This window comes from Ambystoma mexicanum, chromosome 8 (assembly GCF_040938575.1).
Source record: "Ambystoma mexicanum isolate Mex_15411 chromosome 8, UKY_AmexF1_1, whole genome shotgun sequence".
NCBI classification, from domain to species: domain Eukaryota; kingdom Metazoa; phylum Chordata; class Amphibia; order Caudata; family Ambystomatidae; genus Ambystoma; species Ambystoma mexicanum.
The window spans coordinates 567040544-567184722 of NC_090929.1; positions in this window are offsets into that span (position 1 = coordinate 567040544).

The window sequence follows — 144179 nt, forward strand, 5'->3', positions numbered from 1 at the left end:
AGAACGACGAGGACGGGACGATCGAGCCGGGATCAAGAGGTGTTCGGGGCGCCCTGTAGAAGTGATGAGAGATTCCTTTGCAGATCTGCACACACCTGATCCCTGATAGACGTATATGGCTAGAAAACACGGAGGCGAGGGTCCCGAAACGAGGCAGAAGCCAAGAAACGCAGACACGACGTCATTGGTTGCGTCAGTATACAGACGAATTGTGTCCTGGAGGACAAATTGATTTATCAGGTGAGTCATACCCCGATTCAAAGTAAACCTGATATTGGTTGAGAGTTGACTTTGCAAAATCAAACGCCCTAGGTAAGGTTGATTAACCAGGGGGAAGGTTGAAACATGCCTCGGGTATTGTCCACCCTAGCAGGGTTTTTCCGCTGTGGTAGACAATCTTTGGAAGATGGCCAAATTGCACCACCTGGGGGAACGCCGGCCTATGAGATGTATGTGAAGTATGGTGTGGGAGCGATAATATTTTGTGAGACTTGGCATAGGCAAACCAGAAAGCAACAAGACCATCAGTGGCTGATAAATGGTAGTTTTGAGATAGCGAGAATAGATAATTTGAAAAGAGTGTTGATAAGAAAGAAAGCGCATCCCCCAGCATTTGATATTGTTAAAGACTGGAGAAGGGAAGCAATGCTCCGATTTAGAAGTAGAGCGAAGCATGCGCGCAGGCATAAATCAAAAGGTGAAGTAGCGGAAGAAAAGGAGGAGGAGGAGTGGACTGAGAGTCTAAGAAGGTCAGGTAGACGTGACCAGTTAAATATAGAAAAAATATACCCACAACGAGAATTGAACATAGCAGATGAAGTGATGGAAAACATATTGATCCATACAAAACAAGGCCCAAGATCAGAAGCGAGGCCAAACATGTCAGTAACTATTGCTCAAACCCCTCCCGTAGCTTAAGCCCCTCCCGCAGCTCAAGCCCTCGCGCAGCCACAGGCCGCGCACAAAGCACTTCCTATTAGTCAACCAGGCCCACAGCAGACACTCCGCAGTCCCATTGTCCCATCCGCACCTCCCGCCTTGGATACAGACTCGGTACTGTCCGTCCCTCCAGGGGTTGAAGTTGAAACCACGGGGACGAGAGGCGGGACTGAACAAAGTGGATGTATGAGGGTAACTCGCAGTGCGATCAGCAAAGAAAGGAAGGTGGAATTGCAGCAACAGGCAGAAATGTTTATAGACGGGAATGATTGGACGGCAGCATTGGCTTCGAAGTATGACTTCCGAAGAAGCAACGAAAGACAGGTAGTGTTGGAATGCATGGGTGAATATTTGGTGGAGAGATGGAAACAGTTAATTGGGAAATTACCACCGCAGCGATTGTTAGACTTAAATGCATTAGCACGCTGTAGACAAAGAGATGAAGAAGTGAGGGAACATGTGTATGGACTTTTTGAGCTTAAAAATGAATTGGATAATGAATATGCTGAAATGTTTACTGCACCTGGGTACAGGGATAAGGATATCGGGAGAAATAGAAAGAAGGCGGTAGAGCCATATATACTGCAATGACATTCAATGTCGTCAGTACAGAGGGGCGACAAATTGAAAGTATTTATACGAGAAGCGTTGAGATGGATGTCGGATCCCAGTATCCCCACAATGGAGATACATGAGATATTTGATGACTATTCCATGCCCATGAAAAGAAAAGCACTGCAGTTGATGGCTGAACATTTACTAGGCAAAGATATAAAAAACGACAAGGCCAGCCCACCCGAAATAATGGCAGTATATAAGAGAGCACTAGAGTGAGGGACAGGAGAGACAGCCCTATCGCTTGATCTGGGAATATTATTGCACATGAGAGAAGGGAGAGGGACAGTAAGTGGGGCATTTCCTATGAGGGAGGTCCCACCTACCTTTGTGCCAAAGACAGAGGTTCCCGCAGCGGGCAACGTAGCGGCGCAGGTAACGCCAGCCCATTATACCGCCCAGTACGTGCATGTCCCCTTTTCCAGACAGGAGGTGAACAACATAAAGCAGACGATTCCCGATATAAGAAAGAATCCTGCAGGATTTTACAAGGAAGTAGAGTCCTGCCTGCAATAATCTGTGCTTACCATGGGTGACATAGACCTAATATTCCCAGTGATCCTGCCAACAGACATATGGAAGCAAATAAGAAAGGTGGATGACGCAACGGCCTATGGCGCCATGTGGGCGGACTTGGTAATAGAGGACAGGAATATAGCGGTTGGAGGGACACCAGGAGCGAACATGGTAGCATTACCAGCACGGATAAAACAGAAATTAAAAGAAATTGTCCCAGCAAAAAGAATTCAAGGGACAAGTTGACTGCATGTGTGCAAGGCAAGGATGAGTTAGCAACAGATTATTTCAATAAATTCGAAGAAGTATTCACAGACTTTAGTGGGCAGGATGTGCGCTCGGAAGCGGGGAAGAGGCTATTTCTTGATAAATATGTGAGGGGGTTGAGACTTCCAATTCAGAACCTAATAATGACATCAGAAAGTGCATGGCAAGCAAAAACGCTGAGTGAAGTATTGCACATGGCCCAATATTATGAGACGAGAGTGAATGCGGGAAAAGACCAGGAGGAGACAGATAGAGTAAATCTGAAAACAAGGGTCTTACTGCAGCAAGTAGCAGGACATAATAGAGGAAGAGGGAACGCACAAGGGAGGAGTAATTTGAATATGCATGGAGGGGCCATTGGGACCAAATCAGTGTGCATACTGTAAGGAGGAAGGACACTGGCGAGCGCAATGTCCACATTTACAGAATAGAAATGGATCCGGGGTCAGAGAAGACAGCACAGAGGGCACCAAGAAACGATGTGACCAAATCGGAATTGTATACAGCAGCACCACAATAATGAAGGTAATCAAAACCAAGGCCAAAACCAAAGTGCTCCTAACCAGAGTCAGGGTCAGCAAAACCAACAGTATGGGAATCAGAGTGGGGGAAATAGAGGAAAGAGTTGGAACATTTTCAATACGCAGCCAAATATGTATTACAGTAATAGTAGTGACTACACATCAGACAATGTGTTATTTCCCCAATAGGACAGCCCAGGGCAGGGGTCTGAACCAGTGTCTATTCCCGTGAATCAGAGGGGACCCTACGTAGAAATGGGAGTCGGGAATAAGGAGCACCGCTTCCTTATAGATACAGGAGCGCAAAAGTGTTCAATAGACCATCACTTGGTTCCAGATATCCCACTGTAAGGGCAAAAGAATGTTTGCGTAGGGTTCACAGGTAAACCAGTCATAAACACAGTGTCCCAACCAGTCCCAGTTAGTATAGGACCATTCACTGAACATTGTCCTTTCCTTTTAACAGACAATTGTGGGGAGAACTTGTTGGGATTGAACTTATTGAAAAAGCTAGGTGCGATTATACATTGTACGTCAGACGGGGTGTTTCTAACGATTTGGCCACAAGATGCCCCTGTGTCAGGATTCATGTCAGAAACCTTGCCAGGAGAGTTAAGAGAAGTGCCAACCAGTATATGGGCGACGCATGGCAACGATGTAGGATGCTTGAAGATTGAGCCAGTGAGGATCATTTTGAAAGAAGGAGTTACACTGCCAAGAATTCCCGAGTATAAAATTTCAGCTAATGGAGAGAAAGGATTGAAAAGTATTGTTTCAGATTTGGTGAAATTAGGGGTAATTGAAGAAATTACAGGCAGTACATGTAACAGCCCGATTCTTCCAGTGTTTAAGAAAGGAGGCAATGAAGTACCATATCGTTTCATAATTGATTTGCGCGCGCTAAACAAAGTAGTAGATCCACAATTTCCTTTGGTCCCAGACGTCACTACAATATTGACAATGATACCTGCCTCAGCAGAATACTTTAGCGTAATTGATCTAAAAAATGCTTTCTTTAGCATTCCGGTGGACAAGGACAGTAGATATTTGTTCGCGTTCACATTAGGGGGACGATCATTTACATTCACGCGCATTCCACAAGGATATAAGGAAAGTCCGAGTATTTACAGTAGAGTGTTAAAAGAGCAGCTAGACATGCTAGAATTACCAGTGGGGTGTGTACTATTGCAATACATAGATGATCTGTGGATCGCTGCTGATACAGAAGAGATTTGTAAAAAGAGCACCGTATTACTACTGTCACACCTAGCGGCAGATGGGCATAAAGCTAGTTTGAAGAAGTTTCAATGTAATCGAAAGGAGTTAGTTTATTTGGGCTACCTACTTTCGAAAGAGGGGAGAAGGCTAACGCCAGAACGCATAGAAAGTATTTCTTGTATGCCTATTCAAAAGACACAGAAAGGAGTCAGAGCCATAATAGGCATGGCTTCTTATTGCCGGCAGTGGATCAGTCATTTTGCATTAATTGTGAAGCCAATGGTGTTATTAACTAAGAAGGATGCGGTGATGCCTTTGCAATGGAATAAAGAATGTCAGAGAGCGTTTGATCAATTCAAAACTGCATTATGTTCTGCTCCAGTTTTGGGCACGCTAAATTATGAAAACGTTTTTAGATTATTTGTATTAGAGAATGAAGGATGTGCTTTAGCTGTTTTGACACAGGAACAAGGTGGAAGAAATAGGCCGTGCGGCTATTTTTCTTCTGCGCTGGACCCAGTAGCGCACGCACTACCACGATGTTTGCGATCTGTCGCGGTGGCTGCTGCATCGGTGAAACAAACGGAAGGGATGGTATTGGGGCATACTTTAATTCTGATGGTGCCACATGCCATAGATGTCCTATTAAATAGGACACAGACGCAACACCTCACCTCTGCTAGACTGACAAGATACGAAATTGTCTTATTTGCGCCCCATATCCAAATTATGAGGTGTAGCACTTTGAATCCTGCAGAATTAATGCCACTGCCCATGAAAGAAATTGGTGACAACGAATCACCGCCCCATGATTGCTTAATGGTCACTGAGGAAGAAACAAAGGGGAAAGTTGATTTAAGTGACATCCCACAAAAGGAGCCAGATGGAGAGTTATTTTGTGACGGCTCTTGTTTCAAACTACCTGATGGCACGACAACTGCCGCTTATGCTATCACTACCCTAGAGAGTGTTGTAGAAAGCAAAAGAATTCCCTACAACTCGGCACAAGCCGCAGAAATAATAGCATTGACCAGAGCCTGTGAGATTTCTGAAAATGTTAACGTGAATATCTATACTGATAGTCAGTATGCTTTTGGAGTGGTTCATAACTTTGGTCGACTCTGGGCTGAGAGAGGTTTCTTGACATCACATGGTGCCAGAATTTATATGGCCCTTTGATTGTACGATTGCTGTCTGCACTCACGTTTCCAAAGCGCCTAGCAATAGTGAAATGCGAGGCACATAAAAGGGTAACATGCAAAGTGGGAGAGAGAATTGCGAGACAAACTGCCACTGATTTGAATAATAAAATGATGACAGTTCAGACTGAGGAAGTACCCTGTATGATAGAAGATGGAATTGCCACTGTGAAAGAGATGCAGGCCGAAGCCACGGCCGATGAGATACAAGGGTGGGCAGAGAGCTATGCTGAGGTAGATTTAGAGGGTTGTTGGGTGGACAAGGAAACTAAAAACTGGATGTTGCCAAATTCTTATGTGACTGCAATGGTCACAATGGCTCACAGCCCTACTCATATCTGTACGAAAAAAATAATACAGCACCTATCTACAGTATGGCAGAATGTAAACATAAAGAAGAATGCAGAGAGGTTGGTGCAGAACTGTATCACCTGTTTACAACACAATGTAGGAAAGGGAACAGTGACTCCAATAGGCAGTTTTGGCCCGTCCTCTATGCCTTTTGAGGTAATCCATTTTGATTTCATAGAGATGGAGAGGTGCCAAAACTTGAAATATGTCTTAGTGGTGATCTGTGCATTCAGCAAGTGGGTGGAGGCATATCCCTTAAAAGACTGCACAGCAATGAGTATGGCAAAAGTAATGCTTAAAGAATACTTTTCCCATTTTGGTTTGCCCCGTGTCATATGGTCAGATAATGGTCCACATTTTGTGGACGCAGTGGTGTTACAGATATGTGCGGGTCTTCAGATTGATAAGAGATTTCATAGTTCGAGGCATCTGAGTTCGGCCGGTCTTGTTGAGAGGCACAATGGAATCCTCAAGTCAAAAATTAGCAAGATATGTGCAGGGAGCAAGTTGAGTTGGGTGGATGCATTACCGATAGCACTATTGTGCATGCGTATGTCTGTACAGGCTAGAACTGGGCTCTCCCCATATGAGGTTGTGATGGGGAGGCCGGCGAATGTTTGGTGCGCACCTCAGCCAAAGCGACTGAGTGAAGTGGAACATCCTGTACTTAGCACTTATTGTGGCCTTTTAATGCAGAAATTGCATTTGATTCATCAGCAGGTGCAGGAGGCTCTACCCATAAGATATAATGGTCCAGGGCACGTGCTGGAGCCAGGTGACTGGGTGCTGCTAAAGAACTTTGAGAGAAAATTGTCGTTAGCACCCAGGTGGCGCAGCCCCTATCAAGCGCTTCTGGCAACGCAGACGGCAATACGGGTGGAGGGGAGGAAGTCGTGGATCCATGCCACCCATGCCAAAAGATCCCATCTTCACTGAAAGATTTGCCCAATCCGGATGACCAGAAAGAGACAGCGGTCCCAGAAACGAAAGAAACTGCTGCCAGTCCACTGCGGCTAAATCTGTCCGAGCGGAAAGTGAAACTCGAAACAAAGTCTGAAAAGATTGCCAAAAAGGGGGAAGGGCAAAGAGTGCCCCAACGTTGCCGAGCAGAACCTACATCACTGCTGGCCGACATGAAATCTGCATTGCAAATAACTTCAGATACAAAACGTGTACACCTTTGGCACCCACCAGCACTTGCCATTGTGCCAGAGCGAAAGACCGAATCCGCATCACTGTCGCGGCGCACACCAGCATCTGTCATTGCGCCGCAGGCTGACGCTGAGCCTGGATTTGGAAGTGCATCGGTGAGAATTGTGCAAATTGGACAATTCAAGACTCGCGGGTCCTCGGTGCGATCATAAAAAGTACATGTGTCCTGAACCAGAGCGGACAAGCTGGGCGCACATGGTACTAAGGCAATAGAGAACTGTTCAGAAGTCCTCTGAGCAGTATAAGAGAGAATATGTGATCTTGCCTAGAACGAATAAGCAAACAAGACTGCAAAGGGCTGCCAGACTAAACTGTTGACAATTCCTTTGAACTTATTAACATCCGGACAAGTGCAACGAAGAGAGATATCCACGACGAACATTGTCAAGAAGAAGAAGGACGGTGAGAAAAATGTCGGGGCCGGTTTCAGCCTCCTCCTGCACCACGGCTGAGAATGAGTTAGTTATAAAGACTGTAAACTTAGGGAAAACGCATGGTAAAAAAAATTGTATGCTGGCTTTGACGATAATAATGTGCTTCATGAGTGTGGTAGCACCAATAACGACAGCGTTGGTGTTATGGTATGTGGAATCTATACACCCATTGGGAATGTTTCTACCAATAATTAATGTATCCACTACTGAAATCTGGTTCAGGTGATTACTTATACCTTGTCCCCAATGGAAGAGAGACACAGAGAAGGGTTTGGGAATAATACGCTATTACTCATCATGAATATGACGCATGCAATTCTAAAGAAAAATAATTGTTGGGTATGCGCCCATTTACCGCAGGATGCGGGGAAAGGAATAGGGTGGTATGTACAACCATTGCCATTGAGTTCTGCATGCAGTGCATCTTTAAGTGCAATGTTTTATGGGAAGTGGAACTAGAGTATTAAGGGTCAATTAGACAGAACAAACATGAATGAGTTTGAGGAAATAATTATGAGGCCTGTGGGTTATTCCATATTCCACAAAGCACAAGTGATGATCCCAAAAGCTACGGCAAAAAGTACGTGAAAAATAACACAACAAAATAGACAAGACAGATTGTCCCCACCAGTTAAAACATCTGTGATGACGTTTCGTGTAAGAACCGACAGGAATAAAGATGCAATTCCCCCTTCTTACACAGTGAATTACAACCCGAGAACTGTCCCTTTTTGTCTAAAAAAGAAAGGCTCCTATTTAGTAGGAACATTTACTGGATGCATGAATACAGCGGTATTAAAATGGGAAATAGAACCAGTATATGTGGGAGATCCAGTCTATTTTATATGTGGAGAGAAAGCATATCCTTTGTTGCCCAGAAACTGGGGAGGTACATGTTACCTAGGTCTGCTGTTCCCGGGAGTGTTCCTCTTAGAAACAGCAGACATGGCCAGACTATCCAGATCTAGAACCAAAAGGAGTAGCGAAGGTGTTTTGATAGCGACGGACATTTGAAGGTGTCATATTCGTCGAAAGTGTCCATCATCAAACCGAGTTCAAAGAAACCCAATAAAGGTGGGTTTAAACATGTCACAGCTGATTGTATGATATGCATTTTGTATATATGTAACTGATATACGTAATTCGCTCTCTTGCGTCCCTCGAGGTCTAGAGATACATGTCGCGGAGCGTGAGACCGAGTTGGCCAACTGAGACTATTTGCTTTGCAATAAACCCTAGCTTTGGGGATACAACCTTGTGTCTGGCGTATCTATAGTGTGTGGTGACATGTCTTGTTCCCATAGTCATGAGGGACCCTTAGGGGCCCCTTTCAGAGGATGTGGGAGACCAGGAGCCCATCATCCAATTCTTTTATGTCTTAAGTGAATGAACACCATGGACTGCTTTATTGCAAGAAGCTGTGGTATGGTTGCCATGTTTTGCCAATAAATTAACTAACTAAATAATTTAGCAACCAGACTTAACGTATTGAAGTTTGAGTGCTTATTAGTTTGCAGATCGGTGTGTGAGCGCTGGCACGTGGCAACGAGCCAGGTTTGCTTGTCTGTGGCACCCGGAAGGATGGTAAGGAGTGTAAAACAAAATTCTTTGGAATTATATTGCCAAAATTAAGCTAAAAGCAACTACTGTAGGGAGCGATATTGGAAGCCACATTATGCATCCATTGGAAGCTATTAGGATTGCTAAAACGTTATTAGAGGGTCATCCAAAAGCAGCCCCTGTGCACAGCAACCATTCCAATTAAGTAATCACTCAGTACCTGACATGTAAGGACCATTACCTATATCAAAATAACCTATGACTTCAAACTATATACTTAAGCTAGAGGAAAATGATGTAGCGATAAATAATTATAACAAACATTATAGTAAAAATCAAGCACCTACAATTATAAATAACAATGGGGTAATCCATACAAAACTTTGTACCTCTGCATCATCCACAAGTCTTTCTGGGGCCTGGGACTCTCTCTTCCTAAATATTTCCCTTCTCAAGCTCTCCCTTCATTCACCTCCTACTCTCTGAGGGTCAGTCGCTTTTCCTAGAAGAGAGGTGGAGCAGATCTCGATCTTTATTTGTTGCCTCACTCTGGAACAGCCTCCCTGCCTCTCTCAAACTTGAGCAGAATAACCTCTGGTTCCGGAAACAACTCAAGACCTTCCTCTTTAATTCAGCTTTCTCTCTTCCTCTCCCCTGCTGATATCCTAACAGTTTCACACACGGGTCACCTGGCTACCCTCTGAACTTGGGCCCAGGCTTCTGCATGTCCAGATGCATCTCACACTGCTTCCCGGCTCCCCTAGCACTTGTAGTCTGTATCTGCAACCCTACAGTCTCTTCTCTTTGCACTTTTTGAGTTACATGCCCTAAGCCACATGCTGGCTGCACTTTTGAGTTAACTTCAATTCTCCCCCCTCGGCATTTCCCCCCTTTCACTTCCCTGCACTTGTGCGATCTGAATGACTCAGCACCTAGTAAGATCATTGTTTTGTCCTCCCTGTGTTTCCCCCTCCTTGTCTTGTCCTGCCTAGAAACACTTGTGTAAAGGCGTGTTATAAATGCCATATCATATCATATCTAATGACATAGCCCATCTGAATTATACTCACACAGAGACTAATGACAATTCACCTGATGTCCCTTCAAATAATGGTGAGAAGAAAAGTAAGGACGATTTTAAAATAGCCCTTCTAAATACACGTTCTCTAGTAAGACTTGCGACTGAGGTCGCAGATATTTTACTCAGGATATAGAAATGGCATGCCTAACCGAAACTTGGCTGACAGTGACAACTAACCATGCTGCAGAGTTAGCCACCCCAGCAGGTTATAAAGGAAGGAGTGGGGGTGCTGGGTTATCCTTAAAGATTACCTTACACTTAACAGAGTTAATTATTCACCCTTAGATGGCTGTGAGCACACACATATTAAATTAAGTGTTAATGCATATGATGCCATTAATCTACTAATATCATATTGTCCACTTATTAAGATGCCACTTTTTGAGGAACAACTGCTCACTTTGTTGGGAGATGCTGTAAAAGCTGATGCACATACAATTATATTGGGTGATTTTAATCTCTGGACCTTTGATGCTCAGGACAGTGAGGCCTCCTCTCTTTTATATACTTTAGAAGCTGTGGGATTTATCCAAATTGTTAAATTCCTGACTCACAAAGAGCGCAATATTCTCACCTGGGTTCTAACACAAAATCTATTAACCTCTTCTCCTGTTATTGATGTAAGCCCTTGGACATATAATCATGTAATTTCCTTCTTTTTACAACTTCCAGCTGAATGCAAAAAAGCTAATACTTATCTGAGGCTAATAATCTTAAAGGTTAGAAATCTCTGTAAAGTAACTCCAGAGACTTTCTCTAAATTAGCTGATCGGATGTTAGTCAATCGGACACTATCAGGGGATATAGACATTTTGATTGACCAGTTTCAGAATATAACTACTACAATGATTGGTAAACTCGCACCGATAAAGACGAAGGAAAAAATAATGATACATCAGGTTTAACCTGGTTTTCAACAGAAATGATAGAAAGTAGGAAAGTCAAAAAATTAAGGGACTGGACTTGAAGGAAACAACCATGTCAAGCCAACTTAGATGCATATCAAACGGCTGCAGCTAGTTAGAAAAGTGATATTCTTTAAGCCCAAAGAGACAATTATGAAGATACATTAAAGACTACTAAGTCAGACAAACAATAATTATTTAGTATTCTGAGCGCATTGGAGGGTAAGAAAATTATGATCCAGGATGGGTTTAAGAAGAAAATGAAGCCACATATTGCAACTACTGTGCAAGGTAGACAGATTTGTTACAATCTATTTCCAATAAAATAGTGTATACTAAGTCACAGAATAACCATTCATCTTTCCCTCCTGAATTCAAGCTCAAAACAGTCTCTGAGGTTGAATTGATGGACATTTTGGAACGTTTGAAGCCATCAATTTTTACTGGCGACATATGTCCAGCCAGTGTGCTCAAATCATCTATTAAATGTCTTGCAACACTTATAACAGAGATAGTGAACTCCTCATTTAAAACTTCCTCTCTACCACCATGCATAAAAGAAGAACGGATTTCGCTCATCCTTAAAAAATACACTACTGATCCGGAGAAAGCAGATAGTTACCACCCTATTATGAACGTTGCATTTGTATTAAAGGTTTTGGATAGTGCAGCCTATCTGCAGTTACAGACACACATTGAAAAATAGATGTTGAGTGTTCGACAGTCGGTTTCTGGCCCTCTCATGGGACAGAAACTGCTATGCTTGACCCGAAAACAAGTCTTGCAAACATTGTTGATGATGGGAGAATCGCACTGCTGATGCTTCTTGACCTCTCTTATTGATCATAAATTGCTGCTGGAGAGGTTGGAGGACCTTGTGAACTGCTCATGGACGGCTTCTTTTTTGGGCCCACAAACAGCTAGAGTGGCAGGAAAGGGTTTCCAGGCACCTCCAAAGGAATTGACATGGGGTGTTCCCCAAGCGCATGCGTCTCACCCTCATTATTTAATATGTATGCAAGGCCCCTTTTTGACCTCCTGGATAGCATCGGCATTGGTTATACAAACTGTGCTGGCAATACCCAGGTGGTCTTGGAACTTACTGTGGACTATAAAGAGGATGCTGCCAGAATAAATGGGGTATATAATCTAATTCAGGAGTAGATGACTGCAAATTCAATGGCCCTGAATAACAGTAAGGCCGAGATATTGATTCAAACTGGAGATTTAAAATAATTGGAAGCCAGATATGCTCAATTCAACAGCCGAATTGTACTATCAAAGTTAGTTAATGGGTGAAGACTTTGGGAGTCTATTTAGATTCAGGACTCACCGCGACAAAGCATGCACTGCAAACTAACGCTGTATGTGCAGACACCACAAAGTTAATAAGACAAATTAAACCCTACCTGTCTCCCCAAAACATATGTTTAGTAGCAACAGCACTTGAAAACTCAAAAGTAGATTATTGTAACAGTCTACTCGCTGGATGTCGAAAGGTACCATCACCATTCTCCAAACAGCACAGAATGGAGCATTTAGAGTCATCTGTGGACTGTCCGGCACTGAGCATGTGATTCAGGCAAGAACATCTCTGCACTGGTTGCCTGTCCATCACTGTGTGAATCACAAAGTTCTTTCACTGGCATGCAAGTCCATTCATGGCATTGCACCCATCTACTTACAGCAGCACCTGAAGAAGAATTTAAATGCACTTCTACTTCAATCTAATACATTGGGAAACTTGAAGGTGCGCCAAATCTTTGGAACGCAGTACACCTAGACCTAAAATATCGTTCTACTCCTACGACTTTTAAAAACGCCATAAACACCTTCCTGTTTAACTGTAAGGAGTAGCTATGTAACTTTTTATATTGACCACATCTTGACCTCGGCACCCCTTCTCATTATGTTATGTTTACCCCTTGTCTCTTGTTATGTGGGTGTACTGAGGCCTACGGGCGTGTTGCACATTATAAAAACAAAATAATAATAATAATAATATTAATAATGGAGTGGCTTGGATCAATGTTTTCGGTGCAATGTGTTCTTAGCTACTAAGGCCAGCATTTTGTGTGAGGAGGGCCCAGTGCTGCTGAGGGGACACCAAACGACTTGCGATTCAAGGGGCTTCATCATCCTATCACAGTGTTGCCTACTAAATCTCACCTCTACTCTGCTGTATAGCAGAACGTGGACGAGTAAGGTGCCGGTGGAATGTGCATTGCTCAGTGTTTAGAAAGGAAGTTTGAGGACTAAAATATCCTCTTTTGGTGACTGAGTTTCATGAGCACCACTGTCTTCCCTCCCTTGTCTTGTCGTGCCTAGAAACACTTGTGTACAGGCGTGTTATAAATGACATCATATTTGATCACAAGGGAGTGATGTCTTTAAAAGGTGTCCATCAGCAATGTGTGATGTCCCTTGTCACTATTACAAGGAGGTAGTGACTGCTTGCAGTGAGTGACACTAAGTAGACTTCTCTACCTGGATGATATTGCTGAAGAAGTTACTGGTGCATGGGTTTAGATTATATTGTGTCTTCTGCTGTTGTATTGTTCTATTGACATTCCGTGCAATCCCTTATGGCCATTTTCTTCAATTATTGCGTTTGGGACTGGTCCTATTCAACATATTGCTCATAATATATAAACATATATGTTTTATTGTTTGTCTGGCCACATTTTAAATGAAATAATTGATAATTTCGTTTTATTTGTCATGCACAACATATGTCACTAATATATTTGCAAAACTAACACACAAATGAGAGTGCTAGGTCAATCAAATTCACGCGCACGACTAACATGACTCTATGATATTTTGAATGTGAAAAGCCACTATTGAATGGTTGAAACTCAGATACATAATACACATGCACAATTTGAATGAATATGATTTAACACATAAACTGGCCCATACATGAGTGTGCAACCCGTTTATATCCAAATTAATGTCATGTGCAAATGCCGAACACTCTGTGAACAGCATGAACTATGCTTGCTTACTTCACTCGCCCTATGAGATTGTATCAGGACTTTGACTTTCAGATAGAGATTGTATAATGCCTGGCACCAAAAGCATTCTCCTCTTTTATGCGGAGATGGCAGAGTTGTGTGGTATTTAACTTTCTCAAAAGCATATATTTTAATTTCTTATCTATAAATAATTAACTTTTGCAATTGAAGTCTGTTTTGTTGTGAATTTCTAGGTGTGGGTCTGGTAAGGGAAGGAGATGTGTTATGTAGTGACTGTCTATGTCATGCTGTCATGCTGTGAGTCTGTGATGTCACATGGAGTGTTGCTGTGTGAATGATGGAATGTTTATCTGAGGGTTCCATACTGAGGCAGGCAGTTAGAGCTCCCCTGCCTGGGTGATGGGGCCAGTGCTGATTCAGTCCATACTCTCATGTATTTATCCTTATGTAACTGTGTCTTAAGTTCTTGTAATAAACCCCATAAGTAATCCAAGTAAGCCTGGAAGTCACTTTGTAACATTGGCGACAAGTTGGTCTTTAGAGAAGAACCTGCACTCAAGAAGAAGAAGCTGAAGATGAAGGAGCCTGCTGCGGGGGGTGCAGGAGAGAGGAGGACAAAGCAGCGATCAGCACTGCGCCCACAAGTAAGACCCATCACCCAGGGCTAAGGTAGGGAGGAGTACAGCGGTCCACAAGCAGATGTAAGAGGACCCAAGGGGGTGATGGTAAAGTAGCTCAGTCGGGGGTAGCCAAGCCCAAGTTTGTGGGAAAGTAAAGTTTGGAAGCCCACTAATGTTCCCCAGCTGCAGTAGAATTCAGGAAAAAGGCAAAGCAACTAAGAGCTGGGGTCTAGTGAAATAGAAGGGGCGAATTAGAGGAACGTGCAGTAAAGAGGACTGTTCCTGCCAGCACCTTGGGAGCAAACAAATGGGTAATGCCATTAAGCCCCTGATTGCAGCAACTCAGGTGAAGTAGTAGAGTGCAGCTGATGGGCTGCCCAGCACCAGCAATGGGAAGAAGCAGTGGGAAGCTCTCCACACGAGAGATGGGAAATTTTGTTTTATCATAGACTGGGAAAATTAGAAGCCTGGGGCGAGTCGATGGAGACCCTAACACAAAGGGATGTGTTAACGACTGTTCGCTGCATATTATGCAAGGTGCATATAACGTACCGTCGGTCGAGGTGAAATATAATGATCCTCGGTTGCATATGGCGGTTGGGACCATGGAGCTCCGATAGTTTGGTGGCCAGCCGGCGTACTGGTGACATCACATGGCCAAGGGGAGTCGACGGTGTTTTAGAACGTGCCGTTCAAGGATTGTGTTGTTGATGTGGGACGTAATTCAGACAGCAGAGGAAAGGACCTGTGTAATGCCATGACGTGATGAGGAAGTAGGTCATTGCCGGTAATGCTGCTTGCGGCGGCCCTTGTCAGTGGTTACCGCAGCAATATGCCTTGAGATGAATACTGTCATCCAATATTAGAATGGGAGTTTGGGTCTGCGATCCGTTCCATCTCGTGGTCGAAATGGTGGAATAGAAGTGGACAGCACCTGGCGTATGAAGGAGCAGTGGACTGTTAGGTTCAGCACAGCGAAGGGATAAAAAGGTACAATTCGCAGGTGCATCACGTGGTGTTGGAGTGTTCCGTCGTCCGTAGCGAAAGGAGAAGGGTCAATCTGAAGCTCCTTGACGCAAGTGAAGGTGTCTTGTATCCTTTTTTGTTAAGTGGACAATTGGAAGGGGCATGACAAATGAAATGACGATGCTATGTATTGTTCATGTTAAGTGAAGTCTTGTGCAAGGTGCTGTGAGATAGATGTAACAAGTTGGAGGATTTGCAGGTTAAGGGTGTCTACTCATGGACTTTTAGATAAGTAGTGTTATATTAATATGCTGATCAAAGTTTGTGTGTTAGAAGTGAAGAGTTTGAAGTTTGCCTGCATTCTTATGAAAAAGATGTGGTTCTGGAACAATGAGCTAGCATAACCTTATTGAGGATTTTCAGAAGTTTATTTGCTGTAGCAACATGGACTTTTAAGGGCATAGTTGTTGCCTTCGGGTCAAAAGATGACCATGGACTTGTAGGACAAACATGTTTGTCAATTTAATTCTACTACAGTTATAAAATTGCATTTAAATAATACTACAGTTATAACATTGCATTTAATCTGTGTAATGCGAAATATTTTGTGCCTGACTCAGTTAAGAATGGCTGTGAAATGGATGCACAGGGATGGGCATGAAGGTGGTAGGAGTCAGGCTGTCACTGCAGAGGTAGAGCCTTTCGGTATGAGTGACACTGTGGTAGTAGTGAGAGGTAGTGCCTCTCGTGTGTATGTCACGATTGATATTGGCGAGAGGTAGCTTCTCTGTGGTGAGTGACACTGTGGTAGTACTGAGAGGTAGCACCTCTGGTGAGGGTGACGCAAGGGTATTTGAGGGAAGTAGCGCCTCCGTTTTGTGTGGCACAATTAGTACTTGAGAGAGGTAGCGCATCTGATGTGCATGTCATTAGGGTATTTGAGGGAGGGAGCGCCTCTTGTTTGTGTGGCACAATTGGTACTTGAGAGAGGTAGCGCCTCTTATCTGCGTATCACTAGGGTATTTGAGGGAGGTAGCGCCTCCGGTCAATGCGAAAAATATGTATTGGAGAAAGGTAGCCTCTCTGGTGTGCATGGACGCAAGTGTATTTGAGGGAGGTAGCGCTTCCGGTTTGTGAAATATTGTGATGAGCAAGAGGTAGCGCCTTTGCCAGTATGTCGTAGGGCAGGTATCTGAGTGGATGAGTGCCACGTCGGATTGTTTCCACAATTGTTTAAAGGAGGTAGCGCCTTCGTAAATGATATTTTCTTATATGTTGTTGTGCCAAAGCCTGTATCTCCTCCATAGTGTGGGGTTTGGCATGGCAGACTCTTGCAATATCGCCATCCGGTCGTCAGTGGTCAAATGCCGGGTACGCAGACGGACTTGGGATGTCTGGCCAGTGTCTCATAGATAGCTGCAGTATTTGAATGCATTGGCTAAGTTGGTTGCACCCGATTGGCTGAGTCTATTTGGTGTTTGATTTTGTGAGTAGTGCTGTTTTTGTCCTTGCCTCCGGTTTGGATTGTGATGCGTTGTTTTGAGACGGGTCTGGCAAAGTGTTATGTTGTGATTGTTTCTGTATGTGTGTGTCTGGTAAAGGAAGGAGATGTGTTATGTTGTGATTGTTTCTGTATGTGTGTGTGTCTGGTAAAGGAAGGAGATGTGTTATGTTGTGACTTTCTGTGTGTGGGTCTGGTGAGGGAAGGAGATGTGTTATGTAGTCACTGTCTATGTCATGCTGTCATGCTGTGAGTCTGTGATGTCACATGGAGTGTTGCTGTGTGAATGATGGAATGTTTATCTGAGGGTTCCATACTGAGGCAGGCAGTTAGAGCTCCCCTGCATGGGTGATGGGGCCAGTGCTGATTGAGTCCATACTCTCATGTATTTATCCTTATGTAACTGTGTCTTAAATTCTTGTAATAAACCCCATAGTAATCCAAGTAAGCCTGGAAGTCACTTCGTAACAAAGTCTAATTGACCCATAGCTTCCATATTATGAAAAAGGTCATGGTGTGACAGTGTCATTACTGGTGTATTCCTCATGAATTTTGTTCACATTTTCAGATAAATAGTGAAGATACACACAATTTTAGTGACAGATTTGCTCCAAACTATGTTGAGTTCTAATCGATAATAACACAAGCTCATGTTTCCAGTGGGTCCAATGATCCCTTCGGCACTATGGGTTTGCACGATACCCCGGACATTCTCTTAGACTCAAGAACAGACACCATCGTAGAAAAAGGGGTTATTAGTTCACTGCTGTGTCTTCACATCCTGCAAACTCACATTCATTCTGTTGGATCATGAGAAACACCCCATAAAATGCCCAACATATAATCCCATTCTGCCATCTATTGGATTGATGTGTACACATATTTTGTATTTGACAACATTGTAGCTAATTCACATTAAGGGGCTAATTCGTGGAATTATTTGCGCCGAAAAACGGGGATTTGTGCGCCATTCTGACCGCAAATCCCCATTTGTTAAACAGGGATTTGCGGGCAGAATGGCGCATAAATCCCCATTTTTCGGTGCAAGTAATTCCATGAATCAGCCGCTAAATGTGAACAGTCCTTGTGCTCTTGCTTTAGCCTACCAACATTCCTGAGACTGATTTGCAGGCCTTTGCCTGAACATTTCTCATGAGCCCAAGATAAACACAAGCCAGTTCCTGGCCTTTGCCTACAAAGGCAGTGGCATCTCTTAATGACCTTTGTTTGTCTATTACTCCTTGGTCCGAGATACCATTGGGTTTTTCCTGACATTCAACTGTCAATATTTTCAAGTCCTATTCCTTAGCCTTGTCCTGTAACTGCTACCAAGACTAATAACAGGCCTTAGCCTTGCAACTACTCTTCAGTGTGAGACAAATGTCTGATTTAGGTAGGTCTTTCACAGCTTTGTTCTCCCCTTCCATGGAGGTCAGTGGAAACCAAGCCAAGAATACACTGACGATACCTGGGTTGCTCCTGCTTTGCTCCTGTTTCTACTCACACAGCGGTTCTGTATTGTTACATTGAAGTAAAATACCTCATAGTAATTTACTTTGCTGAAATTACATTGTGGCATTTTTTCAATGGGGGATTTTCCTGGTTACACCACACATACCATTTCCATCACCCCCAAACCCCTTTAACCAAAAAATGCTGCACTACAGTTGAGTATCAATTTCCATAGGAAAACCGAAAAATAAATTGAATTGCTAATAACTTTCACATGATGGATTTCACTGAAATTTTTCAAACAAAATTGTACTCAGCCTCACCCCCTCCCAACAATCGAGCTAGTAAGATACTGTTGTGATACTTAAAGTCCAGTAAAGCAAGGTCCAAGGTCCTCTCAATGAGGAAAGGAAAGAAGGTGACAACCAGACATTTTTGCCAAATTATATGAGGACCTGTACTCCCCTAAACCTACCCATGGGGACAGTGAGAGTGAATCATAACTTGAATCCACAAATAGAAGGCGAAACATGGGTGAATGTGAGGCTAGTATAGGGACCCCTTTTGCTTTGATACATTGATTTAAGAAATGGCTTTCCCTCAGCCAAGCCCAGATGTCAAATGCGCATGTAAGCTCAACCTGACAGAGATATATATAATTGTATTAGGAAACTCCACCAATCGTTTTAAAGACCTAATTGATTGACTAACATGAACCTCAATTCTCACCTAAGCTCTCACCCAGTTCAAATTCTCCTGACTTTTCATGCAAAGCACACATCACCAAGAAGACACAGGCAGCCAGCTTGTTACCAGCTTCAGCACCTATGCAAGGCCAGGGCTTTCAAACCTACTCTGAGTTTCTGAACAGTTATCCAAGCCCTAATAATCTCCCACCTGGACAGATGGTAACATGGCCCCTCTGAGAGCCTGCGCGGAGAACTAAATACATAGAAAGTATGCCTGGGAAAACAGAGAGATCTGTGGGAAAGTTCCACTGTTGCTTCAAATCTGAAACAACTGATTCAACTGTTATAATGAACTGTACTTAACAAAAGAGATGGAGACTGACTCAAATGTAAAGCTAGAGTAAATATGCATTTTTATCATCTGCCACTTGTGTCCTTATGAACAGCACTGAACACTGGCAAATTGTACCTGCATATTGGGACAGAACATTCAGTATAAAGGTCCTACAATCTGAAATGCAATTACCATCAAAAGAAATCAGTCCATGCCACAAAACATTTATTTTGAAGGTATGAAAGTTAAATAAATGATCCTTGGAATTCCCAGCATATTTTTAAATGTGTACCATGAACACAAATTAACCAGTGATTTCCCATTCTGGGATACATATCTCTTTTTTTGTACACAGAAAACTATTGTATTATGTATTAGGATTGAATAACATTGGGGTATTCAACAATCCTACTGTGCTAAATCAAGTGACCTGCTTTTCAATGTGTAGCAATATCCCTCTATCTTTGGGAAATGTTCTTGAACAACTCTTTGAAAAACAAATCATACAGTGTGCAAAAAAACGGCTTCCTGCAGTGGGGGTCGAGATAATTATCTGAGTTGAACAGATGGTTGAATTTATGGATGCTTCAAACAGGTTTCAATGACAAATCAATGAATTGGTGGTAACCTCTGGACCTTGTTCTTTAGCACATACCTCCAGATGGTTAGAGGTATATAAACAATAAATCCAATATGGCCTATTAAAATGTTCCATCCATGACAATAGATACCACTCATGATGTCTGGTTTAATTGTTCCTGATTACTGAGTCTCCCCCCACCCTCCCCCCTGAGGAAATACAGAGCATTTCAGTTTGATGCATTTTTCCTTTAGAGTTGAACAAGCACAATTGTATAAATGACTCAAGTTGCAAAAGCTAATAATGGTAACTTTTGAATGATATGATGAAGGATTATGACATCAATTGTGTATTGTAGATTAAACATTCCTCTTTGATTTGATACTAATTTATTTATATTATTGTTTATTATTTAAAACAAACCTTTCAATGTATCCCATTAAAACATATAAGCACAGTCTTTTTAATTAATTCCATTAAAATAACTTTAGATACAAAATAGACAAAACGGAAACATAACATTATCCTAAGTAAAAGAGAAAGATATATCCACACATGTAACAAGATACACATATAGCTATCAGATGATCCTGTGTTTCCATTTACATGAGTCTACCCCTGTTAGGAATTTCACTGCATTAATTGTCAGAGCAACAGATCTGCCCCCCCCAAACATGATTGACCATATATTCTCTAGTCCACACATGCCAACTTGTTAACAACCTTGCCAACAAAATGAATGCGCTGAGACAACTATATGGGAGAAAATAATAACAGATGTTTTAAATCTTCTGTTGCCCTCAAGTTTAAAAAAGGCAAAAAGCTAATTCCTTGAGCAACCTAATTCGAAGATGCTAAATTCAAATTTTCATGAATATTAAGAATTATATTAAATTATTCAAATTAATAACTTCATAAATGAATGGTCCATGTAGATTTGCTGCATGTCAAAGTGTGGTCTCGAAGGATAGATCCTGGTGATCTTTCATTGATTTAGCATATTGCTATTGGAAATTATAATTATACTTTAGGAAGACCATCACCTGTTCCGGAAGCACCTCAAGACCTTCCTCTTTGCCTCTTCCTTTGTCCCCCTTCTCCCCTGCTGATCTGTTTTCTCTCTTGGCGTTGTGACTTGGCTATCCTCTGTCATTCGGGATGAGGTACCCGCTCATCCTGCCACACACCTGCACTGCCTCCGAGCCACCCCTTGCACTGAGTTCTGTATCTGTACCCATATAGTCTCCCTCCCACTTCTCTTCTGCACTTATCAGATATACTCTATCTGACTAATCTATCACCTGCCATTCATTTATTTATTTCATTTAGTATTTATTCTGTTCTCTCCTGTACCACACTGTGCACTTTCCCCCTTTTCCCTTTTCCATGCACTTATGCTTTCTTAAGTCACTGGTCTTAGTAAGATCACTGTTTTTTTGTTCTCTCTTATTCTCCTCCCTTTGCCTGGTTGCGCCATGAAACACTTGTGTACGAGTGCAATATAAATAAAATATCATATCATTTAATTTCATATAAGACAAAAATGAATTTGCTGTCACAAGCCTTAGGAGTGTTTTGTCCCCAACCAACCATTCTGACTACAATTATGAAAATGTAAATCATCTCATCAAGATTGGCATAGGTATTTAATAGCATTCCCTGACTGTTGATAAGCCAATGAAACGATTCAACCAATTATATGGTGTGACATAATTAGATATAGCCTCATAATTCTGTAGACTTTAAAAACAGTTTGAGCACAGAACAGAGGATTCTGAGACTGGGAAGAGCTAGAGAGAAGAGCAACACCTGTGCCGCATTCAATTTGTCTTCAAACTTAGTATGTTCTGGAGAATTGGGCCATGTTGAGGAGGGATTGAAACCAACTAAATATGAGGCAGTCATGACTTCATGGAAGGGACTGAGAGGGGCTTGCTGAGTGAGACTCCCATGGGAACACATTAGGCTTCATGCTGGCTGCATGCTCAGATGTCGTCTTCCTGTTTTCACTTTCACCCAGAAGCTCACTGTGTCCAGAGCCCTTGTTCTCTCCAGACTGGACTACTGCAACAGCCTCTTTCAAAATCTGTCTGCCTCTACTCTTCGCCCTTTGCAACTAATCCAGAACAGGACTGCGAGACTTGTCCTTGGCCTCAAGCCAAGGGATCATATCTCTACAGCCCTGAAATCTCTCCCTGGCTCGCGGCGGATGCAACAATCAAGTTCAAGACCCTCTGCACTGTCCACAAGGCTTTCTGGGGCCGGGCACCACACTACATCCAACTCTCTCTTCTTAAGCATCTGCTTTCTCGAGCCCAGCGCTCATCTACCTCCACATTTCTGAGGGTCAGACACTTCTCCACGAAGAGAGTTGGGGGAAGATCTCTGTCATCGGCTGGGGCCTCCCTCTGGAACAGTCTCCCTGCCTCTCGCAAACTTGAGCAGGACAACCTACGGTTCCGGCAGCAACTTAAGACCTTGCCTTTTGCTTCTGCTTTCTCTCTTCTCTCTCTCTCTCTCTCTCTCTCTCTCTCTCTCTCTCTCTCTCTCCCCTGCTGATGCTCCTGTCTGCTGCACAAACTGGTTACCTGGCTACCCTCTGAATCTCACAGGCACCATGCTCCTACATGAACAGTAGCCTCTTGTACTGCACTGCAACCAGTTACATGTCTTTCCAATTTTTTTTCCATCAAAGGTAAGTACGATCACATTTTGGTGTGGTCCCCCCCCATAGCCCTGTTTTTAAAACACCAAAACAAAATGAACCCTTTACTCCACAGAAATATGCAATAATATGCATTTGATGCACATTTTTTCATTGGAAAATATTCAAGGGAAAATGTTTTGATGGAACGTCTGCATACCTCTGCAACCCTACAGTCCCTTGCCTCCCTGTACTTACTTGATTCTCCACCCCAGCAGTACTTGCCATGCTTTTGGCACTACTCCTCTTCCTTCCCCCTTGTACTTGCACAATCTGAATGACATAAGGCCTAGTAAGATTGATTGTTCTGTCCTCCCTTTGTCTCCCCTTTCTTGTCTTGTCACACCTAGAAACATTTGTGTACAGGTGCATTATAAATGACTTATATCATATCATGCAAAGAAAGATTAATTCAAGGTGGCAACTCCCGAAATATAACTAGATATGTTCACTGGAATCAATACCCTATTTGGGACCTGGGGTGCAAGTGATTCGGGTGGTGATTGTCATTAGGTAGCACCCTTTTCAAATTATTGAAAGCTTAACCAGACTTGAATGTGTATAGAAAACCAGCCATGTCTTCAGACAGCATGGGATATTCATAACATATTATTCAGGGAAGGAGAATAGGATATTGTGGTTTGATATTGTGGTTTGATAGAAGTGTAACTAGATTGTTTAGTGCTATTCAGAATGTAATATAAATATTAGAAAAATCGAACTTCTCTCCTAACATTTAATCCAGTTTCAAATCTGATCAAGAAGACAAAGACACACGCCTGATTTTAACTTATGGTAACGGGTCCAACAACATCCGCCGTATAATTAACAAACACTGGCATGTGCTCAAACTGGATGAACATCTGAGTAAAACTTTGGGTGACAAAATCAATATCACATTTCTCATTTCTTGCATCATTAAAAGACAATTTAGTGTCTAGCTATATAAAGCTCATTGTCAATACACAAGGTGAATGTTGGCTAAACAAAAACACACCATGCTTTCATAGATGCATGAAATGCAAGGCATGCCAGTATGCTACCAACACTATTAGCTCTCGCCATCATGTCCTAGCAACTGACATTACGATTGTGTCTAGGATCATTTGCAACATTGTTGATGTGGTTTACGTACTTACTTGTCCTTGTGACAAATGGTATGTTGGAAGAACTATTGGCAAATTGAAACTCACGGTGCTCCAGCTTATTTGCGCAATTAACAATGTATATCTTACATATCCCAAGGCAGTAGACTTTAAAACAGCTCATGCTAGCAAACTGGATGGCTTTGGATACGTTGGGTTTCATTCGGTCTCAGGATTACCCAGAGGGGGCAATCGAGAACTTTTAGTGAGACAATTAGAGAACAAATGCATTTTAAATCTGGAGACAAAAAGCCCCAGGGGACATAACCTGGTTAAGGAACTCTAAACTTTTCTGAGCACTTGATGAAATTTCACCAGAAGTTCTTGTTCCTTGCATATGTTTATGTCCCTATATGCATTATTTCAGTCTTGAATTGGTTTACAACCATGCTTTCTGATTTGAGGCTCATCTACAATGTTTTTTTTGAGTATTTGCTTTTTGGTTCTCCTTTTGGGATTTTGGATTTAGGGATTGTCCTATTGTTGATTCCCCCCACCCCATTGCCCCTTTCCCTTTTCTTCTCTCCCACCCCCTGTTTCCCTGTTTTTATTTTATTTGAACGTTTTGCCAATTGTTTGGTAACACTATTGGGTAAATTAATTGGACTTTGGTAGTGAGCATTTTTACTGACCCTCTTATGGTATTGCTTCTTGGGATACCTGGAGAATACAGATAGGGTACTGTCTGAATGCTTAGCATTTCTTACTTTTTGGATTTTATCACAGGTTTTTTTGTTATATTTGGTCTGTTCCACAGATGGTCTTTTATGCACAGTTTTTACATATGGCTCTATTTTGAATTGCATTGTTTGCATTTTGTTACACCCTCTTGTGCAACTTTTAGGTTTTGTTAGATATAAAACATGCTTTGTTGTTAGGAAGTGTATTTTATCATCTATATATTAAGTCTCTATCTGTAATGTGATTACAATGGTAGCATGCACATATCACTTTTGTATATTGCATGTTTGCACATGCATCCGAGATGCCTGGATTATCCTTAATTGCATTCTTATTATTTGGTTGTCTTCAGTTGGGGTTCTATTTTTCAAATATTGTAATCTTTGCACTAGACACTTCATTTCAAGCACTAAGCACTTTATAATGCTGCTTTTTGCACATATGTAATGTTTCTAGCATTATGCACAGATTTGCACATCTTGCACCTTATTGTGTATTTGCACATGTACTACATATTTTGCTTTGAACCCTTAACTGTAGCTGATTTTTCAGGGAAATTACTTACGTACAGCTTTGTATAATTTTAAATTGTAAACATGGCATGACTGGATGAAAGAGCATCAAGCACTTTATATGACTGCTGATTTGCACATAACCCATTACATTTGAGGCTGGTGTCTCATTCCATGCATGAGGAATTGTTTGATATATTCTGTTATATTTCCTTTGCCTATTTGAACTTGCCATGTTTTCAATATCTTGTGAGTGGCTATACAGTCACATAGAAAGGCACTGCGTATATTTTTTACAAATGTTGTATATTGATGACGGTTTTATCTGGACGTTTTCCTTCTCAGCCTTTTCCGCACATGGCTTATCTGTGTTCATTGTCAGATGACATGTCGCCAATCTGCCATTAGTGCAGGATTAGCTTTTTATACAATTGAGCACATACATAGTCAACGCACAGCTATCAACTAATTATGAGAAACGTTGACTATCTTGGCATGCTCTTTGTATACATGTTCGCACTAGTATTTTTTTCTAATTGGCTGTGGTGTAAGTTTGTAGATTTACAACCTACACGTGTTCAAATACGGGAGTGCCTTTCAGGTGACTGTCCTTTCTGATCATTTCATCAGTAGGGGACTAGTTTTATAATGATCTTAATCCCCGTTTTCTTGCCACTACAAGATGGGCGTGTATTGCAATGCTTTCAGATTAGTGAGGCTGCTGACAATCCCACAGGGACGTCATTTCACCAAAATGCCAGGGGTAGCGGAAGTGACATCACACGACCCTTGACCCCCCCTGATGACATCACAGGAAGTGATGTAATTGGACCCCACCCCGAAGTGATATCGCTGGAAGCGATGAACACGACCTTTCACCCGTTGACAAAACAGGAAGTGGAATCACATAGCACTGTACACTACGAAAAATATGGTTATGATATCACTATAATGTGATGTACATTTCATACAAGAATGGATCGCCATATGTATCATTAAGATCAGTGTGTAATGTATCATTAAGATCAGTGTGTATAGGCCCATATTACCAAATTACTGTGAATGCAAGCAGACGTCCATGACCAAATGATAATGATGTGTTATTATATAGCACTTATGCTTAAGCGCTTTAAGAAATATACACCCAATATCACCCAACCTGTGTTGGTACCCATTTATCAACCTCAGAAGGATGAAAGGCTGAGTTGAGGCGTTTAAGAACAGACTAAATCAGTGACTCACCCCCTGAAGTTTGCCTGAAATAAACCTTTAATGAGTCTAGCAATTATTGTATAGAATTCCAGAAAGACAAATTATTTGGCATTCCTATTCTTTCTTATTTAGGGTCAGTGCTGAAAGTGTTAGACTTGTGGCACTCCTGTTCTTATTTTTCTTCTTTTTTTAAGGGGCCTGAACAAGAAAGCTAGCCACTCCAGAATTAAAGAGCCACATGGTGCTGGCCACAGCCCAGGAGGTTGCATTGCATTGCACACAAAAAAAAAAGAAAACATTATTATTCTTTTTTTTTTAGAGGTCGCAAGGGAGACCACAGAGGTCGCAAGGGAGGCCTCAGAGGTCGCACTTGCGACCTCTGGCGACCCCCAAATGATGTCCCTGCAATCCCAGTGTGCAATCATAGAGACAAGATACCATTTATTTGTCCCTCGTTTGAGTCATGACCCTTTCATGTGAACAAGCGGCTTGTTAACAGCGAAACACGTCGTTGCCTGCTTTTCTTACTTTCCATTGCACAAACAATAAAGGACATTGGGCCTCATTATGAGGTTGGAGGTAGCCTTGCCAGTTTTACCGGCAAGACTACCCCCAAACTCGCATTAGGCTCCGGCACCCTTGAAAGGGGAAACACTGGGCCATTCCGACCTTGGCAGACCCGGTAATTCGCCTTGCACTGGTGGCGGAGCCGGTATGTCCCCATTCCCATTTGGGTCCCATAGGGCTCAATGGGAATGGGGAGGGTGGTGGCAGTGGTACCGTTCATAACGATACCGTTGCTACCATCATGTTCTGCTCACGGGTGCCGGTACAGCCACCTGGTCAGACAAGGTGTCTGCTAGGGCACCCGCGAGCAGAAGTCCTAGTATCGCGGTACGGTAGCAACAGTGCCGGTAGCAAATTCAGCGCTGTTGTTTCCCTTACCGCCATACTCCTAATGAGGCCCACTGTGTTGCTGTTGACATCATGGTCGATTCACTTCCTGCAATTTGGAAACTTTACCACGCTGCTGTTCTTGGAATGCTGTCCTTTTCCATACCTTTGTGCTTTTCTATATATATATTGAATTGATAATGGCAATGACAGCTTGTCTGTAAGAAATAGTGAGATTCACGCAGGCAGGTAATTTTCATTTTGTAGACCAGCTATCTGTGATTGTTTTACATTGTGTTGATTTAACTTGCATAATGCTGGAGAACAAATTTTTCCTGATTCAACCTTTAATTGTATTTAAATAAATTTGAGTTTTGAGCAAACCACTTGCTTATTGCCCAGAATTGTGAGGTGGGACTTGTGGTAAGTCAGACATATGAGAAGGACAAAAAGACATGTCTGCAACAGAGTATTTTTATTAAAGGAAAGAATGCCTCTTCTGATTTGTCTTTACAATGAGTTCCCTATTCTTCAACAAAATAATAAACGGACGCTTGTCATGATTTCTTACAAAGATTCTGTCCAAACCTAAGCTTACCTAACATCTGCCCTATCACTTTTACAAAAGGATAACATAGATTGAACCTAAGAAAGGATTACACAATATTATTTAATTTGTTATAGTTTACAAGTAAACCTTTCACATTCAATAAGTACATACATTTCAACTCAATCATTTCTTCATTATTCACTATTATCACAGCAATGCAATGCATCTATAATGCATATTCAATATAGCTACAATTTCAAATATAATTGTATATATACTACATAAAAAACTAAAATATAATTTCTGACTAAATAAAATGCATAAATCCTTAATAATTTCAATTAACCAATTTAAAATATATGAATTTCAAAGTATCATCTATTTCCAATCTAGCTTGAACTTTCAACAGTGTGCATGTAAATAAAGGGTCTGTCAAGTCGCTATTATATTATTATTTCCAAGAGTTGTTCTGCCTTTTGCCAGACATTATACATCGAGATATAGACCTTCATGTTCCTTGTATTAATACATTGTGCCCAAAAGGCCATATTTTTTTATGGTATCAAGATTGTATATGTATCTCCCATAAAGTCCGGTATATGTCTCAGTGAGACTAGAGCATTCTGTCAATACATGCTTGGCCATTTCTAAAGCATCCTTATCCTTACACATCTGCACCATCGGTCACACCATGGTATGTTGGTAAATGACCCAGTTACTGACAGTACTGGCAGATTGTTCAGTCTTAATAACAGTTTAAAACGTCTGAGTCTTGAAGGAGGCAAAAGATTCATGTACTGCTGAGGTTTCTTAAACGTATATAACAAGTGGGATCCCGACTGGTACATTTTTAAGGTGTTCAGATGAGCATATTTTCCAGCCAGTCCCACAGTTCAATACATCTAGCAAGTGCATGCTTCATTTTTACAATGTTGTGACCTTTCCTCTATAACCAACATATCTCTTTAAAAAGTGTCTCCATGCTTTTTTTTTTTTGCTGACACGTCGTCGCTTCTTTACGTGTTTCCTGATGTAAGGCAAGTAACAATCTGTTGTATGGGTTATTAAACATAGTGATGTACATTTCTGCCCGTTTATTTCAGCACAATAACTTTGAATGATATCAAGCCTAGCTCTAGCCTATTACCATCCGTATGCAGTCTCGGAGGCCCAGCATTTTCCTCCAATATTTACCCTCTATGATCTGCAACCACTTTAAGTCTATAGACAATAGTGATTCCAGGCCGTAGGCAATCATTGGAGCTAATACCTGATTGTATAGCTGACGTGCAGCCCAAATGGTGTATCCCCCATAGTTAAGGGTGAAACAATATACCATGGCAGTTATCTGGGCAGCTTTAATTAAACATTCTTGTTTACATGCAGAATAACTCCCCTTGTTATTCAGCTCAATTCCCAGGTATTTATACATTGGTGTATATGGAATCTCTAGCTCTTTTATCAACAATCTGGTGCGAGTGATTTTCCTATTAGTATATACCATGAGTTGCGTTTTGTCACGATTTATAACCAGTCCATTGTCCTCAGCAAACAACCAAAGAGCATCAGTTGATCTACAAAGGCCACTAAAAGTATGATCAAGTATTACTAGGTCATCTGCATAGGCCAAAACCGGACAATGTGTAGAGCCTATCAAAGGCAGACTGTTATGCACAAACATTATCGCAATTGGTAAATCGTACACAAAAATATTGTAAACTAAAGGGGCAGTAACACATCCCTGCTTAGCCCCTTTTTTTTGGTTTACAAACTTAGTCATATTCCCTTGCATATCTAATTTCAGGGATGCACTGGTATTGTGATGTAGTAGCCTGTGATAGTATAATAGGCCCTCCGGGAAGCCCATTGATTTGAGTTTAGCCCAAAGTTTTTCTCTAGGAATAAGGTCAAACGCTGCCTTGAAATCAACAAAAAGAGTATAGAGTGGGGGTTTACCTTTTGATCTGGCTCTACGAAGTATGTCCATAACAGCCAAATTATGCACTGTGGAGTACCCTCGTCTAAAGCCTGATTGAAACTGACATAATAGATCCGATTTATCCACCCATGCCTGTAATGCATCTAACAATATGGATGCAACCAGCTTGCCCGTGCAGTCCAGCATGGACAGCAGTCTATAATTGCAGGATCCATCCTGTCTCCCTTCTTAAAGATCGGGATCAGGATTGCTGTCTGCCATGTTGGAGGTATAATGCAATCCGCCAGTACCTTTTCAAAAAGTATTTTTAGCAAATCTGGCCAAAATTCTGGTTGGCCCTTTAGTGTTACATTTGCCAATCCATTTGGCCCTGGTGCCCTCGATGATTTAAGTTTCTGGATTTTTGCTAATATTATTTCATATGACACTCTGAATGGTGTTTTCCGAGGCATCATGAGTGTTTCCACCCTTGTTGCTTTATTGCCAGGAAAATTGTATTTTCTAGTATTTTTGTATGTTCTAGTATTTTTGGTACATATAACTTGGACTGTTTTCTGCCAGTTGTTAAGCTTGTCCAAGTATCTTTTCCCTTTAATACGGGCTCTATACTCCTTTTTAATTTCTATGCACTTATTAAAAAAAGCCTTAGGGGTGACGCATGATTTCTTTTGGCATTTTTAATGTATTGGTCAAATTGCTTAACTTTAAGTTGGTCAACACCTATATTCCTCGCTGCAACAGAGGCGTGCGTGCTTGTGAATTGCGAAATCCAATATTCGATGTCAGTTACCGACTTTGGTTCAAATATCTCAAAATTATCTATGCTCTTAGACAACACTGCAATTGCTACCTTATTAATGTTGGTTTCTGACATTGTATATGGGATGCTTGATGATTAGATATAATATCACCCATAGGTTTAGGGTCGATGGAATTATCGCCAATTTCAATCGTGAGAGTAAGCGAGCTATGATCACAATGGGTTCTGATTGACCTTCATATCCCTAACTTTAAACAGCAAGAGCTGGTCTTACAATAAGGTAATCCAGGGTAGTCACTCATTTTTCTCCCATTTACTACCTTATGATATGATATGATATGGCATTTGTAATGCGCCTATACACAAGTCTTTCAAGGCGCAACGAGGCAGGGAGGGGGGAACAAGGGGAGACAGACAACGATCCTACTAGGCCAGGTGTCATTCAGATCGCGCAAGTGCATGGGTAGGGGGGACGGGAAAAGTGCAAGGGGGAAAGGGAGAGGGGACAGTGCAGTGCAGGGTTAGTAATGAACAAGATACATAATAAGGGCCAGCCGATGGCAAGTGCAAAATAAGTGCAGACAAGTGCTGGGAAGGGGGGCTGTAGGGATACAGAGACAGTCCCGCAGTGCAGGGGTTGCCAGGAAGGCAGTGCAAATGGAGAGTGGCTGGGCCAAGGACCGAGATTGGTGAGTGGCCAAGTTTCTGATTCAGTACAGTTTCAGTGATTTAGCAGGGGAGAGGGAGAGAGAAAGCAGAAGCAAAGAGGAAGGTTTTGAAGTGCTTCAGGAACCGAAGATGGTTCTCCTCAAGTTTCAGGGAGGCAGGAAGGCTGTTCCAGAGGGAGGCCCCTGCTGCGGAGAGAGATCTCCCCCCAACTCGTTGCTTGGAGAAGCGGCTGACCCTGAGGGAGTTGGAGGCAGAAGAGCGAAGTGCTCAAGAAGGAAGATATTTAGGAAGGGAGAGTTGAAGGTAATTTGGCCCCAGGCTCCAGAAGGACTTGTGGACAATGCAGAGGGTTTTGAACTTAATCCTCGCAGCCACAGGGAGCCAGTGTAACAATTTCAGTCCTGGAGAGATATGGTCCCTGGGCTTGAGGCCAAGGACAAGTCTCGCAGTCCTGTTCTGGATGAGTTGCAGAGGGCGGAGAGTAGAGGCAGGCAGATTTAGATAGAGGCTGTTACAGTAGTCCAGCTTCGAGAGAACCAGGGCTCTGGAGACAGTGAGCTTCTGGGGGAAGGAGAGGAAAGGAAGGATACCTCTGAGGAGGTGCAGCTGGTAGTGTGACTTCTTAGAAATGTCAGAAATGTGAGGAGATAAGGAGAGTGTGGAGTCGTAGATGACCCCGAGGTTTTTTGCCTTGCAGGTAGGAGCAGGAAGAGGGCCAAGAGAGGCCGGCCAGAAAGCTGCGGGGAAGGAGGGAGTGGGTGTGCCGATGAGTAGAATCTCGGTCTTACTGGCATTAAGGCAGAGGTCGTTGGCATCTCAAGCTTGGAAAAAGCTCAACCAGCGTTTTCCCTCAGGCCCGGTAATAGTATGTGACATTAAACTTCTGGCTTTTAGAAAGGGATTAGTAGATGTCCCTTTACTCCCGGCTATGTGACAGTTAAAATCACCCATGATTATGATTGCTTTATTCCCTGGCACTACGCACCAGTGTGCCAGGAGTTTGTGCATTGCTTCTTGCAAGGGTCCTCTCCAGCTAGCTCCCACAGGATTATACACTCCAATCAATATTATTTTCCCTACTAAACCATCACTGCCTACTTCCATCTCAACTGCAATCATATTGTCTTCACAATTTGAGGTTTTACGGGCAGCTTTAACTTTTTGCGATAAACCAACCACCAGCCCCCCGTACGGTCGACCCTGTAAACCTTTTTTGGCCATGGATTGAAAGATCTGATACCCATCAAATATCATGGGCGAGGGCAATCATGTTTCCTGAAGGCAAAAGCAAATATGAGTTATAATAGATGGCAGTGATCCATTAGCAGAGAAAAGGTGAGAAAAAGACCCACAATTCCATGACATGAAAGTACAATCTCACAATTTATGTACAATGGTTGCCAGTGATTGTGTCAACCATTTCAAGATATTCTGTATGTCTGTCAGCTGCAGTTTTTTTCCTTGTGTCAGTTGCTGTATGGATTGCAGTTCTTTTCTTTTATTGTCATTGATCAGGGGCCAGCTTGAGGCTCTTTTATCAGGGTCTACATCTAGCTCAATATCTACTACCATCAAACTTTCTCTGTAGCTGCGAAGCAACTGCGCAGTTACTAACAAAAATTACCTTGGGGTTGGGACATTTCAAGGGTTCCATGTACTCGAAGTAATCTGATTTAAGCACCCTAAGCTGTGGTATTGAATGCAGTCTTGTAAGCAATTCAGTTCTTGTTAGCCTACTAGGTTCCTTTTCTTTGTATACATTTTTAATAATACAAATCCAGTTTCCCATTATGCCACATATACTTGCTTCCTTTTCTGATGTTCATGCGTCCACGAGATTCTCCAATAGGGGCACATCAGTGTCCTTATGAGATATGGGCACATTTATATTCACGTCATTTTCCTCCTGTGGTGCTGCAGATATTATGCTTTCTTCTTCTCCTCGCAGCACACTGTCTTTGTCCGTTGTTAGCCAGCTAGTGAGACAACCTTCTCCCGTGGCAGTATTTTTCCTTGATCTTGCAGCTTTTTTCTTTGCTTTTTTACTCCTTTTGATTTAATTTGCTGTTTCAGGGAGTGGGAAGGCCACAGCGCATGATCGTTTAGACATTGCCTCCCTCCTTGCCAACCTGTGTTGTTTCCTTGAATAATACACCTCAGAGTCGTACACTGTGTTCAAATCGTTCTCCTCACTTACTGCTGGCTCTTCCAAAATTTTAATGGCAGCCGATAGGTCGTCTTCTACCCTTTCTTTAGTGCAGATATTGCAATTGCCTGTTATGGTTATATTTTTCGTGTTTTCCAATATTTGTCCACACATCTTAAATATGATCTTCATGTCAAATTGCATGGAGGCCATAGTAGACTGCAGCTCAATCAGTTCTGTATTGCGTGTATGTGCCTATTCACTGTTCACAGTAATATTTGTAGCAGTTTCTCCAGTCATACTAATGGCCAGATTAGGAGATGCCAAAAGCCGAGCTGTCTGGGGAGTCTTGTGGGAATGCATTACTTCATTTATTTCTTCTGTATTGCATGAGGCGCTAGCGATTTTCATGTGGGCCGGTGTCATTGCCTTTTGCATTTTTAAACAAAGATCTAACAAGGAATTGTTATCTATATCTCCAAAAGTAGGATCATCTTTGGAGGTTTGAAGCATTTTGCTCCGGTATTTCCACTATCCTTGTTTCACCATTTTCCTCTGCTTCTTCTAGAACAGTAGAATTAGTCGTAGGCTGCGCTTTGGTTGGGAAGAAAGAAGTTATCGCTCCCTTTTGTTTTTGCTCCTTTGCTTTAGCTTTTTGCTCCCGTAGGTTATATTTACATTGCGTTTTATTTTTGTTGGTCATCATCTTAAATAATCAAAGCAACACCACTGGTGCACAGTGACCGGGATCAAAGGATTATCCTGCAGTCTCCCGGTCAAAATTAAAGTATTTGCTGCGATCTATTCTTTGCCTACACACTTGGTTGCTGCTCTCTATAGTAAGTACTGCCAAAAACAAAGAGTTCCCTATTAATCTCTCAAATAAAAGATAACAACTAGGGAGAGATATTCGAGCAAGCATAACAGTGATTTTATTGTGTTTCCAGCACTAAGTAAAAGTTTAAGTGCAGGTAATAGATTTTACTTTATTATGTCTATAAAATAGGGAAAGGCAGTATTTACAGCTCGCACCACAACAAATGTGCAATAGGTGCCCTGCCAGATTAGAGCCTTCGCTATCAGTCAGCCGGCAGCCGATTTGCAATTTTGCAGCACACTGTCTGGCACAACCTAATAAGAATAGTTCCTGCCCAATATTCAAATCCAGTCCTTGCTCCTTGGAATTCAATCCTTCCTAAAAACACTCCTAGTACATTGGGTCACGGTAGCAGTGCACCCAACGCCCAGGATCCAGTCCCAGCGCACATTCTTCAGTTATGCCCCCCTTACCTCTTGCCACTATTGTGCGGGCGGCGTACTACGTCCCTGGCAAGAGGAAATCAGGGAAGAGAGTGAAAACCCAGTAACAATGAAGATTCAAACCTTCACGTGCTTCTCTAGCACTTCTCACTTACTGATATAGCGGTCACCTGCAGCCACCGTGGTTCACCTGCAGGCACCATAATTCACCCACAGCACCGGAGGGCCTCGGAGTCGGGGCCTGGATAGTACCTTTACGGCTGCCCAGTTAACACCGAACACCAAGCTCTGAACCGAGTGTGCCGTACCAATCGCACACACTGGATCTGCTGCCTGGCATCAGGCACAAGATAGAGGAAAGGACCCTGAGCCATGGTGAGAACACTGACTGACAGCTGACAGCACCAAGTCAAGCCGCACTGCAATGCCAGGAGAACAAACAAGCAGCCGCTTCTGACTTGTGAAGCCATTACTGTCTTCACAAGTCGGAAGCGATTACTGTCCACCTAATTTTGACTAGTGGTTTCTGGTTTTCTGACCTCCACCCTAAGAGTTCACAGTGTTTCCCGGCCTGAGTCTTGTTGTCACAGTTTAAATGTCTTTCAGAATTTTCCTTTTTCTAGTGGTATTTGGTCTGGGCTCCAACCTGAATGATCTGGTTCTTTCTTCTTGTCAAGCTGCCTAGTTAGACTGTTAAAAGAAGTCAAAATGTGTCCACTATTTCTGTATGTGGACTCCTCATCTGAAACAAAAGGTTCTAGTAGTCTGGTTTGGTCTTTCATCACATAACTGAAAATGTCTTTCGCCCCATCTTGGGGTATCTCATGCATCATCATATTTTGGAAGGTTCTATTGTTCACCCTTACTTGTGTTGTAGGACTACTTACCCCCTTGTGGATTATATTTTGTTTTAGCCCATCTTGGGCTCCAAGCTCTTCAGTCCTTATTTATTGATCCGTTTTCACATACCCTCATGGGTATCTTGATTCTTGATTGTCAGCCTGGCGGGGGCTGTGTCCTTATCAGGACTGCTTTGATGATCAGTTTTCTCACCCCCTTGTTGAGCATTTATAATCTCATCCAAACATGGACTATGGGCCTTCTCAGCCCTACTTCAGTTATCGGTTTTCTCAACCCCTCATGGGGCATTTTGATTCTCAGCCTGGGCTAAGGGACCTTCTTTTCCCTACTTTGGCTCTCATTTTTCTCATATCTTCATGGGGTATTTTGATTATCAGGCCAGCATGGGCTATACATATAACATAAGGTTTCCACCATTGGGTTTTCTTTGCAATTTCTTTACATTCAATTTCTTTTAAATTCTATTTCGACGGGTATCCTAGCCTGATATCCCATTTAATATATCAGACCTGACAACTAAAATTAAGTACATAACAGCCAGTATGTGATTGAATGGTTTGAATATTTTCAATCATTAACAACAACTAACACATGACACCAGGGAACAGTACCCTAGGGGAATAGAGCATGAAATGACAAGAAAAAGAAAAAAAACTTGGGGTGAGAGGCCCAGAAAACATTTGAGTTAACGTAACGTTTTACATACAATTGAAAAATATACTTCTGGAGAAAATGTAACTTGAATTAAGAGAGTAGAAATGTTAATCTTTTTCCTTATTTTACAAATAATTTCAGTTAAATATTTCATATACAGTTATTTACATTAACATCTCATCAAGCAAAAAACATTTTCAGTTTGTATGAAAATCAAAAGTGTCTGCCAACGTGTGTAACATGAGTTTTGCCACCAGATGTTCTGAGGGGGATCCTTTGTAGATGGTAGGGTCCCCAACATGAAATATGTTTTGGTGGTTTTAGGTGTAGATCAGAATGGCTTCATCAGGGCATGTTAATAGACCCTGTGAATATATGTATGCATGCATATATTTTAGTGTTAAGGCTGAGTTTGACCTGCGTCATTACTTAGAAAAAGGGCCATAGTGATCTGTCCTGGGGCACTTACCCAATGTGAAATAAGTGTGGGTGCTCCAGCTATCTGCTACCCTCAAGGTCAGCATGTGCCATCACAGGGGGCTGTCACGGTGGTGATAAAGATGAAAGAACTTCTGTTTGGTATGTCCACTCGTCCTACTGTGGTGTGTGACCAACTATATCTCTCAATTAGTGAGAGGGGTGGAGGAAAGGTGTCCTCCTTTCTGTGGGCAGAGAAACAGGAGAATTGTAACTTAGGATGTCAGTGCAGTAAAGTAAGCCTACCCAGATTGAAAGTGGGGTACATACATTTCTGAAAAATTGAGGAGTGGAGGGGGGCTATGGAAAGCTGTGTCTCCCCAGTTTGCGGTGTAGAGACCCACATGGGTTCTTTTAAATTAATTGCTGGTGTGAGTGATGAAGTAACAGGATATGGATCAAATGGGTGCTGTCCGATATATCCCATGTACCAAGTGTTTTTTTTTTGATGCGCTGTGTGCAGTGAGCCGTGAAAAGTGCTTGAACTCATGATGGCATGTGAAGAGAGATGCAGGAGTGACCATCCAAAGTGGTGCTCACACAACATGCCGGAAAGCCTGTGCTTAAAAGGAATAATGCCGGTGTTGTGGGTGGGCATGCACTACAGATATAGACAAATCTGGTAATTTACCTTTATTTTCATCTGGCTGGCGCCTAGTTGACACGGTATGCACTGCTCATCTATTCTTATTGTTTGCACTCATACATGGGTGCGGTACATGCTTTAAATGGATATATGCAAAGTGTTGTAGATAAGCCTAGATTCAGGGCATCGAGCACTGCATTGTGTGTACTTACTAGGGTGGTCTATCATGCGCCTCTTCTCTGTGGCGTGGCAGCCAGGGAGCCCGATGTCACATTTGCCTTGTTGTTATAGATACTAGAATGCTGTGTCTATTTGGCTAACCAGTAAGTGAGTGCTGACCTCAACGTGTGTTGTAGATTCCAGAAGCCTGCTCCTTTTCAATACGGTGTGTCGTTGCCTGGGTAACCAACATTGTTTGGCATCCATTTCCAACCATGTCTGAAGAGACCTGGAGGAGCTCCAACCTACGGCACATTTCTCTATTTACATGTCCGTCTGAGTGTGAAATGAAAGGATTATTGTGTGAAGCATATTAATGTAAAACTTTGCTTTTCAGTCGTACCCCTCTTTTTTACTAGCATATTCTCTGTAATGTTGGCACTCTATTCAGTGTGCAGGCAGGAAATGAAGCATTGTAATATGATGTCAGAGCAGAAATATACCAAAACTGTCTGCTACAGGAATCATGTATGGTAAGTATTTTCATGGTGATTGCATCTATTTGTTGGAATTCAAAGTCAAAACATGAATTCTCACAGCGATCTGCTACCAGAATGAAGAGAGATTGGTGTCCTCAGGGTGATTTCATCTCATAGCGTGAATCCAAGTTATATCACTGGTGTGAATTCCTCATTCAGGGCATGATTAAATGTGTCCAGTCTGTGGATCCATCTTATTTCTTTTTCCAAGAGTCATCTCTGTATGTTGGGTACTCCTTAAACACTGATCGTTGGCTGAATGTTGGAATTCGATGTAATGGTTTACCAAAGGTGCCATAATATATTTACATTGAATTTTCAATCTGTGTTCAGATATTCTCATGTGAATGGATCTCATGTTCTGACCTACGTACTGTTAGCCACAAGGGCACTCGATACCGTAAACCACCTGAATGGTTTTACAGTTGGTTAGGTTTTGAAAAGTCCAAGTCTTGTCTTTGATGGTAAATGATTGTATTGTTTTTTGTGAATTTGCATGCCACACAGTTTCCACATGGGAAATGTCTGTTGACTTTCTGTGAGTTCCATAGTCCACTGTGTTATTTTTTTAAGGAATGGGGAGTGTAACAACGGGCCTCACATGTTCTTAGCCCTTTTCGAGGCGAATTGTGGTTCAGGTTCTTTCAGAAGATCCAGTTGTTCAAGTGGATCAGTATTTATGAATTAGTTTCTTTATTTGAACTGTTGTTGTGCCATGTGTAATGACACATATCATTTGTTTGTTGGTTTCACCTGTTGCTGTGTTTTGCAGTGTCAGAAGTACCTCTCTATTTGTGATTATAACCTGCTTTTTGGATCCAGAAAGAAGTGTGTTTGGGCAGCCTTGTGCTATCAGTCTGTTATCCAGATGTGCTGCGTGGTTATAGATATCTTCCAAGGACATACAATTTTGTCTTATTCTTAAATATTGCCCATATGGTATGTTTTCTTTTACATGCATCGGGTGGTTGCTGTTGAAATGTAGCAAAGCATTTCTTTTGCTGCTCTTACAATATAAAATGCATTCCTATTTGTCATTCCGGTGTTTAATCACAAGGTCTAGGAAATTAATTTCTCTGTCACTATATTCGATAGTAAATTGGATGTGTTGGTCACATTCATTAAGCCAGTTGAGAAACAATTTAAATCCTTCTCCTGTGCCATCCATTTGAAAACCACATCGTCTATGTATCTCTTCCAGTGTTCAATCTGTTCCCTAAATGGATTTTGGTCATAAAACACATATTTAGATTCATATTCGGCCATTAATAAAATTACCAAACTGGGAGCAAATGCAGCACCCATGGCTGTTCCCTTTAGTTTGCACATAATATTGTCTGTTGAGCAAAAATAAGTTTTGTCAGAGAGCTAAGGTCATCAATTCCACAATAAGTTGTTGGGGACCCTTGTTTGTAGGTTGTACATATTTAAATTGTTTACATGTTTTCTGATGCATTCAATTGCTTGGTTCTGTGGGATTCATGAGTATTATGATTTTTTTTATCCTTACTGACCAGAAACGGATAATTGGAATCTAATTGTATTTCTTCAGAAATGTGAATACGGTGCGTGGTGTCTCTTAGATATGTTTCCGTAAGGACGCTGATGGGTTTTAGGAATGTGGCCACAAATGGACATATAGGTTCCAGGGTGGAGTCACATCCTGATACTATCAGTCTTCCTGGAGGATTATCGGGAACTTTGTGGATCTTAGGTAAGGCATAGAATGTGGGAATGTGACCCTGCCTGCTGTTGAGAATGTTTGTTTCGTTCTCAGAGATCCAACCTCTTTGTAGTCCATAGGCGACAGTCTCTGAAAATGTTCTGACCTAGGTCTTTGGTGGGATCCTTTTGGAGTCATGTATGGCACTCATTATCATTCAATAGGTCGTATACCTTCTTTTGATATTGTTCTGCTGTCATAATCACTATACCCCCTTCTTTATTTGCAGGTTTAATGATTAGATCTGGGTTATCTATCAGAATGTGTAAAGCTGCTTCTCCTTCTTTGATATATTGTGAAGGAGGGTTGTCTTCTTTTGCTTGAGTTTTTCAAAGTCCCTCCATGTGAAAACAAAGAAATTGATATGAGGCCGGGAAGCCCAAAGGAAACACACCAACTCAGGTTACAAAGAACATACAAAGTGCTTTATTTAAAAGCTGCAACAGTTACCAAAAAGTCAATTGACAAACGGATAGCTATTCGGCTCTCAGAGTAACAGAACAAACTTCAACGACAGTTCACTGTGTTAGTGTGAGAGACCGTACATTGGGATATTCGTGTTTTTATACTTTTTATCCTGCTTTGGCCAACCCCCTCGCGGGTTAACATTCTTAGGACCAGGCCTAGGGTTCCTTGCCAGGTCAATCCCATAATGTATGCATTTGGATCAGTTCCGATGATACAGTTGTTCATTTACACATAGGTCAGGGATAGGACAAGGTCTCAGTTCGCGACCCCAACAAGTGGCCTGCAGGCATATTACTTATTCATTTGTGCGGAGGTCACAACGGCCAGAATCCCACTCGAAATGTCATTCGGCCTCCATTTTGATGTTCAGGGTGACTTCCACACTACAAGAGAACCTAAAATGGCGGCTAAATCCAAGATGGCGATTTACACAGTACATCAAGGTCAAGACCTTGCCGCGGAATCTATTTACACAATGTTTTAGACAATTTGGCGTAGGCCAACACACATTCAAACAATGCAATAGGAGGTATAATGGTATAATATTATTTCGATTCCGACATCCAGATACACTTTTCAAATGTTAGGATATCCCGGGGGTTTGGTTGTCTATAGGGGTAAACATTGAGGGTGGGGTGAGTCCTGAATCAATTTCCCTAGTTTCCTCTGGGTGTACCTTAAAGAGGTTCTTAGTTGTACTGTCCTCAGGAATCTGAGAATTTGCATTTCTGTGTAAAATCAGTCTGCCTGATAGGATGGCACAAATGACAGGCCTTTTGATAGTATAGATATCAGGTCATGGGTTAGTTTTGTTTTTGCCAAGTTGAAGATCGGCAGTATAAGGAGGTAATTTGTTACTGAAAGGATTGTCTCCTCGTTCTCATTTATCTCCTCCCTGTACCGAATGGATGTGTTATTGTGTCCATGGTCGGGGCCTCTAATTGTCTCCTCTGATCCTGCCTCTGCCTAAAAAAGGGGCTGGGGATGTTGATAATTCCTGAATGATTGTTGTTAGTTGTACCTACTGTTTTCTGAATCACTACTCGAGTCAGAGAAGATGACCCTTGTCTATTTATAGATTCCAAATAGTTACCGGCAAAGTAGATATTACTTTTAGCTTAAACTCATGAATATCTCTTGCCAGGTGCTTTATTTTTTTTGCTTATGGTAGCTGATTTAAAATCCTCAAAACACTAATTGACATCACACAGTTGTTTCCCGGTGTTTGTTATTAATGTGTTTGCAAGGGATTTCACATAGTCACCATATGACTAAAGTTGGCAGTGTATCCCTTATAGCCCAAGGATAAGCAGGGTTCATTTTTGACTATTAAACCAGTTGGTATTATGTTAGCCTTAAGAGATTAACATATAAATGTCCATGTAGATTGCTTCTAAACATTTTCTTTTTTAGTTTTAGAAGTTCTCACTTTTGTCTGATCTGAAGATGGGTTGGTTGGTGCCTGTAAGGATGGGCCCCTGATCAAATCTGAGGTTTGCAATTCTGTATAACTCAAAGTTGTATTCTCTGTCATACTCAATTGAGTTGTAGTGGTAGTGGAATCTCATTATCTGGCGTCAGCTTGCATGTTGCCACGTTATTTCATTGACGGGAAAAAGAAATGGTGGAGGGGGCTCTTTGAAAACAGATTGTGAGCAAGATGAATTTCATCTACACTTTCATGTTTGAGATGAGTCCCAAAGCAAGAACAGTTGCTATTGCAATTAACATAACATTAACATAACTCAGGTGTACCAGTTCTCTCAATGGTGGCTGGGGTGAAGTATCTATATAACAAAAAGTTTCACCATTGGGTTTCCTTTGTAATTTCTTTAAAATGTTAATAACAAAATATCAAAATTAAAATGGATTGTTTGAAAGAAGTATTCAAACCATTCAATCACATACTGGTTTGTTAAGCACTTTATTTTAGTTGTGAGGTCTGATATATTAAACAGGATATCATGTTAGTATAGCCGTCCAGAACGAATAACATTTGACTGTAAAGAAAGTTCAAAGAAAACCCAATGTTGGAACCCTTTTTCTTATATAAATACTTCACCTTAGCCACCATTGAGAGAAGTGGTACACCAGATGTTAAGAACATGGGCTATAGTCTGGCCTCACAAACCTCCATCCATTTGTTTTGACCTGTGCCACATACCTGCTTTCAAGTGGCGGTGCTCTTTGGGGTAGGCGGTCTCTTCGGCCTGCATGGAACCATGCATCCCCCTACATTCTTGTCTTTGCAGGTCTACTGTCTTGGATTTACAGGACTTCAGCATTAGTTAGGGATGATGCTGGCACACCATTTCTGGTGTGGCTTTGCTTTGTTTCTCCTCGGCTGCTCCAAGCTCCTTGGACTCCCCATCTTTCCATAACCATTCCATGTGATTCCCTGCTCCTCTGCTCACCATGCGCTCTGATGGCTCTGTCTGCAGGTTCATTCTGAGAGGGATACGTTTCCCTCCTCTGCATGGCTATGTAGGCCAGCCTCTTTTTCTCTCCAGCCAGCTCACCCTTCTTGTGTCTGTTACCTGGGAGTTTTTCAATTTTCATACAACCAAAAAACACTTGGGATTCTGTATTGAAGCAAGGGGCAGTAAAACTCTTACTTGGGGATTCCAATTCCCATGGGGGTCTCCCCCAAGAATATCCCCTGTGCCCTGTCCTGTAGGGGTTTTTAAGCGTAGTGGCCCTACAGAAATTAGGGTTTGTGCCAAGATGTTACATTAAGGTCACCACTAGTGTTCACTTACACATGTATTGAGTAACAATAAATGTGCACACAATCAGGCCTGTGTGTAAAGTTGGATTAGTTCATGGAATTAGATCACCCCTGTTGGATAGCCCCATAGAGTATTCAGGCAGTATATGTGAATTGACAGTTATGTAATTGTAGGTTGCAAGATAGTGGATTTTGAGGTGAAATTCGGGTCGGTTGCTTATATGTGATTTTGCTTGTCGCATAGACTGCATCATACTTATGATGAGGTATGAAATAGTGACATGGAGTCATACGATGTCACAGCAGATTTGGAGGTGGCTCTTGACCATGCAACAACCAAATATTTCCTGCATGGCCAATGGATGCTGCAAGACATTGAGATATGGAAAGATATAATCAAAGATATGATACAACATGTGGGTGCTGATATTTGGTACCAGGAGTGCTAGATGAAGCTTTACAAAACACTTTCTTTAGCCTGCACAGCTTGGAAGTAAAAATGCCTGTATCATGAACTTTCTGCCAACTTTTCTTCTACCTTAAGAGGATAGAGGACAGGTTTTCTGAGTTGAAACAACACAGTGTAATACAAAATGAACTGAAAGTCTGCATAGAAGCCAAAAAAGATAAGAAAGAGAACATGTAAACACTATTCACATTCATAGTCAGTACCTATGATAAGTTAAAGGCAAAAATAATGAATCAATCCAGTAATACTTGTGACCTATTTGATACAATTGTGAAATATAGAAATGAAATTGAAAGAGGGCAAAGAGACAAATGCCAAACAATTTGACAGCTAAACAGGATAGCCTTAATGAATTCGTGTAACAGCTTCTACACACTACAAAGCAGATGATAAATTAAATAGGCCATAATGCTAGATTGAGGTACGACATCAAAGACATTCTGTTGAGTTCAGAATCACAGTCTAAAATTCACAAACATATATGTTTCATGGATGAAGGCAGATTATCCCCAATCCCTGAGACTACCTCTCCAATGCCCAGAATGTTACAGGTTCAAGCTAGTGGTTCTGGCAACTTTAGCCATAGTCAGGATAAAAGGTGACAGATTTACCATTTCCTCTTCACAAACTCACCCAGAAATACAGGAAACCTTAACTTCTCCGAGGAATATGGACCAGTTCAGATGAGAGGAAAGGATAGTGACATACTCAGTATGTCAGGAGTGGACAGGAGAGCCAAGGAAAGCAACCCCAAACAGAGAATTAGTCAATCAAGATGTGAAAATGATTTCAGAGAACACAAATGCCCCTGTATGATCCAACAGAGAGACCATTTACCATATTTGGCAGATAGAGACAATGTTACTTAAACTGGCATTTAAAAAATCCCTATCGATCCCCAGAACCCTTAGGTATATGGAGGAACAATGATTCTGAGTAATTCTGAGAGACAATATGATGACATCCCCTTCTATCCAACCCTCAAAATAGTATTTGAGCCCCATAATACAGAAGACCAAATGGAAAGAAAGAAGAGAGAGGAGCCCCTTTATCATATAGATAGGGATTCCAGCACTGGCTCTGACTCTGAGGAGGGTAGTTGGACTCCAGTGAGGAAACATAGAAAAATAAAAACACAATCACAAGTTGTGAAAGACCCAATCAAAGAGATGGATGCCATAAAGCTTTATGGCCCCATGTCATATAAAAGCAGAATATTTTGTTTTGCCAAAATAAAACAACATTCTTCAAACTGACGTTCTATCCTCTGTTTTCTAGCTTATTTCCTAGGCTAGAAGTTCAACATTATTACAAATGTTCCTCTTACAAGGTGACCATTTTGAAATATTTCTCTACTCAACGAAATCCCCAAGATTTCCTCAAGGCAGCCTATAATTTAATGTGTGCTAAGAATTAATCTCCTAGGAAGGTTGCTCAAAAACTCAAGTGTGCACATGCCCAGATTTTTTGAAGTGTCGATACCAAAAGTCAAGATTCCAAAACAAATTCTTCCTCCTTCCTTCTTACAAAATACATAGCAACTCAGTTTGTCATTGATGACTCAAGTGGCGTGTGGATAATCACTGAAACTATGAAGATCTATAAAGTACAGAACCCAACAACTTCCAAAAATAAAGAAAAGAACAGTAAAATTATGCCTGCTCCAGTCAATATTAAGGTAGGGGAGGTATAGAGTGTTTCTAAGTTGAATTTATAGAAATGGTGGCCACAGACCTATTCCTCCTTTGTTAAGGATTCTAATAAGAAAAGAAGATCCTCTGTTCAGGGCCAGCCATATACCCCACAACATCGTATGCAAGATACACATTCTACAAAATCAGAGATTTAATAGTCCCCGGCATGTAGACATAGGTGCTATCCTGGGCTTTAAATATGTCCATCCTTACAAGAGAAATACTCAAACTTCAGGATTAGTTTCCTGGGCAAATCAATGTCAGTATTTTCCAGGGAGAGAATCCAAACACCACCTTCTAGGACCAATTACCAAGAAAATGACCCTCTTCCTTCAGGATAACAGATCACAGGACAATGGTGAGTAGGTATCCAAAAATACACCCAACAATAGTTATCAGAACTACCAAAACTACTCTTCTAGAAGAGACAATTTCTCGTGTATGGAAGAACAGTAATGACTCAAGTCCACACTGTTGTGGAGAAGCTGTTCACAACTTGAGTGTCATGTCAGTGCAATGGCTAAATCATAAGATCCTAAAAGGGAAATGCTGATCCTAATGCACAGAATCCTTGCCCAGAACGGATCCACAGGGCAAGGTGGGCAATGGCAATAGGAAAGTATTACACTTAAAAATAAATGAGGGGAAACGGACAAGGAGGGTGGAAACAGAAAATAGATGCCATGACCTAGAAAAACTACTTCTACTTCCTGTGAAAATACCCCTGAGTTGGCAGAAAAATTTGGCAAAGGCCAAGTGTGAAGCCTCTTTATACCTTGACATAAAACCAGCGGCCTTTTTTTTTTTGTTTAAAGGGAAATATAGTGAGAAGAAGAATGTGACAATTTCTGGGACAATTGAAATGGAGGACAATTCTTAAGAATCACTAAATATAGTCCTACAGTCACACAGAATGATGCAACTATCACTCAACTGCTGGTACATCTTTTGAAGGCAGGGTCAAGGGGATGTTGTGGTGTGACTCAAACAAAGGCTGTTAAATGACTGAAACACATTCTATCGCAAGTGCCATGCTTGACTTATCAGACCAAAAATAGGGATTTCTTCCCAGAAATTAGATTTTCTGTCACCTGTTTAACCACAATCTTATATTAGAAACATGACCAGTGATCTTGTACCCAAGCAAAACATTATCGCCTTTTAAGAACTACATTAATAAAAGTGATAAATCTCTACTGGGAACAGTATGGGCATCAGAAATCTACTGTGCATTGATCAATGGGGAGCATGGGAGTTGTGACCACTCACCAACCTCTGCAATATTTGTTGAGTGACTGAATATGAAATACTAATGTCTCTCACTCAAAAATAACTTCCTGTATTCTCGCAATACAGGATTATCATTTAGAAATACAATGTGTTCAAAATAATAAGTGTCCCATGGCACAAAACCTGGCTAGATGGTTGTGTCCAAAGCAATTGTCTACATTTAGGAATAACTCTGGCTTCTCCTCTTAAGGCATATGCCAAAACACCTGTCAGAGAATGCCAATAGTTTATGTATATGGATGAAAATGATGACCAGGAATTGGAAGCATTCTTTACTGCCATAAACCACCAGCTCCATGATTTGGCAATCATAACTGATTACGACTATACTTGAAAAGTATTTGTTGAGTGCTTAGTCAACTGGAAAGTCAGAGGTATGCTTTGTGCAAACAACACATCTCTGAAACATGGAAAGTTAATCCAAACAATAGGTGGTTCAGTGACAACAAGCCATATGACCATATTCTGGAAACATGTAAAGGGTGTCTCAAAAGTTGAAGTTCCTGTAGGATAAATACTGACACTTCACTTTCTGCCACAATATTATGCCAGGTTTTTAGATAGGCATAATCAGATCTTGTACTGCGCATTTCATCTTAGATGTGCATTTACGTCAACGTGCAACCCAAAAAGAAAACAAACTAGACACAGTAATAATCACCACACACTTTCAGAGTTATGCACTTTTATATTCAAACATCAGAAAGAACAGATAGACAATCAAACCAACTCATATTTGGTGAACATGTAAACTGTTAGGGAGAATTCTTAGTTTCTGTGCTAATTCCCTTTAACCTTCGAGACCCCCGCTCTTTTGATGCACTCTGGACTTTTTGGATTTTAATCTCCTGAATGAGTGGACCTTTTTACCATTCAGTCATTCTTTTTCTCTGAATGGGATTTTTATTTCCACTGTTTTATGGAGTCTGGTAAACTCTGTAAATTTAATACAGGCATCTGCTTTTTTCTTTGTGACACCCAGCACCCTCTGTGCAGGGTCACTGAGGAGTCCCTTGGACTTCTCTTCATGTTTAAATACATCTTCTTGTGCAAACTACTGTTACCAAGAATAGTAAGATAGCTTTTATCTTAGTTACCTTTTCTTTTGTGGGTCCAGTATACGCCACCTTACGAGGGTCGCTGGGGGTTACATTGTGACTCCTTCACCCACTCCTCATGTAACCTGTGGTGACAGAACAAGGCTGCAGTGTTGAGCGACGGAGGTGCACATGAGTCTCTGCCCAACGACACATACACGTTTGCTACGTCCATGCTTCCGAGCCTATAAACACCATGGTTTGGACCCTCTGCGGCAAAGCCCTCGCAGGACAAGGCCACAGTGTGGAGCGACGCAGGTGTGCAGGAGTCTCTGCCTGATGACACGTAGCACATTTGCTACATCCATACTTCTGAGCCTATAAAAATCAAGGTTTGGACCCTTTGCAGCAAAGCTCTCGCAGGACAAAGCAGCAGTGTACAAAAACGCGGTGTGCATGCGCCTCTGCCCGATGACAAGTAGCTCGTTTGCTACGTTTTTGCTTCCAAGCCTATAAAACCCGAGGCTCGGACCCCCTGTGGCAAAGCCCTTGCAGGACAAGGCTGCAGTGTTGAATGAAACATGTGCACAGGAGTCTCTGCCCGATGACTCATAGCACGTTTGCCACTTTCACGTTTCCAAGTCTATAAAACCGGAGTTTCGGACCCTCTGTGGCAAAACCTTTGCACGGCAAACTATGTTGAGTGACATAGTTGTTTGGCGGCGATGGGTTTGCGGCACAGACAGTCAGGGCGGGCAACCTCACCCTCCTGTCACCCACAAGAACAGTACTGTACCAAAATGAAAGACATGGTTCTTCTGAAGAATGGTACAAACATTAACCCCAATCACATGTTTCTGCCTTGTTGGACATGATCAGTAATGTGAAGCTGTGCCTCTCTAGAGCACAGAGAGAAAATGCTCTGCATCTGCATTATGTTTTTCACTTAGAGGGAAACCCCAAGCATTCAAAATATGCAAATTTGTGGGTGCCTCCTACCCAAAACAAGCACAGCCAAATCACCTGCTCTCTCTGATTTGTTTCTGCTCAGGGGGGTCTACAACCACGTTTTCCCTAACTTTACCTTTTGGAGAGGAGACATATCATTTTAGTGCTAGGCTATTTGTGTTGGTGGAAGCAGACTGGAATTCAAATTAATATTTTTCCTCTGGTAAGGCAGTGTGCCAGAACATTATTGGTGACCCTCCAGAGTGTTTAACTTTCTATTAAGCATGCCACTTTAGCCATGTTCATTCTCTTATGTGGGTGTCTCACAATTCATGCTAATTTTGGAAGACTTGGGGTTAATTCTAAATTCTTATGAGTAAAGTAATCTAGACATGGTTCCCTGCGCCTCTTTGCATAGATAGGCACAGTGTACCCTGAAATATGATGCCAAACAAGGCAGAACAATGTGTCGATCATTGGTGTTGGTACGCTTGTTCAGGGGAGAATTTTCTAGCATTTCAGTGCTGGACTGTCTTTGTGAGACGGACAAGACTCACATGTAAATTGTTATTTCCTCCTCTGGTAAGTCAGAGTTGGCTAAAGTGTAGTTGTTGACACAAGTGGGTATCATTCCATATAGCAGGCCATTGTAGCCATGTTTGTTCTCAATAGATGGACTCTCACATTTGTGGCTAATACTCCATAACCAAGATTCCACGATCAATTGTAAGATACCCTCATTGATCCCATCACAGAATTAACAGACTGTAGGTGTATTGCTCTATGCAAAGGCAGGGAAGTGCCCATTAACATTAAAACAAGCTCACACTCTGCAAAATCAGCTGCATCTAATATTTTCTAGCAAGGTTTCACTTGTAAGCATCTGTTTTCAAATACAAGGAGGCATGGCTTTGTTCCTCTTATAGGTCCTATCATCAGAAAGCCCATTTTGTATGACAGCTGAGCCTTCTCCACTAAGCTTTTCAGTCATGCCAGTATGCATGATCTGTCAGTTGCATCTGACCATTTGGAAAGGGTATGACCTTTTTGGGAAACTCAGAAGGCATTTCTAAAAGAAGTTCAGAAATCAAGCCATGCTGAACCCTGAAGGTATATGTGCATGATTGACTTTCCTTCCCTTCCTGGGATAGGGCTGAAGATACTTTTTGCAGCGGGCTGCATTCCAAGCGGTTAGGCATCCAGGATCATCCATAAGCTTCTGAAATTGCTTTGTGATTCATCTCTTCAGGAGCCTTAGGCTCAGGAAACCGCCCCGGAGGAACATGTTGACGCCCATTTGAGATCTCTTGTTGCTTGTCTGACATTTGCAAAGTACCCCATTTGAGGCTTTTTAGTTAGTGGATATCGAATTAATGTCTAGGAAAGCAGAGTTCCTAGAAGCAAACCAGTGAATTAGGTGCATTGGTGGAATCGTGCCATTCATCATCCTAGAATCCACCCTTTTTTCATACCAGATGTAATAATTTTGCAACCTGGACCTGAATTAATCCTTAATGTGTGTTCTGTGTTCCATGATTATCAGGAGATTGTTCATCCAGGTTGGAATCCAGACCCAGAGTGTGCTGAGCATCAAAATCTGTTATCGGAATAGGCTGTGCTCATAGCTTGTGGTGAGCAGCTAACTCAATAAACCTATCTATTGTTTCTTAAGTTGATGGATCTTCTTGACAATTGTCTTATGATTTAGCCATTCTCTCTTTAGTGCTAATGATTTAGGGGTGTTATAGCAGGGGGGTCTAGTTTCTTGGTTGAAGCCTCAAAGTGTGCCTCTTAGTCACACCTGCAATGCTCCCATTCAATATTTCCTCACAGGTCTGTAGCACTACAAAATGACAATGTGATATTCATTTTCAGCAGAGATTGGATCCTAAATTCTACAGGCGATCACATCATGATTTAAGAGAAAATACATTCTGGGGTGGGTAGTGTATTTGAGTACTTATGTGATTTGTTACAGTTCTGGCATATGCTGAGCACCGATTTGTATCCCTCCAATTGGTATGGACTGTGGCAAGGATGGAAAGATTATCCTGTCTAATCATCCTTACTCCTAGATGTGAGGGGTCAGAAATGTGAGGCAGACAATTTTGTGAGGTTTTTTCAAAAGGTGCCATTCTATTTAGTCAAAAGTTTGGATAAATGCCTCACGCTCCCTAACTGAAGAGGATTTCCCTGCGTAAAAGAAACAAAAGGAAAACACTCTAACAAAATGTTTCTGTCCCTCACACTTATACATATAACAACTCAACAAGGTAATGTATGGCAGTTCACATATAACAAATATAACAGTTATTTTCACAGCCTGATAACGATCTCTCCTTATGATCTGTGTACATTTCCCTTCCCCAGATCCAAGCAGGATGTTCTGTAACAGTTCCAAAAGGATACAGATTATTGTCTTATAACAAAGTTGAAATTCAGTACTTTTGGTTTCAACCTGACAATAAAATGTCCAACTTGAATTTCACCAACAGTTTAAAATTGTACAGGTTTTTCCTCTTTCCACTTGCGACAAATAACTCAAAACTACCTCTTCTTGTAAACCAAGAATATTTCCATAGTTCATCAACACAATGTCTTTGTCAGGATAGTTCTGCAACAGTTCACAATCACTTGTTTTAACAATGTTAGATCATTCTGCAACAGTTCACACAACACGTGCTTCAGCAATAATAATTTTTCAGCATGATTCAGTAAAAGTTCACAACAACATATTTGTGATTCTGATAGTTCTTCATTAAGACTTTTAACCACACCACAGTACTTCAATAACTTCCACCTGGTCCACTCACCTTCAAGGCTTACTACTACAATGTTCCCTGACCTCTGACCTGGTGTACTCTCCTGCCAGGACAGAATAAAATTACTAACCACAAGTACTTATGTGGTAAAGGTCAACTTCAAATAGGTTAGCAATGTGTTTTGCTCCACAACTTCAAGTTCAAATATTGCTTCTTCGACAACAAGAAACAAACTTGTGCTGTTTATTACACACTTGTGATTGCCACATGCAATGCAGGCTAAGTTCCTCTCCTCCTGAATGCCTTCAATCAGAAAGGCAGGCGCCGGGCAACTCTTGTTTCCCCACTTCTGATCCACAACTTCAAGTTCAAATATTGCTTTTGGGGAAGCAAGAAACACATTGGTGCTGTTTTTACACCCTTGAGATTGCCCCATGCAATGAAGCTTAAGCTCCAATCTTCATGAATGCCTTCTATCAGAAGGGCAGTTTTCCTGCCACTCGTGTTTCCCCACTTCTGCATTAACCAAATGCTGATGACAATTCTTTATTACTCTTATACTTCTTTGGCTTTGACAATGTGGGTTCAAACCAGCGCCTCTTTTGATGTCCTTTGCATATGGGCAATATGTTTTAGAAACACTTCAAAACTTAATTGCACTCTCTTGTATTTGCCAATATTCTTTCCTTATGTCTTGCCTTGATATGCTTATCTGTTGGCTTTAGCAATAGTTGTTTGGGTGTATTGACCTTTCTTGGTGTTGGTCTTTATTCTGCAGGCGGTTGCTTTAGTGAAACTTTGTGAGGTGAAATTTAAGAGGTCTATCGCTCTATGCCCCGCCCAGGCAAGATGGCTTGTTTGCTCTTTTGATCATCTGTAAATGGTTGAATTATCTTTCGAACTTTATTTCAAATTCTTGTTTTGATTTGTTTTCTCATTTCTTTTTTGTTGTGTGGATTGTGAATATGCTGATAAACGTATGGTTTAAAACTATAAATCAAATAAAAAAATTCAAAATATTCTGGTCCACTTAGATACAATCACAACCTACTGGTATGAGAGTTATAATCTGCCTCCTGATTCATTTTAAGTCTACTTTCTTTTTTAAAAGGAAACTCAATCTGATTCATGCCGTTTTGGTATATACAATATTGTTTCTTTTCCCACTTCACACTGTTTATATGTGGTTTGTGCTAAAGGCACCAGCGACCAGTTACTGAGCGCTCCAATGTCACAACCTATTTGTGAACTCATTGGCTCTAGCATATGTGTTGCTGGCCTCACTGGTCCTCTGGTTCTGCTTTCCTGTGCGGCTGGCAACCTCTCCTTCTTGGTGTCCCACGCCTGTCAGTAAAGGAGCTCTCTTTGCTCCCATGGCTCCACAGTGCTCGCCTTGCACTGTTGCCCATCTAATAAATGGACACTTTTTGAAATTGCACGCTTTTTGCTGTGTGCCCTCTGAGGCTGTGGTCCTCAGGGGGAGAGCCATCACCCCTGAAGGCAAGTCCCTGTTCACGCTCATGCCAGAAAGAATACAACCATCTACGGAAAAAAGGCCAAGAGTTGTCTTGCAAGGATAACAAGATTTCATTGTACTGAATACAAAGGTATCATCAAAGGACTCTGCAGCTTGATAATGTTCTGACCAAAAATAGTACAAGCAGCGACTTAAAAGTCAGTAACACATCCTCAACATACAGTAAACATTAGCACCACTGTTTGGCGAGACCCTATACATGGGCCTGCTCCATAGAAAATGCCAAGCTACAATTGGTTAGCTTTGCCCGCCGTCTGTCAATCCCACAACGGGGTCAGCTGGGCTCATCTCTGAGCAGAGTGAAGGTCAGGTCTCTCATAAGTTACATTATCAAAAACCGTTATGATACACTAAGCCTATGGCATGCACCTGGGAGGCTCCTGGACTGGTGCCAAGGGGAAAGGAAGAAGAAATACTCTCAAGGTGGCCCACACATTCTGTGTTTGGTTGATACCACAAATGTCACACCCCATGGCCTCCACTCTCATTTTAATCTATAATGTATCCCTCCATGTACCTCGTGTTACAAAGTATGTTTTTTTATGTGAAGAGGTGAAGCAGTCAAACTTGCTTACATCTTTTATGGCCAGTTGGTTTAGAATTTGGGCTGGGGTCATACACCATCATAGAATGCAGGGTTGTTTGGGTTGGGACGTTGGTGTGGGCCATAGCTCTGGGTATGTTGTGTCATGGTTAGAGGACTGCTGGCAGTTTGGCTGTGATGAATGGGCACTGCGAGGATCCTGGTGCTGTCTCACAGCCTTGAAGACCACATTCCTCAAAGTGATACAGAATATTTGCAACAAAGGAGGGACAAGGGTAGCTTCGATGAGAACTAGATTGCATACTCATCTTGCCATGCCAAACTATGCATCTACCATTATTACAAAATGGCGTTTCTTTCTGTGGCACACTTGGTTTATGCATCTATCATTTGCGCTATATTATATCCGTGCTGAGTTTCATAGCACTGTCCTCTCTCCCCTTGTACAATACACAACTTCATATGGGATTCGCCTCACCTTAAAGCTCCTAGGGGGGGTGGGACAGACTAATTTCCATCCCAACACTCCCAACGCTTCCCACTGTGCAACCTCTGCCATTAAGGTCTCCAGCAGCAGAGATTGTCCAAGGACCAGAATCTGCTCGATAGATTATGGTTGTCCCAGAGTCTCTGCTCGCCTATAACTTCTGCCATATGGAGGTGTCACAACAACTCCAACTACTTCTACTGCTCTTCTTTGTAGCCTGCAACTGAGGGGGGCTTTTATTCCTCCCAGTCTTCCTCAGGTGTGGGTCATTACCACTAATAGGCTGCAACTTGCACTCTTACGCCTCTGCATTCCTCTTCCTCATCCCAGTACTTTGGGCGTTGTGTGACTTGGGCCCTCATTACGACCCTGGCGCAAAGCGAAAAACGATGGCGGTAAACGATTACCGCCATCGTCTTCCGCTCGGGCCGATTACGACCCGTGACCGTAAACTACGATGTCACTAGCGGCATCGTAGCTAACGCTGCCGCTGACTGCGCCAAGGGCGCGCGCACGCGAACATCCACACCGTACTTAGCGCCATGGCGGAAAGGTGCGGGAATGCCGACCCAAGCGGACATGCCCCTAACGCCATCACCCAGGCCGTTAAGTACCTTACCGCCATGGTGCAAATTACGCCATCGCGAACCAACCGTAAAGGGCCATGTAAAGTGAATGCAGCTGCCACAGGTGCACAGAAACAGCACAGGTGAAGGCAATACAGACACAGGAAGTACAAAAAGAGCACACCCCACCCCTTCCCACACCCAGTCACACTCCACAATGATACCAATAGGACTAGCAATGTTGGGGCTGGAGGACCTGATAGCAATGCGAGTGCTACAACAGCAACTACAACAACCACAACCACAACAACAACAACCACAACCACAACAACAACAACAACAACAGGCTGCACAGAGGAGACGCAGGAGGAGAAGGAGGGCAAGGCAGGCCCAGCAAGCCCCACCAGCACAGCCAATGCCACCACGCAGGCAGCCCCCAATCCCACGCATCAGACCCAGCCCATTCAACCTCACCGCTGAGCAGATCCACACCCTGTACCGACTGGACCGGGACACCATCACCACCATTGTGGACATGATACACAACGACATCGTCAGCATGATTGATACACCCACTGCCACCCCCCCCTACTGAAGGTAGTGTCCGTGCTCCACTTCCTGGCCACAGGCACCTACCAGCACACAGTGGGGCACTTGCATGGCATATCACAACCATTATTCTCGCGTACACTGATGCAAGTGCTCGATGCCCTCCTCAAGCACACAGATGACCACATCTCATTACCACGGTCTGCCCAGGAGATTGCCAACACCAAAGTGGGTTTCCATGCACTGGCCGGCATACCTGGTTGCATTGGTGCCATTGACTGCACCCATGTTGAATTGGTGGTCCCACATGCCATGGAGGTACCGTACCGCAACCGTAAACATTTCCACTCAATCAACGTGCAAATGGTCTGTGACTCCAACAGGATCATCACACATTGTTGTGCCAGATTCCCCGGATCAACCCATGATTCTATGATCCTTCGGAACTCAACAATACCACGCTACATGGAGCGACATGCAGGCCCAAGATCCTACCTACTCGGTGAGTCTAATGACATGAGCATGGAAATGCAAAGTGGGTGTTGAATGACGTACCAATGCATATTACATCTGGCAGATACAGGGGGGTGGGTGCAACTAGCAGTAGCCAGATCATTCCCTGTGGCAGCACTGACATCAACAGAGAAGTGTACACATCATGCCTGACCTAATCATCCCAACATGTGAATGAAAGTGCATCCCAAAAACGACACAACCATTTGCAAGTGCATAGTGCAAATTGTGGCCGCATTGACCCTAAAGAATAACACCAACATGCACGTCACCATGCACCAACTACTGAAAGGCCTGTCCCCCACAACTGCGCACAAAGGAGGCACATGACAGACAGGGACATCAATGCACCACTACAAGACCCACAAACTGTCCCCATTGACACCAGTAATGCTCACTGGGGTCATAATGAGCCAGACATCGATGTTGCTATCATGTGAGCTTCAAGCTCACAGGACACGTGCAAGGTCATATGAATGACGGCCTGAACGGACACAGTGGATGGCCACTCACAAGGCAATCGTCCCCCCTGCATTGTGTTTTAGGACGCAAAACAGTACATAAGAGCCATGAACACATGCTGGTTGCACAGCGTAAATCCATAACCACAACTCCAATTGGTGCACAGTAACAGTCAGAATCAAGGCATGGTTGTGCGTCATGTTCACATATCAATCTCGTTCCTGACACATTCTTTTCTCACATTTTACAGGTGATGCGGGCTATCCCCTGAAGAGGTGGCTCCTCACACCAGTCCGGAACCCATCGAACCAGCATGAGGAGGACTACAACCATAACCATGCACGTACCCGTGTGGTGATAGAGCATGCTTTTGGCCTACTGAAGGCACGTTTCCGCTGCCTCAGCAGGTCTGGCGGGGCACTCCTGTACCGCCATGAGAAGGTTGCAAAGATCGTCATGGCATGTGTCATGCTACACAATATGTGCATCAGACGAAACGTGCCTCCGCCCCCTGACGCAGAACCACAACCACCTGATGATGGGGATGATGATGATGGGGATGGGGCAGCACCGCAGGGAGGCAGCGATGCACAGGAGGGCCATATCATGCGTCAGAATGTCATTGACCGATACTTCTAGCACACACAGCGAGTGTGTGACATATGGATGGCACTTGGGGCACTGTGTGTGTCTGGTATGTCAACACTGTGGACTGTAACAATAAAGCACACATACGCAATGAGCAATGTCCACACTTTTAGTTTGTGAGAAAAGAAAAAGTGTATTGTACTACTGAATAGGTATAACAGTGCCCCTCCCCCCCCCCCTGAACACTCCAACACACCCAATACCCCCCTCCCCCTCCCCCCTGAACACTCCAACACACCCAATACCCCCCTCCCCCTCCCCCCTGAACACTCCAACACACCCAATACCCCCCTCCCCCCTGAACACCCTGCAAACATGTGACAGTGCCCGTGGTGAAGTGAGTATAGTTCAGCACACTATTGACTGCCCCCTCTCCCGGAACCTGGGGCCCCCCTGCCTGTGCTCCTCAGGGTCCTGGATGACCTGCGGACGGGAGAGGCTTGTGCTGAACTTGCAGCCGAGGATGTACCGGGCTGCTCAGTACGGCATGTGTCCAGAATTGTCTGGATGAGCTGGCTCATCATCTGCCGCCCTGCAGCAAGTTCGGTGCAAATGTCCCTGCTGGCAGTTTGGATGGCAGCCCTGATGCCATCAGCACTCCTCTCCATGGCTGCACTGGTACTTACACATTCTGCTACATGCTGCGTGAGGAGTGTGCCCAGTGCTTCCTGCCTGTTGGCAATCTGCTCCAGCGACAGCTGGAATTCTGGCCCAATGGGGGGTGCCAATGGGGGACCAATGGGACTACTCCCATCTTCCACAACTCCCACTGGGCTTGGAGTTGCTGGCCATGAATTAGCTGGCGATGGGCCCAGGGTGTCATCTCCATGATGGCTGATTGGGGATAGGTGTGGTGAGTGCAGTTGTGTGTTGTGGTGAAGTCCGGTGTCATCCTCCACATCACTGTCGGAGCAGGCAGCGATGGCTGCAGTCTCCCCAACAGTACTGCTCCCTGCTGACGCATTGCCCTCAGTGGGCAACAGTGGGTGTGGTTGGGCTGCAGGTGCTGTCACCACCCCTTCCTCGGGGGACTTTGCTGCCCTGGGCTCTTCAGCCTGGCGTGGATTCTGCCTGGGTCCAGCAGAGGTGGATGCATGGTTCCCCTCTCCCACTTTCCTGGCCTTCTTGGCTGGGGTGCTGGTGCTGTCGTCCCTGCCAGTGTCCGATTGCGAGCCTGTGGTGGAGCAGAGGAGGTGACTGTTATTGATGGTTCAGCGGACATTGAGCAGGCATTGTGAAGAGTGAAATGGATAGATGGTGGAGTTAGTAGCCCGTGACATACAGGTTGCCTCCCTTTAGGTTCGGTTTTGCATGCAGGTGTGTGTCTGCCTACTGTACAGTGTACATGCTGCATGTGCGCAGGGTGTGGCTCATCTGCTGATGTGTTGCGTCTGCCACATTGTGATTGTCACGTGCAAGTGTATCAGGGTGTCTTGCAAGGCTAATTATGAGGCACCTACCTGTGTCTCCAGATCTCGGCGCCCCTCTCTCCATCTCGCCGACACCTTCGATGCACTCAATGCCAATCAGAGAGGCACATGTCTCCTCCCATGGCTGCATCTTCAGTGGGGAGTCTGCTCCCCCGCCAGTTCCCAGGGCCAGGTTACGGTTGGCAGACATAATGCCCCGGACCCTGATCCGCAGGTCGTCCCATCTCTTGCGGCACTGTTTGGAGGTGCGTGGGGTGGTTCCAACAGCACTGACACGTTGTGCCACAAGTTCCCACACCTCCTTTTTGCGGCCTATGGCTGTTCGGGTCATCTCATTGGAGAAGACAACATCAGCCTTCTCCTAGAGCGTGTCTGCAAGCATTTGCAGTTCCTCTCGACTGAAGCGCTCCTGCTGCTGCCTGTCACATGCCTTCTTGACAACTTTAGGCATGGTTGGCTGTGGAAATGGGTGGGTTATGGGAATGTCAGGGTTTGAGGGTTGGTTGTGGTGTGGTTGGGTAGGATGGCAATGGATTGTGTTTATTAAGATGGCCGCTGTGCTGTTTCCCGTTCCGCCGCGATTACGCTATTTCCGGTTCCGCCTAATTGCGGTCACCGCTAATTACGGTGACCGCTGACTACGGTCGGCGCAATGATGGGTGGCGGTAGGTCACCCTGCGCTGTTAACGAGGGTGGTAAGGGCTGTTTACGGCATGGCGTAGTTTACGTTACCGCCATGGCGTAATGCTCGTGCGCGATGGGTCGTAATGTGGCGCTCTTATCGCCATCGGGCCATGGCGTTAACGCTCATTACGCCATGGCGGTAATTTCAATCACTTACCGCCTGAGTCGTAATGAGGGCCTTTGGAGTCCACAATGTCAAAATCGTTTTTTTTAATGAATCTATCAATCCCAAGTTTGCATCTCTCCTTATTGATATCCTTAAAAGGAGTATTACAAGGATTTAATGAAGTATTTGGCTTTACAGAGGAATGAGGGTTTGTTATGGTCTAACTTGATAACTTTTAAAGATTCATCTATTTTATTCCCTTGGGATTCATAGGCGCTTTCATCCCTATTAATGTCAGTGACTTTAACAGGTGTTTTTTTAACTGCAAACATATAACTGGTTATGATGGTTTTCACCCACATTCAGATACCCAGCTTGGCAAAATAACTGACTCACTGACTTTCAAATGCCTTAACAACGCAGCTCCCCCCTACCTAACAGAGAGAATGGTTAGGAGAATCTCGACCCACCCCTCCAGAGTGGCCAACTCTCACTGCCTACAGATACCCAGATTTAAGCTAAAAAAATCTGGCAGAAGCAGCTCCCCGGTGAAAGTCGCCCAGACCTGGAACGCATTACCACCAGATCTCAGAACTGATCAATCCTACCTCAGCTTTAGGCGCAATATTCTAAACTGGCTGCGCTCTAATGAATTATGATCCCTCCTGAACAAAACGCTGAAATATTGACCCATGTATCTGCTTCATGTAACCTTTTGCACTACCTTTGTGTATTCTGTTTTTTCATTTTTTTGCATTTTTCCTGCTGCCTTACTGTACCTATTTCACTGTATAACTAAGCCTTAAGTATCCTTTGTACCTTTGTTGCGCCCAGTTACCTAAGGGTTAGGTGCGCCCTACAAAATTAATAAGCTGGTGAGCCAAGGTTGTGAGCCAGTCTGCAGCAGCAGTCCAGTCATTCCACATCGTTGTGAGGAGGAGGTGCCTATATCTACCCTAACACACCACGGAGTGGTGAGCGGAGCTGGTGAGCCGAGGTTGTGAGCCAGTCTGCAGCAACAGCCCAGACATTCCACATCATTGTGAGGAGGTGGTGCCTATATCTACCCTAACACACCGCAGAGCAGTGAGCAGAGCTGGTGAGCCGAGGTTGTGAGCCAGTCTGCAGCAGTCCACTGCAGATGTGGAGCCAGAGCCGGATGGAGCCCGATGTGCGACCGTCGAAATCAACAGCAAAGTCGCCATGATCTAAGGCCCCAGGACGCAAAGAGATGGATAAGTTGGAAAAAGGGTCCGGTCTACGAGCTCCATCTACAGAAGTAATTGAGTATATGACCGAGCATAAGGACATGATAATCACAGGCCATACACCGGAAAGTGAAAACAAATTGAAAGTAGTGGAAAATCACGTGCCCAGAGAGGAAAGAACAGCCGTACCTGAGGAGCTGATGGTGGCGACATCGGGTGAGGTGGACCCAAGGCATACGGGCCGAAATCCGGCCAGAAAAAGCCCAGTGGACTGGGAGACGTCTGATCGTAGCAGGGTCAAAGGCCATGAGCAGAAAATCACTGAGGAGACGAGGAATCTGTCTTCCTCCGCTGCCTCCGTGGATGGTTGTACTCCACCATCTGCAGGTAAGGAAGTGGAGCCCGAGTGAGAGCGGTCGGAGGACGGCTCCCGCCGGGCACCAAGTGGAGTCCCTGCGGCGGCAGAGGGGAGCGAGGTGGAGGAGTGGAGACAGACGAGGACCAGGAAGAGGCAGAAGTATGCGAAGCCGCACTCCTTCAGAAAGGCATAGGAGAGGCCGAAGTCAATACGGCAGAAGCGGAAAACGGCCCAGACACTCTGGGGCCACGTGCCAAGGGGGCTGAAAAAATTCAGCTGAAACCCCCGGAAACCCCAAAATCCGAGAACTCGAGAAGCCTGTAAAAAACAAAGAGAACGGCCCTAATAAAGTACCGCTGAATGGATTTGAAAAAGAAGAAAATACACAAAACAAAATAAAAATATTGGCATTGATCCATAGTGATAGTAGAGAGTATCACGAAAAGTCGCCAGGGTGGGTGATGCCCAAAACAAGCGGGAAAAGGCTGCTTAACAACAGCAAAAACATTATAGAGATCTCCGGAAATGAGACGGACACAGAAAAGGAAAAGGACGATGAGTCAGAAGAGGTTGACACTGACCCAGAAAGTATAATGGAAGATGAGCCCGAAGACTCCAATAAGGACCCTGATGGGGAAATACTAATGACGACGTCGAGAGGAAAGAAAAAAAATAGAAATAAAACAAAAATGAAGGCTAAACCAATAAAATCAGGGGCGAAAAATTCCTCAAAAACGAGATCAACAAACAAATTCCCTTTGACGGAGCAGAATGGAAAAAAGGTAATATCAAAAGAAAGTGGGTGTTCAAAGGTGACCAAAAGGCGAGGGTACACTTCAAAAGGTTTGCCAAACCCTCTCCTATCATGCCCGTTAAAAGCTTTCTTTATGCAACAACACAAAAGAAAGATAAATCCGGAGATAGAAGTATCAGATGCGGAGATGCTAGAAGTGGTGCAAGAAACGCCACCAGTTTCTAAACAAAGGAAAACGGACCTTGGCTATTTAGTAAAAACCACACCAGCGGATGAAGAGGCTAGTCCTCAAGAAAGTAGAAACAGCAGTAACCAGGAAGGTACTGGAACTCAAGAAGACCCGAAGAGGGGAGAGAAGCTAGCTACCAACCAATCGGAGACAAGGAGCGATCCCCGGTTTAAAGCGTACAATGACCAGATTCAACGACTAAAGAAATGGTTGCAGCCTAAATTGGCCCAAACAGAAGGAATAATGGAGGGACAAGCGATGAAGACAGCACAGGCAGAGCAAACGACGCCAGAGGCGCAACAGAGGGACTATATTCAGGTCGAGAGAGAGCACCGCTTTGCCTGGACTAAGCCCCATTTGACCAAATATCTTACAAAATGACACCCTTGAAAAAAACAGATGAGGAAACAAGCAATCAGGACGAGTATCAACTGACCAAAAAGACCACCGAAGTGTCAAGGATTAAGAGAGCAGGACCAAATGTCGTTTATGGAGTGCTCATCAATAGAATCACCAAGTGTTACTAGGAGAACCGAAAAAATTCAAGTATCACCGAAAAACCGAAGACTAAGTGACATCGCAACAGCAATGCAAAAAGAATCACCAAATAAAAAGCCAGACATGTTAGCAATCATATCTTCGATGACTATCGCACTAGCCCCATTCTGCAAACTCTACGAAGCCATCAAAGAGGAGATCCAAGACACTGCGATTCTCACGAATATAATAACAAAAATGTCACACGTGGAAAGTTATATGACGGCGGTAGAAGACAGAACTACCAGTTAGCAGAAGTACTGGGAAAGTATAATTGAAGCCTTAGAAAAAAAGATTGAAACTATAAAACAAATAAATAGAAAACTAACAGGGTCAAAAACAATTCTGAAGTCCAAAAACACAGACTCGCAGATACAGCGGATGGATTTGGATAAAATCATGTCTTCACCTGTAGCAAGACATAGCGAAGAAGCTCACCAACCAAACCAAAAAAAGGACCCCAGAAAAATAGTGCTGCAGTTAGCGGCCAACAATAAGCCAAACTAAGAAAAAAATGCGATCTTTGTAGCTTCGGAAACAACACACAGCGAAACGGGTCCGCAAACAAGGGAGCAGAAAGATAGCGCTACCAAATGGCCGACAGAAATTGACACAACAAGATTGCCAAGAACGGCAGAGGAATTTATGAGTAAGTCCGACCTAATGAACTTATCACAACACGTAGAACAAAACGAGATGGAGATAAAGGAGGACGACATAAACCAGAAAAAAGGAGCAAACAAGTCAGAAAAGAAGAGGAACATCCCGAAAAAGATAAAAGATAAAAGCTGCGCAGGACTGTCGAAAAAAAAAAATGACTCACAATATAAATCCAAAAGACACTTAAGTGAAGAACGAGAAAAGGAAAAAAATCAAAGAACCAGAACCAGAGGGAGTCCACGCCTGTATCGAACATCAAGAGAGGAGGGGGAAAGGCAAACAAAAATAAAAGAAGAGACACGTGTATTTAAGTTAGAACAAGTGGAAGCATTGGATGAGGATCTAATACTAAATCGACCAACAGAATTGCAGATAACAAAGAAGATGAAAACTTTATGGAAAATCAGAACAGAAGATCTAAAACTAGTGGAACCATACCACAGTGAAAGAAAGGCCAACGCATATCTTCATGTTAAATCAGCCGGAATCAAATACATTGATAGCTCTGCATTCAAAGAAATTGAACAAATGGGTTTTTGCTGAACAGAAATAAAAACGAGGGAACGAAGGGAGCAGGAGTATGAAAAGAAAGAAATGATAAAGTACTCAAAGCATTATCATTCGAAAACCGAGGACCTATACCGACACAAGCGCTGGATGAATCCCAAGGCAAAAGATGAAGCTTGGTGGACAAACCAACATATGCAAAGAAATGAAAAGCGACAAAGCAACAAAATTGGGAAGGAGGAAGAGGAGAAAAAAACAGGCAACAGACCGATTATAACAGGGAATACCCAGACAACGGGCAGGGGTTACGGAGAAGACAAAGAGAGGAACAAAATGAGCATCGGACTCATACTGAGTCTAGTTCCAAAGCACAAGAGCCGAAGAGAAAGGCAACAGAAACCCAATTGGCGAAAAGGACAGGGTCACCCCAAGCAGGCCCTTGGAAGTGGTTAACATCAAATTTGAACAAGAACTCTGAGAAATAGCAATGACTAGGGCCTGCCCGCGACCAGCCCAACGACACAACAAGTGGAGTGGAGTGGCCCGAAAATGAAGAATTTTGTCTGGGATCTTGGAATACGAGAGGCCACGCGCATTTAACGACAGTTGGAGATGTGAATCTGGGCCTCTATGACATAGTCTGCTTGCAAGAGACTTGGCTGATGCAGAAGCCCATGCTTGACAGGTTCATGGTGGAAATATCACCAGCAGTTAAGGGCCTCTTAGCACGACCATCGTGGGGCCTGTTAACGGTAATCAAAACGGGCCTGGGCCTAACGGAACCCAGAAAATGGAAAGAAGCATACGAAATGCTTGTGACTCTAACCACATGGTCGCAACGGTGCGCAAAGAAGCAAAGAGTCCAACTTAACCATCTAGCAATAATAAACTGCTACTGGAATCCACAACGCATGTCAACAGCAACCTTCTGCTCCAACATGGGAGCGGTGATAGACCAGCTGTATGAAGATTTTGACAAAATAGAAATCATTATATGTGGGGACTTCAATGCCAAATGTAACGAGGCATCCGAGGCAAAGCCGAGTGAGGTACAGTGGCCCGTGGGTACTGAAGCAAGTAAGGACCGAGGGAAAGCATGGAAAGAAGTTATCAAGTTGAGAAACATTCAAAATATTGCCTTGTTGTTCCCAGAACAAATCAACATTCCGACTTGGGAGAGAATGTCCTCAAAAGCAACTCTCGACTACATATTTGTAATGGAAGGTCTTTACTGAAGTAAATAATCAACAAACACGGCTTAGAATATGAAAATCAAGTTGTCTTGGGACCTGACAGCGGCTAGCAATTCGCCCAACAAGACCACCGAAAGACCAAACTACTTACCTCTACTACTGGCTTATCAAAAGCCAGGGTTAAGAAAAACCACCGAACCAGAGCACTCAAAGCATGCCTACGACAAAGCAGTGGTCGAAAAAAGAAAAGTGGGGTGGAGATTGCGAAGAATAGCAAAGAAAACGAACATCAAAGAAGAGTGGGAGAAATGGCAGTTAGAAGTAAAAAGCTATAACAACTGGCTGAAACAGCATAGAGCTGCCCTTTACCAAAACGATGCTGAAGAGATGATGTGAAGAATCTCATCAAAAAAAGCAAGTAAATTCTGCACACTGATAAAAACCATGAACAGTACAACAAGCGCAACACAGGGCAATGCTGTGTCGGAAGAAAAGTGGATACAATACTTAACGACCAAATTTGAAGGACCGAAGATAAAGACACCCGCAACCGAGTGCGACCCCAACTCAGCCTGGGTTGACGTAACAAATCCTGAGGATTTAGAAATGAAAATCAGGAAGCTAAAAACATCCAGAGCACCCGGTCCGGATGGACTGACAAATGTGGATCTAAAGCAGTTTCCGAAAGAGTGGTCTGAAGTGATCAGCAAGACCTTCGCTGATTGTGGCAAGAAAAAAACTGATCCCAGAAACATGGCTGAAAGCAGTCATAGTTCTGGTGTAGAAAAAAGGAAGTAGAGAAGACCCCCAGAGCTACAGGCCGATAGCATTATTGGATATTATAGGAAAAATATTTGCAACACTCCTGCTCGACCACTTCAGGAACTGCGAAAGAAATGCTCCATCCAAAGACAGCCTGCAAACAGGCTTCCAGAGAAATGGAAGTACAGTGATGAACATCATTCTATTAAACATCTTAAAAGCAAAAATGAAGGAAGGAGCGCCCAAAGTCTATTTGGCATTCGTGGACCTCTCGAAAGCCTTCCATAAGATCGATCGGAACAAACTATGGGCGAAATTACACAGCTGAAACTGTTGCACAATGGTGCTAGAGCCAATAAAATCTCTTCACTCCCAAACAAAGATAAGAGTGAAGCTAAACCAGCAAGGCACACTATCAGAAGAGATCAGGCTCAACAGAGGTGTCAAACAGGGATGCCCTCTGGCCCCGGCCCTATTTATCATTTTTTTAGGCGATTACCAACATTCGGAAGAAAAAAATAGGGCCTTCCCTCCCAAAATCGGAAAAACCAGCATTCCGAGACTACTGTACGCCAACTACGTTATCTTCAAGACCAGACGAAAATTGGGCTTCAATGCAAATTAAACAACCTGGCGAAGTACATGGAAGACAAACATCTAGAGATAAACAAAACGAAATCATAAATCATGGTAATCGAGACGGCCCCGACAAAAGTAAGTAAGCAGCTGAACTGGTTCCTCGATAATACCAAAATCGAAACGGTAAAGAACATTAAATATCTCGGAGTCCAAATGGACAGCTCAGGAAGGGATATGGCAATGCAAGATCTGCTGTGGTATAAAGCCAAACGGCTAACATCGCAAATGAGAGCAGTAGACAGCAAGTTTGGGAAGTTCTCATTAATCCCTGCGATAAACTTTTACAAGACCAAAGTTGTCCCAGCACTGGTATACGGAATGGAAGCCTCGCTGAATATCCTACGTCCACTCTGGAATAAATTGGAAGGGCTTGTTTGGAAAGCAGTCTTGGGATTGCCAAAGTCGACCTCCATGCCGGCCATCAGACAAGAACTGGGCTTAGTATCACTAGCCTCGATTGTCGACCAAAGTGCCATGAGACTATATAGGAAAATCAGCATGACCGATACACTACCTGCATATAACATCATCATGGAAGAAATCGAGATCGGAAAATGTGCAGCCCTAAAGAAATGGGTAGACAACAGAAAAGAGAAGCTAATAGAAATAGCCTGTACAGAAAAGGAACTAAAGGAAAATCCTGACAGAATCAAACAGAAAATGGAAGAAATGGACTGGATCCAGACGATTGAGAAAGCGGCAGGGAACAAACTCTTAAATCATCTTCCTACGACCTTCAACAAGAGGAAAAGTCCCCTAAACTATTGTGTCGAATTTCCTGAAAAAAAGAAGAGAAATCTCTTCATGAAAGCCAGATTCAATTTATTACTAACACAGGAAATCATAACCATCCGGGGATCGAAGAGTGAAAATGCCTGTCAACTCTCCAAAAAGACATAAGTGACTGAAACCGTGAGGCATTTGGGAATAGATTGCCCCAAAACCAAAAAAAACAAAATACATATCTCCTGCCGTTGACAACAAACCACTGGATGCTGCAAGAAGAAGAGCTGTGGAACAGACTAATCTCTGGAAAGATGACTAAATGGACAGTGGCCATGGTAAAATTAATAGAACTAGCATTTCTGCAAATCAACCAGTCATCGAGATCGTCCAGTCCATAGTTGAACCAAAACAGTTGAACCAAAACTCTGCTAATGGACAAAAGTGAGGAGGGAATCTCGGGGAAAGTCTCTGCAGGATTATCCGCATAGACTTTAGAGAGGACAGGGCGACAAGTTGAAACAAAATGTATTCGAAAGTTTGATAAAATTCAGGTTTCCTTGAATAAAATTCAATAAAAAAATAAAAAAATAAATAAATAAACAAACAAGCAAAGAAACAATAACAGCTTTCTCTGACAGCAGGCCAATACGTATTCCGGTATAAATGCTATTTCCTTCCTTGAGTAGGACAAATACTGTGTCTCATCCAATGGAGTCCCCATGTTTCCCTGGGAACCTGCACTTCTCAGGTGATCCACTTGGCTAATGACACCGCCAGGGTCAGGATTAGGAAGTATCTGCCTTTCCCTAGCCACCTCGGAGCAGACTTTAGGTAGGGCCATTGTGAGGACTCATAACATAGTCCACCCAAGTGGTCACAGTCCTTATGTGACACTCTCGTCTCATTGCCTGGGCCAATCAGCCATTACTGAATAAAGGAAGACAACACAGAGAGAGGGTAGGGAGTGCCACAGCTTTTTAAAACTACTTCCGGATTGTGATAACAAGTTAGAAAAAAGGTACTGCTGTGTCTGTCTTGATACCAGATTGCCCTCAATTTCGAGAGACGGGTTGACATATAGTAATGGGTATTTCACTATCTACTATTTTTTCATAGTCTATGTAATTCAGATAGATTTCAAACAAGAATTCCACATTAAATAGATGGTTAGAAAGGGTGTTTAGTTGACGAGTTAACTATTTGCCTCTCACGCAGTTCCATTTTTCATTTCCCAAGTTCAAATGCCAAGGCGGGGTCACTCAGCCTTTCATCCTTCCAATGTTTATTAAATGATGTAATATTAATACCTATTACTACGTCACTTACATGTAAGAGGAATCGGGCAATGAAGTTCTGAGAACACAAATTATGTTATTATTATTATTGTTATTAGTAGTAGTAGTAGTAGTAGTAGTATAATTACTATTATTATTAATAATAATAATAATAATAATAATAATAATAATAATAATAATAATAATAATATTGTTAATAATATGATTAAAGACAGCCGCATAACTACCAATTATTGGGAGCACACAGCTAGGAAAGTACATGTTCTTCAATTTATGTTGCTGTGCATTATTTATTTATTTTTTTATGTCAGCTCCGCTCTTTCCAGCATTAGCATCATGCTTTACTTGTCAGCGTGCGCACTTCCTTTAATTCCTCCACAACATGACATGAACAAGATGTAAAATTATGAAAGGAAGCCCATAAGCAAGACCGAAGCGCACACCAAGGTAATGATTTAAAGGGAGATAAACAACCTTCTGTGGATTTAAATGGAATCCATGTGACCTAAATACCACCTCTAATGTTTTCCTTGAAATTGCAGACTAGCCCGAGGATGGCTTTGCATACATAATGCTTTCTTAAAATGCTGAGCAAGTTGCTGATTCATTCGGTTATAGTCTAGTGTTACCGACATAATTGGGATGAATACACGCTTTTATCATTGATGCTGGCAGAGATATCTATTTGTGAGCTAGGGCATCTATGCCGAGAAATTTGAAGGAAAGCAGTAGGAGGTGTCATTTGGCAATTCCCCCAAAATTGCAAGCAGGTGAAGACCATTTATCAACATTGCCACCACTCGCCTCAATAATATGCTTTCATAAAATCTGTGAATTTAGACAGGAAAAGTGTGCCCCCCAACCCCCATCCCCATCCCAATACATTTCCTGGTAAAAAAAAAAAAAGGCCTACAGCACCAATCATTGTGCTCCAGGAAAAGGAGGACGTTTCTTTTCTGAGTGAGCAAGGGGAAGATAACACTCCACCACATGACAGGGACACACCAGCGTCTATCTGTGGTTAACTTGCAACAGCAGTGATGTGACATGCAGAAGGGGGCACGCCTTGAAAAAAACTAAAAAAGGAAACGTAATTCAGCCTTTGCCCTCAGTAAGGCACATAACGCTTCATGTGATTGCAAAATTGGATCTCTGCTTGCCACGGCTACTTATGGAAGCAGATGTACCAAGGAGGTTTCATGTCCGAATGCAGGAGTGATTGAAGTTAGTTTTGGAAGGAAGCAGAGGTTTGATGTGTGACACTGTTTTAGGGATCTCCTACCGCACCCTACTTCACGTACTGCCAAATATTTTACTTACAGCTCACCAATATTACTCAAAAGTAACTCAAACTAATCGTGTCATTGTTTGCCTTTCCTTTGTCATTAATTAATGACATTGCACAGCAGGAAGCATTACGTTTCACATACGGTATTTGATATTTAGGGTTTCAAAGCAGCAATAGGGCGCTCTCTCTTCTTCATGGTAGTTGTCCTTAATTTTTATCATATGAGGATGACAACCTCTAAACGGCTCTGAATATTACCAGCTTCACGTTTCTGTTCCTCCCTGATTAATACCTGAACGCATCTCTGAAAGAAGTGTGAACCCCAAAGATAAAGCGCTCTCTCATTGATGACAGTAGAGGGAGTTCCTTGTTTAACAGGTGTGAGAAGATGCAGGACTTCTCTTTAGGAAACTTCACAAAGACACGTGTCAAGTTTGTGCACGTGCATACATAATACCAACAATATTTTGTGTGGCAGATATTCAAGTACCCATATGCCAGGTGCTGGATTTTTATTCTAGGAGCTCAAGGTTTAAAGGAGGCGTGGACTGGACATTTTAGAATGAATCTTAACCTTTAGCATGGCTCTGGGAAACCATGTAGACCATAGCTATATGCCCATATTTCATATCAGCCCATCAACTCCAGACACCACCCACCAGCCAACCTCACCTCCGAACCAACCCTAGGCTTCCAGTGGCAGAGGTGGAGCAAGACATGAGAGCAGGCAGTGTGTGACTGCACATGCTGGTGGGTGTGCATGCATGATAGGAGAGTGACACAGCAATGATAAACCAATGTGCAAGTGACATGACCAGGCCACCCATTCACAATGAGACCACCACAGCAAGCACAATGTAAAATATACAATGCAGTGAACCGAGTGTGGGCACATACACAATCCTAAGCATGTGCAAAGGGAACACATGATCAACTGTGGCCCCGAAATGAAAACAATGTGAAACTGTGCAAACACACAGGAACAGGTGGCATTACATCCACAATCAGAGTCATACTAAAAATGCAAACCACACACATCAATGCGACCATACCTGGATCCACATTATCCCACACACACAAGAACACATCAATGCAACCATAACGGGATGTGCATTATCCCACACACACCAGAACCCCGCCACCCGAACAGCACTGACGCTAAACACACAGTGATGCTGCACATGTAAATTAAACGGAAAACATCCAGTACAGCCCCTAGTTGTCTGAAACAATGTGCATTCCTCCACCCTCAAGCATCACAGCAGCTACATCACACACACATGCATGCACAATAAACATGACCTGCAATGGAATGATGCACTGGGTGAAATGGCAACAATCAAAGTAGCATACACACAATTGAACTGCATGAAGCGTGGAAGGGAAGCATATAAAAATGTGTATTAAACAAAACGATATATACAACAAAAACTGAGAAGGAAGGTCCAAGAAGTTCGGGGTGAATGGTGCAAAATCAAAATAACCTTATACCTAAATAACTATGTACATGAAAAACAGAGTAGAACAGTCATCGAATTCTGGGACAAAAGAAAACATAAAGAAATTAAACCTATACCTAAATAACTATATACAAAGGCAGAAGGCTAGTCCTCATCCCAAATGTTACCTAACCTGTCAACCACCGCTGTGTCACATGCCATGTCCTCCTCCATCAAGTGGACCTCTGTTGATTCCTGGAGTGCATGCAGGGTGGACAGCATCTGTACTTCAGCATTCCGCACCACCCTGCAAGTGGAACGGTTTAGCAGCCAGCCTTCAAGACCAACGCAGCACCACCTCAGCCCTGGCAACCATCACAAGTGCCTCATGTGCCCGCTGACTCTCTGCCAGCAGCTGCCTTTCATAATTGCAGAACATGGAAGAAATGCAGTTTAGTGCACCCTCATGGTCGTCCTGCCCCAAAGTTTCCACCTGCCTCCTTGGTGTTGTCTGCCCTGCAACAGTCCTCCTCCTTCTTTCTGCTATCTGCTGTCGCTGTGCCCAGTGCATGCTCCATTGGTACACCCTCAGACATGATGACAACTGAGAAGGGGGTATGGTACCTACACTGCTCTGAGGTATTTGCTCTACCTCCTGTGCCACTGACTGTGCCTGAGTAGACACAGTGAGCACCTCAGCCGATGTGCTTTGGACTTCAACCTCGAGCAGGGATGGAAAGGGCATTTGGGTTGGGACTGGTGCACAGGGGGGGGGATGGTATGTGTACCGCAAGGCACTCAGGAGTATGACTGATGCGCAGAATAGGCCAAGGACAAGGTCACTGCAGTGAACCACACATGGATCCCACCAGGCAACAGGCCTGCTGCCTGCAAGGCCACAAGGTGGTACAGTTTATTATGATGATGGGCAAGCATAGAATGAGCTGCCTGTCCATCATCACATATGACTGTAGACTGCCTCGTCAGGCTGGCCAGCAGGGGCATCAGCTGGCATGGGGATGCTTGTCTGGGTGGAGGCATCCCAGAATGTGTGCACTGTTGCATTTGATGGCCCCAAGATAGGATTTTGCACAGGCACATCTACAGTGGCATGCACAGCATCATGCCCCTGGAACAGGATTGGAACATGCACACCCACCTCAACACCTCGCCTGACCCCATGGGCTAGGCTGCAACGGCCACCTCCTCCGCCTCCCCCTCGGTCAACCTGGATGACTTAAGGATGTCTTCTGCTGTGGATGGCCCTTGTGTATCATAACCCAGCCCCACCGCTGCTGAGGAGTACCCTGCCACATTCACCTCCTTGGACTTACCCTCAGCAGCCATGCCCAATGGTACAGGCACTACTTCAGACACAACGCTCCCTGAAGATGAGCTGTCATGGGGGAATGGCTGGGACCTGCGCCTTTGTCTGGTGAAACGGTCCCCACATCCATGCTCCACAGCACTGCTTCCACACTCTTCATCAGCTGCAGTATCTGTGGTAAAGGAGACACAGAACAGCAACATCAGTGTACTGCGTAAAAGCCGGTGTGGCATCAACAACATTCACTGCAACATTATTTGTCCAAGGCACAACCAGCATCACCCACACTCACACACAGGCATGTAGTAAACAGAGAGAACAACCCAGGCTCATTGTCAACCACATTCATGACACATACACATGTGAAACCCAGCACAATGTGGGCAGTGAACAGACACATACCGGGAGAAATCACATGGTACAATGGTAAAGTCAAAGTGACCCAACTGAAACCTGATGTACATCCATGGTACATCTGTCAGGGTCACAGGGGTGGGCAGGGAGTAAACTGGTAGGATGTGCATACATGTAAAGCAACAGAACACAGATGTGCATCTCCACCACCACGGAAACATTGTTGGCAAGAAACACAGTGGATTCCTGGCCACCAGTAGTCAAACATGATTGCACTACTCACAGCATGGCCATGCCAACACCTGCCTTGGCATCTCTCCACACAATCACATCAAACAACATGCCTCCTTCACCACCCACCCTGTGCGCATGCAACACAAACATGCATCAATTGTGAAGGCACACGTGAGGATGCCATGGCCCCAACCACATACACATGGCATGCACAAACATGAACTCTGAGTACACAGACTGTGCCATGTCAAATCATAGCAGATTCCCAGAAACTGTGATGCCCCAATGTTACCACGTAAACACTCATAAAGCATGAGCCACCTACAGATGTGGGGTTAGCAGAGTCATACAATGCTATAATCCTCACAACCTAATGGCCATCATGCATTTACCTGCGATGTCACCACTCAGTCACCTGGCAGCATTGCCCTACACACACATCTCAGCCACAAGTGACATTGCATGTGCATATTTTCCACAACTGCTAGCGCTTGCACAATCCACAGATGTCAGACCTCTCACATCGGGAGCATTGTCCAGAACCTGCATGTCAATGTCGAGCTCAGTAAAATACATGCTGCAAACATAATGGTGTCACTCCAGACATGCAGGCACATTCACAACACACATGCACAGTAGAGCACTGCACCACAAACCCATAGACCTGGGTACTTTAAGACGAGGTAGCAAACCTTAGAGCTAGATGGGGATGCAGAAATTACTCACACATCAATAATCAAACTGACTCAGGAAGTTGGCAAAACAAGGTACTGTTTTATTTGCAATTATCTAAAACAGTGAGTTACAACGGATATCAACGGACATTCGCTCGATTTCTCTAAAAGCATTTCATGAAAAAACAACATTCTTGTACAACAAATGTGTCACTACTGACGTCATACTATGTGGAAAACTACAAAAACCTACTAGGGGATGTGATAGACTTAAAAGGAACATTTAAGTATATGTTCCATACTACGGGGTAGTGATTGGGTCTCTAACATCAGGTGGACAACTAAGCCCTCTTCTAGTGAAAGTCATCTTCGTTGTAACAAAATAGATGATGATCCATTGGTTACGCATTCTATAGGTCTCTCTATTACATGGCCCTCTATAATTGGTTGGCACACTTATACCCTTCTGGAATATTCCACACACTAGCAGCACACAGGCTGGCTCCCCAGGTGCCTGTGTGCTGGTCTTGACCATAGCTTCCCACTCAATTAGTCTGACATCTATCAACACTCTTGTGGTCTGCCATTCAATTAAGGCTGAGAATATGTATTTATTTAATGTGATATAGTTTACAATTAAACTTTACACATATTATACATATGAAAACATAATCCTAATCATAACTTATCAGAGAGCACTTAATATACAAATAACATTCATGGTGATATAAAATATGATGTATGCAATTGTATTATATATACACATTCAAAAGAACCTTTTTAAAATAAGCGGAAGATAATCACATTACTAAATAGTACTTTTAAGAGTCCTAAAATCATTTCATATAAAAAGAAATCTGTTTCAGAAGCAACTTCGGTTGTAAACCTCAATAGGCAGTTGTGAATCTGAGCACCCCAAATCATAGCCCTTCAGGATTACATAAATCAGCCTCTTCTAATAGGCAATCAGCACAGGATATAATTAACCACATATCCTGACCAAGTCACTGACCTTGAATCCACTATAAATCGTAAGGGTGGAGTATCTTAAAAGACTATAAAGAGATTCCCACAATATTCTCAATCTTCAACTAGACATTATACATTGAGATAAGCAATTTGATATTCCTCGTATTTATACATTGTATCCAAAATGTTGTTTCCCCTATTGAGTCCAGATTATGGACATACCTGCTGTAATGCATCTGATAGGTCTTTGTCATATTAGGGCATTCGGATAGGAAGTGCTTGGCTGTTTCTATTACTGCGCTATTTTTGCATATCCAACACGATTGATCAGACAATAGAGTATGGCTTACAACACCATAAACTGCTAGTACAGGCAGATGATCAAGTCTCATAAATAGAATAAAACGTCTAAGTCTCATTGAAAGACACAGATTGAGATACTGTTGCATTTTCTTAAATGTGTATAATATATACAGCACAAATTGATACTTTTTAAAACAATTTAGATATGCATAATTTTCAAGCCAATCCCATAATTCTATATGCTTGACTAATGCACACTTCATTGCACCCCACTCACATCCCTTTCTAGGGATCCAGCATATCTCATTGACAAGTCTTTCCATGATTTTTTTTAGATGGCAATTTGCGGATTCCTTAAGCGTTTCTTGGTGCATAAATGCTAGTAGGCGATTTTCCGGGTCATTGCAAATTTGAGTTTATTGAAATTTTCAAGATCGTAAACAGGAAGCATTACAAAACATGAATACAAAAAAAACATGTACAGTGGTTCACATGCATGTGGCACATCCTTGCCTCCTGAACAAGAAAACATTTACTTTAATCTAAATAACTCCCCCCCCCCCAACCTACCCTTCCCCACCTTCCTGGAACATTATATCCTTGTTGGTTGGTCTATAAGATTGTATGCCTTTCAAATGAGGAGTAGGAACTTGTTTGAGGTACAGTATGTCATCTCTGATAGTCACACGTGATGCAGTATGGAAATAGTTATCTTTCTTCTTTCGATTCAAAAGCTCAGCAGATTTATATTTCCTCAGGTGAGCATCTACTTTTGGGAACTTGCCAATGCTCAGAAAACTCTTTGGAATCACTAATGCTGGAACATGAACAATCACAATGGAACATAGTCCTCCCCAGTGTCTGGGCAGCTTCATGTATGCTCTAGATCCGCTGGCCCAATAGTGATTTATTATCAATACTGTCCCATCCTACATTCCGACACATCAAAGATTTGTCTGCACTGTTGATTTTCTCCAACCTTCCTTGTGCCATTGTTTCTGAAACATAGTTCTGCATTTATCAAAGGCACTATCTGCAGTGGGCCTCCTTTGTCTTGAACCCATGTTAGAAGCTTTGCAAGTCTTGGCTAGAGAGGTTTGCATCCATTTTCCACTCGTTCAATAACTGGCTTGTGATGACCAGTTGCTGCCACAGCTTTGCATACTACTATGCCTTCTTCCCAGCTATCTGGAGAAAGTACTGTTCCCCAGATTTGCATCTGGCTTCTTTCCTTGCAGCTCCATACTTCTTCATCAGTTTTTCCTTGACAGTTAAGTTTCCTGTTATCTCCCATCTGATTCCAGCTACCTTCATGCCAGGCTGTTCATATTTTATCACTATATTTCTGGGGTGTGCTCTTTCTCTTGTCTTCACATCTTGAACATAATTATCTTCATCTGGGGATGTCCATTCTGTCAACCATACCAGAGATGCTGTTCGACCCTGGTACTGACCTTTTGTATGACAGAGAACAAGGTGAGTAAGGCAATGAGCTGTTTGACTGGGTGAATATCTATTTCAAACAGCTATGGATATCTTCGACTTTCCCAATCCTCCTCAAAAGTACTTTTTCCAACCTCTTTCATCTTCTGATACCACATGCTGTTCCCCAAATGTGCTGTACTGTCTAAATAATAATTTAATTCATAATCATCCTTTCTTGCACTTCTCTTAGGTCTCTTTCATGCCAGATGAGCTTGTATAAACAACTCATGAAACACATCAGTATACATTCCTCCTACTGGGGGAATGATAGGGACACTTGTCAGAGAAATCGGTGCCTTCACATGAACTACTAGAGTAGGGACAATCACATAAGGCCTTGGCCTTCTCATGGTGTCTAGTTCTGCCAAAGTAACTGGAGTGCGAAGGATTAATGGAACTCCTTCCCTTTTGGAACCATTAAAGTAAACAGCATGAATCAACAGAATAGAAAAACGAGAATAGATAATGAACAGGCATAGATTTTGCATCAATACACTAGGCTCCCTCATCAATATTTCTCCTTGTCTCATTGAATTTGCTCACTTTTGAAACTGCAATATGCTCTATAGACCACATGAATGCTGGTAAATACTTTTAAGGAAGGAAAAACTCTTTTACTCAGGCAATCTCATTAACTGCTCTGGTAGTTGTTGAATTTGCTCTATTATCTTCATAAGTAATCGGCTATTTGCTGGTCGATTTATAGGATGTTGCATAAACACATACCTGTTAGTATTTCACCAAATAAGATAAGGACGTACTAGAAGTAAATAATAAAAGAACATGGTAAGTAGTTTGTGGGCATTGTCATCAGATAGGACCATCTCTACTTCCGGAAAGATGTTCAGGTAATAAACTGTTCTGCTCTATAATTGCTGCCAATAGCTGTCTAATCGTCGGGCCATTGTTAGGATCCTGGACAAAAGTATGCACGTCACTGCGACTCCAAACAAGAGCAGGGTAAGTTCTGAGTATAAATATGAAGACAGCAAGAAGGAGTCTGTGTATGTCAACATCTGATAGCACCATGGGCACCTCCAAAGAGAAACTCAGTGAGAAAAGAGTCAGGGAACTGATCCCTCTACCAGTCGTCAAACAGAAAGTCTTAATTGGGCATTTTTTGCTTACTCCAGCAATCCAAAGTCCAGTATCAGCAACTATTGTGGCTCAAGAGCAGCAATTTCCTCACTCCTTCCTAGCAGCTACAAAGAGTGTTTCAGGGGAGCCACAGTCCAGATGTACACTTTTGTCTGTTTACTGGATAGTCTTTGCATGCTTCTTCCTCATCATCAATCTAGTGTGCATGTGCTGAACTTCTTCTCATTGACCTGCTTCTGATTGGGTTGGGGGTGTGTCGGCCTCTCCAGGGTAGACTTACATGTCTCCTAGGCATATCCAAGCTCGTCTTTCTTGAACCTTGACTGCTAATGGAGTAAAATCCTCTCCAATGAAAGGGCTGCAAAATTGGGGCTGGTGCCACTTTCTTGTGAAATTACTTATTAGAACTTGATCTCCGGCAAAAGGTTTAGGAACACATAGTCCTTAAGATATGGTTCCTTTATGGTCTTCATCTGTGTTCTGAGACCAACATTTGACCTGATCTGAAATGACAGAGATACAAGCGGTCATACATATTAAGTAAGCATGTAACTCATCTCCTAACAATTCTGCAGTTGTCTGGGCATCACTCCTATTCCTCGATGGAAGAGTTAAAGGCATTCTCATTTGCCTCCCTGTAACTAATTTGTGGGGAGTGAGGTGGTAGTCACAGCTGGGCTGATTTCTCAATGCATATAATGCAAGGGGCAGTCAATACAGCCACCCCTATTTCAGTGTCAGTTCAAACTTAGCTATTATCTCTTTCAGTAGACCTTTGAGTCTCTCACATATTCCATTCACTTGCAGGTGATAAGCAGAAGAAAACTTGAGTTTAATGCTAAGCAATAAGCTAATTTGTTCAAATACTTCATTCACAAAATGGGAGCCATATCTGATCTCAGCACCTCACTTATTCCCGGTCTCGGAAATACTTCTCAAACTAAAAACCTTGCAGCACATGTGGCATCAGGATGTGTGCATGGACAAGCATCAATACATGTAAAAAACAGGCACACTACCACTATTGTATAGCTATATCCATTACAGACCTGCAGCATAATAACATAATCGATATGTAAATGCTGAAAAGGACCATTTTGCCAAGGAATTAGTCCTCTTAACTGTCAGCAATGTGTGCCCAGCAGTAAACATTTGACATATGATGCAATTTTCTACATAAAAAGTTATCTGTTCTAGCAGGTTGGGTACGACCCAGTCTTCTGCAATGGTTGCTGAGAGGCTCTCCGGGGTGACATGCACAGGGTAGTATAGCTGTTCTAACGCCAACCTTAATGAGGCTACAGGCATCACCGGTTTACCAGTCCTATCTTGTCGCCACAGTGCTTCGGAAGGGATAAATAACACCCCCTCTACGTCCACAGGTCTTTCTCTTCCTGTGGATCTCCACCTTGCACTTCCATTAACTGTGTTCATAACAAATGATTAAAGCTTTCATTCACAACCATTATTACAGCCATTTTCTCTTTCACAACAGGAGTATCAAAACTATAAACATCAGAAGAATATGCAACACTTTTGCCTGCTTCATCTGCAGCTTGGTTTCCGTGTTAAATAAAGTCAGTTCTCTTGGTATGTGCTGCACACTTAACTATTGCAGTGGCTACTCTCACTTGTAGTGCTTTAATAAGCCTGTCCAATAATGCAGCCTGTTGCACTGGAGTGTCGTCCGCTCGGAGCTAGCCCATCCAATGAGCTAATCCTACATGCACGGTTGACGGCACCTATGCAGAGTCACTGCACACTGTTGCTTCCTGCCCTGAATGTTTCTCGAGCGCGACAATAAGCACCACCAATTTTGCAACCTTTGCTGAAAAATTGGATGGCAGTCTCGACTTGCTACAACTTCAAAATCCCCATTGGCTCTGTGTCTTACCACAGATGAGCCTGAATGCCTTTCTCCATCAGTTTGATTGATCTTCGAAGAACAATCAATATAGAGAACCTCCCCATATGCATTCTCCTTTACCCTCAGGGTCTCTCTTCATAGTTTGATCAATCGTGCACTTGATCATCCTCTTCCAGTGGTTCGGCTCCAAACATGGCAGGAGTCATCATTTTACACCTCACTATTTTGATTACTGGATTTGATATGACCACCTCAGAAGCAGAAGCTCTTTGAGATTTCAATGTACCTTTAGGTTTCTCCAAAACAGCAAACAAACCATGCTCAATGAATAACATCATGGATCACCCCATCACTATGGTAGCAGATTTCTCGATAGTGAACGCGGATGCTGCAGCAATTGTTTTCTACGGAAAGTGACCCATGATAACTTGGTCCAGAATCCCACTATGATATGCTAAGGGTTTGTAACCCAATGTTTTTCTCTGCGTGAGTACGTCTGTCATCACTGTCCCATTCGTGTGCGAGAATAAAAATAACTCCTCAAAATAATTGTGAATTCCTTAAACTGGAACTGTGAAAATTGCCTTTTTTAGTTCATCAAACTCTTCCTCCATTTCCTCAGTCCATTCAATTGTTTCCTTATTCACCTGTGCCTTTTTCAGAGCCTGCAACAAAGGTCTTGTGTAGGAACTATAATCAAATACCCATGCTCTAACATAATTACATAGGCCCTCATTACGACCCTGGCGGAAAGCGACTGACCGGAGCGCCACAGCGTAAATAGCGTTTCCGCCATTGCACGAAGGAGCAAAGTGCGGCCCATTCCGACCCATCGGGCACGAGCACCACGGCATGGCGGAAGTGCAAAGTCCGCGATGGCGGAAATGACCCCAAAACGGCCCACACCGCCGCCGTACGGCGCCCCAGGTGCAATACCGCCACCCCTCTTAGCGGTCACCGCAGTGTGCGCCTACCGGAAAGTACGGTGCCCGGAAATATACGGAAACGGAAGTTAAAACATCCCGGCGTACACCTATAAATACACTAAAACCACACAACCACTAAAATCACTACCCTGAAACACACCCCAACCCGTCAACCACCCTAGCGAAACCAAGAATAATGGGAAAAGCAGCGAAGAAAGCGTGCGACCGCAAGCGGCAGGTCCACTTCTCCCGTGAGGAACTCACCGTGCTAACAGAGACCCTCCAGGAGAATGCTGCCGTCGTCTTCTGCACGCAAATGACCAGGACGGCACTTGCAAACAAGAAGGCCATATGGGCTCTGGTGGCACAGCGGGTAAGTGCGGTGGGGACCGCACCCCGCACCCCACAGCAATGCCGCAAGCGATGGGACGACCTGCGGATACGCGTCCGCAGCATACTCTCTGCCAACCGCAACATTGCCACAGCCACCGGGGGAGGTCCTGAATCACCCATCAAGTTGACCCCCTGGGAAGAAACCTGTGCCTCCACCATCGGAATGGAGAGCATAGAGGGAGTCGGAGGGATGGAGAAAGGAGTGCAGACATCCGAAGATACAGGTAGGTGGGCCAGAAAAAACAATGCCAAATCCACACAGTCCATCCATGTGAAGTACCATGCGTCCACATAGTGCAACAGTAACACATGTCCAGGAGAACGTCCACACACATCGGCCTGATAGCGCACGTTAAAACCCACAATAAATACATAAATAATTAAAAACCCCTAATACACGCACTACACGTGCAGCAGGCACACCCTAACTGCAGGCTGCCAAACAACTGCACCCTCACTCCACACACAAATCAAAGCACCTCCAAGGGCCCGGCCCAAATCACCCTCAGGTACCACCCCAATGCATGTGATACAATGCCATTCCAATTCCCACAGACCCACCAATAACCCTCGCCCTCCTCTACTCCACCACAGGGTCCGATCCAAACGACGAGCTACAGGACACCCCTACCAGCACACCTGCAAAGAGGGCCAAGACCAACGGCCAGAGACCCTCCACCTCAGCTGCACGCATCAAGACACGGCAGCAGCACAAATCAGGTGGCAGCACAGAGGAGGGAACATCAACAGGCACCCCAGCAGCCAGCATGCCCACAACACCACCACCACAGGTCCCCCCAATGGATGCCACAGAAGGCACTGCCTCCGGTGGCAGCAGCACCATAGGTGACACCCCATTGATGGCAGCATGCTCCGACACAGAAAACGGGGATGCCGAAGTCAGATCCATCCATGACCTGTCCCAATCCCCCTGTCTGTACCATCCCGTACAACATGAGGATACCACGCAGGGGCACCCACCAGACGACGACTGGCCATCCCCCACAAGCCCTGTGGCAAGGCAACATGAGGACAACAGCCCCTCTGTGACACCCCCGCAAATGGCCTTGGCCCAGCAGAGGCAACAGTCCCTCGACCAGTTGATCGAACAACAGCAGCAACTGGCCACGCTCCTCAAGGACCATGCTGATGAATGTGGGGGCACTAAGGCAGACATAGAAACATCAACTGAGACACTTAGGGCACAAATCGAGAGTAGCACCGAGAGCCTGAGAGTCCAAATGGAGAGAAGCACCGAGAGCCTGAGAGTCCAAATGGAGAGAAGCACCGAGAGCCTCAGGGGGGAACTGCATGCGACGGCCAAGGACGTATGTGCCGAACTTGCCGCAGTGCGCCGTGTGCTCACTGAGCTCTCGCAAACCCTTAGGGACATGCATGGACGTGAGCAGGCAGACACATCATCCGTTGCAAGCTCCGTCCAGGGCAGCCCCCAACGTAGATCTGGAAGGAACCTGCGCTCCACAGGCAGGGGTGCCCCTGATACCCGCAGAGGGGGCTTGCAATAGCGACAGCCCACTGACAATGAGCATCTTTGGACACTGGTGTTCGGGGGGGAGGTAGGGGGGTGGAGGGGGTGTGTTGGGCTCACTTGGGTGGCGGGTCGATAGGGTGTTCAACATGACATCACATATGCCATAAAAAGTGCACGATCAACCAATGAGATGTGTGGACATTGATCTTTGTGTACTAGGCCATCATAGGCGTACAGTCCATATTGTGCATGTCCCAGACACACGCAGTGCCACGAGTCCCGTGTCCATGTATCAGCCACCAGGCGTGAGTGCTAGAAGCATACATCAATGAGATGCTGACGAATGTCACGGGCCTCAGGTGCCTCGCCGACTCCATGAGGTGCTGCCACATCCCCACCCTCATCATGACCATCTTCAGGTGCTTGCAGTTCTGCGTCAGGGGGCATGGGCACATTTCTACGTACGCACATGTTGTGGAGCATGACACATGCCATCACCATCTTTGCAACCTTCTCATGGCGGTACAGGAGTGCCCCGCCAGACCTGCTGAGGCAGCGGAAACGGCCCTTCAGTAGGCCGAATGCCTGTTCTATGACTACACGGGTACGTGAGTGGGCATGGTTGTAGTCCTCCTCATGCTGGTCCCGTGGGTTCCGGACTGGTGTGAGGAGCCATCTCTTCAGTGGATATCCAGCATCACCTGTATGTGGACGAGAAACGTATGATGTGGAATGCCATTGATACGTACGCACACCCCCCCCCCTTCCTGCCAGGTCATTGCCAATTCACATACCCCACATCATCATGCATGTAATGAGACTCACCGAGTAGCCAGGATCTGTTCCCTGCGTGTCGCTCCATGTAGCGTGGTATTGTAGAGTTCCTCAAGACCATAGAATCATGGGTTGATCCAGGGAATCGGGCACAACAATGTGTAATGATCCTGTTGGAGTCACACACCATTTGTACATTCAGGGAATGAAATTGTTTTCGGTTGCGGTACTGGGCCTCCATGGCATGTGGGACGACCAATTCAACATGGGTGCAGTCAATGGCACCAATGCAACCCGGTATGCCGGCAAGTGCATGGAATCCCACTTTCGTGTTTGTAATTTCCTGCTCCGAGCGTGGTAGGGAGATGTAGTCGTCTGCGTGCTGCAGGAGGGCATCGAGCACTTGCAATAGTGTCCGTGAGAACAGTGGCTGAGAAATGCCATGCAACTGTCCGACTGTGTGCTGGTAGGTGCCTGTGGCCAGGAAGTGGAGTACAGACACCACCTTCAGTAGGGGTGGGATGGCGGTTGGGCTATCTATCATGCTGACAAGGTCAGCCTGTGTCATGTCCACAATGGCGGCTATGGTGTCCCGGTCCAAACGGTAGAGGGTGTGGATCTGCTCATCAGTGAGGTTGAACGGATGTGCTCGGAGGCGTGGGATTGCGGGCTGCCTGCGTGGTGGTAGTGGCTGTGCTGGTGGGCCTTGCTGGCCCTGCCTTGCCCTCCTCCTCCTCCTGCGTCTCCTCCGTGCGGCCGGTTGTAGTTGGTGTTCGTCTTCCTCTTGGAGTTGGAGCACTTGCAGTGCTATCAGGTCCCCCAGGGCCAACATCGCGAGTCCTGCCGGTAGCATTTCGGTGTGGTTGTGGGAGGAGACTGGCTGTGCAATTTATGTGTTTTCAGGCTGTATGGCCTCCACCTGTGGTGATTCATTCCACCTGTGCAAACTGCCCTCCCCTTTGGCCGAGCACGTCACGCGCACAACGCTGCAATTCGGGGAATGGTATCTTGCTATTGCTATCATGTATTTGTACCCGATGTCCGTGTTGGATTGGTTGTTATGTTCATTCGGCTAGGGTCCCATTGTTTCCCATTCTATCTGTGCAGTCGCGAACAGACTTGTGAAGGGTCAGTGGAACGTAGTACTCGAGTAACGGTGGGCCCTCATGCATCACTGTACCGAGTTGCAACGACGGGCGGGGCGTCCCATTCGTGGGTGAAGGCAGTTGCCATTTTCACACACAGCCGCACTCGATGGAATAATTAGTGATTTCGAACGGCCACAGATGCCTTTCCGACGTGGTGTTGCAAATGAGGAATTCGAAGGGCGGCGCTTTCGGTCTTCAGCTGGCGGCGAGGAGATGCCCACAGGTCTGACTGCAAATATAACGTTCTATTGTTCAATGTCCTTGAGACAGGGCCCATGGCGAGGGAGCAATGATTGATATGAATAGTTTGGGATGCGCATTAGCTACGTGGGCGATGAGGCCGGCCGTTCCCAAATACATGTTACTTCACAACACTGGAATTACGGGCTGGGGCACTGTGGATTTTGCAGGCTGCATAACGCACAGACTCAATGGATGTTTCTAATGTCATGTGAGTAATTATTCAGGCGTTTTGATCCCGGGATGAGGGAATGATGAATGGATGCATGGGCAGGTGATTTGATACAGAGTTTGCCATGTACAGGGCTTCTTGGGATCTATCCGCCTCCCCTACGCTATGTGATGCAGGGCTGCCATAGTGGGACCATCGTCTATCTGGCCTTGTTGAGCCCTCCCTGTCTCGAGGCGCCCTCAGACACTTGTGTCCATGCACGTTGACATTCCCATCTGATGGATTCTGTTTTGACAGACGCATGCACAGGTACACTCGTTTGTGATGGTGTTTGCACCTCGATATAGATGGTTATGAGTCGCAAGTGGTTTTGGGGTGGTGATGATCCTTTTGAGTGGGCTAGCATGCATATGGCTGTGGATTTCGTGTGATCATTGAAGTGAGTTGTTCGAATGTAGTTCTGATGGCCATTCTGTTCTTTTTCTTTTCTTTTGGTTGACAGGTATCTCCTCCCCTTTTGCCACTGCCATCTGTATGCCACTCCTGCAGATGGATTTTACTCCCGACACCTGCTGCTTCGTGTTAATCGGTGGAGCAGCATTACGATCTTATGGGACGATCGCCAATGGCCCACATGCCCTTACGCAGTACTGGTGTCTCGGAGCAACATTTCGGCCTTTCAGCTGGACTAGTGCCTCCCCATTGGGACAGCCCTGCGGTTCTGTGCGCTTCCATGTTGCCTTTTCGTACGTGAATGTGGCTCTGTGTACCATGGGGGTACAGGGCGACACACAAGTAGTGGCTGGTCATTTCTTGCGGATGCAGCCCACAATGGTGATTAGTGTTTTGGAGTTCATGGCCTGATGGCTGTATGGGCTTGGTGTCTTTGATGTGCATAAATTGCTATTCTGATTTGGCCCGTGTAGCGTTTTTCTTTGCAAGTGATGTGGCATATGCCTATTTGGGGGGCGATGTATTGTGAGGAGATCTGCATTGGGTTCCAGCTTCGGGGTTTAGTTGCGTGGTACTGTACTGGGCGCGTTTGCCTACTGAGCCCGTGAGGTCAGGGATGGGGGCTGCCTATATGACAGTTTGAATGTTGTCATGCTCAGGGGCGGGGGATTGGGTTTTGTGTAACAGATGCCAGTCAGCCAGGTGGACTGGTGGAATGATGTGATTTTCGGAATATTGCTGGGCACAGGTGCCTGTGTTTGCGTGCGTTTCTTGGTGGGGGACTGTGGTCATGTCCATTGGGATGGCTTCTGTATTCGTGCCATCTGTGACCTGCAGCTCCCATTGGCCCCTCTTGTGTTGCTTTTGTTCGTTGGCATGCATGGGTGCTTTGTACATTTCAATGGTTGCATTGTGACTTCATTGCACCTACCGGGAGTTGTACTTTGTGGGCAGGGAGCGGTGTACAGGCACTCAGTGGGGCCGTTTACGGTTGATTCGCGATGCCGTACTTCTCGCCATGGCGGAATGGTACATTCCGCCATGCCTGATGGCGTTAGGTACATGTCCGCTAGGGTCGGAATTGGCGTACCGTTGCACCATGGTGGTGTTTGCGGTTTGGCATGGCGCGCGCGCGCGTGCTTGGTGCAGTTAGCGTTGGCGTTCACTACGGTGTCGCTAATGGCTTCGTACTTTGCGGTGACGGGTCATAGTCGCACCGAGCGCTATTCGATGGCGGTATTGCATTTCCGCCATCGTTTTTCGATTTCCGCCAGGGTCGTAATGAGGGCCATAGTCCTAAAAACTGTTGCATTTGCTATATTGTGTGCGGTTGTGACGTTTTCAAGATTGCCTCAGCTCTTTCAGGCGTAACTTTCCTTCCTTAATGCAAGATTAACTATCCTATGTACAACACCTATTCTAGGCAGTTATGCAATTTCTCTTTGTCCACCTACATCCTTTGTCTGCTAAAATAATCATTAGCTGAATAGAGCTTCGTCTGCACTATTCTTCTGTTGTGCTACAGACAAAACATAGTATCTACGTATTGCAGCACAACACTTGGCAAATCAATATTACTTAGGTCCATCTGCAGGACCCTTTTGAAAATTGATGGAGACTCACTGTATCCCTCGGGCAAACGTGTACTTTTCAGCTTAGTCTGATGGAACGTAAATGACGTATGATCTTGGGAATCTTTATGCAACAAGCTAGAGAAAAATGCATTTTTCAAGTCAATCAACATAAAATATTGCGCTTCCGGGGGAATGGTACACAGAATTGCACGGGATTCGGAACTAGAGGAAACTTTGCCTGCACAATCTGTTTTATTGGTCTCATATGCTGAATTAAAAGCCATGATCCACCTTTTCATTTCTTGATAGGTCACACTGCAATATTACATGGTGACTCTGACATCACTAAAATACCTTGTTCCATAATAGCCGATATGGTCTTGAAAATACCCTTATCTGCCTCTCGAGACATGGGACATTGCCTTGCTCAAGGTCAAATTGCTCCTGGTTTCAACTTGATGTTAACTTCTCCAACCCCCTTTAACAGGCCTACGTCATAAATCCATAAAGAAATTGGTACTTTCTCATATCTTCATCAAAAATTGTGGGATGCTGCATCACTATCAACATCTTTTGTGGAATTACTTGTCTTTCTGTCCTGATCCAATACGTAAAGCTCATTTCGAAAACTACTTTGTCATCTGACAGGTCGTCTTTAAATATAGCCTTGTCCGTGATATCAGTCAATCTATATCCTTCCCCAATAGTAATCACTGTTCTCCATGGCCTGCCCTCATCATCAAAACCTTTGAGCATGGCCAACTCCCCTCGCACTATGGCTGCCTGTAATTCCAAGGGAAAAAACTGTCCCCCATCTTCGTCCATAGGTATCTGTGGCCTGAATAGAAATTCATCAGGTATTCTCATAATCTTGCCCGATAAATGAAGTAACCACGCTAACATAATACGTACCCCATGGTGAAAGACTACCTCGCAGAGCTATTTGCCCTGTAAATGCCATGATAAATTTGCCCACATTTAAATAATGTATTCCTGGCATTGAACGCAGTATGCCTTCATCAGTGAAGGAAATCGTCATATTTTGCTTCATCATTAGATTTAGGCACAATATATTAACTGGTGCCTACATCTAATGCTACAATGGGACAGACATATCACTGTCTCCTACAGAGACTGTCAATTTCTCAGTGAAAGGAACTCTACTTGTAGCTCCAGAGAACCCTTGAGCATTCATGGCATTTCCCTATAATGAAAATGTTAACTCTTGTATACATGAGCGAGTTGCCCCTGTGTCTACTAAAAAAGAAAACAATTTGCCTCCTATGGCAACGTCAACCCTTGGTTCCTTTTGAGGATTTTGCATCACTGATAGTACTGAACACATCAAGTCACCCTATGAGTTGTCCTATTGTGGGTTCATACTTATTCCCCTACCTGTAAAAGTTTTCCCACCCTCGATGGTGACACCCCCTACTCTAGGAGTCAATAGCTGTCCTGCATTTGCACCATGATGTATCTGCATGGGTGTGTGCTGTGACTGCCCTTGAGGTGGATTGAATGGTGCTTGCTGTGGTTGCAAAGCCAGTTGTGCTCATGGTGCTTGTGCTTGATACACTGTCTGATCTTGGGCGAACCTGTGATGCTGGAAATGCATGGGAGGGAAAGGGCCTCCATATCCTTGTCTTTTATTGCTTTATCATGTATGTTCTTTCTTGTTTTCTGTGCAGGAGTCTATGTGGGACTCATGGTGGTGCGGCTCTTCCTCTTTTTGGTTTGGTGAACAGACCCTTGGGATACCGTTATGGCACTCATGTTGGGAGTACAACCCTGTACTCCTAGTGTATGTTTTTGGGCACCTGTGTGTGTCCCACAGAGCAAGGTATGGGCTGGTGGCAGCTCCATGCTTAACTGACAGGTGCACTGAGTATCCTCCATTTTGGTGATACCAAAGCCCTGTCATTGGAATCAATTGATTCCTGATGGGAAACAAGATGGCCGCTGTGGCCTCTTGCTTTCTATTGCCTGTTACCTTGTATTCCTGAAGTCCAGGGAAGCTCTGACTCCCTTACCCCTGACTGGCTGTTGAGTGGAAGTTCCATATAAGGTAGTGTGGGGAGGTCCAGGCCAGGCTGGCTAGAGCCTCCCCAATGACTGTATGTTGTGGGTACGCCCATAGGGTGGGACCTGGGTGAATAGAGTGTGTGACAAATACACATTTCATGTTATGGTGTCTAGTATTTGGTGTTTGACACAATGACTGTGACAGCCCTGCCTGGAACTGGTATGAATGCAGTGTGGAGTGCTGAATGGCAGAGTGCTTGTCCAAATCCACATTCCGTGTTGTGAGTGTCTGGATGGAGAAGAATGGCCTGAATGCACTGTGAGCTTGATTGGCTGCCTGACTGCCTGAATGCCCTTCTGAATGATTGGTTGTCTGAACGTGACCTAGCAGAGTGAATGGGTGATCAACAGTATATCTGTGTGTCTCTCACTGATCGAAATCATACAGAAGCTGAAGTTCATACTTGATGCTCAACCTTGAAGCCCACAGAAAGAAGAAGAATTGCTGCTGCTGTCCTTCGCCAGTCTGAAAGCTGCTGTGCCTTCAAGCAACTGATCCAAGAGAGGACCTGGCTAGGCTCATAGACTCATTGGGAAATAAGACTCATATAAACAATATATGGACTGAGCTTGTATTATATCTTTATTTACAGGTTGCCCAGGTGGGGGTTCCTCATACGGAACTGTGCCTAGTGGTAGGGGTCCAGTATTCTGCCTATTGTTTTAACCAACCTGCTTTCCTCCTATGTCTATTGTTAGTTCACATTATTAACTGATTTGTATGACATTTGAATTGAGTACAGTTGATGCATTTTAATGGAATCAAAGAGTAATTTTGGTACCAAATAGCAACTGTATATATTTACCATTTTGGATTAACTTGAGCACAAAGTGTGTTATTGTGATTGTGTACATAACTTGAGCCTAGTTATATAAAGAACTGTGTTTTCACTAACATAGTGTGTGGACATTCCTTTGTGGGTGCTTGGGTACTATGCTGTACTTAAGAACCAGCCCACATCACCTCCCGAGAGCTTAAGCCTTGATTGCTCATCCACAATAGCAAAGAGAGAATCTTGGCTGGGGTGTCCTCTTCCTCTACTCTGCCATATAGAGAGTAGGAGTACAGATACCCCCCTCCAGTCTTTATACTGGCGGCATCAGTGTGATGCTTATAGTTTTAAGAATCAGTGTGTAACCTCGCCACTTAGAAAATATCTACACTTGGTTAAATTGAGGTTTAGTTGTGAACTAGATAACTACATTACAAGCAATGAAATCTATTGCAAATGGTAAATTGACTAGGATGAGCTTAGAGGCTCTCCAGAGTGCTATACAGGTGTATGCAGACCAAGTTTGACTTTCATGCCGTTTTGTCACCTGCTCATATGTGTTTCCTTGTCACGATGCACATCTGAGCTGTCTAGCTCACTGAACCACGAGGAGATGGATACCTTCAGGCAGACACTTTACAAGCAACTCAATGCATCATGGGTGAGTGCACATATAGACTCTGCAGCCATCTCTGAGGAAATGCATGGAGACCTCACCAACCTCACTTTGCTTGCGCATTCAACCATGTCACAGCTGGCCGTGGCCAGTGAAGACCAGGCCTTGGCACTGCATGGTGAGGCTCCAACACCACGTCCACCTGCAGATAAACTGCAGAATATGCTTACAGTACATACAAGTCTCCTGCTCCACCGTTGCCGCAAGGTCCATGAGTCCATTCAGGAGATTTTTCTTTTAACTTAAAATCTTTAGCTTAGTTTGGTTTAGTTTATTTACTTATATAGCACACCCGACCCAAGGGTTTCTGGGTGCTTATACCTAGATACATAGAAACATGGTTACATAAATTATATACAGAGCCTGCAAGGCGAGGAAGAGGTTACAGTTCACCTTCCTTGCAGAAACAGATACTGGAGGTGTGTTACAGATCACCTTGTAGGCAGAGGCCATAGCATGAGAGTAAAAAGTGGGCGAAGGCCCAAAAGAAACATTAGATCACAAGGGCCAAATGAATATCTGAGCGAGCAAGCACTGGGAAGCTGGAACCTCCTGCTGTTTTTTAGATTGAATTTGGGGATAGCGAGCTGGTTTAGGTAGATGGATCTGGTAGGTCTATTGGTCTGGTGTCTTGAGAATTTATCTGTCAAGTACACAGGGGCTGTGTTGGCTAGGTACTTATGTGTGATGACCAGTGTACAGAGTGTAATTCTGTCACGGATGGGAAGCCATTGAGCCTCTCTTCTGATGGAAGAGATGTGACTGGAGCACCGGATATTGAGGGCAGATTTTAGGGCATTGTTTTTCAGAACTTGGAGTTTGACATGCATCCTACCCCTACCCCTCCGTAGTGGACTCCCCTCCCTCCTCAATCCATGATGGACATTTTTTTTTTTTTTATTGGTTGTCGATGGTCAAAGTTTTTTATTGTTTTTTTTAGTCCCCTTGAACACTTTTTGGTTAGTTTTTTTATTGCCCTGGCCTGGATATTGGCATGTGCTTTTGTTTTCCCCTTTCTAAAGAGGATTTCTTTTTCTTTTTTTTTTTTTTCCGAGATGTGCAGTTGAACTCTCAAGGACACGATAGATGAAGTTGTGGACAAGCAGCCATGCACAGTGATGTCAACTGGCATGGTTACCTCATGGTCATGGCATTTGCAGGTAACATTGGTAGGAGGGAATCTTGACGCATGTCTGCTGCATGCATGATTGTGAACTATGGCTGTTGTAATGCATTGTTGCATGTTGTTGCAGTGCTCCTGAATGTGGTGACTGCACTTCATGGGAGGTCCAACATGCACCTCTTCACATCCCTAGTCCACATGCCCTCTGCCAGGCACTGACCCTCCTCTCACGCATTTGGAGGCACAGTTCTTGGTGGAGGTGATGAGGGAATCACATCATGCCAGCTCAGTCAGCAGGTAAGCATGTGCACTGTCTCGCATGTTGTGTCAGTGTTCTCCGGTCACCTTGGTTTGCATGCATTACACATCTTGACAAACTGAGGGGGTTAGCCTTGTGTAACAGTGAATGTCTGTGCAGATGTGTGTCTGTACAAATGCATGTGTGTATGTACAGTTGCACTTTTATTTGTGTGCATTGTTTTGGTGTATGCACTCAGATAAGTGACCGCAGCATTTGAAGGGATTGTGCAGCACCATCCACAATTTACACATTGGTAGTGTTTCATTCAGTCTAAATATACATACTGATCGACGGCAGGCATTCAGTGTGCATCTAAACTGCGTATTTTTGTACTACAATACTTGCCTCAATGACTGTGATGATGTCTCATTACTGCCACCCTTCGACTCCCCCTGTCTACATGTTTGTTACACCATTCGCACAATACTCTTTTACCTGTGCCACTTCCCAATCCATAACTTCTCCACTTACATGACCTGCCCATACATGCCGCTGTTCAACATGTACCACACACGTTCATTGGCATGTATCCTCATCCTCCACTGCAGCGTTTATGACGTAGCCTATGGTCACTCAATTCTGCCCTTTTGCATACATTGACTCCACAGGACATGTTTGTCACACTGGATGCATGTCTGATGGGACAGCTATGCACATCATTTGTCATGGCTGACTGCTTCTGTGTTACCCAATGAAGTAGCTTTTTGGACAATGTTTTAATCTGTTGCTTATCTGCACCAGGTTGGCTTAGAGTTGTTTTTGTTTTTCATACCTTCTTCATGTCATCTGCCACTGTCAGTTAATGTACATTGTGTGCCCACATCGTAGTCCCATGCATGTATGAGCGTGTCCACTCCCCACAGCTTGTCTTCATCTGTTCTCCCCGTTGCAAGTGCACCATGGTATCCATTCACACTTCCTGGTACAGTCTCAGTCAGTGACTGTGGTTTGTTGATGGGTGAGTGAACAGCTGCATATTGTGCGGAGGTCCATTTGCAGTGTTGGAGTACAGGGGTGTATGTTGGTTTGTGTTATGCATCGACGGCGGACTTGGTCGGTTTGGCACCGTTGGCGTCACATCTCGTCAACATATCGCTTTAAACCCAAGTTGACGTATAGTTCTTCCAAAATGGCACATCGAACTGAGAGTAACAGTCTAGTCCTGCAGAATGGCGGACAAGAGGCTCCTCCCTCTTTCCTGGAGACGGTACATCTGAAGCAGAAGCCAGGAGGAGGGTGCGTTGCTACTGCTTACTGTAGCTACGTTACGTGAGTAATCGAATAGTTCCGAACTTTCCCCCTGCTTCCCTACCTTTCCGCAACTCCTCTGCTTCTTACCTTTCAACTCCTTTATATTTCCAGGTTTTCTTTTCCTCCGCGCCCACCGAGCACAGAGAGTACTCCCATGGCCCCGAGCTTATCGCAGGAACCCTTTCAAGCAGCGTTGCCCGTTGTTAAGGAAGATTCTTTTCAAGTAGGTTGCGTACCTCGTCAGATACTTGACTCCCATCAGGCTACTTTTTGCTGTTAGTAATTCTCGACCCTTTCAGGTTGTGTTCCTTTCTGCTAACGAGGATTCGTGGTATCAGACGACATTTCCCATAACCCCTTCTCCACAAGTCACGAACCTTGTCCTCGTCAACTTAGGTAAACTAAACTCCTCAATAGGTATTCTGAGTAAGACTTCCTACTCCCTTCTTTCTAACCTCTCTTTTTCCTTACTCTTTTACCCAAAGGAGTCAAGCGTGTTTCAAACAGCAGGAACTTCCCATCCGTCTATTCTTCCGTTCTAACAGAAATACAGTCCGGAAAGTTATCCTCATTTCCTATATCCATTGACATACCTTTCTGTCAAAAACATCTTAGTAATTCTCTCCTTATATTATAGTTACCTCCACGTGAAGTAGAATACACCTGCTAGACATTGGGGATCAAACTACGCTCTCTAGCCACGCACCCTAATTTCTATTGATCAGCGCTCTCAAGCAACCCAGGGTTTTTTCCCTTTCGAGGGTTTCCCTGCTATGGTCTCCAAGAGCTTTAATTACAAGCGCGAGGAGAGTGCGGCAGGTGAACTTTCATCACTTCCTGCAACTCCGAAGACAAGGTAGGCTGTACTTTGATTGTGTTACCCATCGGCCAACATCAAGAGTGAGAAATAGATCATTTGATTGGTAACCTATAAGAGACTAACAGTTTGTGTAGGATCTAGGTATGTGGTTGGACTGCTTTCTTTGCTGGGATGTAGCATGCATGGCTCTTTTTGGGATTTGCATGCCATAGTGGATGTTGCCAATGTTTTTTTCTGATGTAGGGCCGATGATTGACCCTTTCTCATGTGCCCATTCTTTGCCAGTCTGGCCTTCACCATAACCCACTTTTGTCCTTCATGGACCACTACATGTTGATCTTGTCCATCTCTGTTCATTCCATGCTCTACAACAAGGATGCTAATTCAAGAGGTTTTCATGTCTCCATCTTTCTCACTAGAGCGGATTGTTTATGCCCTCACCCACTGTGATGTCAGACATGTCCGCCCTCATCTCCACTCCAGACAGTCTCCTCCTTGCAAGGCAGTTTTCTGTCCCTTTATCTCTCTCCCGCTCCACTCCACTGCTTGTCAATCGTCACTCTGCGCCCTGTCTCTCTCTTGCACTCTGTGATCCTTGTACACTGGGTGGTGAATTCCTAATTTCTTGTTTCCTACATGAGTTGTCATGGAAGGCCAGTATCTTTAAGTTGTTGAAATGTATGTCTTTGCAATTTGAACATGTGTTTTCAGGTTGGATGCAAGCCAGGTGGGTACCATGTGCAGGTAAGTGAAGGGCACTCAGGGTGTGACTTGTGTTGTGGTTTGTGGCAGGGAGTCTCGTATTGAGAGGTGTGTTTTTAATGATACTTTTTCAAGGGTGAACAGGTCCAGCTTTGTAGGTGCATGTGACACATGATGTTGTTAGGCTGGTGTGTCTATATATGATGTTTGTTCAAGATGATCATGATGGCCCTGGTTGTGAGATCCTAGTTGGGGGTGGCTATCAGTGCAAGCCCTTAGTTGTCATGAGTGTGGTTGGCCCCACTGTTGGTGTTTCAGGTGGTGTTGGTGAGTGTTTCCTTGCACTTTAAACATGTGTCTTAGTGGCTACAAGGCATCCCATACAGTGATTTTGGAATACTAATTACTAGTCCCACAGGCAGTCCAATCTTGGTACTTCTTCCTATTGTGGGGTGCTGTCCTAAGCCAAATCCACACACATAACAGCAGTGCTGCTCATTGTTGGGATGCAAGGTGCTCCACAGACACCAGACACACATGATTGCCCATTCTTTGTTGGTTGTTGAAAGATTTTTTGGCAATGTTACACATTGATGTGCACGGCCATTTGTAGACTGGACGTATGGTTCAGTGGAATGGACAGGTGATACTGAGTTTTCTTGGGATATTTTTGTGAGCAGCGTTTCTTGTTCCATAATGGTATTATTAAGTTGTTTATACCCTCGTCCACTGCTATTTATGGCAATTGGGTTTATTTGCTTTTGTTTGTATGCTTCTTCTTTGAAACATGGTTCTGTGCTCCTGGTGTGACTCCATTCACCTCCACAGATGTTTGTGAAGTTATCTTTGTTGATATTCTGTTTATTGAGAAGTCTTTTTTGTAGTTTTGTTAGTGGTTTCATTCTGTTTAAAACTAAAATAAATAATTTCCTTTTGAGAAGGATTGCACTGTCTATGAGAGCTTCTAGGATTAATTTTCTACGGTAGGTTTTAAGGGCTGTGCATGATTTCTGGCCTGTTTTTATAAGGTTCTGAAGGACTCTGTGGTGGAACATTTTTTGTAAAAGACTTTTTTTGGTATGCTTACTTGCCGCTACATCAAGATTTATAGGTGCAGTGTTAGCACTAGTGGCAGCTGCACTCTTGTTAATAACTTTCTGTTTCGTTCTACATTTTGAAAGAGGTGGCAAAGTTTTTATACTGGAAGCTTGTTTTGTTTCGCTTAGTGACTGTATTAGCTGTTTTGTTTGAACTTTTTGTACAAATCCTGCTAGAGGTGGATGCTTATTTCGGAGAGATTTGGTTTGATTTTGTTTACTTTTGTGTTGCTTTCTACAGAGTTGCTTTTTGGTAGGCATTCTTTGGGATCTGTTGGAGAAAAAAAGAAAGTGTGGGTTGGGATCTTGTGCAGTGTATGTGTGCTTTGTGCATGTGTGTCTGAGTATGATGGTAAGGATGTATGTAGAGGTGTGTGATTGTGCAATGGGCTGCTACTTCAGGTTGGGAAGGCTATCCTTGTATTTGTGTGTTACCATACTGGTGTTCAGATTGCAATAGAAAGTATGGAGCTGGTGAGGGGAAGCACTAATACTGAATGTAAGGTTGCAGGGCTAATACAATTGTTTGTTTTAGAATACTAGAATTCTACTGTGTTTGAGTAACAGTTAGAACATTATGGCAGTATTGCACTTACTTTTTTTAATGGAAAGAGTATGTTTCTTCTGAGTTCTCGTTCATACTTCAGACGCTGCTGCTTTTCAGGAGAGTGGTCTTCACTGCAATTGTGAAAGAAAGAAATTAGTAAATATGTGTGTTAATAGCACTGTTGTTAATGTAGACATGGATTTCTTTGTAATTGCAGTAGTAGTGCTTTCTGATAACTGTGCATAGCATGTATATGCACTTTTCTTTGCCTATGTGCATTCTGTATATTTTATTTAGAATCTGTTATTTGAATGTGCTTTAGAAATGAGTACAATAGTAAGCACACAGAGCACACTTGGCTTCGTAAGGCAGTGTTATTGGATGTTAGGAGATAGAAGAAATATTTGTATGCTTTGTTTGCTATTTTTACAGGGTAAATGCCAGGAACTGTATGGAAAAGTATACAATGTATATATTTGTGAAGGTGTGGGAAATAAATCAGAAGGATTTGATGGGGGCAGCAGCTTATTACTCAGTAGGTGATTACTAAAGTACTGGGTGATTCTGTGGTGCTTGGAGATGGGAGAGTCTGAAATAAAGTAAGGGTTGTAAGGAAGGACCTGGTGCTTGTGTTGCAGACTGAAGGGAAGGGGGGATATGCTGTATGTCTTGCTTTACAACACTGTACATAGTTGTAGATTATGTGATAGATATGACTGCACCTGTGCATAGTTGAATGCTGTTGTGAAATCTATAATGATATGGGAAACCAGCTAGAATGAGAAAGCTGTGTAGATTGGAAGAACAGTTGTAGAGGCAGTGGTGTTGTTTCAGCTGGGAGCCTTTCACATGATATTGGCTATCTGTGTGCATAAATAAAGGTGCATGGACTTCTCCTGGCTGCGTGTAATTTCATAACACACTAGAAAGCCTTTTTCCACAATTATTCTGTCATTTCTCCCATCTTTTAACATGAAATGTCACTTTGTTAGATAGATGTGTATGTTGTGTCTGATTACAAATATAGTCATTTGTAAAGGAAGTTGACATGATAGAATGTATGTGAAATATGCAGAATGTATAGAAAGGAAAATGTAAATACATCTTATGCACTACAATGTATTAAATGCTATAATGGTTGAAATGTGGTTAAAAACGTGGCTGTGGTTACAGAAATGATAGAATGAATGAAGAAAATAACAGTTTGCACATTGCAGTTAATAATATGAGTGAATAAAAATTTGAAGAGCGGACAACATTGCAAGTGACACTTGATCATAGTAGATGGGATAAATGGCAATTTGCAATGAAAGAAGTACTTGGGAAAGTCATGGACATGTATCCAAACTCCAGAGTAATTTTTTCCCGTATTGCGCAGAGACACATGTGGCTGCGTTCTTCTTCATTTGGTCCACAAATGGAGAAAGCAAGGCACAATGTTAACAAGGCTGTCTGTGCCTTTTTGAGAGATGTTGGTATGTCCTCTTTTCACAACGAAAACATTATGTTTTGTAGTACACACATTTTTCACAGAGATGGAGTACATATTAGTTATGCCGGCAATCAGATTTTTCTGCAAAATATACAAAATGCATTGCGACATTTTTTGGAATTACAGCAATGCATTTTTCAGTAGGTGTTAACTATATGAATTTTTCAAAACACAAAAAAAACACAAAAAGGATCTTTTCAGAGTCACCACTTCCTCCCAAAGAAAAGTGCAATGGCAGTGACAGGGCAGCACTGCAAGAGGTCCGCAGACTTCTCTTTTTGAACTGTGAAAAGAGGCTTGTTTTTTTGTTGTTTTATATTTTTTTTGTTTTTTTAAACACGACACACAAGGAAAGGAAGGGAAAGTAGGGTAAGGAAGGAACACCAACCACGGGGATAAGAAAGGGCAGGTGGAGAGAGGAATATGTAGGGTGGGCCTTATTCTGGTAGGTAGCAGTTCTTCTCATTCTCCTTGACCACAGTCTCAAAAGCACTTCGAAGGTTCTCCCCTCTGCAGAGTACTGCGTCGCAGTACATGCACAATACTGTGACCCTCAAAAGGTAAGGATCAACAGCATCATGTATGGCCTGCGAGGCAGCTGGAGAGATGCGCTGCCCCACAGGAGTGTCTCTTGTGGTGGCAGGAGCTGAAATGGAGGATGCTGAAGGGGAATTCAACCTATTATGTTTATCGCAAGGTACAACCTTACGAATAGCCCCACTGTGGAACGATTTTAGGTGTTGCTTCATTGAGGTAATACTAAAGCTGTGCAAACCCGGTTTCCCACGACTCAGCACCATCTTGCACTGATTACAGGTTACCTTGTGTGCACATGCTTTTGGTACTCCATCAAGAGTGGTAAATAACTTCCACACCCAAGATGCATGGTGAGAACTAGTAGTAGGGACTTCCACTACCTCATACTCTTCATGCTCTTCATCACTCTCCTCTGGATCCTGACGCCTGTTCCCCTCTGCAGACCCTTGGGGAGGTGTTGGTTGTAGGGGGTTGGGGGTGCTGCTGAGAAGCAGCAGCACCAGTAGCAGCCATGGATGCCATCAGGACAGCTGTTTCAAAGAGCAAGAGCAATCCAATGCAACAACAAGCAGTCTCTGTCCTGGAAGCCCAAAAACAGAATAAGGAGCAGCTCTGGGGTGCGGCCTTTTATAGGGGTGCTGTGGCGCGCTTCGTGGACACGTGCTGTCCCAGGACACTTCGAACCCCAAGAAAGGGCTAAAAAAATTCCAAAAAGTATGCAGATCACCAGGGACATAGGGCCTCATCACGACTTTGGCGGTAACCCTTAAATCTGGCGGTAGCGCTATTACCGCCGGATTTAAGGGTCCTCCAAATCAGGACTTTGGCGATTTCGCCCCAGCTCTGAGCTGGGCGGAAATCCGCCAAAAATTCACACTCATACCGCCGGCGGGGAATCCGCCGGAGGTATGAGCGCAAAATTTCCCCATTGAGCCCAATGGGGAATGGGGCATTACTGCCGAACTCGTGATCCGGCGCTATTAGCGCAGCGGGTTCAGCGGTAGGGCAGATAGCGCTGGCGCTAATAGCGCCAGCATTACCGCCCAAGTCGTGATGAGGCCCATAGTGTGGGACATGTGAAAGGGTGAACTTTCCCAGGAAAATACCTTGGAATGCTGAAAAAAACACTTTCAGGTGTCCGGGGGCCAGGACAGTGTTTGTTACGCTTGGTGCAGTCACATGATGATGTAGAGGACACGTTCTACGGACAGTGTTCAGATCCCCAAACAAAATAAATGTGCGTTACAACTTTGTGGACAGGAGGACGGGCTATGTGTTCTACAGACATATTCATTCTGGTTACGGACAATGCAACCAGGGGTAATGTTCTTAGGACACTTTATTTTGCATAGCTAAGAAAATGCAGACGTCTTTAGTGTTCTGCGGACACCTCCATTTTGGCTACGGCCAATTCAAACAGGTATAGTGTCATTAGGACACCCCCATTTTGGTGAATTACGGACAGGCGGACATCTTGTGTGTTCTAAAGATGCTTCCATCTTGATTTAGGACAGTGTGAACAGGTATAGTGCCCTTAGGACACCCCCATTTTGGTTAATTGAGGACATCCCAGACAGCCGTGCTGTCTGCGGAACCCTAACTGCCTTTTAAAAAAAAAATAAGACACAGAGGAATATACTAACACACACTTAATATTTTATCATTGTATACAGTAAAAACATTATTAAAGTGAAGAGGAAGCAGTAACAGATACAAATAGAGTCGAATTAGGGGTTTGGATATGATGGATGGTAGGGAAGAAAGGGAGTGAAGTCTCATTGTAATATTTTTTCTTGCTGGGAGTTTTTGGGAATAGTTGGCTGGGAAATGGAGAGGGGGTAGAGGTACATGTGGGACAGTGAGATTTAATTTTTCTCTTATATGGCCCTCCACAAAGTCTTTTAAAACAATGACATTTTTCATTAAATGAATTTTTCATTTTTCATTCCATTAGCTGCAGAGGATTTTCTAACATCTCTGTGTTGATATTATTTTGAATGTCTGTATGGTCTGTTAAAAACATAAAAAATTGTTAAATTCACATAAAGTAATGGTTATTAATTGGCTTATATAGAGAAGTGTAGTGTCTACCATTAGTATCACTGTCTTCACTCATTTCATCCCGAGGAACATTTTCTTCTAGCCATTCCAAAGTACTAGACATTTCTGTGTAAAAAAAAATATATATTAGTTTTAGTGTACCTAGTATAGAAAGTTTATAAATATATACAATACATGTAATGTACTCACTAGTTTCTTGCTATGTTTTGTGGTTACTTCTGCATAGGTGTCCTGTTGATTTTTGCTGTGCAATTTCTGTGAGGTAATTCTGTTGGAGGCATATTTATTGGTTTTGGTATATTCCACTATGTTGCATATGCTATGTAATTGGACTGTTTCACTTGCTATTTATTATTGAATGTAATGTATTAATGTGCTGCTTTTTGAACATCTTTAGTGTTTTATTTGGATGATATAACAATGTTAGATACCCCCTACATTTTTGGATAGTGTTGATGTTGTCCGAGTCATCCACGAACAGGCACATGGTCCGCAGATATCAGACCCAATAGCACAGGTAGGAGGTTCAGTATGTTCTATGTTATATGTTTATAAACTAAGGGCATTCTAGTAAACATTTATCAAATTTACATTATCTATATATCTATATTCAGTGAAAAAACATTGTTACAGGAACGTTATGGGTAAGTTGCACTACTAAAAACCTATGAAATTCAGTAAAAAATCTTTGTTTAAGGGATGTTATAGTTAAGTTGCACAACTAAAAATATAGGAAATTCAGTGAAAAAAATGTTGTTACTGGGGCGTTATGGTTCCAAGTAAAACCGAAAACCCCTGTAATTCCCCAGTTATGGTAAGTTTAGCAACCATAACTCGCGCCACCACCGTGCACTGCTAAGACTAGCACCCAGGACATCAAAGATGACATCACAACTTCCATTGATGACATCACTGATGACATCACATATGCATTTACTTTTCATAAAAAGTCTGTACAAGGGATTCTTATTTTAATGTTGATAAAAAAAGTGTCAAGGTTCATGAGGTACGTAGTGCATTAAGCAATGCTTTGATAAAAATAGGCTTCTGATATGAAGTTCATTAATGACATTTGTGATGTGAACTTTGATGTCCTGGATGTTAGTCTTAGCAGTGCACGGTGGTGGCACGAGTTATGGTTGCTTAGCTTACCATAACTGGTGAATTTCAGGGGTTTTTCGGTTTTACTTGGAACCATAACGCCCCAGTAACAACATTTTTTTCACTGAATTTCCTATATTTTTAGTTGTGCAACTTAACTATAACATCCCTTAAACAAAGATTTTTTACTGAATTTCACTTGGAACCATAACTTGGAACCATAACGTCCCTCTAACAACGTTTTTTCACTGAATTTCATAGGTTTTTAGTAGCGCAACTTAACCATAATGTCCCTTTAACAAAGTTTTTTTATTGAATATATATATATACTTGGACAGCTGCACAGTATCTTTTGATGCAGATGTTTTTCATTAACAGAAGATATGTACTCTGAGAGTTCAACTTTACAACTGAGGTTTGAAGCGAGATGACAGGGTTGGATGAACAGGTTTTGGGTGTGATTGGTGGATGGATGTGTGACTCTTTGAAAGCAGCTAATGAGGGAGAGTTGAGAACATGAAAGTGGAAAGGGTAGAAGGGCTGACCCTGTATTATGGGGTGTGCAGACACCACATTAACCACGGATGGCACATGCCAGATTTGGCTCTTATGCGGATGCCTGGCATGGAAAGGGGACTGTGGGGATTTGGCAATCAGGTTTGCTGGGTGTGGTGTACAGGAAGAGAGGATTGTAGGAGTTTTGTTTTTAGGAGTTGTGAGAAGACTTTTTCTAAAATAAATCAGAACATGGAGATATCCAACAAACCTGTTCACAAATTGACAAATCAAGGCAGCTTGTCAATACAGCTGTATCTGATTGTTTATATGTTGCAGGATTGTCACCTTTTCAGAATGATAATATCAATTCTGATGGTGTGAATTTTTTTGTCAAGATGGAGTTTACTTTACAGATGTTGGAAATGCAATTTTCCATTACAATCTTAGGAATGCATGGAAAAAGTTCCTGTAAGGAAATTTTAAAGGAAGATCTAGAGCGTACAGGCCTACTGTACATAAATGCAAAAAAAAAAGGAAAACGTGTTTGTTAACAAACCCCCCCAAAAAAGAAAAAGTTCTTTTCAGAGGCACAACTAAAGATATTATATTGTGTTTTATTCCCCCCACCGCTTTGAGTGGCGGCGATGTCCGCGGACAATGCGGTAGTCTGCAGATGGCACATGCCATATCTGTGTCTTTCAAGTATGCCTGGCCTGGAAAGGAGACTGTGGGGATTAGCCAATGAGGTGTTCTTGTTGTGGTTTACAGGAAGAAAGGGTAGTAGGTGTTTTGATTGTTGTGTGTAGTTAAAAAGGATGTGACTAGTGCTAATAAAAAGCCTACTGTGTGGATGGTGGGAGATTGTTGGGTGAATCATTTGAAAAGTTACACTGAGTTGTTTGGCATCTCCGGTACTATTGGTTTGGAGGGAGTGGAGGTTTGCTGGTATACAGTGTCTGGGCTAAACTGGGTGAGTTTACTATCATAGTGTAAGCCTATGGCTCACTTTCAGTGACAAAATATTATTGTTGTTCATTGCAGAGAAAATATTTTGGGGTACATTGCTCCACTATATTTGCAGGTTGCATTAAAATATGTGTTCTAAGGCTTAATGGAACTATTTCCATGTGCAAATATTATTTTTTCAGAACTAGATCCAAGGGAAGTGTGGAGATGCCGAAATGTATTTTACACACAACTAAAACAAGGTAGGTGCCTTGTAAATAAAGGTGTATGTGTTTTTTGAATGGTGTGGGCATGGCATCTTTTGAAAATGAAGGTGTATGGTACAAACAATTTTCGGAGTGATAGAGTGAATTTTACTGTTTTTAGGAATCAGAGGTTTCTTGTAAATATTCAAAATGTACGTAAAAAACAATGTACAGTGCATATCAACACATTTGTAAGTAGGTTTAGGAAATACAAATAAGAAAAGCAACAAATCAAAATCAAAATTGAAAAGAAAAACAAAAACAAACACTTTTAAGAGCCACCATTGTACAATACATTGTTTAAATTAAGTCAAAACCTCCACATTCCCTCTAATCTGTCCATGTACAATGCGGTAGTCTGCGGACGGCACGTGCCACAGCTGGGTCTTTTAAGGTTGCCTGCAGAGACTGAAAACAGTCATGGTGTCTGCGGACATCGGAGGATCAGCCAATCAGGTTTCATGTGTGTGGTGTACAGGAAGAGAGGGTAGCAGGAGTTGTGTTAGTAGGAGTTGTGAGAGGATTGAAAATGGCCATGGTCATGTCTTTCAGCAGGCAGAGTGTTTGGATTTTGGGGGACTCATGGGTCCATTGGTTGAAGCTGTATGCCGAGAGTTGTGAAATAGCCAGAAATCTTGGATTCCCTGAATTGGAAGTGTTCTGGTCTGGAGTTAGAGGCATGAAGTGGGTGGACTTGCTCCCATGTTGTGCAAATATGGTTGAATTGAAACATCCGGACATTATTAGCGTTCATTGTGGAAGGAACAGTTTGGGGAATGTGACTGGAATTTAATTGCAGTTTGCAATAAAGGAGACATTGGGAAAGTTGAAGGAAATGTTCGCTCATTCCAAAATAATGTTTTCATGCATTGCCCAGAGACAGATGTGGATGCATGCCAGACCATTTGATATGTAAATGGAAAAAAACGAGGCACAACATCAATAAAGCTGTGTGTGCTTTTGTTTGAGATGTTGGCATGACATTGTTTCATAATGAGAACATTACATTTGATAGAGCTGACATTTTTTTCGGTGAGATGAAGTCCATCTAACTCATGGGGGTAATCAGATTTTTTTGGAAAACCTTCAAAATGCATTGAAGCAGTTTTTGTCAAAATGAGAAAAATAATTACATTCAGTGAAATGTTTTCTCAGTTCAGTTTGTAAAACCAAAAACAAAAAATATATATATATAAATGCCAAAAATCCAACAAAAGGTTATTTTATGAGACACCCATTTTCAATGCAAAACAATTAAAATAATTTCATCCGTCCAACACCTCCATTTTTTTTTAGGTCAGTGTACTATCAGACTGTCCTCGGACTATGCAGGCTGCACAGGGGCCTGTGACTTTTTTTCTCATTTCTATGTTTTAACTGTGAAAGGTGGACCTAAATTAACTGTTTTATTTGTGTTTTTTGAATTTTGTATTTTTTGGCATTTTTTTTCTGAGTTAAGACAGGGTAGGGGGAGGGAAGGTAGGGAAGGGGCTCCAACAACAGGGCTAAATCAGCAGGTGGAGAGAGGAAGATGTTTGGTGGGCCTTAATCAGGTAGGTGGCAGTGTTTCTTATGCTCCTTGACTGCAGCCTTGAAAGCACTCTGAAACTGCTTCCTCATACATTTTGGTGCTTAACAGTAAATGCATAGCTCAAAATGTAATGGTCAACACATTCTGTATGCCCTTTGAAGCCTCTGCTGGAATCCTCTGCCCCAAAGGAGTATCCTTTGTGATGACGGGGAGCAGATAAAGATGATGGCGTGGAGGAAGTCAACCTGCACTTACCTGAGAAAGGTATCGCCTTGGTGTGGCACCTTATGGAAGTCATCCTGTAGGAATAAAAGCCAGGTTTCCCACGACAAAGTGGAAGTTTGCACTCAGTGCATCAAACCTTACTTGCACGAGGCTTTGGGACATTTCCAACGGTCATCCATTTCTTCCTCTTGATCCTCCTCTTTTGTTTCACTGTGCCTGTTCCCCTCTCCACGCATAGTGAAACCAGATAACGATGATGGTGATGGTGGTGATGGTCAGGGTGGCTGGGCAGAAGCAATGGCCATAAGAAATGCCATGGTCTCCAATATGCACAGCAGTGAACAAGAAGGTGTTGTCCATAAACAGATCTGCAAAGCAGCACAGAATGAACTTGTAAACTGCAAGCAGGTTCTCCCTCCTGAACAGCCAGATTGAGAATGAGGAAAAGTAAGGGGTGGGTCCCATCCGAGGAACCGTCTATGACAGTTTTGCTGTCCGCAGACACCCGAGTCACAGAAAATGCCTTTAGTAGTTGTAAAAAGATGCTAGATCCATGTAGAATGGGTCTGGGTTGTGGTGCAAGGGTAAAGTTTGTGCTTGAAACACCTTAGAAAAGTACTTTAAAACTGTCCGTAAAATAGGAAATATCACACAACAATAAAAAAAAAACATATACGGTACAAAAAATCGATTTATTCAAGAAAGGGACAGGGTATCGAATGGGAAACATAAATGGGAGAATCAGGAACTTTTGTCCAATAATTATGAGACAAGGAAGGGAGTGAGGTTTCATCAAAGTGTCTTTCATTAACATTTTCAGAATTTGCTGGGGATGATTGCTGGGGACAAGGGGGCAGGTGCAAGAAGGACGATGATGCAGAGCATTTTTAATAACATTATTTTTCACATACTGTACAAGATTTTTTAAATCATTACTGAGTTCATCTAATTTGTTGGACAAGTTCATTATTTGATTACTTACAGCTGGCGATAGGGCTTTTTTTTGTGATTCTGGGGATTGGGTATAATTCAACTGGGGCATGGTTTCTTCATGAAAACTATGTACTGTAATAAAAATAAAAAATATTATTTTAATAAGGTGTGTACAAAATACATTATTTGTTTACATTAAAATATCTATTGTATACCATTGGAGATGTTATCGTCACTCATTTCTACTTTTGGGAAGTTCTCCTCCAACCATTCACGTCTACTTGCCATTTCTGTGAGAAAAAAGGCCTTCTGTCTTATAACATGTGTATATTTAATGAATGCTAATAATAGAGAAATACATGCAATGCACTTACTATTTACTGAGAATGTGTTGTCCAATAAACAACTGGTGTTTCTCAATCTGTATACATAATTGTAGTGAGGAGATTATAAGAAGGGTATATTATTGGTTGTTGATTGGTGCATTCCATTTTAATGTGTGCTAAATAAAACAATATTTGGTATTTTTAACATGTTTGTACAAAAAGGTATGTTTGCATGTTGCAAACATTAGCTGTGATTTTAGGTCCAACTGTTTGTTGGTTGCTGGGTACATCTTTTTTAGTATTCCCCTATGATTCTGAGCATTGGAAATGCTGTCCGATGACCGTGGACCACCGCACTGTCTGCAAATTCCATTTTTGACATATTGGGGGGAGGGCATATAACATAAGGAACTTGTAGCAGATTAAAGGGGCACTAGTAAAAACCTTTGAAACTCACGGAAAACATGTTGTCAAAGGGACGTTATTGTTACAAGTAAAATTGAAAAACCCTTGAAATTCACCAGTTATGTTATGCTAACGCGGGCCGACTCCATGCACTGCTAAGATTAACCCCCTGGACATCAAAGATAACATTACAAATATCATTGAAGACATCACTGATGACATCACATATTAAATTAATTATGATAAGTCTCTAAAAGGGTGTGTGTTTATAATGTTAGTTAAGCCCTGACGCGCGAAGAGCAACTGCGTACTAACACTGCTGTATGGCTGTGTGATCAGACCTATGCATTCAGCCCCCCCTGTGCTCCCATTGTCTACTGCACCCCGGGACTCTGCATCTAGCCCTTTCTGTGCTCCCAGTGTTTACTGCACCACGGGACTTCGGGCTACTAAGCTCCACCCCTCCAGGAAGCAAAAGCAGCCAAAAGCCCGCCCCAGCAACCCTTCCAGCGTTAAGCCCTGACGCGTGAATGGCGACTGTTTGACTGTTTGCTGCTCTGCTGCTGGCAGCCAGAACTGCTGGGCATTCAGGAATACCTGTTGCAAAAGGTAAGGAGATCCATTTCGGGGTCCGGGTACGGATACAATCTTTTATGATACAACCTACCAATTTCCCTCCACTTTAGACTTTTTTTGTACATTCTCCACTATCTCGGCCACAGCTGGCAACGAAGACCAAATGCCCTCTTACACTGAATAAGCCAAGAACATCTTAAGTGCCATAGGGCCGGTCTTTTTGGAACCGCTTCAACCCCACACACACAAACGTTGCGGAAAGAGGAAGGGAAAAAAAAGGAAAAAAAAACCCAGCGCTGAGGACTGCGGGCCCCTGGCTTTTGACTTAGAAGCCCGGCACCTTTTATTGTGAGAAACCTGATACATCGAGATTTTACAGAAGCTAATAACTAAACCAAGGAAGCCAATCCATCCACACGCAAATGCTGTGAACTATAACCGGCTCTGAGGACTGCGGACCCCTGGCCTTTGACTCAGTAGCACGTAACATTTCACAGATTGAAACCTGGTTTATCGTGTTTGCACAGAAACTCCTAACCCACTTAAGGATGCCGGACCTCTCTGCAAACAATGTATCGGACAGACAGGCTCCAACGAGACTCCCGAAGTGACTACTGTGCAACCGTACAACCTCTATAACATTATAGTGCTTCATTTGCGCAGCATCAAAGATGGAAGAAGATTACGAGAACTCCGCTATAAATAACACTAAAGCAGTCCTCATACAAGAGAACGCTTAAAAGCAATGTCCACCACTATTTTTTTTAATTTGTTTTAAATGTTATAGTTTAATTTTACACTTTTCATTTGTCTCAGGTTTTGCAGAGTTTTCCTTTTAGTTAGTGGTATGTTTGTCCAGATTTAGTATTTCTTGCAGAAATTGGCATATTGTAAGAATGAGTTTGTTAGATCTGCCATTAAGCATCTCCATCCATCTTTCTTCTGTCTCCATCGTCTGTTCTCTAATCTTGTAGTAAGAACCAAGTCTGGATCTTTGTTCCGAAAGATCGTTGCATTCCATTAGTAGGTGGAAGAGTGTTTCTGATTTCTGTGTGTTTTAGCAGAAATGGCAAAACAATGTTGTTGGAGGGATTTGTCTCGTTTTTGCTAAGTAGAAGCGTGTTGGTATTGTGTTATATATTAGATATATTGCTCGCATTCTGGTGTCAGGGAGGATGGTCAGGTAGGCTGGGAGTTCGTTAATTGATCTGATGTCTGTTTTACATTGTATATTCAGACTGTATTTTTTTTTTCTTGGGTGGCTTTTATCCAATCATTTCTCATCAATATTTTTTTGCGTGTTGAGGGTGCAGCGTAAACATTTCATGGGAGATTTCTTCCATTGTCACAAGTCGTTCGAGATGTTCTTTCCATTTGTCAAGAATTGCTTTGTTCATTGTTCCGTGGTGAGATTTTAGGATTTGGATTGCCGGTGTTTTCTCGTCCGTGAGCAGCTTACGGTATAGATCGAGATGTTTCCACAGGACAATTGAGCTGATGGTTTGTACTGCTACTTCGTGTCTGATTCTGGGCATGGGAAAGGAAGGTGGCAGTTGCAGGTTCTTGTGCCAGAAGGAGGCTTCTAGTTTTGTCCAGTCGTAATCCATGGCATTCATCATTGCTTCTGTTACATAGACTATTGTTGGAATCACTTTTTGTTTGTAATATGTTGTTATGGGTTTGAATGAGTATTTGCCATATTTTCGCTGGATCATGCATCCTTGTCTTGCCAGAGATTGGATCTTTTGTTCCAGTTTCGCTGTCCATTCACCACTATTCCTCAAAGGAAACCAAGTACAAAAACGCAGACTTTGTCAAAAACGGTTCAACAAGAATCAACAAATAATGTCCCCACAGGGACAAAAAAGGAGCAAGATAAAAACACCTACATAGAAAGGAATTATAAATAAGTTCTTCCTGCAAAATACCTCAGCTGCACTGCCGGACTCCCCATGAGTCTGCCAATGTCCAGGATAATTGTGGCATGGCAATGGAGGATTTAAATCACACGGAAAAGAACGTCCCTAAAATTGAAGAACTAATAAAAGATGAATTTTCTGCCTCCATTACAAATCAAGAAAGTATACTACCTAAGCCTATAACCGAAGAAAGATTTGGTGAACCCTTACACAGCTTTTCAACTAATAGAATGATCACACTGATAGCAACAGACAACAGCTGCGCATTGATCACCCCTCTTCAAAATGACAGAGCACAGCAGAAAACTGATTCCATCTCCCTACATAAAGTAGAATGCTTACCGGATAATCTAGTAAGTCAGGAAAAACAGAGTAATGAGGTTGATCACCAACATGACAAGATGATAAAAAGACCCCTGTCAGAGAGTCCCCTGCAATCACACTCTTTGCATTATGAGGGAACAAATGTTGCCAAATCTCCATCAACATATACTGACAATCCTTCACCCTCTTTCAGGAATCCTATATTAGGAGAACCCTACATACCAATTATTTCACAAAGGAATACGACTGTTTTAGCCAAGAGAAGATGGCAATCTCTGTACGAAAGCAAGTGTCTCTCACAGAACATAGGGAATTCACTCGCTGCCTAACGGAACTCGAAAATAACGCGAATATCCATGGGCATGTTAGAAATTGAAGCACTTCTTGCAAACCAAGAAAAATGAAAAGAGGTCATTCTGACCATGATACGCCTATATCCACGCCACAATCAAGCCACCTTGACGTATGCCGTAGGCATCACATCTTAAAAGAAGAAGATTTAAAACTGAAACATCCGATGCAACTACCTGGACATTCATAAAATTGAAGACCTTCTGGACTATGAGGCAGAAACAAGTAGCAGGTAGCAATCACGCCTCGCAGATATTGCCAGACATGACAGGGCCGATAATTTGCAACTCACTTCAGCCCTGATGGCTATGATGACTTCCAATAACCAAACACCTATTCCTCAACTACCTGAGCCCCAGCCTAGCCATAACCCAAGTAGTAACAGCATACACATCAACACTGCAAGAAACACCTTACCGGTGCAAATGATACCAAACGCGGAAGATATCAACAATATCCCTCATTTGAATTTGGGCCAAAACTCTAATGATTGCCCAATCAACCTGAATCCAACACCTAAAAATAATGAAAACAACCCTAATTTATCAGTAAGCAACTATGCCATATTCAGTCCAAAAGCACAAAATGGAAAGACCCATAAGGAAACTAGAACAAAAAAAGGCAAGTTGACTTTAGGGCCTTTCTCAAAAACCTGACTGTTCCCGAACCAAGACCTCCAAATCAATCTATGAAAACTCCACCGGGCAAGATTGCCACACTATCACAACCACCAAGCGAGAACGGAATTGGATCCTCAATGCCTTATGGTAACAGGCATATTGAAGACCTAACTGAGGAGGTACAATTAGATACACTATTAAATCTGACGCAACATCTGGTAGAGAAATTAGATATCTCAGAAGAAGCACAGATTCAACCAAGTGACACCTCTCTCGTTATTGTGGATGAATATGAGAAATTACGTGCTATCCTGGAAGCGCAGACACATTTGTTGTGTGAAGACATATCAAATTCCACATTTGATTCAGATGGAACACACTTAAACCATACACGATTGATGTCTCCCGCATTGAATCACCATCATCATCAGCTCTAAATCAAATACCTAAACCGGATTACGACAACCAATATTTATCAACCCGCGAAAAATGTCAACTTCACGGGCTAAATTACTGAAAAGAACTAAAAAAAAGCAGATTAACTGATTCTCAATTGACCAAATGTCTTGTGTTTATTTGAAGCAATCCCCAATTTAAAAAAGCTAACCACACAAGACATAATGACAGTAAACCTTTTGAATGAGAATCACCTAGATAGAATTCAACTACTTCTCACATTCGCCAGCACAAAACAACTTATCCTCAATCAAATGAGCATTCTATCCTCACTTGGATTCGAAATAGATAATGTCGAACCACACAAAGAGGCAGAACTGGAAAATACTCTAGTAAAAAAAAGGATTCCGATTAAACCGAGCCTCTAATCCAGAGAAACAACAAATAATAACAAGAGATGAAAATATCCAAAGAAATACCTGCAAAAGAGAAAACAAGCACTATGAGCTCTATAATACACATCAAAACCATTCTGTTTACAATGGCCAGGAGGGTAATGGATTGGTCTCAAGTAACATATTCGGAGCAATGCGATAATACCCAATAACCAACACTGCAACAATCCAACCTCAAACTTTCATTATGTTCGAGGAACACACGAGGAAACAGCCATCTATTCAGAGAACAGGTCCATCATTTAACTGCATATGACATCATATACATTCAAGAATCATGGATCGCATCCCAACCGATTTGTGATGGCTATGTAGTGAAGATGACACCGGCGATAACTAGCAAAAAAGGGTGACCATCTGCAGGATTATTGACCTTAATAAAAGTGGGCAGCAACCTCAAAATCATTGAATCAATTGACATCAACGATTGGACTCAAATAACTGTACTGAGTATGTCCAACGAAGAGCCAAGACATACACCCAATTTATACGGCATGATTAACAATTGCTGGAATCCAGTGGCCATTGCCGACGACACATTGATTGAAAAAGTTTGCTCCGGCATTGATGACATCATCCTAAGATATCCAAAGATCAACATTTTATTGTGTGGGGACCTGAATCTGCACTTGAATGACCAGAATGGCATGGAAATAGAAACAAACAACATGTCTTCACGTGTCAAATGCTGGCTCAATGAAATGACAACCAGAGGTCTCTCCAGAGTGCATTTTCCGGACAAAATTACACTCAAACCAACGCATACATGGTCCCGTGGCCTCTCAGGTGCAACCACCGACTATATTTTTTATAACCAACCAGATTCACTCAAAACTGCTTCAAGTTGAAAGTGTCAAATCTGAGAATAGTGCTTATTCAATCTTGACAATTGTGTGGTAAGCGTACAATCCGCGGAAAGAAAAACTCAAACTTCCAGAACTTATTCTAAACGCAAGCCTGAACAGACTAAAAAATCTCTCATGAAAATTTGATAAAATTGTCGGACCAAATGAATAGTAATTTTATGTCAGACACTCAGCGGTTGAACTACCCACAGCTACTAAACAGCTCCAAGCTCCTTCGAACATTAGATAGACAAAAGAACCAACACCACACACATGGATATTCGAGAATAATCGCGAATAAGAAAGAGGAGCTGAGGCAAGAAGTTAAAAAGCTACAGTGTCTTCGTTAACCAAATCAAGAAAAAATAAGATTACTTAAACAACAATACAAAAACTGGATGAAGAGCAATAGAGCTTTACAAAGCCAAAATGATGCTGAAACAATGATGCTCGCACTAAATAAGTGAAACACGAGAGAGCTGTGGAAACTATTGAATCCCCAAACAGATCCCACAGATAAGATGTCAACAAATGTGGATGAACAGAGCTGGACATTTCACTTCCTGGACCTCTATAAAGAGACACTACTGAAGGAAGCAACATCTGTCATCATCAAAAAAGACCCTGGACCTTCACCTGGGAGACTGAAGACATTGCGAGAGCGATCACCAAATTAAACCCTTCACGAGCGCCGGGCCCTGATGGCCTCTCCAATGAAATTATTAAAGCAAACAAGAGCATGTGGTTAGAAATGTGTTCTCATATCTTCAGTACAATTGATAAAACCCAATCCATCTCTCCATCATGGCAAAAGGAGGTGCTGTTACCAATATTTAAAAAAGGTGACACAACAGACCCTTCTAACTACAGACCCATTGCCCTGCTAGACCCATTGGGAAAGATCTTTACCAACATACACCTGGAGAAACTAAATACCTGGGGTAAACCAAATCAAATATTTGCAAAAATACAAACTGGCTTTGTAGAATACCTTGATACAAACATCAATGTATTTCTACTAAATTTGCTAAAACAAGAAGTAATCTACAACAAAAGACACATTTTTGCAGCATTTATCGATCTCAAATTAGCTTTCGACCTAGTTAACAAAACCCAGCTGTGGTCTAAACTACATCAATGGGGATACCCAGCCTCCATATTGGAACCTTTGAAGCTACTCTCCGAAAACAACTCCATTAGAGTCAGACTTTCAAAAGACGGCACAGTCTCAGAAGCTATCCCAACATACAATGGCCTCAAGCAAGGTTGTCCATTATCAGCAAAGTTGTTCAACCTTTTTACAGCTGACTATGAATCTGAGAACAACACCCCGATGGCTAACCCCCAAAATTAAATGCAACAAGCATCCCATGTATTATGTACGCGGATGATATTGTTTTATGCTCTCAGACACCAAGAGGCCTCCAAACAGCACTGACCAAACTAGAGACTTATATGAAAACGAACCATCTCGAAATAAACACCCAAAAATCGAAAGTCATGCAGCTTGCACCGACTCGCAAGACAAGTCAGCAAGCGAAAACAATGTTCCTGAACAAACAGCCCCTAACAAAGTAACAACTGTAAAATATCTGGGGATGTGGGTGAACCAATCACCAACAGAATCGAACTGGGGCAACCTCCTCCAAATGAAAACCATTTCACTAGCCCGCCAAAGGCCAAGGACTCTTACATCGCAAATATGGGAAATTTTCAACGCAACCAATCACAACTTTTTACAGACAAAAAGTTGTGGCAAACCTTCTTTACGGAAACAAACTAATGATCGATCTAGACGGAGCGATATGGACACGGTTAGAGGGCCTCTTTTGGAGGAAAGTCCTTTCATTACCTCAGTCTCTCCCAATGGTCCGCCTCATATATGAAATGGCATTACAATCTCTGACATCACATCATACATGGAGAAAACTAGACTTCTACAGAAAACTCATCACTGACTCCAATATCCCGGCATTAGAAATATTCCAGGAAAAAGAAAACACAACTCAATCGATTACTCTACTAGCTTGGAAAATCCATATGGAAGACATTTGAAACAAAGCAGACATTTCAACAGAACTGCTAACACTCCGCCCAGATAAAGCAAAAAAAAAAGAATCGCATATAGAGATTGGATAGAGACCATTGAGGCAAAATCAAAATATAAATGTAATCAAGAATGTAAATTTGATACCCATCCAGTGAACTGCCTCCCAACTTACATCCAACGATTTCCATCTAATCAATATAGAGACCTGTTCCTATGCTCCAGCTAAACCTACTGCCAACTCGTGAACTATTGACATCTAGGAATCTTTTACCAACAGATAAGGCCTACTGCAGATTATGCAATCAGGAAAACGAACTTGAAACTCTGAAGCACATCATCACAGTCTGTCCAGCCCTGAATGATACATAAATGTGCATTAGAGACATGTACTTAACCGCACCAACTGAACTAACAACTGAAGATCGATGGGCTACATTTTTTGAGGGGGGAAGGAAAAAATAAATCTTCACCATTGTGTATTTTCTAAAAGCAATACTAGAACTTGAATGGAAATATGAATGAAATATTTCTTGTATATCTAATATGAACCTGTAGTTGTTAATTAGCATAATCAAAGATGAAAGGTATAATATCTAAACCAAATCATTAAAAAAATATATATATATAATGTTAGTAAAAAGATGTGAGGGGTGATCAGGAGATCTATCATGAACTACTTAATGTATTAAAGAATGTACTCATTTCAACAAAACATAATATTGGAGTGTTGTTGTTAATAGAAGAACCTGTTCATACATACACATAGCTTCTATCACAGGAAGTCAATTAGCTGAGGTTCTCTGACACAGTCTTCCATAGGCATCTGGAGAAAGTTTAGACTCTCCACGGTGTTTAGTGGCAAGCACTACTGGGAGTAAGTAGGGGCTACCCCATCCTTTCTTGCCACTTATAACTGGATTCCAGGTCTTACTAGTATAATATCCTTCAAAATCTATGTCCAACCAATTGTATTTCCCTGCTGCTCTAGGTAGGGGAGTCCATAGATTTGATTTTGGGCATGGCTTCAGGACGTTAAAGTGAGTTTATGGGTACTAGAGGTTGGGCACAACTTTACTCTGACATGCATGCATGCATCATTTGACATGCACAGGGCTAAATCATCCATTTATGCATTTCCCCTACCTCTTTCTAGGCCCCCAACTCACTCCAATCCAGCAAGATTACTGTTTTTGCATGCTTGTACCACAACTGATACTCAAGACATATAATTGAGATCTGACCATAGGCAGTTGATATCATGAGTCTTTCAGCAACGTTTCCCCAAATGCACCTCTTAAGGCCATTTTCACATGTATTCAAGTTCCCTAGCGATTACTCTGTAGCATTCCATAGAGTTCACTTGGGTTGAGCTAGCTTGCTAGAGGTGGAAACTAATTTCTAGGCTTGCCTTTATAATTGGTGACACAAAGTGACAGTGTTTGCCTCAAACATCCTCCAGCTAAGGAATGACTGATATTTTCTCCTTTGCCACACTTGGTCCTAGTGGATCCTGATTCTAAGTGGTTTGGAAGGCGGGCAGTAAGGCACTCTGGGAGTTGATGAAACATGATCAGACCTCGAATCAGGCCGATTGTAACAGAGATTAGGTACGTTTAGTAGCAGATGATTCTTCAGGTTACATATTCTGTGCAACATGGGATCAATGAGAGGGTAGCTGTTGGGGGCAGAAGAGGGCATTGTACATTGCCAACAGCAGCAACAGATGTTTTTGAAGAACGTTAGAAAGGGGGACTATTTTCTGTGACAAAGCCATGGGTCCCCTGTCAATTTTAAATAATTTGTTGTGATGCTACAGGAAGATCCTCCGTATTTGGTCCTCTGGCAGTGCCCGCAATCCTAACAGTAGGATATGCTAGTTCTTAGGGGGTTTGACATATGCTGCCATTTGATGCCATTTAGATTTGAATCTTTATATGAATGCCCGTGATTTCTCTGTGGTCCAAGGGATTATTCACCCAGATTTCCCACGCAAATCAATTCACACACATAGTTGGCAAAACTACTACGGGGTTGTTTCTTTTTGACACATGTGGCTTATACATGTATTTATTTATGTATCGGTTTGGTGTTTTGAAATGTGCAAAAGCATATTGTCATTGGGGAAACGTGGGTATGGTAAGGTCGAAGAAAGTTAGGGTAATTTTTGCAACGAGTTTATTAGCCTAAAGTGTACAGTATGTTAAACATAACAATGAATAACGCTAGCCGATAATTTAACTTAAAAGTGCACTGGGGGTAATGCAAGCAGAACTATAGAGAAAAGAACACGGATGAGGTGAGTGCTAAACTGTAGATGCAGGGTAAGTGTGCTACAATCTGCCCTTTGTCTTGTACATGAGTCAAATGTCTGAGGCTGGGAAATTCGTTTCCAAATGCTTGCAGGAAGTGAAGAGTTTTTAAGTTGTTTTAGTTCAGGGAGGATGTCATTCCAGAGTTCCGCTCCCTTAACTGCAAGGCTTTTTCATCCTGCCTTTTTTAGTTGAAACATTGGCTCTGGCATGTTATCTTGGGACGCTGATCAAAGGTGCCTTTTTTTGCAATTTCGATCAGAGTGGCATGATAAATGCCTCCACGACTGGACGGTTCCAGGGCCATCACAATCGGGATATATCTGCCACCAGACTCTGATTTTCGATCTGCTTTTCAAAATCAAATTGCTAAAATAATAATAATAATAATAATAATAATAATGTTTGCTTTTTTACCGTTATTCTAAACATTTGTTTAAAATTGTTTTGAAAAGTGCTACCTATGTGTCTCATCAAATTTCAGTTTTTAGCAATTTAAAACCAACCTTTTTCTAACGCAGAAAACGACTTCACTGGGACTGACAGTATCTGGAACTCTCATCAATCAGATGCCTCCTGACAAAAAGCTGAAAACAGCTGGATAATTCATGAAACGTCTACTTTTCCAACTGGAACCTTCAAGCTGCCAGTAGATTTACTATGCCAATTACTGCATGCAGCTTAATAGAACCTTAGGTCCATTAAGGCGAGCTTAGACTTGCTGAGAGCGACTGAATGTGTGGGAAATAATGCCTTACGGATTTGACACTTCCTGCCAGTACACAAAAAGCTACGCAATAATATTACAGTAAAAGCTTCAGATTTTATTAAAATGGGTAAACAAGTACAGACGACAATTTCCAGCAATGTTTTCTCACATATTTTCAAACCTATCCTTTATTCATGTGATCTCTCTGTATCCCTCTGTCGTCTTTCATGCTTCTACACTTTCTGTCTTCTTTCTTTATAAGGACTTCCATGCAATACTTGTTCCATCAGACCCCAGTCAAGTAACATTTTCTAAAGGGCACGGCGCAAATGTTAATCAATATGCCCTTCTCTTGCCAGAAATAAACACGGAGATGCAAAGCCAAGCATTACTGGTTAAATTCGCACAGGCCGTCATTAACATTGCAGAGTTAAGAGCAAAACTTTAGCACTAGCCACGTTATGGCCTTTGTTTTTTTTTACGACAAACGTGATTCCATAGGGATATCACACGCAGTAAATACAGGGATGTACCTCATGTAGTTTAATCCACATTTTGCCTCCACAGAAAGAAGTTCTTTTTATTTATTTTATTGTTTTATGTAGTGAAAGGAAGCCTATCTGCATGGCCACACCAACAAACAAGCATTGGCAATACCAATAGTTTTGACTTTTACTGTTGTTCTTTGCATTTATAGGCACCGGGGTGCACAGAGGAGAGTGCAAAGTTTTAAAGGAGGATGCAATAAGGGGTACAGGTGTGCAATACAATGAGAAGGGGTATAGTGCAACTGAGGAAGATATTGATAGAGGGTAACGATGATGAGCAAGAGGAAATATGATTGAGAAAGGGTGAGAGGGAAATAAATACATCAAGAGTGTGAGAGGAAGGATGAGAGGGGATAGGGAGAGCGAGTATGGTGGGTGCATGGGGAATAGAGGGGCTAGGGTGGAGTAGGGTGAGTGTGTGTGGGAATAAAGGCTGTAGGGTGGGTGTGACACCTTCACATTCTGGCATGCAGTTCCGTTTTCTGGGCTCCTGACACACAAAGCTGGTAGGGGGGCTAGAAAATGAGGAATCCGACTAATCGGAATGGGGATTTACCATCTTATCTGCATAGGTTAAAAAAAGCTCATAAATAGTGCAGCTATGGAGGCGGGAGGGGAATAAATAAATAATGCGAATGGGGAGGCGGGCTGGAAATACATAAATAATGCCACTGATGAGGTCTTTGCTCTTGTTGTATGAAATGGCGGAAGCCCAGGCCTCCTAGAAACAAATCAAGGCCGACCAGTGCTTCAGCCATTTCAACAAGTTAGTGTTGCCCTAGTTACCATGCCAACTTAGCATTCAGCAGGCCCAACTTTCTCACTAGCTATACCTGACAAATACACCATACTCAGGCTAGACAGAGAAACCTCCAAAGGAGGCTGCATTATCTTCATTGCCAAAACTAAATTGGGACATAGAGTACTCCTACAACACCCTTTCCCTTCAAGAGAATGCCTGACAGTCAAATTGCCGCTCTCACCATCATGCACCATGATATGATATGGCATTTGTAACTTAACCATAAGTTTGCATCTTATATATCGACCTCCTGGCCCCATCTCATCCTTCGAGGAAGATGTCATGTCGTTACTCACCACCAATACGAAATCTAGCTCGCAGATTATACTACTAGGAGACTTCAATTTAGGACTTAATGACTCTAATGACAACAATGCCTCAACTCTTGCTAATACCATTATGGAACATGACTTCACCAACCATATCAACCTGCCAACACACAACAAAGGAAGAACATTAGACCGGCTTGCCGACCTCAATTGTGAGACTAAAATTATCACCAATGAACAGTGTGCCTGGACTGACCATCACCTGATCTTGTTCATCCTACCAGTCAAGTCTCAACCTATTCCTAATCCAGTGGCTCCCCCGATGCTAACTAGCGTAATATAACCTTGGATAACTTACTACCACTACTCCAACCCATTTTGAATCCTACAATTGCTACCCTTGAACCCTCAGCTCAAGTGGAACTATACAACAATACGATTAATCAAGCTATTGATAAGATAGCACCCCTAAAAATGCACAAAGAAAAACCTTGAGCGCACCTCAATTCCTGGTTTACTCCTAATTTCAAAGCTCTACGTAATGAGAAAAGAAGTGCAGAAGCTGTTTGGAAGTCTAATCCGACAGAAGCTAATAAGGAAAATGTGGCCAACATATCAAAAAAATATAAAAATGAGATACTTCAAACAAAAAAAGACACATACAATGACAGGATTAATAAAGCTAACTCAAGTAACAAAGAACTTTTCATCATTCTAAAAGAATTAGAGTCACCTATACTCCCAACTGGAACATGGACCAAGGACAAGACCTGGTGCACAAATATTAAAAATATGCTAGCCAATAAAGTTTCTCTCTTACAAGAGAAAATTGAAAATAAAAAAAACGAAATCTCTTCAGGGACCTGCCTTCACCAAAGTCACACACAACCTTCATTAAACCTTGTAACCGCTTCAAATTCTCCCCTGTCTCCACCTAGGAAGTAGTGGATATAATATCCTCACTAAAACCATCCAGATGCCAGGGTGACACCTGCCCGGCTCCAATTATCAAAGAGTCAGCCAGAGAATTAGCGCCTTTCATCACCACCATTATCAACTTTTCATTTGATTCATATTCCGTCCTCTCTAACTTAAAAGACGCTTGGGACCTCCCACTCTTAAAAAAAAAAACCCTCGACCCTAACATATCAACCAATTACAGGCCAATAACTACTGTCCCCTTCCTTCTGAAAATTCTAGAGTGGGCAGCCTACCGTCAGATACAGTTTTACCTCGAAACTAACAATTTCCTTGGTCTGCGTCAATCTGGTTTTAGACCCAAACATGGGACAGAATCCACATTAATAGACCTGAAAAATCTAATGTACAACCTAAAGGACAAAGGTAAGCTTGCCCTCCTTCTCCTCTTGGATCTCTCGGCTGCATTCTACCTCGTCATTCACAAGGTCCTTTGCAATCACCTGACCTCAGCTGCACACTTCTCTGGCGAAGTCACCGCCTGAATTCAATAATTCCTGGACAATCAAACAATAAGAGTCTTTTCACACAACGATTCAGCTGAACCCATAGCTATTACTTGTCGAGTCCCACAAGGGTCATGTGTCTCGGCCACAATGTACAACATATTCACCAAGCCTTTTTTTGATGATCTTGACAATCTGGGTGTCACCTACACTAACTATGCAAATGACACTCAGATTCTCATCCCCATCTCTGGTGACTATGAAACTGACTCAACCTTACTAAACAAAATATATCTATTCGTTGAAGCATGGATGGCAACTCATGGCCTCTACCGGGACGATGAGAAGACTGAGCTTCTTCTCATTGATTTTAATGTAAGAATAAACAACCTGAGTGATCAATTTAAATCCTTCAATATTGACGGCATCAATATTGAAGTATCCAAGGTGGTGAAAACCTTAGGTTTCTACCTTGACTCAGCTCTAAACCTAAATAGTCAGGTCAATGCCACAGCCTCGGCAACATCATACACCTGTAAATTAATTAATGCTTGTAAACCTGTCCTCTCGACAGATAGCTGCACCACTTTGGCCAGAGCTCTAATCTTATCAAAGCTAGACTACTGTAACACCTTATACTTAGGTTCCAGTAGATGCAATGTGAACAAATTACAAATATTGCAGAATAATGCTTTAAGAACTGTGTTCAACATTCCGAGAACTGAGCACATTTCAGCAGTCTGACGTAGTACAAATTGGCTTGCCGTTAAAGACAGAATAAACTTCAAAGCCCTAACCCTTCCACACAAATGCCTCGTCAACTCTGACCCTAACTCTCTAGTTGATAAATTTGCCCAAAAAACATTGGAACAACCTACTAGAGCCGTACATTCACACTGCCTGAAGGTCCCAAGTTTTAAACTTCAGAAACCAGGCAGAAGTAGCTTTCCAGTAATGGCTTCTAAACTCTGAAATTAACTGCCTGTGGACCTAAAAGCAGAACCATCCTACTACAGCTTTAGGAACAATATGAAATTGTGGCTCTTATCTCTTGATGTATAATGAATGTACCAGTTTGACATCTCTGTATATATCAGTATGTAACATTTGCAAATACTTTCTTGTAAATATTCTCAATTATTCTGCTGTTCATCCTGTATGTAACCTATTCAACTATGTAACGGGCCCAGATACCTCCGGGTTTGGTGCGCTACATAAATAAAATAAACAAACAAACAAAAAAACTTGAGAGACTGCTTCTGATCTCCCCTTTCTCATGAGTACTTACAAAACCAATGTTTTGGCATTAGGTGGTGCTAGCACACCACCAAATACGGCAAAACCAAAAATGAGACTTAAGGCTCTGAACACAATAAAATACACTTTGCTCCCGATTCATGGAAAAGGGCACATTGATCGCGTAAGGCCTGCACACCAAGAACGACTCTCCGCGGCCCTACGCCAAAGTTTCCAATGCGTGCCCCCTGTATTCATGGATTCCAAAGCGCATTACAACCGAATCCACAAACAAAATTAAGCTGTGTGAGGAACGCCCACAACACGCCTCCATGGAAACTAAAAACCAAGCAATAGACCAACCTTAGCGCATACCTCTGCGTCCTCCCCTGACCCACCATCCAGCACCCCTGCAAAATTGTGCAAGCACCCTTGTAACTCAAGGTTGCACCCCTTCAAAAACATGCAAGCTCCCTCGTAAGTCAGGGTTCCACCCCTGTGAAAAATAATGTGAGCCAACTAGCAAGTCAATACTGCCCCCCTGAAAAAATGTGTGAGCTCCCTTGTAAGACAAAGAAGCACCCCTGCAAAAACCATGCGAGTTCCCTCGTACGTCGAGGAAGAACCCCTGCAAAAATGCATGAACTCCCTTGTAAGCCAAGGCGGCACCCCTGCAAATCTGGGTGTGTACCCTCGTAAGTCAGGGCAGAACCCCTGTGAAAACACGCAAGCTCCCTCATAAATCAAGGCTGCAGCCCTGCAAAACCGTGCAAGCCCCCACATAATAACGGCTGCACTCCTGTGAAACTGCGCATCCTCACCCTTCTCCCAAGGCACCCAAACTGCTGGCATATACCCCTACTGCACATCAGCCCCCTCAAGTCAACCACTGACCCCTTTCACCTCCGCCACCAACCCAGTCAGCCCCCTGACAGTACACCCCCCCTGCTTACACTGCCCTCACCTCCAACACTACCCCTGGGCAGCCTCCTCAAATCCTCACACCACCCACCAGCCCCCCTCGCCTCTGCCCCCACCCCAGTCATCCCCAGACAGTACAGCCCCCTCCCCACACCGCCCTCACCTCAGACACAACCCTCTGGCAACCCCCTCCAATCCTCACACCACCCACCAGCCCCTTTCACCTCATCCACCACTACAGTCAGCCCCTGACAGTACACCCACCTCCCCACACTGCCCTCACCTCTGCACTACCCCCAGGCAGACCCATCAAGTCCTCCCGCCACCCATTAGCCCATCCCACCACTTCCAACACCCCAGTCAGCCCCCTCAAGTCCTGACACCACCAAACAACCCCCTGACCAATGCCACCACTGCAGTTAGCTCCCTGACAGTACACCCCCCTTGCCACACTGACCTCACCTCCGACACCACCCCCAGGCAGGCCCCTCAAATCCTCACAGCACCCACCAGCCCCCCTCACCTCTGCCACCACTCCAGTCAGCTCCCTGACAGTTCATCCCCCACCCCACACTGCCCTCACCTCCGAAAATACCCACAGGTAGCCCCCTCAAGACTTCACACCACCCACTAGCCCCCTCACCTTTGCCAGCTCCCTAGTTAGCCCCCTGACAGTACAGCCCCCTCCCCACATAACTCTCACCTCAGACACTACCCCCAGGCGGCCCCCTCAAGTCCTCACACCATCCTCCAGCCCCTCTCACCTCTGCCACCATCCCAGTCATCCCCTGACAGTTCACCCCCCAACCACACAATGCCCTCACCTCTGACACTACCCACAGGCAGCCCCCTCAAGTCCTCACACCACTAACCAGCCCGCCTCACCTCTACCACTGCCCAGTCAGCCCCCTGACAATACAGCCCCCTTCCCACACCACTTCTGGCAGCCCCCTCAAGTCCCCACACCACCCACCAGCCTCCCTCACCTCAGCCACCACCCCAGTCAGCCCCCTGACTGTTTACCCCCTCCCCATACTGCCCTCACCTCAGACACTACCCCAAAGCAGCCCCCTAACAGTACACTCCCCTCCACACACCGCCCTAACCACCTTCATTACCCCAGGCAAGTCCTCATGCCACCCATCATCCCCCCTCACCTCTGCCACCACCCCAGTCAGCCTCCTGACAGTACAACCCCCTCCCCACACCACCATCACCTCTGACACTACCCACAAGCTGCCCTTTCCTCCGCCACCACCCCAGACAGCTCCCTGACAGTACACTCCCCTCCCCAAACTGCCCTTCCCTCCCTCCCCTCCGACATTACATCCCCACTCCCACATCACCCTCACCTCTGACAATACCCCCAGGCAGCCCCGTCAAGTCCTCACACCACCCACCACTCCCCTCACCTCTGTCACCACCCAGTCAGCCCCCTGACATTACACCCCCTCCCCACACTGCCCTCATCTCCAACACTACCCGCAGGCAGCCCCCTGACAGTCTTCCACCCTACCAGTTCAATGGATGTCTGCTACTCACTTGAACTTCTCTGGGCTGTCTCCACCAGGAAGCAGACCGCCAACATGTCCACTGCCAAAACGATCAATATGAAGCACTGAAGATCAATCCAGGACCGAAGCATCCACTGCCACATGCTGGCAGACCTAAATCTGCAGCACCTCCACCAGACAGCACAATATTGCACCAACAGCCGTGTGGGCACCCCATCCACATGTGACAAGTGAATCCAATGCAAAGTGGCATGTGCATATTGGCCATGGGTTATTGCAAAGGCATCAAAGCACAGCAACTGAATGTGTGTTGAGGACAGAAGTATACATAATAAAACACTGGCCAGATCCGCAAATAATGACCAGGTGCATTACAGCCTGAGCATAAGTAACCCATGTGCTAGGGGTCACAAAGTCCCTGTCAGGGACTACAACATGACAGGTCTGTGAATGGGAGGTCAGTCAGAGAGTGCATGACTCACTGAGACAGGAAATGTGTGCTGCCATACAGAAACAGCGACCATGGGACACAACTGTATTCCAGTGTCAGAGGTGGATCAATGCATGAGAGAAGGCAGTGTGAGACTGCATATGCTGGTGGAGGTGTGTGCATGACTTGGGAGTGACACAGCATTGAAATAACAAATTTGCAAGTTATGTGTCCAGGCTACCCATCCAAATTGAACCCACCTCCCAACGCTGTACACATAATGATAGATACACACTACAGTGCTGGCACATACACAATCCCAAGAATGTGCAAATGGGACACATGAACAACAGTGGACCTAATATGAAAACGATGTTAATACGTGTGAACACACATGAACAGCTGGCATTCCATCCACAATTAAAGTCAACCAAAAAATACACAACACATCTACACATCACTGCAAACATACCCGTATGTACATCATCACACACACACCAGAATCCTCCACGCCAACCACATTGACATACTGACGCTAAACACACAGTGTAGCTGCACATGTAATGGTATTCCCCAAATTGACCTTTTACAATTGACCTTTTGCACAATTGACCTAATTATAGTGGTCCTAATTGACCTTCTGCACAATTGACCTTTATATTATTTTAGCTATTTTATATATGTATTGGGTTGGTTTTGGATTATAAATAATATAAGGGGATTGGGTGGGGGTTGCAGGGGTTTTTGGATTGGTTGGGGGGTTGTGGGGGGGGTTTCCCCCACATATCTGTCCTAATTGACCTTCTAAATTAGGTTGATTCTCCCGAGGTCAATTCTCCCGAGGTCAATTGTGAAAAGATCAATTAGTATACAACCCATGTAATGGCAATTAAAAACAACCAGTGCAGCCCCCAGTCGTCTGACGGCCTCACCCCACATGTCAGGCACATGTGCATCCCTCCACCCACAAACATCACAGCAACATGTCACAAACAGGCACGCCACAATACACTTGACCTGAAATGAACAGATGCACTGGGTTCATCCTGCGGACAAGCGGGACTCCAGTAGGATTAACCCTTACATGGTATCCCTGCATTGATAGAGAGGCTCTTCTATGAGATGGGGCTTTAACATTTATTATCTAGCCTCAACAACATTTACAGAGAATGGGATACAAAGCATATCAATTCTATATCAATTCCACTTCCATTTTGAGCGACAATGTTACAGAGACTAACATCTCCCATTGTGGCGGTCTACTAGGTTGAGGAGATGGCCTTTGGACGAGGATTCGTTTTGGTCCCTCATATTTTGTATTTTGATAGTAATTTTGCACTGTTATCCACCTTCATAAGGACCCAGTCGGTCGAAACACATGCTGGCGGTTTGGCTCAATTTGAATATATCGTTTTTGAAGAAGCATATAAAGAATCTTGACCAAATTTATAACTTTGTATTTTTTGTACTTTGGTTGACTAGTGTTTTCATATGGAATGAACAAGCGCAGCATAACCTGGTTAAATAACTGTTCTTTACTATTTATGATCAGGTAGGGCTTTAGCCTGAATAGACCAGACTTTGCAGCTATCGACAAAATTGTGTAGTAACATTGCAAATCAGGTATCTTAGCACACCGCAGTGCCTGGTGTAACCCCACAACAGTTAACAATTTTTTATAAGAAGGCAGTGGGCTAGTGCTCCTCACAGATCTCTGTGAACCTGTTAACCAGGGCTGACTCACAAGCCACATCCTCCTCACTCAGGTGGGCCACTGTTGTTGCCTGGAGGGCTTGCAGGGTTGACACCAACTGGTGTTCTGCATCCCGTGCCAACCTGCAAGTCACCTCTAGGATGGCAGTCTGCCTCCTTACCCGACACAGCTCCATCTCAGCCCTGGTCACCATAACGTATGCCTTCTGTGCCTGCTTGCTTTCTGCCAGCAGCTGCCTTTCATACTGTCTGAACATGGAAGACATGGCATTCAGTGCCCCCACATGGTGCTTCAGCCTCATTGTTGACACCTGCCTCTTTGGGGTAGGTTGCAGTGTGACAGTCTGCCTCTTCATACTTGACACCTGATGAGGTTTTGCCCATTGCAGGCTCCATCGGTACGCCCTCTGGTGTGATGACAATTGCTGGAGCGTAAGGCACCTGCACTGCTCTGATGAGCCTGCTATCCATCCATTGCCTATGACCCTGTAGGTGCCTGGGTAGGCACAGTGACCACCTCTGCTGACCTACTTGAGACTCCCACCTCGAGCAGGGATGTTAGCTCCACCACATGGGCCATTGGGGTGGGAATGGTGCACATTGGGCCATGCTGGTATGTTGCCTGGAAGGCACCCCAGAGTATGACTGGTAAACAGAGGAGGAAGCCGAGGAAGGGGTTGCAACAGTCAACAGCCCATGGAGCCCACCAGGAAACATGCCAGCTGCCAGTAAGGCCACAAGCTGGAACAGCTCATTGTGATGATGGGCAAGCATACCACAAGTAGTCTGCCCATCATCACAAATGACTGTGGTCTGCCTCATCAGGCTGGCCAACAGAGACAGCATCGGATACCTGATGGACACATCAGCTGGTAAGGGGATGCTGGTCTGAGTAGAGGCATCCTGGAAAGGGGTGCACTGTGTATTTGATGGCCCAGGGACAGGATTTTGAACAGGCACCTCCACGGTGGCCTGCACAGTATCATGCCCCTGTGATAGGGTTGCAGCATGTACACCCACCTCGACACCCCCACCTGACCCCATGTGCTGGGCTATAACAACCACCGCCTACGCCACCCCCTCCGACAACCTGAATATGCCAAAGCTGCTGAGGAGTCCCCTGCCACTTCACCTCCTGGGACTTACCTCCCCAGTAATCATGCCCGGTGGACCTTGAGCTACCTCTGCCACATCGCTCAATGAAGATGAGCTGGGGCATGGCTGGGGCCTGCGCTGTTGTCTGGTGGAATGGTCCCCGCTTCCATGCTCCACAGTACCACTTCTGCCCTCTTCTTCAGAAACGGTGTAAAAGGAGACACAGAACAGCAACATCAGTGTACAGCATCAACACCTGTGTGGCTTCCACAGCATTTACAGTAACATGAATTGTCCAAGTTACAACCAGCAACTGTCATGATCCGGTGGCGCACACGCAGGAAGAATCCACTACAAGACACTGCTAATAATACATTACATTCTAAGCGCCTTCAGTTCCCAGTGATTCGGCGTACTTTCCCTTTAAGAAAAGTCTTCAGTGGAAAGCCAGGGCGCCGAGACTGGCGGTTGCCATGGCAGTGGTGGCATCCCTTACATTTGGGTAAGCTGTGTAAGGTCAAGTGTATTTGTCTTTATCAGCCCTTCTGGCGCTTGACTCTTCGCTTCTGAACAAACTTTCGACTGTTGTTTTTTGATCATTGTTGTTTCTTGTTGCTGACCTTTGCTTCGTGTCTACGTTTTCAGGACTGACTTCTACCTGCTATTTGAATTTCCCTTGTTTGGTTTGGCGCTTTCCTCACACAAGCTTAGAAGGTGTACTTTGGCATACCTTCCCTTTATGGTTTATTGGGTACAGCTCTATCGCTCTTCCAATCCTTACCTGAGCAGAGTATCTTCATTCCTTCTGCCTTTTCCCCACTTAGCTACACAGGTGTTCTGTCCAGCCTTACCTTTTAGCTCTAATACTGCAACTCCACTGAGGACGCAATCGCATGCTCCGTGGGAAAGAACTCTTTCTTTTCACCCGTCTACAACTCCAGTGAGGAAGCAAACGCGTGCTCCATGGGAAAGAACTCTTCCTCTTCACCCATCCAGTACTCCAGTGAGTACGCGAACACGCGCTTTGTGGGAAAGAACTTTTCTTATTCACCTTTCTACAAATCCATTGAGGACACGAAAGCGCGCAACGTAGGAAGACATTTTCCTTTTATTTCTGTACTTCAACTGTAGTGAGAACGCGAACGCGTGCTCTGTGGCTAAGACATTGTTTCACATCTTTCTGTTTGTGTTTAACTTACTTCGGGTTCTTCATCCATATTTTCTCTACGCTTTTCGGATTCCACAGTAAAACCACTTCTAAGGGGTTCTGGAGATCAGGGGATCTTAAGCCTGTGGATAATCCTGTTCTTATTTCTACTGTTAGTTTTCTTACACTCAGAATTATTGATACGAAGGACCTGTGCATATTGCACAGGTCTGTATTGTTTTGATCTGATATTAAATATAGACTCAGTTAATTTATTTTGTTAGCGTGTACATTGTTTCCTGACAGCTTGGTGATTCATGGGATCCATCTATCCATCTTTCAATCAATAGGTCCCTCTGCTTGTTTATTTAAGCATTCAGTGGGTTATATTGTTAGGAAGAATTTATAACTTCACTATGTGTCAAGATTACATGTGGAAGCATTGGCTGGTACTGACAGCAGCATCCACACTCACACACATGGACATGCAATTCACATTCAAACAGACACAAAAACCCAGGCTCAATGACAACCACAGTAATAATCCTCATGTAAAGGCAGTACTATGTGGGCTGTGCACCGACACATACCAAGAGAAATGACATGGCACAATGGCAAAGGCAATGTAACCCAACTGCAACCTGCTATGTTTCCACAGGAGACATGGCACAGGGTGACCGGGTTGGGCAGTGAGTAAACCGGTAGGATGGCCATACACATAAAGCATGAAAGCACAGATGGACCGTGCCACTGCCATGGACACATTGTTGGGAAGACACATAGTGGAATCCTGGCCACCAGTAGTCACTCATGAATGCACCACTCACAGCATGGCCATGCCAACACCTGCTTGGGCATCTGTCTGCACAGTCAAGTCCAACAACATACCTCCCTCACAGCCCGACCTTTGAGCAAGCAACACATATATGCATCAATTGCAGAGGCACACACAAGTATATCATATCCACAATCACATGCACATGACATTCGCACACATGAACTCAATATACACAAGCAGATCACATCAAAGTCCCTGAAATTGCAATGCCACAACTTGACTATGCCAAACATCCAAACGGAAGTGTTTCATCCAGAGGTACAGTGTGTATATCCACACATTGCAATTTTCGGCACAACATCAAGTCTATCATGCATGCACCTGACATGGGCACCATGTCTTCATCTGGCACCCTTGCTGTCCAGGGATGTCTAAGCATCAAGTGACATTGCATGTTCACAGTTTGTGCAACTGTACAACTACACACACTACAAATAAAAGCTCATGTCCAATCAACAGGTGTCACACTTCACACATGGGGATCATAGTCTGGGGACTGCATGGCGCTGTCGATCGATGAAACACACATTCTGCATACATAAAGGTGTCACTACTAAAATGCAGGTACATGCACAACAAACAAGCACAGTAGAGCAGTGCACAACGTGCCTACTCACCAGCAGACTCCAGACGCAGTCTCCAATCATAGACCTGGCAGCTCTTGGTACAACCTCGCCAGGACCCGTATGTTGTTCGATGAAAACCTGCACCTGCCCACACAGTGCACCTCCATGGTTGCACCGGCATTCAGGGCTTGCAAGACACTGGTGTGGGTCCGGCATTTGAGGTCCTCTCAGTGGTCATGGACATTCTTGGGGAAGCTGATGGCCTCCCCCTCTGTGTTGATGGCAGCCTTTATGTCCCCCCAGATTTTCTTGCATCCTTCCTTGCTGTGTTTCTTCACTGGGTCGAAGAGGGCGTCATAGTTCTCCAGGACCATATCCACCAGGATGCCATCTTCTTTGTAGATGAAGTTGGTAGCATATTGCATCACTGCCATGGGTTTGCTGCTTTGGTCAGATGAAGATGGTGCAGACCTGGCAACCCCAGAAGCAGGTGTGGGTGGGAAAAGTGTTCTTGGAGATGGGCTGTAGAGCAGTGATGGTGGAATGGAAAGGAGAGAATCTGACACAGCAGCAGAGGTGGCCACAGGGCCATAGACAGCAACATAGACAATGGCTGGTCAGCAGGCCCTCACAACGCAGTAGAGGTGGGCAGCAGGCACTCACACTGGACAGGCAGCAGAAAATAGCAAGGTGAGAGGTAGCACAGGGCAGGAGGAGGCAGTTAAAGTGGCATGGAGGTAGGAGGGTGGTTCTTCTGTGTCTAGCTACGAAGGCAGATGAAAGCAGAGTAAAGGCCCTTAGGGCATAAGTTATGTGACACACGCTGCACACAGCATGCCTACGCGCCTCACGGCATTGATGGGAATATATAAGAACGGGAATGTGCAACACTGGTTGTGCGTGCAAATGAACGAGATGGACTCAATTTTGTTTTTTTGGGGTGCCACTACGTATCATGTGCCATATTTTCTTTGCTTTTGGGGTACATTGGAACCTTGCTGGACCACACATCTACATCGCACATCATGTAGACTGTTCATTTCCTCATATTGCCCAGGTCAATAACTTCTGTGTTTCCATTCATCACTTACACATGTGATATGAGTGGAAAGGTCCCAAGAGGTAAAAATGAGCAGATTGAGCGGGTGCAGGGGATGTGTTGAAGACACATCTCCTCCAGCTCCAGGGACTCAGGGAAGTGGTGTGGAGACATCTGCCCCAACCCCAGGGGGTCAGGGATGTGGTGTGGAGACGTCTGCCCTAGCCCTAGGAGGACACAGCAGAACCCAGTGCACAGGTGGCCCGGCACCTGACACCAACATGGTCAAAGCCAGACAGGAGCAGCTACAACATCTCGTGCCCCTCAGCAGGAAGAGGCTTCAGCACACAGAACAGGACACTGGCAAGCAGAGGAATACATGCTTCAATGATGAAGAGCTTCAGATCCTTATTGGCTACCTGACCAATCACTATCGTGAGATGTTCCAGTATGCGGGGAGCACCTATACACCCGCACAAAGGATGGTGCATTGGCAGTGGGTCATGGACCACATCAACACCTTAGGTGTGGAGATGCACACTGCTGAACAGGTTCAGAAGTGGTGAAATTATCTCACATGTGGTACAAAGCACAAGCTCAGTGTCAAGCTGCTGCACTGACAACTGGAGGGGGGCCACTAGAGCAAGAGCAGCTGACACTGCATGAAGAGGCCATGAGCCAATTCATCCTCCTTGTGCAGGTGCAAGGAGTGGTAGGCCTGGAGAACTATGAGGACACATCTGGTGAGTGGCTCGCAATGTGTATCATATGTTTTGCCAATCATGCATGACCATATTTGTGTAGTGGTACATCTTCTTGCCGTTGTATGACATCCCTGGGGAATGCATGTTTGCCGACGTTCAGACTCATGTCACATGGCAATCATTCTGGGAGAATCCTGTGTGGTGGATATGCGTGGTGCATCCGTTTGATGGTACACATCACCCACAGGGACTCCCCTGTTTCATGGACAAGAAATGAGACAGCTACATGTACAGTTTTCTTCTTGTGGTGTGTCACTCTGCACTGATAGACAGGTACATGTGACGATGAAGTTGATAGAACCTGTCCATCTCCAGGGGAGCAGGAGCCCCTCCCCCACTGCTGGAGCAGTGGCTACCTCGACAGAAGAACACACGGGAAGAATATCCTCAATGCAGGCCACCAGGCTCATAATCTGCATTAAGAGGTCCTCAGGGAAAACTGCAGAATCGCGCCAAAATTAGCCACACAACTACTGAAATTGAAATGCACTGCACCTGAAGCTGCGAGAATGAACCCCTGCATGCCTCCGATGTCCGCAACGCCACCTATACATCCCTATGAGGGCAGCCACTATTGCTAACCACGAGGCTTAGCCATTCCAATATGCCCCCCCGTGATCCTGCTTTCCCTTGACTTGCCTAGCACCCTCCTGCTGTAAGGAGCGCAACGCGATTGGCTCACTTCAAGTTTTAAGAGCCTATCACCTCGCCGGCTGGCGAGCGCTGGCCCACCAACCAAGCCACACCTCTAAGTCTGCGACCCCTGTAGTGAGCCTGTCTGGAGCCGGAGGACCCGTTGCCAGCTGTTTCATCTCCTGTATCCAGTTCCAGGTCTCTAAGGGTAAGCCCTCCACTATTGCGCACATATCCTGCTGCACACAGCTCTGCACTGTTGATCCCTCCCCGTGCCGCATCACGAAGAAAGCCTGACTGCCCCTCACTAACTGTGACCATATCTCCTCCTGTCACCGCCAGCCCTAACAGTGCTCCGGGTTTGCGCTCGGCATCACATCTGCTGCAGCCGTTACTTATCCCCACTCCCATATGCACTGCCATCAGTGCCTGGGCACGCTTCTGATGCAGACAAAGGTCTAGATCTTGATCTTGGTGCATGTGCCTCTGCACACTACACACCCGCACCGTAGAGATCCACAAAGTGACTCTCATCCTACGCCCTCGCCCAACCACATGATCATCACCCAAACCAGAATGTGCCCTAATGACACTGCCTACTGCCATGCGTGCTGCATGTCACTAACCCTGACCATTACTGCTAGCTACCGAATATGCTACTAATTTTGCATTCTGTTATTGTAAACACTCTGCCATAGCCACCCATGACTGCCTGTGCTGGTACAACTCTAGGGTACACCTAACACAGTAGTCACACTGAACTAACATCTTATCCTGTGTCACACATGTCCTGCTATTTGCTCCCAGCGCCTAATACCTACCTGTATTGGCATTTGCCTTATGCGCTCTGCACTAACTTTGTTTGCACCTAGATTGTTTTGCATTGCCTTATGATTGTTGTGTTCTGCACTAGCTGCTCCGCCAATTGAATTTTGCTCCTTGCACCCAGTGCACTGCCTTCTGATAGTTGCATCCTGCACCCAGCTGCTCCCCACTTGATTGTTGTCCTGTGCACCTGATTGTACTGCCATTTAATAACTGCATCTAGCACCCAGCTGCTCCACATTTGATTTGATTGTTGTCCTAAGCACCTAGCTGAACTGCCATTTGATAATTGCATCTAGCACCCAGCTGCTGCACATTTGATTTGATTGTTGTCCTATGCACCTAGCTGAACTGCCACTTAATAATTGCATCGGCACCCAGCTGCTCCACATTTGATTTGATTGTTGTCCTAAGCACCTAGCTCTACTGCCATCTTATAATTGCATCTAGCACGTAGTTGCACTCCACTTGGCTGTCGCCCATTGCATCTAGTTGCCCCACCTCTTGACTGCTGCCCCTAACTACCAGCTACTTCGACATCTGTTCGCAGCACCCTACAACCCATACTCACCATGCAACACCCTCAACCAAACAACACATCAGCTGCCCCCCACTGCCTCCCCTCCAACATCCCTCCCACCTACTTCCTACCCTCATTCTTCACAAAAAGCAACATCACTACATACTCTCCTACACCCACTAAAGCATCATTCACCAGACCCACTTACATCAGAAACCAACTTCTAGGACCCAGTTCTAGGTACCCCAACACCTCCTCTCAAGCTCCACCTAACCCATCCAAGACCACAGAAACGACCACCCACACAGCCAAACCTACTGCACCGACACAAGTCCCGACGAACCCCACCCCTACCTCACCTGTTCCACACAACACCACCCCTTCCACATCAAAGCCGACACACACCCTACAGTGTGCCCTTATCAACGCTAGATCCAACCCTGCTCATGCCACTGAAATCCATAAACTCATAATCAACCTGGACCTCGACATCCTAGCCATCACCGAGACCTGGCTACACAGTGCCGCAGGGCCAGCCCTCAACCTTGCCATCCCACAGGGATACTCCATCATCAGGCAAGACCGGCTTTCCTCAGTAGGAGGTGGGGTAGCACTCATTCTGAAAGACCACTTAGAGGCCAGACAAATCACATCCAACCTAGGTGATATCACAGACTCACTTGCTATAAAAATCACCCTCTCCCCTAACTCCACCATCACCATCAGCCTCATCTACCGCCCACCCGGCCTAGTATCAGAATTCCAGGAGAACCTCCTACATCGCCTTACAGAAAACCTAAAAACCTCCTCCAAACCATTTTTTTTAGGTGATATCAACCTTGGGTTCAAAGACAATAAGGACAAGCCAGCCAAATCCCTTTCTCTAGCACTAAAAGAACTAGGTTTCGACCAAAGAATAAGCTTGCCCACACATGACAAAGGCTGCATCCTTGATTGGATAGCCGACCACAATTGTCAGATTGACGTTAGCTCCATTACCCCCATTCCTTGGTCAGACCACCACCTCATTCACTTCCTCATCCCCACCGCGTCTAAGACCAAAAAGCCTAACCCTACTCCCCCAGCCCCGGCCAGATGCGCCAAAAATCTCACTAAAGATAACATCATACCACACCTCAGCAGTCTCACAACAGACCTCAAGTCCTCTGACCCGTCAGTGCTAGCAGATATTTATAAACACACCCTAAGCACTGCCATAGACTTCATTGCCCCTCTATAGAACAAGAAAGCCAAAGTAGTGAAACACTCTAACACCTGGTTCTCAGCAGAACTAAAAGAGCTACGCTCTCAGAAGAGGAAAGCCCTAAATACCTGGCAGAAACTACCCTCCTCAGCCACCTTATCCACTTACAAAAAAATCACCTCGCAATACAAGAAAGCTATAATTTCAGCCAAGTCAGCCTCCTACAATGAAAGAATCACTAATGCAAGCTCTGAATCCAAATAACTCTTCGCCATCTTCAAAGAACTCACTATACCAGTCATCAAATCCTAAGACATTACTAAAGACCCAACTTGGTGTAACGCTATGCAATCTGCCCTATTGAACAAAATCGAACTCCTACAAGAAAAAATTAATGAACACCGCAAAAACGTATCTCAGTACACTAAATGTACCTCCACCACTGACCACTTACTCACCTCCAGCTCAGTGCACCCATCCGCCAAAGCCCCCAAACCCAGTTCAAATTCAGGGAAGTAACTGAACAGGAAGTTATTGAGATTATGAACAGGATTACACCATCCCACTGCAAAGGAGACCCTTGCCCAGCCAGCCTCATCAAAGACTGCACTGAAACATTTGCTCCCTTCCTCAAATCCTTCATCAACGCCTCCTTCAATGCAAACACAGTTCCAGACAGTCTAAAAGATGCTTGGGTATGCCCCCTTTTAAAAAAGCCCACTCTTGACCCAGAAATTGCTAATAACTATCGGCCCATTACCACAGTGCCTTTCTTGCTCAAGATCCTGGATAAAGTTGCCTACACACAAATCCAGGAATACCTAGAAACCAACCATATCTTAGGCAAAAGACAGTCAGGCTTCCATCCAGGTCACGGGACAGAGTCAGCCGTACTCGACTTAAAAATACAACTCGGTGACATCATGGACAAAGGCACTCCTTCTTTTACTGGATCTGTCTGCCGCCTTTATTTTAGGCATGCATCTAAAAAATGAAGCCCACTTCTCCCCAGAAGCCATCGCCTGGGTGACCTCTTTTCTAAATGGAAGACTCATGAAGGTCTTCTCTGACACAGCCTCTGCATCCCCTACCATCATCATCCACTGTGGCGTCCCTCAAGGCTCCTGCGCCGCCCCTACACTCTACAAAATATTTACCCTTGCACTCTTCAATGATCTTGACTGTCGCAACATAGCGTACACCAACTACGCAGACGACACGCAGGTCCTACTCCCTCTAACTGGGACCTATGAAGAAGATGTGACAGCCCTAACCAAAATCTACACAGCCATCCAAACCTGGATGGCTGCCAACGGCCTTTGCTTAAACGGGGACAAAACCGAAATCCTTATAGTAGGTACCACCGAGACTCTCAATAAACTCCCCCCGCAATATGAAACCTTCAACATCGACAATTCCAGCATTGCAGTCTCCAAGACTGTCAAAACCCTAGGTGTCCACCTAGATGGCTCACTATCCATGTCCCGCCATTTGTCAACACCATAGCCTCCTCATCTGCGCTCACCACCAAGATGATCAACGCAGTCAAGCCCTTTCTCTCCACCAAAAACTGCCTATCCATAGCCAGAGCTACAATAGGTACTAAACTTGACTACTGCAATGCCCTATTCCTGGGCACCTCGGTCAACAACCTAAAAAAACTCCAAATCACGCGAAACAATGCGCTCCGGGCAGCGCTGCCCATTTCCAAAAGGGAACACATCTCTCAAGCAAGGAAAGAGGCCCACTGGCTACCGGTTAAGGAACGTATACTCTTTAAAACCATGGCCATCACACACAGATGCCTTACATCTGATGCCCCACCCTACCTCTCAGAAAGAATCACCCTCATCTCCTCCAACAGACCTGCCAGAGCCAACCGCACCAACCAGATCTATGTCGCAACATTCAAAAGATCGAAAGCCGGAGGGTCTAGCTTCCAACACCTCGCACCCAAAAACTGGAATGCCCTACCAACCTCACTAAGGAATGAGAAATCATACACTACCTTCTGTAAAAACCTAAAAACCTTCCTGTTCTGATAATGTTCTACTAACTGTATGTATAATTATGCTATTGCACTGTAACCATAGCAAAGCATAATATTTGACCCGTACTGTCCTCTGCTACTTGTCACTTTCAATGCTGCACTATGAGTTTTTGTTTTCTGTATTACCACTGCAACCGACTAAGTTTAAGTCTTACCTGTATCAAGTTCAAGCTTGCTGTAACAGTGCCACAATGCCTCAGGGCAGTTTATGTGCAAATAAATAAAATAAAAATAAAAAATATGTTGAGCAACCACATCATTCAATGCTGAGTTGCATGTTCCATTTGTCACCTGCATATATGGGATGCCCTTTCATGATGCATATCTGAGCTGTCTGTCACCACATCATGTGGTGTTCCCAGATTGAAGAAGCATAAGTGCCCACCCCGTGTTGCAGGCATGATGTTGGTGCTATAATATTTTTATGCAGTAAGGGTCCTCTAACGCACTTCCAACTCGGCTTCTTGACCTCAGGGGGAGAAAGCAAGATTTGCTGGGAGCTTGAGGCTCCGAGAGTGCACCCGCCGCTCGTTGCGGGCTGTGGTGTCTTGCGTGTATTTTGTCACCAGTTTTGCACACCCTGCTTTTGCAGACTTCTCCAACCCCTTTTCTGCCCATATTTCCTTGAAAGAGCATGAAAGTATGAAAAATGAGTGGGGAAGCACTCTCATTTTCATGGATGCCCCCTTCCTTGGGTACAGTGAGCATGCAGGGGTCTCCATGACAATGCCGATATACCGTTTCTGATTGGTGCAACGCTCCTTCAAAGAGCCAATCGGGTGCTGGCAGGCTGTAAGCCAGACCCCAGGACAAAAGCTCACAGAGAAAGGCACGGGAGGATAGCTCAGGGGCAGCATGCTCACCTTCGAAGCAAGATGACACAAAGCAGCACATGTTGATCCCCGGGTCCACGCTTAGAAACCTCTGGGTATTAAGTATGTTATAAATAACCTATCATATCTATTATATCACTGCGTGTGAAGGGAGACAGAATAAGAGGACTACAAGAGAAGCGGTTGGTCAGAGAGATGCTCCGGTCCTCTCATCAATTCCAACACTGCTTTTTGACTTCAGGGAGAGAAAGCAAGATATGCTGGGAGATTGAGGCTCTGTGTATGTTGTCGCAATTGTTGCACACCAAGCTTGTGCAGGCTTTTGTTGCCCCTCTTCTGCCCATAATTCCTTAAAAGAGAGCAAAAACATATAAAATGAGCTGAGAGCACCCTCGCTTTCACGGATGCCCCTTCTTTGGCTACAACAAGCCTCCAGAGGTCTCCATGATGATGCAAATGCACCATTTCTGATTGGTGCAACACTCCTTCAGGGAGCCAATCGGAGGCCGGCAGGCTGTAAGCCAGCCCCCATGACGAAGGCCCACAGCAAAAGTCCATGTTTGTGCCGGGAGACAGAAGAAGAGGACTACTAAAGGAGCAGTTGGTCTGGGAGACACTCCGGTCCTCTCACCAACTTCCAACTCTACTCTACTTCTTGACTTCATGCAGAGAAAGCTAGATTTACTGGGAGTGCGAGGCTTCACAGAGTTCATCCACTGCTCATTGCACACTGCAGTCTCGTGTTTATTTTATCACCATTTTTGCACACAAAGCTTTTGCAGGATTCTGTAGCCCTTTTCTTTCCATACTTCCTCAAAAGAGCACAAAAGCATGTAAAATGAGAGGGGAAGCAGCCTCACTTTCATGGGTGCCCCCTTCATCAGCTACAACGAGCCTCCCGATGTCTCCACGATGCCATCAATGCACCGTTTCTGATTGGTGCAAGACTCCTTGAAGGTGCCAATCTAGTGCCAGCAGGCTGTAATCTGGCCCCACAACGATGGCCCACAGAGAAAGGCCCTGTCTGTGCCGCTAGACAGAAGAAAAGGACTCCAAGAGGAGTGGTTGGTCTGGGAGACACTCTGGTGCTCTTACCCACTTCCAACTTGGCTTCTTGACTTCAGGGGGAGAAAGCAAGATGTACTGTTAGCTCGATGCTCTGGAGAGTGCACCCGCTGCTCATTGTGGGCTGCGGCATCTTGTGTGTATTTTGGTCGCCATTTTTGCACACCAAGCTTCCGCTGGCTTCTGTAGCCCCTTTTCTGCCCATACTTCCTTGAAAGAGCTCGAAACCATGTAAAATGAGTGGGGAAGCACCTTCGCTTTCATGGAAGCACCCTTCTTCAGCTACAACGAGCCTCCAGGGGTTTCCATGATGACGCTGATGCACATTTTCTGATTGGTGCCACGCTCCCTCAAGGAGTCAATCGGGTGCCAGGACAAAGACTCACAGAGAAAGGCCCTGCCTGTGCAGGGAGACAGAAGAAGAAGACTTCAAGAGGAGTGGGTGGGCTGATAGACGCTCCGGTCCTCTCACCCTCTTCCAACTTGGCTTTATGACTTCAGGGTGAGAAAGCAAGATTACTTGGAGCTCAAGGCTCCGAAGAGTGCACCCACTGCTCGTTGCGGGCTGCAGAATCTCATATTTTTTTTGTCACCATTTTTGCACAACAAGCTTTTGCAGGCTTCTGTAGCCCCTTTTCTGCCCATACTTCCTTAAAAGAGTGCAAAAGCATGTAAATTGAGCCAGAAAGCACCCTGGCTTTCATGGATGCCCTCTTTAGCTACAACGAGCCTCAAGGCATCTCCATGACAATGCTGACACACCGTTTCTGATTGGTGCAAGGCTCCTTCAAGGAGCCAATCAGATGCTGGCTGGTTGTAAGCCAGCCCACACCATTAAGGCCCACAGAGAAAGGCCCTGTCTATGCCGGGAGAACGAAGAAGAGGACTACAACAGGAGCGGTTGGTCTGGGAAATGCTCTGGTCCTCTCACCCACTTCCAACTCGGCTTCTTGACTTCAGGGGGAGAAAGCAAGATTTGCTGGGAGCTCGAGGCTCCAGAGAGTACACCCACCGCTCTTTGCGGGGTGCGGCAGTGTAAAGACTGGAGGGGGTATCTCTATTTCCGTCCCCCATATGGTAGGGTAAAGTCACAGAGCACCCCATCCAAGGTTCTCTATATAGAAGCTATGGATGAGAAACCAAAGCTTAAGCTCTCAGGAGGAGATGCAGGCTGGTTCTTAAGTACCGTCAGCCCCCAAGCCCCCACAAAGGAATGTCTGCACACTATGTTATGTGCTAACACAGTCCTTTATATAAAAATAAGGTTCAGAGATATATACACAATTCAATAACACACGTTGTACTCTGGTAATTCTGAAATTACAAATCTATACAATTCTATGTGGTACCACACTTAGACTTTAGATTCCTTTAAAATGTATAAACTGCTGGCAGTTATAATAGTGCATACACATCTTTCAGTAAAGTGCATCAACATAGACAATAAGGAAGGAATGCAGGTTAAAGTTAAGCACTGGCAGAATTATTTCTTTGGATATAGATGCAAAATTCTCAATGAGGATTCCCCCACCTGGGCAATCTGTAATAAGAAAATTAACAATCCCAGTCCATAAATGTTCAATAAGCTTTGCTTCTTGGTTAAAAAATTCAACCACCACAATGTATCTGAAGAGGAAGAGTTTCTTGGACGGTTTATCAACGGTATTTATTTATTTGCTTTTTTAAAGCACTCACACAGCCCGCAGGCATCGAGGCGCTGTTACGGGAATTGTTTTGTTTTAGTTGCGTATTTATAATGCACTTAAATACCTAGAGGTTTCTAAGCACGGACCCGGGGATTGAACCTGTGTTGCTTCGTGTCGTCTTGCTTCCAAGGCGAACCCGTTGCTGCTGAGCTATCCTCCCGGGAATTCAACCTCGAAGGCATCCTTTTCAAGCAGGAGCCACTGGGCATCAAGAACCTTAAGGAAAAGTGGAACATTGGTGTCAAGACAGCAGCTTCCACCTTTGAGGTGCTCTTCAACGATCGTTTCCTCGATGGTGTATCTCTTGGGAAGTTGAGGCATGTGGTAGACCTTGATGCAAAGTTTTCAGTGCCACAACTAAGACTTGGTGGCCTTGAAAAACCTTTGGCTGGGATGGATGCATGTCCGGCAGTGTACATCAGGTGTTGGATGTCACATTCGGACTGAAAGCATGTAAAATGAGCCATGAAGCACCCTCGCTTTCATGGATGACCTCTTCCTCGGCTACAACGAGCCTCCAGGTGTCTCCATGATGACGCTGACACACCGTTATTGATTGGTAAAACGCTCCTTCAAGGAGCTAATCGGGTGTCAGTAGGCTGTAAATCAGCCCTGCGACGAAGGCCCACAGAGAAAGGCCATATCCGTGCCGGGAGACAGAAGAAGAGGACTGCAAGAGGAGCGGTTGGTCTGGGAGGAGCTCAGTTTCTTATCAGCCACTTACAACTTAGTTTCTTGACATCACGGGGAGAAAGCAAGATTTCCTGGGAGCTCGAGGCTCCAGAGAGTGCACCCACTGCTTGTTGCGGGGTGCTGTGTCTCCTGTGTATTCTGTACATACGTCCTTAAAAGAGCACAAAATCAGGTAAAATGAGCAGGGATGCACCCTCGCTTTCATGGATGCCCCCTTCTTTGGCTACAATGAGCCTCCAGGGGACCCCATGACAACACTGACGCAACATTTTAGATTATTTATCTATTTGTGTATTTATCTTTTCATAATGTGCCGGAACCCACAGGCATCAGGGTGCAAAGAGATTTGCTCAGGCAAACGGTTCATAGAAAAGGAAATATATATATCAGACGCTTCCTGAAAGTGTGCAGATCTGGAATCATTCTCAATTTCACTGGGAGTTTATTCCATGTCACTGCAGTCAATGCTGAAACGGGGTGACCATTACCATTAGCTCTTTTAGCACAGGGACATCGAAGAAGCATTGTGCCACTTGACCTGGCAGTCCTCGTAAAGTGCTTCAATTGGATTCTATTTCGAAGATAAACCGGGGCTGAGCCGTACAAGCATTTATGGGTAATGGTACTAACCTTAAAAACAATCCTCTGCTCAATGGCTAACCAATGAAGATCTCTTCTGTGTTCATTATCAGAAGCACCTCTAGGAATCTCTTTAACAATGCGGACTGCATCATTTTGCAACAACTACATCCTATGGATGCATCTTTTATTAGTCCCTGCTAGAATGGCATTACAATAATTCAGCCTTGGCATTAGCACAGCTCTTGTTAGTGTAATGCAGTTGGCCTGGGAGAAGAAAGGTTTAATTAACCTAAGTAATCTCAGGTGGTATTATGCTTTTTTTACGATGCTACTAATATGAGCATCAGTGCTTAATGAAGACTCAATCACAATTCCCAGTGTCCTAACCTCTGTAGAAACATGGATCAAATGCTGTTCAATCCAAAAACCTGCATTATCCGTATTAAGTTTTACTTTTGATTGGCCCCCATGATGAAGGCCCACAGAGAAAGCCCCTGTCTGTGCTGGGAGACAGAATAAGAGGACTACAGGAGGAGCAGTTGGTCTTGGGGACGCTCCGGTCCTCTCACCCACTTCCAACTTGGCTTCTTGACTTCAGAGGGAGAAAGCAAGATTTGCTGGGAGCTCGAGGCTCTGGAAAGTACAGCCACCACTTGTTGCGGGCTGCGGCGTCTTGTGTGTATTTTGTCACCATTTCTGCACACCAAGCTTTTGCTGGCTTCTGTAGCCCTTTTTCTGCTCATACGTCCTTAAAAGAGCGTGAAAGCATGTAAAATGAGCGGCAAAGCACCCTCACTTTCATGGATGCCCCCTGCCGCGGCTCCCACGAGCCACCAGATGTGTCCATGACCATGCAGACGCACCATTTCTGATTGGTGCAACTCTCCTACAAGGAGCCAATCAGGTGCCAGCAGGCTGTAAGCCGTAGCCCACTGTTAAGATTGATTTCTAAACTCTGACCTGGTGGACAGAGGTTTCGGAAGCCACCCTAGTTTAAAGAAAGAGGGGAACCTTCTGGACATGCCAAACCAATCTAGGTAGCTTGGCAGGCGGTCAAGACTAAGGGCCTCATTACACGGTAGGCGGTGGACCAAGGTGCTATTAGCACCTTTGTCCATGCCGGTAAAATACCGGCACCGCCTTGGAGGAAAGGGGAATTACCGCCCTATTCCAAGGTTGGCGGGGCGGTAATTCCCCCTTCCCCCATTGCCCTTCCCCATTCCCATTTTTGCCCCATATGGCATAATGGGAATGGGGAAGTTGCTAATTACGCTACTGCAAATTGGGGTACCGTAATTAGCACCCTGGTCCCTTTGCGGGTTGGTTTTTAACGCCTACAAAAATGCAGGTGTTAAAGTGCCAACCCGCAAAGGGACCTCGTAGTAAGGCGGTAAGGGTTAACGGTCACCGGTAAATTGGCATGCAGGTGAGCCAAGCAGCAGAGCACCGCCTAGGACGCAAGCCTTAGCATGCAGGTAAGCTTCCCGCCCGCCCACTTGGACAGCACGCTGCTTTATTCATTGGGGTCCCTGCAATTCTAATAGCTCCTCACTTAATTTCCGAGCGATTCACATTCGCAAATAAAGGCTACACATGGCTGGAAATACACAAGAGCTCCGTTAACAGAGCCCTTGATGTACTTCCCAGACCATCATATCAACAACTCCAGCAAAAAGCAACAGCCTTAGGCTCTCTAACTACATTACAGCTCCCTACCTAGGATAGACGTATACGGCTGAGAAACACACACGAGCCTTGACAAATGCACGTGATGTACTTTCAATGCCGCAATTGCAACATTAGACACGACAAACAGCTGGGAACACACAAGGCTATTCAAGAAAAGCACTTGATGTCTTTTCCACAGTGCCTATGTGCAATGACCTCAACCAACTCCTGGGTCATCCGTGATGCATTATGATCAGGGGGAATCCAATGGGGCACTCTCACTAAATGCCTAAGACATGCCCCCATGCAAGCTCAATTTCCTAACCTTCCTTTCTCTCCCCCTAGGGCCCAATAGGAGCCAGGACTGCCTTCAGGACAGTCTCTATCACAACAGAACCCCACTGAGGGCACACAGCAATCATTACTTGGTAAGAGGCATCCACCTCAATCCACATTACCTAAGTACTTTTAACCAACTACTTGCTTACCTTTCTCTTCTCTTCCTCCCCTCTTCTCTTCCATTTGAAAACTGTTTTCTTAAAATCAACACATCAATTCATGATGTCATGTATTACCTGTCACTATTATTGCACATCACTTTAAAACATCACAATTGAATGTACTATAACATGTCACACAATTGTCACGATTCACATGACACCTGGCACCACTGAATATTGCTCAGCCTTGAGAAAGACCCTTGTGGTCGAAACACGTGTCGGCTGACCAAACTTGCACCCTAAGTTCAAAATAGTGTTTCTTTAGACACATGTATCTATGGAATGAACCAGTCAAGAAAAACACCAACAATAAACAAATTAATTCGTACTAACCAGAGTGTTACTAATATTTATTACGGATTGTGCAGACAAGATAACCGGGAGCAAAAAACCTCTTTTCCTATCTACCAAACTGGAGTTTAGGCTAAACCCCAAAACCGCTCCTGTGATCTTGCTAAACTCACAACCACAATGCAATTGGAGCTTAGCACAGGCAGGTTCCATTCCTAGAGCCTAAACCCACCTCACATACAAAACTAGACAGCATTGCACTGATCACACTTATGTAATAATACTTCAGAAGGTCACCATTTAGGGGGTTGGAATGGGATGTGGGAGCACAAAATGAAAAAGTGAAGTTTTCTTGTCTCCAAACTCATACGTTTAATTACAGCTTTGTGTTCACTGTACCACTACCAAATAGTGTGCATGGGTTGAAATGGTTTTGGAACAATATTACCGTCAGACTGCCGTTTTACGTTTTGAAAACTAAGGCCACCATCTGCACTGTTTGCTGGAAACAGCGACTCTGGATGTGTATGCGAGTAGCGACTAGTGGTTCTCATAATTAAATTGCAATATGTTGTTGCAAACTAGGAATTTTTGTGCCTTCTGCCAGAAGGTCACATGACTTATTTTTTTGGTTGGAAGCTCAATACACCCGCGCATCTGAGTGATTGTATAAGGGGCTTTTGTTTTTTGACCTTGAGCGAAACTGAAACCTTACAAGAAAATCAAGAAATGAAAGGGTCCAAAAAATTAGCACTTGATAAGGTTATGTTTTAAAAAGTTTGTTAGGGACATGCAATATCAGTCCACGAGGATTCTCTAATGCAAATACATTGGTGCCTGACTTGCAGTTACAGAATGGAGGCAGTACATATTATGTAAGTTTACTTTTGCCCACTCTACAGCGGACCACCCTTTATTTTTACATTACCGAAACTATAATTGTGCCAATATAAGTGACATTTCATGTTTCTACGCTGTTACATTTCTCCTCCAATATTGCCAAGTGCACAGGTTTCCCATTTGTAGGGGCTGCGTACACTGCTCCTTCTTTAGCATTGCTATTTATTAGTTGCAATGTTATGTTTGTGCATCAGTTTGCACGTTCTTGTGGTCTTCTTTGAAATCACGAGCCATACTTTTCCTTACACTATCCATTCATTTTGCTTTCCTAACTACACTATGTTCTTTCTGTGTAGTTGCTATTTTTTTTTCTCTTACGGCGCATGCAGATTCTCACCGTTTCAACACTATTTCCATAGTAACATTAGAAACATTTCACAAAAATGTCATGTTTGAACGTTTACATTTCTGTATTACTTTGTCACTTTTTTGTGTCTTCTTGTAAAATATTTTTGGTATAGGTTGGTTATTGACACGTAATTTGTGTAACATTTGCCCCCCAGGCATATATTGCTGTAGTGTCCGTGCCATGGCTTTCAGATGCCGAGTGAAGGCTGTTTCTGCTTGTGAGCGGTTTCCTGTGCATAACAATTATGTGGGACGATACCCTAAACCTGCTTCGTCCGTACGCTGAACTCGCTACTCGGAGCAACATAACATCATTTATGGTGCTGTAGGCTCAAGGTTACCACGCCTTCTTGAAAATCACTGTGGAAACAAAGTGCCTGCTTTATCAAAGAACTCATAA